This window comes from Onychostoma macrolepis, chromosome 08, assembly GCF_012432095.1.
Source record: "Onychostoma macrolepis isolate SWU-2019 chromosome 08, ASM1243209v1, whole genome shotgun sequence".
NCBI lineage: Eukaryota > Metazoa > Chordata > Actinopteri > Cypriniformes > Cyprinidae > Onychostoma > Onychostoma macrolepis.
Window position 1 is genome coordinate 3,705,548 of NC_081162.1, and position 144,179 is coordinate 3,849,726.

General features: G+C 37.5%; 6 protein-coding genes and 1 long non-coding RNA gene across 10 annotated transcripts; 4 read left to right on the forward strand and 3 right to left on the reverse strand.

Annotated features, from left to right (window-relative positions):
- Positions 1–4,139: 4,139 nt before the first annotated feature.
- On the reverse strand, positions 4,140–30,377 carry mfn2 (mitofusin 2). Of its 2 annotated transcripts, none has more exons than XM_058784585.1 (18): positions 29,986–30,377; positions 25,269–25,447; positions 23,202–23,337; positions 22,905–23,067; positions 19,623–19,747; positions 19,213–19,321; positions 18,824–18,931; positions 18,179–18,332; positions 15,266–15,333; positions 15,068–15,189; positions 13,929–14,055; positions 13,207–13,311; positions 12,041–12,143; positions 11,734–11,954; positions 10,305–10,460; positions 9,310–9,506; positions 8,221–8,355; positions 4,140–5,324 (listed from the first exon to the last, which is right to left on the reverse strand). In XM_058784585.1, exons 2-18 carry the CDS (start codon positions 25,441–25,443, stop codon positions 5,255–5,257), a joined length of 2,274 nt encoding a protein of 757 aa, XP_058640568.1. In that variant the 5' UTR covers positions 25,444–25,447; positions 29,986–30,377; the 3' UTR covers positions 4,140–5,254. The 2 variants fall into 2 exon arrangements, with proteins under 2 accessions (XP_058640568.1, XP_058640567.1); XM_058784584.1 differs by lacking the exon at positions 29,986–30,377 and adding an exon at positions 28,928–29,348.
- Positions 30,378–31,054: 677 nt separating this feature from the next.
- On the reverse strand, positions 31,055–50,506 carry plod1a (procollagen-lysine, 2-oxoglutarate 5-dioxygenase 1a). The gene is made up of 19 exons (XM_058785180.1): positions 50,307–50,506; positions 49,383–49,474; positions 47,601–47,734; positions 47,331–47,494; positions 45,654–45,766; positions 45,423–45,486; positions 43,566–43,663; positions 43,351–43,452; positions 42,397–42,528; positions 39,946–40,067; positions 39,678–39,782; positions 38,615–38,740; positions 36,725–36,866; positions 36,523–36,636; positions 36,343–36,408; positions 34,741–34,845; positions 34,505–34,651; positions 33,175–33,300; positions 31,055–31,697 (listed from the first exon to the last, which is right to left on the reverse strand). The coding sequence occupies exons 1-19, from the start codon at positions 50,389–50,391 to the stop codon at positions 31,542–31,544; spliced, it is 2,193 nt and encodes a 730-aa protein (XP_058641163.1). The 5' UTR covers positions 50,392–50,506; the 3' UTR covers positions 31,055–31,541.
- A 2,173-nt stretch (positions 50,507–52,679) lies between these two features.
- kiaa2013 (KIAA2013 ortholog) lies at positions 52,680–63,214 on the forward strand. Its single transcript, XM_058785335.1, has 3 exons — positions 52,680–54,191; positions 58,019–58,872; positions 61,443–63,214. Exons 1-3 carry the CDS (start codon positions 53,201–53,203, stop codon positions 61,458–61,460), a joined length of 1,863 nt encoding a protein of 620 aa, XP_058641318.1. The 5' UTR covers positions 52,680–53,200; the 3' UTR covers positions 61,461–63,214.
- A 4,945-nt stretch (positions 63,215–68,159) lies between these two features.
- LOC131545971 (uncharacterized) lies at positions 68,160–71,089 on the forward strand. 3 transcript variants are annotated; one of them, XR_009272551.1, is made up of 5 exons: positions 68,160–68,539; positions 68,656–68,772; positions 69,004–69,572; positions 70,484–70,620; positions 70,853–71,089. It is a non-coding gene; the product is annotated as an uncharacterized LOC131545971 (long non-coding RNA). The 3 variants fall into 3 exon arrangements; XR_009272550.1 differs by having other exon boundaries at positions 69,485–69,572; XR_009272552.1 differs by lacking the exon at positions 69,004–69,572.
- A 1,423-nt stretch (positions 71,090–72,512) lies between these two features.
- LOC131546043 (serine/threonine-protein kinase pim-2-like) lies at positions 72,513–73,745 on the reverse strand. Its single transcript, XM_058785342.1, has 4 exons — positions 73,683–73,745; positions 73,478–73,528; positions 72,769–73,318; positions 72,513–72,655 (listed from the first exon to the last, which is right to left on the reverse strand). The coding sequence occupies exons 1-4, from the start codon at positions 73,743–73,745 to the stop codon at positions 72,513–72,515; spliced, it is 807 nt and encodes a 268-aa protein (XP_058641325.1).
- A 14,391-nt stretch (positions 73,746–88,136) lies between these two features.
- Positions 88,137–95,194, forward strand: LOC131546044 (E3 ubiquitin-protein ligase TRIM35-like). Its single transcript, XM_058785343.1, has 8 exons — positions 88,137–88,411; positions 88,645–88,988; positions 91,464–91,759; positions 91,853–91,948; positions 93,388–93,618; positions 93,701–93,723; positions 94,366–94,484; positions 94,695–95,194. The coding sequence occupies exons 1-8, from the start codon at positions 88,137–88,139 to the stop codon at positions 95,192–95,194; spliced, it is 1,884 nt and encodes a 627-aa protein (XP_058641326.1).
- A 31,363-nt stretch (positions 95,195–126,557) lies between these two features.
- Positions 126,558–133,756, forward strand: LOC131546045 (nuclear factor 7, ovary-like). Its single transcript, XM_058785344.1, has 7 exons — positions 126,558–126,650; positions 126,692–126,865; positions 126,973–127,068; positions 129,302–129,532; positions 129,614–129,636; positions 129,719–129,837; positions 133,165–133,756. The coding sequence occupies exons 1-7, from the start codon at positions 126,558–126,560 to the stop codon at positions 133,662–133,664; spliced, it is 1,236 nt and encodes a 411-aa protein (XP_058641327.1). The 3' UTR covers positions 133,665–133,756.
- The last annotated feature ends 10,423 nt before the right edge of the window (positions 133,757–144,179 follow it).

Below are 144,179 nucleotides of genomic sequence, written 5' to 3' on the forward strand. Positions count from 1 at the left end.
TATCCATATATCAGGCTTGTGATTTACAGACGTATTATCTCACATCATGAATGAGCATCTGTGAACATGAGCTCTGCAGCTCCGCTCTCACTCGGTGAGCTTATTATATAAAAGAGTGCATTCAAATCAAATTTTCTAAAATACATCCATACATCCAACACTTATCCATTTTCCAAAACGTGTGTCATTACAAGGGTCTCAGGTGTGGATGTCCAGTTTCTAAAATGACTTCCTAATTAGTTAGCCTAACTATTTAAGGCGCAATCTGAGAAAAAGCTGCATGAAAAAAAAAGTGCTGCATCTATTGGTATGGTAAATATAAACAGTGTTATAATATTATAATATAAGGGTCTTGTTATCATTGTAACCAAGCCCCAATTCATTTCTTTACACAGGCTCAAAATATGACCAACAAATCTGAAAGAGAAAAAAAAAAAAAACATTTAATTGGATCCATGAGTCTAACATTAAAAATGACATTCAGAGACATTAAATACATCTTTGTTTATTCTTCAACAGAATTATTGCCACTTTCCTGTCTTTTTTAACCTGAACCCATTTTTTTTTTTTTTAAATCCTTTGATTTAATTTGAACACAAATGTACACTATTTTAGAAATTGAATGACTACAGTGATCACACCTTAATTTATAGGATTAATTTTATAGATTTAGGTGACACTGGGGGGTGGGGGGGGGGGGGTACAATTCTCATGTATGACCATATTTGCATGGTTAAAAAAAAAAAAAAAACTATAGTGTAGGTCTAAACTTGAAATGTATTACACAGAACTGTATTGAAATTTGTCTACAACAAACAAACACCCTCAAATGACCACATTTTTAAAGATTTACTCAGTACGCTTGTTTAAATAAACAAATACATTTTAATAGGCATATTAGCATTGCACATGTACCTGATTGGTAAAACGGGATTTCCTCCGAAGGATTTGATTCTGCTGTATTTGCACGGTGAGCTCTTCCGATGTGAAATGTGATGCTTTGTCGCCCTCTTTTGGTAAAACAGTTCAGAGTCATTAACATGAGCAAATTCACCGCTCAACTCTTGATTTGACATATACACACTTCAGTAAAGTCTCTTTTATTAAATAGCCATTTTCACATGCGTTTGAATATTTTATTATTAGTTTTAGTAGTAGCGGAAGTAGTAGTTGTAGCCTATGGAAGCATATGTATATCACGATGAAATGCAATCCCAAGTGTCCTACCCCTAAATCTAAATGCATTTAGTAAAAACAGCATTTAAATGATAATTTTGCTACAGTTTTTGCTTGGACATGATGACTAATCAATTTGGGTGATACATTTTCATTTTAATTTTGCAACTTTAAAATATTTTTTAATTTGCATATTAAAACTAGTGTAGAAAATGGCAAATTTAAATTATATTATTGAATTTTCATTTTCATTTTGCACTAAATGTTGCACGTATGGTATGGGAAAATGTAAATTTAAATACAGAAATACATGGCCATTTTACATATTACATTGCAAACTGAATTTTGCTACACATATGCCTCCATAGTAGCCTAGCAGTAAAGACTATTGCCATTTGTGGGGGAAAAACAACAACAACAACAAAATTTGACTTTAAAATTGAGCTTTTTAAAAGTTTTCACAGTAAAATCCCACACTTTTGAGTGGCCCGGTGTGAAAACAGCTTTTCAATCTAGGCTAATTTAAAGTTTGTCCTTTTCAGAAAGACTCTAAAACTAAGGGGAAAGAGCACAAGATGGTTTTAGACTGAATATTATGGCCTGTTGTGCTTCAGTGACACTCTGAGTAGCCAAAAACATGATTGAGCTGCTAATTTAGCTGTTATGGGCCCTTTCCCCCCATGACGCTAATGATAATTAACATGCAAATGAGCTCAGGGATGTGAGGTGGGGGCAGCAGAGCTCTGTTCATTAAGGCCTTAATTACTGTTTGAAAACTGAAACATCAGGGTTATAAATGGAGGTTTTTCATGTAATGGCTTGGATAATAATTAGGGCTTGAACATGCTCTTATAACTGCTGTTTTGGACATTACTTCTGGGTCTTATGGATGGACAGCAGCCCCAAACTTTGGCTTTACTCACCAATACACTTCTAACATGTTTAAAAACTAATAAAGTGTGTAAAAGTTGTTCTTTATACTTTCCAAAGGAACTAAATGATCTCTGCCCAATAGAGAACCTTTAAGTACCCTAAATATTGAAATAAACTTTTTTTTTTTTTTTTTTTTTCCTTCTCCAAAATGTGTTTAAATTGCCAAAGTCTCCAAAATAATTTGATTAATTATACAATGAATTGAAACTTTCAGCCTTGGCATATTAATGTCCAACTTAAAGGACCTTTAATTAGTTTCCTTTAATTAAGTAGTACATTAAAATGTATTGTGCCTGTCAGAAAGTGAAGTCATTGTACCATTATCATAATACATGATCATGGATCTTAATTTCATAATATGCATCAACAGCCAATAGCAAATCCACTAGGGGTGGAAAAAAAAAAACACTCAGTAATCTCAAAATATTCATAAATGTACAACAGCCCAACTTTATTTACTTATTTATTTATACAATTAAGAGACATCAGAGATACTATCACCAGCGTCATGTGAGAAATCATGTCACAACATGTTTTCATGAATTTTTCAGATGCAAGCATGTGGTTATGTGATATAGTTTGAGAGAGCTTGCTGAACAGATTAAGGCGAACAAAACATGCTTAGTGAGCAGGTAATCGTTTTTGGTTAAACTCGGCCAGATTTCTCTTTTGCAGAATTACAGGGGAGAAAGTGTGATTTCATAAGACGTGCAAGTCTTTTATTTCAAAGAAAGTTAAAGAATTATGAAAACACTTTAAAGAGTTCCCACACTTAAAGACTCCATGAGTTCAATTTTTTTTTTTTTTTTTCAGATGAGGAATTTCTAAAGAAATGATTGAGATCACACAAAGATATCTAAAGTAAGTCTAGCCAAAGAGTAAACTTTTTAGATTACTTTTTATCAAACTTGTTTTAAACTTACCATTAAACATAGCATATTAATTTTTTTTTAAAAAAAGAAGAAAACACAAGAAAGGAAATATATTCCATTTTTTTTATATTGACATCAGAAAATGCATTAAGCATTACATTAGAGAAGTTAATACACTGTAAAAAAATAAAAATAAATAAATAAGTTGAGCCAACGTAAAATTAAGGCAACCAGCTTCAGCAGATTTTTGAGTTTGCTCAACTTGTTGTTTTAAGTTTATACAACAAAAATTTGAGAATCTCACACAAAAATAAGTTGAGCAAGCTCAAAAATCAGCTGAAGCTGGTAAAAAATGTTTTTTAAGTTCGCTCAACTATTTTTTTTTATAGTGTAGAGAGCGAATAGTGAATTAATAAAAAGCTTATTAAAAATGTAAAAATAATTTACCAACACTTTGTTTAGCTGCGCGTCAATATGACCATTAAGTGACAACAAAGAACACATGTGAATGTGTTAAATTATTTGAAATATAAATATTTTAAGTAAATATTTTATTTTAAGTTGTTTGGCTGACGAAAAAAAAACAAAAAAAAAACATGAAAACAACGAAATCACACGTAAGGTCTTCCAGGTTTGAAATATTTTTGTTCAGACTTCCAGAATCAATAGTTACTGTAGCTCACTCTAAATATGATGAAGACAGTGTTTAGTAACTTATTGTTTCATAAATGGTCTAATTTCTTGAGAGGTGCTATTTTCAGCCAAGCATGCTTGCACATTTATTTATACATTTGTGAATATAATCTAAATGGTATGACATTGGGATTTTTAGAGAGGAAAATTTATGAATAGATGAAGATAGATGAAGATCCTTGACTTCAACTATTAATGTGCATCATATTGCCATTCGTTAAAAACTGTTGGGTCTGTTTAAAAAAAAAAAAAAATGGAAAAAAAAAAAAAAAAAAGAAAGTGAAGATATATTTGCCCCAACTGTAAACAAACTTCAAGGATTTTTTTTCCCCCCCAATTGTATTTTTTTAATGTGTGCATGTGCCTATTAAAAGAATGAAATGGCAACTCATGCTTTGCAAGCGTCATTTTAGAAAGAAAAACTGACATTTAGCTTAGCCTTTACAGAGACAAATCAAGCTATAATTCATTTTTCAACAGTGTCACTTTATTTCATCTAACTAATAGCGAATGACAATAAATTACAACGGTTCGCATGCTCATCTATACATTACTGTTGACAGGTACCTTTCTCTTTCTAATGGATCTTCTGGAGACGAATGCAAAAAAGCAGCAAAATATAAAGTGCACATCACAAGAGCTTCTCCCGACGACGTTCTTGAACACTTGGCACACGTCATAATCCAAACGAAACGGGTTAGCATACACTAGATCATACATATGCAGGAACTAACAGGTTAGTAATGCATCACACACATTTACAGTCTGATTACATTTCAGATGTGGATGAATAAACGTATAATGCAATTATATGCGTAACTGGCATCCAGGTTTACATAAATCTGCTTTTCCTATCCAATTCATACATAAATAATAGCATATTAATTTGTCCCATGTTGAAACTAAACAAATGATTAGAAAAACAGTGCAGGTGCAGTGCAGGGGGTGAAGAGGCACTACAATATATTGCTGATTTCATTCAAAACAATTAGATTTTTAATGTCGCCACATCAAGATTTTGGGAACAGGGTGACAAAAATATAATTATTTAGATTTGCTCAGATTGACTCACACACACTGAGTGGAATGGAGACGCAGCGTACCGCTTACGTAACGTCACATCTGTGACAAAGACCAAAGAGGAAATCCCACGTTAAGCTGATGCACGCAGTCAGATTCATTACAAGGCATGCGAGAGCCCATTTACAAGACATCTCACTTTTTGCAACGTGCTGTGGCATACTAACAAATCTCTCTGGGAATCTATACAACACAATCTGCACAAAGGCCAAGCACTTCACATGACCTCTTACCTCAAGAATAAATAATTACCTTGTATTAAATACAAAAGAAACAAAGTGTACAAAACAAAAGAAAGCTCTCTTCAAAGTGGCACGACACCGTAGTCTCAAATGCAAAAAAACAAACAAAATACTGATAGAAAAAAAAAAAAAGAAATATGTGATGAGCAGTATTTGGTACGCTCAAATAAATGGCTGAAAGCATGGCTAGGTGTTCGATTATCTGCAGTAGATATTAAAAGTGCAGCAGTGTGGAGCTCGTAGTGTTCAGACGGATCTCTATCGACCCTGTTGAAGGTACTGCTGGGTAAACATGTTGAGTTCACTGTCCAGCCAGCCGGCTTTATTCCTGTAGGAACCATAAAACATGTAGTTAGCATTTTTAATTTGTGTCAACTTTCAGTTAACAAAATAAAATGAACAAAACCAATTTATTTTTGCCCAATAAGCTTTGCAAAGGCCAGTGAACTAGTTTTACCCCTGCTAACTTGCGTTATAACTTGCGAGATATTTAAAATGTGTCTCTAATTTGAACCACAGAGGCAAAAAAAAAAAAAAGAATTTCTGCAAATCAGTTCAATGACACATTTGCAGCATTTCAAACATTTTCAAAACATAGATGCAAGTAAATATTGATATTTATTAGTATGTATATACTGGTGAGTTTATAAATAAAAATGTTTAGATATCATTCCAGTAATACCTGTTTTTAAAAGGGATGCACCAATACCACTTTTCCAGTACTCGCCCGATACCGATACTTTTATTTTTGGTACTTGCTGATACAGAGTACCGATACCGATACCGATATTTCCATTGCATTTGTACATTTTTTTTAAATATTGGGTACAGAAAACAAAAGAGTATGTATAATGTTAGTTGGTTAACTTCATTTGTCAAATAGACACAGTCAAACCAAAATTTATTCAGACACCTTCAACATTTCTCACATTATCACAGTTTATTCGCTAAAGTTTAGAAAATGGTAATAAAATATGACAAGAAGTCAGACTTAAACTGTGTCAGAACAAATTCAGCTTGATAATGTCAAATAACTTTGATAGAAAGGTATGTGATGGATTACGATCAACCAAAAAGTATTCAGACAGGTGTTAGTATTGCCATATTTACACAACTGTCAATACTTAGTCGGGCAACCCTTAGCCTTAATGACAGCCTGTAGTCTCCTGGGTGTCCTGTCAACCAGGTTCATGCAAACCTGAACTTCAGTTTTTTCCCAGACTCAGTCTGAATCATTTTTGGTCCCAGATTTGTATCAATTTTACTGGTAGTCCACTGTATGAAGAATTTTTGGGTAGGCTATATGTCACAGTTTACTTTATTTTGCTATCCTCACTAACTTAAATGAACTATAGTGTCCTGCACACACTAGTAAAAATTTATCAAAAATTATATTTGGTCTCTGAATAATTTTTGGTTTGACTGTATATCCTTTGGTTATTTTAACACTTAATTATGCCCATTAAAATGTATTTTACAAGTTTTTGTTACTTTCACTGTTCATTTTTTGCTCTATGGTAAACCATCTTTAATTTAATAGCATTAGAGCTTCTCCATTGCGGGGAACCACTCGTTATAAATCTCCTAACTGTGATATTTTCAGAAATAGAAGTCGTGTTTTTTTCATCTGAAACGTGCTGCGATTTATATTTCAAAGGCACTCATATAATGCAGAAACACTCATGAAGCAAGCAAAACGCACGCATGTATTTGTACTGGTGCAGAATGAGAGGGACAAGTACAGAGCAGCCTCACGCATTTCACACAGGCTGCTAGATTCACTTTCGCCAGAAAGTCGTGTATGCTTAAGGTTGAAAATAAATTATGTTTATAGTGAATGCTCCTATAAATTGTCTTATATTTACGATTTAGTTTCAATCTAAATGATGCGTGCCGAAACATCAATAAAGATCACACAACAGAAGTGCGCTCTCTCTCTCTCTCCCTCCCTACCGTTAAATAACTTGTGCATTGTTTTTGACATATCTGACCGAATTACAAACTTTCCAGTTATGTCTGTGAGAAAGAGATATTCTCTTGTGCATCTGCGCCGCCGCGCGCTCAAGCCACTCAGCGTGCTTTGCTTATCAGCTCGCACACATCAGCTATACAAGCATTAATACTGAATGTTTAACATTATATTCATTGCACACATATACTTCGTATACATCTTTAATCTCTAATAACTCCATTCTGCGGTCTGTTGTTCTGTTGCCGGTGTTTCTTTGTCTGAATACGGCACTTATCACATGCTGTGTGGTATCGGAGCATTTTAACGAGTACGAATGCAGGAGCTCAGTATCGGGCATCCCTAGTTTGTCTTGATCATTTTAATTAGAATTTTGCATTCTTTTATTTCTGTTTAGTTTAAATGGTTCTAATTGCAAGAAAGAAATTTTTAGTCCATTTACATTGTAAAAATTTGGGGTTTGTAAGACCTTTTAAATGTCTTTGAAAGAAGACTTTTATGTTCACCAAAGCTGCATTAATTTATGCAAAAACACAGTAAAAATTTAATTTAATACATTTTAAAATGTAATTTATTCCTGTGATAAGAAAGCTGAATTTTCAGCATCATTACTCCAGATTTTCATCATTTGTTTTAGGGCTGCACGATATATTGCATGCGATCATCATGCGCATATCGTCAGTAAAGCTGGTTCTGTGATTAGCGCTAAATCTCCATCACCTGTTTTCAAATGAAGCGGCATTTAATACACAGAGCCGTAGATCACTGACGAGCTATGCAATATCACGTTCAATATCACAGGCGATTCGTCTGCGATTATTAGGGCGAATTGCATAGCTTGTCTGTGTATTAAATGCCGCTCCATTTGAAAACAGGTAATGGAGATTTACGACTAATCACGGAACCGGCTTTACTGACGAGATGTGCATGACAATCGCATGCAATATATCGTGCAGCCCTAATTTTTTTGATAAATATAAACTTCAAAAGAATAGCTTTTATTTGAACTAGAAATCTTCGTAACATTATAAATGTCTTTACTGTCACTTTTGAACATTTTAATGCATCCTCTCTGAATAAAAGTATTAATTTCTTTAAGTTTTACAAAAAATTAAAAGGTTTTACTGACCCCAAAGCTTTAAACTGTATATATTGTCACAGTATACTATTCCTGAACAAGACAACATATAAACGGACTGCAGCTAAACAGCAAATGCACAATCAAACAGTCATATGTGATATCTCAGACTCTCACCTGAGCAGCTTGGCTTTACTCTGCAGGCCGTCCAACTGTTCGATCTTGCTGTTCAAATCCCCAATTTCATCCTCCAGCTGCTGTCTGGTCACGTCCACCTGCTGACAGAGCTGAGAGAAGGTGCTGGCCAGCTCCCTGTCACAAACAAACAGTGATTTAGAAGGAAACAATGTCTGAAAAACACAGAATCAAATCACTCATAACATACACTTCATATATTTCATTTCTCCACTAGAGGGCAGCAGTGGTGTTCAAAGTGCTTATATAAAGTCTGAATGACACAACAACATTTGCATTAAAGTCCAGATTAACTCTAGTTCTATCAAACAACCTACAATCTGGATTATACTGGATTAAGAGGCTTTGTATGATGTCAAACTACCTTCCATGATGTGATTTGTTTGTTTGATGGATGTACACTACCATTCAAAGGTTTGGGGTTAGTGCATCACTTGCCCACCACTGTTGTTTTTTTTGTTTTTTTTATAGTAATAAAAACCATTTAGTTGAGTTAGAGAATAGACACTACAGTTAAATCTGAACGCGACTGCTCGCATCACAGATCAGATTTAATTTATCACTTGAGGAGAAGCTGACAAGAAGAGTGAGGTGAGACAGACAAGACGATGGCGGAAGAGTTTCAAAACAAAACCCAAGGGAAAGCGAGGGAAAAACCACGGTGATACCGGTATTATCGGTGTTGTCACACGTCGATTAACTGGTGGGAAAATTTACTCACCATCACAACCCTACAATTGAGCAGCAATAAGCATATTACAATGATATCTGAAGGATCGTGTGACACTGAAGCCTGGAGTAATGATGCTGAAAATTCAGCTTTGCATCAAAGCAATAAATTCCATGTTTAAATATATTAAAATACAAAAGTAAAACATTTTAAAAAATTAAACAATAATGTACAAGATAAAAGCATAATAAAATGGGAATATTCAGCTTTAGTGTTGTTCCTGGCACCAAACAAAGAGAAAGATCTTGATTTGACAACTTGATACACAACTTATAAAACAGACTGGATCATGTAGGATTCGGCCTGACTTTGCTACAGTTCAAGCACAGGCAGAGACTTACTGCTGAACCTGATGGCTGCAGTTGGATCCCGTGTAGCTGACGATGAGCTGTAGTTTCTCGCTGGCGTAGTCCACAAACTGTCTTTTAAAAGCTCTCTCTTTGGCCCTTGTGGTCCAGGTGAGTCTCTCATACACATACAGCAGCCCATAGAGACCCACAGACAGAGCGATGAGCCTCCAGCCCACTGCCTTCCAGATCTGAGACACAAACACAATCACACCGCTTTGATATTCCCAGTTATGATGACTGAAGTCCTTAGACAAGGAGATGACATGATGGTGAGTAAATGAAGACAGGTGTGGAAAACATATAGGCACATATGCATTTTGGTGCATTAGAGATATATGTGACCCTGGAGCACAAAACCAGTCTTAAGTAGCACGGGTATATTTGTAGCAATAGCCAACAATACATTGTATGATTTTTCTTTAATGCCAAAAATCATTAGGATATCAAGTAGAGATCATGTTCCATGAAGATCTTTTGTAAATTTCCCACCGTAAATATATCAAAACTTAATTTTTGATTAGTAATATGCATTGCTAAGGACTTTAAAGGCGATTTTCTCAATATGTTGATTTTTTTGCACCCTCAGATTGCAGATTTTCAAATAGTTGTATCCAAGGGCGTAGTTTTGGTTTGAACATTGGGGGGGTTGAAGTGGGCCCCGGGTCATGCGCCCTCTTAAGGTTTATTTATTTGTTTGTTTGCTTAAATGTTTATTTTTGTAAAATGTTCTTTTGTGCTATCCACCACACATGCAAAGTTGGTTGATTGCGTAACTGCAATAAAGTATAAATATTGGGAGGGTTGTACTTGCTAGTTTTGGTTATTTGGTTATTAAACTACGCCCTTGGTTGTATCTTGGACAAATATTGTCCTATCCTAATAAATCATAAATCAACGGAAAGCGTATTTATTCAAATCTCAATTTAAAAAAAATGTACCCTTATGACTGGTTTTGTGGTCTAGGGTCACATATGCTATGTTCTTACCACTCCGCCAACGACTATAATGCCCATTGATGTCCGAGAGGTTAGTGACGCCAATCCTGTTACCATGGAAACCATAAGTTCTTCCTGGGTCATGGATCCTTGAGGGAAAGGAGGCATACTGGTGCTGACCGGAGTGATGGCCAGAGGCCTGGGAACCTGACAACACAAAACACACACTTGATCAGTTAGGACCCAACACAGGACGCCGGGCCCTATCAGCTCCATGACGTGGAAAACGCAGACGGAATCATGGAAACCAGTCATAAAATTACATTTACAGTATAAAGCGGAATGTCACAGAATCTGGGAAATTCTGGATGAATAAATCACAAGCAGGGCTGTACACGTATTCAAATGGAGACATGGACTAGCGTCTGTGTGAGTAAGTGTCACAGTGTCCGCTAATACACACATGATCACTCAAGCTCAAACTGTTTTCAGCGTCTGCAGTCTCACTATATGAGGGCTTTCTTGAAATTCAAGTGTGACAGAAATATATATGAGTGGAAAATCTTTTTACTTATCTATTGCGTGTTTTTGTTTTGTTTTTTCCGACGACTTTGAATTTTTTTTTTTTTTTAATTCTAGAATCAATACTAATTCACATTTAATTGTTTATTATTATATATTAAGGAATATCAGGGATTTTTTCTTCCATGTTTTAATGGCCCATGTATAGCACTATGTTCAGCAAAAAATAAAATGAATTTTGATAAAATTTTAAAAGGTTAATTTAATTGTTAATGTTTTGTATTAAATGCAGGAAGAAAAAAACAGAATTTCTGAAAAAATTTATCTCATAGTGCCATATTATTGGGAAAATTTTAATAAATTATTAAATGTGTAAAGTTTTATGAATTCAATTAATTAACCATGCCTTTTCATTAATACAATTTTATAAACCATTAAAACAGAATCCAGAAATATTAAAACAGAAAACAAGGGAAATAAAACCAAATTCAAGAACAAAGAAAATGTTATTTCAGTAGCCCCTAAAAATACTGGAATACATTGTTGTTATTATTAAATTATTATATTTAAATAATAAATAATACATTTAAAATTGTTATTACATTTTAATTAAAATCTTTAATACATAGTTGTTAAGTTTTTTATTTACATAATTTCGGAAGACATGCTTTTTGTTTACTAAAATAAAATGTAACCATTTAAATGGAATCCAGAAAAATGTAAACCAAAAAAAAAAGGAATTTGAGAAAAAAATCAATCAGATTTCATAGAGCCCTAAAGACGCTTTAGATCAGGGGAGTCCCATCCTGTTTCTGGAGGGCCACTGTCCTGCAGAGTTTAGCTCCAAACCCAATCACACTCACCTGAAACAAGGTAATCAAGGTCTTCAGGATTACTAGAATCTTCTAAGTTTGAGCTAAACTCTTATAAATAATAGTCCTCAAATGACATGCGCTACCTGGTCATTGTAGCCCATGAGAGCGCGGCGTGTGTTTTTGGGACCCAGGAAGCGGTTGACCAGCATGGTCCAGCCCAGGGAGAAGTGGAAGCCGATGTCTTCCTGGAAGTCGCTGCAGAGTTTGTCACAGTTGAGGTCGTAGCTGAGGGCGAAGCACTGTCTGGGCACCATCTTATCCACCTGCTCTCGAATCCCGATGGGCAGCAGGGGCTTCAGGCCCTCTGGAACGATCAGAAGCATCTCTTTAACCTGTTGCTCTTACTGGTGTGAGCGGTATAAAAACTCAGCGTATGAGAGAGATACTGACCTATCATTTCAGTCTGTGTGGTTTGCAGCGCTGCAGTTATTGCACTGGAGCATCTCTCAGACATATTCCTGCCGAGACCGTCCTCTATGTGCTTGTGGAGCTCCTGAAATCAATCATTCAAGCATCATTATAACATGTTACAAAATATATTTCTTTTTTCATGTATTACCGCTTCCAAAGATTACACATTAACCTATGATTAAATGCTGTTAAATGAATTTAATGCATTTAAATAATAATAATCAAAGCTAAATGTTCAGCATCATTACTCCAGTCTTCAGTGTCACATGATCCTTCAGAAATCATTCTAATATGCTGATTTGCTGTTCAAGAAACATTTATTGTTATTATTATCATCAATATTTAAAACAGTTGAGTACATTTTTCTCAGGATTCTTTGATGAATAGAAAGATCCAAAGATCAGCATTTCTCTGAAATAAAAAGCTTTTGTAACATTATACACTACACTATTCAAAAGCTTGGATTCAGTTTATATATATATATATATATATATTTTTTTTTTTTTTTTTATTATTTTTTTTTTGGTAAAGAAATTATAGAAATTAATACTTTTATTTAGCAAGGATGCTTTAAATTGATCAAGAGTGATGATAAACATTTAATAATGTTACAAAGGATTTCTATTTCAGATAAATGCTGTTCTTCTGAACTATTTATTTGTCTAAGAAACCTGAAAAAAATTCTACTTAGCTATTTTCAACAATAACAACAACAATAAATGTTTCTTGAGCAGCAAATCAGCATATTAGAATTATTTCTGAAGGATCATGTGACACTGAAGACTGGAGTAATGATACTGAAAATACAGCTTTGAAAAATCACAGGAATAAATTACATTTTAAAATATATTCAAATAGAAAACAGTTATTTTAAATAGTAAAAATATTTCAAAATGTAGCTGTTTTTGCTGTACTTTGGATCAAATAAATGCAGGCTAGGTGAAAAGATATTAATTGGTTTCAATCTTGATACAGCCCTGTGTAAAACTGAAAGTTAACAAGATCAAGGACAAAGGCATAGATGAGATCACATGATATTACTGGGCAGCTGGGGACTTTCCTTTGTGAAGAGTTGCATGTTGACACTACACATTAAACAAACAGTGGCAGGTGATTGGAGGAAGACCAATTCAAGTCCAACTCACGTTCTTGTATACTTTCAACACCACTTGTGAAGGATGAAAGTCCAAGTGGAAGTCGTCCACTAGCACAGCCAGTCTCCGGATCTCCTCTGCCATAGCGTTAGACACCTATACACACAGACGGAGAGGACAAAACAGTGTTTGAAACTTAAAGTCACTAAAGACTTAAAATCACTATTTGCTTCAATAATCTGGTCATCTAGAATACCCATTACCATGAAGTAATGCCTTGAAAGTGTGACATTATTCATTTACCTTTACATTTAAAACTTAAAAGGACCATAACAAAACATATTAAAAAAAAGACCAAGAGAGAAAAAAAATGGTATCTTTATCCAGTAGTCTTAAAAACATTATCGGCATTTTTCTCAATTTCAAAAGAAAACTAAAATTGTAAAAGAAAAAACATCTATAAACAACTAGACAAAGGAAATCTCTTAAAATATATACTTTAATATACAACATTAGACTGAGTGGCTCCATATGATGTCCCCCCCAAAAAAAGTGACATTATGAATGTTTACACAAGCAACGAATGTTCAATTTCAGTCAAACTAAAATAACAATTCTTCTTTTAAAATGTCCTGTATGTGCTTAAGTCCAGACAAAATGGCACCAACCTGATTTTTGCGAAACTGGACTAAAGGCCAAAGTATACTTAGGTTTTTATGTATATCAAACCGAAACAGACAGACAACGCGAGCGAGCATTAAATGGAGCCTCACCTGTTTCTCCACCTCCTCTGTGATCTTCTTGATTTTGCTCTTGCAGTCCAGAGTGAGCAGATCCAGCTGTTTATCAATGAACTCCAGCCTGTCCTCCCTCTCCTCTTTCATCTCTAAACAATGAATCCTGAACAACACAAAAACCATCATAAATATTCATTTCAGTCTATGCACAGTCGGCTATCCTTCACATATAAAAATCCAGACTCTTTTTAATAAAGCTGGTCTAAGACTGTTAGCTTAATATGATTCCTAATCACTGCATCCTAACCAGCTAAACACTATTTTGAAGGTCGCTTGGTTTTGTGCAGTCATGTTGGGCATCCTTATACATACTGAAAACACAATGGATTAAAATATTTGGACTAATTGACTAAAATATTCTACAGTTTACAAATGTGGTACAAATATGGCTGAAGAATGTGACACTGAAGACTGGAGTAATGGCTGCTGAAAGTTCAGCTTTGCCACAGATTTTTTTTTTTTTTCCATGTATATTAAAATATAAAAATGAATTCAAATTGTAATACTACTACTAATTATTATTAATAATTTAATAATTACTGTTTTAACTATTTTGAACAAACAAATGCTGCCTTGGTGAAAAAATAAAAAATAATTCCAACTTTTGAACAGCAGTGCTTTTAATACAAAATATTTTACTTATTTGTATGCACAAATATCTCAGTATATAGTCATCAAAATCTATATAATTATATACATATAAAATTTCCTTTGATTTAAATAATTCACTTTGATGACACACTTATATCAAGATATTTCAAATGAAAAAAATGAACTTAACTCAAACATTGTTTTTGCAACAAAATTTTAAATTAGAATTGCTATCGAAATATATTTGTCTTAACAACCTGGTAGCTGTGGACTGCTAGACAAGGAAGGATCACAAAACCAGTCTAACAGGATGTCTTTAAGCTCCAGAAAATGTAATAATCGCCAGCAAAATTCAAATACGTCATAGATATTATCTCCAATTCCAACATCTGACTCTACCATTTCTATCTCCTCCTCAGACTGTAACAGCACAGTCAGGCTCAAAGCTAATTCCAATGTCACCAGTGGATCAGTGTTCAGTGTGATGGATTACCGCTAAGAAAAGCAGGCGTCTTTGTGCTCACCTTTGCTCTTGAGCTGCAATGTGCACAGAGTCCATTATCAGACGCAGAGCTTCAGAAATCTGCTTGGCTCTCATCGTGTGCTGCTCGAACTTTGTCTTCACTGCTGACTGCGAGATGCACTCCTGCAAGGACACACGTATATGAGAGTCAGACAGACACATTTCAACCAATGACAGTCTCAAACCCCACAACACTCACCTCGAACCGTCTTTCAAAGTTCTGAAACTCAAACATTCTCGCTTGAAAACCTTCAGCCAGAGCACCACCTGGAATCCAAAAACAACCTCTTTACAGGGGTCATATCATAAAAAATGTTCTTGCTCTTTCAAAAATAGGAGTTTGATGTTTAACAAAGTAAATTTCACAATGTTGGCATCGCCATATGAAAGAATATTTGACTTAAGATGATTCTGTAATGCAAGGTTTCCCAAATGGTTTTGTGAGGGAACTGCAGAGTGTTTGTGAGTTAATGAAAAACTCATAATTAAATATACTGTAATATTAAAATCAGTAAACACAATTAATAAGAAAAAAACTTAAATTGCGATATAACTTGCATATTAGTACAATTATCAAATCAAATGCTTCCATTTAATTAAGCCCGCAGTCTACTGCGCTGCGTGTTTCAGAGTGAAGCTGTGGACTCCTCTGAACTTCATCTTTGCATGCACTGAATTTAACATGTACACTAGAATCACTATATTTCCACATTTTTGTGGACAAAAGTTTACAGCATTCCTCCAATATTCAACCATAATGAAAGCTTGAATTTGAAATGTGAGAAGCTTTTTGAAAAGGTTTTGAAATGTAAACAACTGAAAGTAAAAACTTATTTACAAATAGTTATTTAAAAAATAACTATAAAAATACTCTTATTATAAGGCCACGGGGAAGTCATGGCCTAATGGTTGCGAGTTCGAGTATCAGGTCCGGCAGGAATTGTAGGTGGGAGTGAATGTACAGCGCTCTCTTCCACCTTCAATACCACGACTGAGGTGCCCTTGAGCAAGGCACCGAACGGCATAAATGGCTGCCCGCTGCTCCGGGTGTGTGTGTGTGTGTTCACTGCTTAGGATGCTTTAGGACTTAGGATGGGTCAAATGCAGAGCACTAATTCCAAGTATGGGTAACCATACTTGGCCACATGTCACGTCACTTTCTTTCACTTTCTAATATTCATAATATATATTTTTTTTATTTGTAAAATATTACCACATATTATTTTTTTGTTTACAATACAACTGTAATTTACAACATTATTTTTTATATAGTTAAAGTTAAAAATAAAAAGAGTAATATTATTATATTGTTAATATTAGAATAATAACAATAACTATCATTCTAAAAATTAATTGGGTTCCTAAAAACATCAGTGTGAATGTAATGTGGACTGGCACACACCAGCTCTAGACTGCGACAATTTTTTGAGAATGTGCAAGTTACAATTTGATGTGGTTGCATTTGTGCGAGTGCATGGTCTGCGCTGCTCCAGAGCGTCTGCTTCATACAGCGCGCGCTGCAGAGCCGCGGCACATAGCAGGAGTCAGATTTCACTGATCACTTGAAGAGAGGCGATTTAGCGCGAGCGCTTCAGGTTTAGAGCCAGCCATTACTCGCTGCGTCAGCACCAGCGCGAAGGTGTGACTGAGCGCAACGGAGGATTTGGTTTTCAAACTAAAGACCGCTTCTTAAACCAGAGAAGGTGAACATGTTTTTTTCTACAAGAATACCAACAAGCGACAGCCAGTTTAGTTTTACTTTTCTTTTTGTTTTGAAAAAACTGTTTACCTCACGTTACGCTATGGTGGCTTTCCTTAATTGTTTTTATATTATTATTTATTTCATTCCTCAGTGTTTTCTAAACATTCTGTGATTTATTAGTCGGGATATAATACAGCATGTGATGCCATGCCTCGTCTTATTCGTTTTGTTAATAAATGTTATGTAGCCTAAGCTAGTTTGTCACTGTAACCTACTGTTTTATTGTTGTTTTGCTTTTTAATTAAGAATAACAATGAATCCATCTTTTGTTTTAGTCTTAAAAAGTGAAAGGTGTATAGATATAAGCAAAACAATTATTTTGTCTTGTAAAACGTGACACCAAGATCGCGAATTTGAAAGTGAAAGTGCATGAAAAAAGGAATTAAAAAATTTAAAATCACAAATAATGCTGACGAAAAAGAACTGGTTGAATGTTGAACATTTTCGTTACCATATAACTATAAAGTATGATAAAATTGAATCAGCATGCATTGATTAATCAAATGTTATAGCAAAATAAATATATATATATATATATATATATAGCGACCAAATTATGTGCTCGTGCGACCAACTGAGAATGTGAGTCGCAAAAGTCCGACCACTGGGAAGAATGAGTCTAGAGCTCTGCAACTACGAAGAGGTCTGGGTCAACTTAAAAGTCCAGATAAGTCTACAAAGTGAAATGTTTATTATTCGCAATAATGTAAAATTTTTTGGTCTGGCAAATGATACATTTAAAATAAAATACTGAATAAAAAATAAAAAAAAACATTTTGGGCCAGATTTACTAACAGCTTTTGGCGTTAAAATAGTACTGTCGGGATTTACTAAAGACGTGAAGTGAAGAATAAGCACTGAAAAAGGTGTGGACAGTTATTTTTGCACCTGACCTTATTGAATATGCATTTGTAGGAGTTTCCCTTTCAGACGTAAAATTTATGGGAGGAGAGTATTCAAATCAAACACGCAACGAGATTTACTAACATTTGAGCTGGTCAAATTACTGGTATTTTCGCCATTATTTAACGCCCACAAAAAAGCATGTCTTAAAGCAGGTGGTAATTTGTGCTGCTTTTGGTAGATTGCGCTGGTCTTTATGGAAATGAACTGGGTTCATTTATGTGTTCTTTAATTTGCACATTGTCAGTAAATCACATGCTTTTATGGATTTGCGCTCTAACGCTAATTTGCCCTGTTTAGTAAATCTGGCCCTTTATCTGGTTACTTGCATGTCACCATCATCAGAAACCCATGAACATGAGTATGTGTTGTTAACATATTGAAATATTAAGTTAAAATCACAGACATAAGTAAATGTTTGTGAACCCCTGATATAAATGTATCTACCTGCTTCAGGCATTCCCTGGGCTTTCTGGACACGCGCCTGAAGAGCTTCTTTAGCAGAGACGAAGAAGATCCGGTCGCTGGCCTGAGCACGATCCACCACCCGCAGCTCATCCACTAAAAAACTAGTGCAGCGGTCCATGTGCTGCCGTCTCACCTGACAAACACACGTTACATTATAACAGTGCAAACACACCAAGAATCATTCACCCTGGTTTCAAAAAGGTCACTAAAAGGTCCAATTTGGTCACACTTTAACTAAGGAACCAATTCTCGCCATTAACTAACTACTTTTGCCTCAAACGCCTAATTGCTGCTTATATTTAGTTAGGTAGTTGTTAAGTTCAGGTATGAGGCAGGATAAAGGGATCTAAACTATGCTCATGCAGAATAAGGCATTAGTATGTGATTTATAAGGCCAATATGCTAGTAATATGCACGCTAATAAAAAAAAGTGCTTACTTGACTTTATTTGTAAATCAGACAAAAACTATTTTTAAAGTTTCACCTCATCCCGAATTTTGTGAACAAAAAAAACATGCTTACAGTATTAGATTTAGCTATCAAGGATAGTAATGGTTTAAAATGCATCTCAGGGTGGTGAGACTCCTAGTAAGTGTGTTGTTTGTTGTGTCATGTAAGTCATACCTCTTCCATGTACTCGGGCTCATTGGCAGAGGCGTCCCAGCGGTTGTTCAGGATGAAGATATTGGGGCTGGAGAGGCGCTCGTTTACTTTGTGAAAGAATGACTTTTCCTTTAAGAGGGCAGAGGGGAGACATGTTTTAATAAGCTGACACCATTGAGGTCACATGACAACTGCACTCTAAAATGAGTGAAACCTCACAAGGACTGGAGAAAAATAAAAGACAATCATGCTTGACAAGTCAAATTTAGCAAGATGTATACAGAAAATTTAACTTGAAAGAAATAAGTGCAAATACTACTGCAATTTATCAGTCCATAATACTGTGTAAAGCTTCTGTTCCCACAGTCCATCAGCCCTTTTTCACAAACTGAAGTTCATATTAAACTCACTGTTTGCATTAAAGTGGACTCTGAATTGGCCACCAGCACAAAAACGTCAGCATCAAGGCAGAATTTGTCGATCCAGCTGTCCAACTCTGTTGTGACATCGATGCCAGGGCTTGAAAAGGAAGATTTTCCAAAAACAAAATATTACTAATATGACTTCTAATGCAGTAAATTGGTCATTTAATGCAGTAAGCTTATAATGCCACTGCATTATATGTCATCTTAATATTAAAAACAGCATCTAGCAAGCAAAATATCATATGTAAAACGAAATAATACAAATAAGCAAAACATGCATGCAAACAAATTTTAATATGTGCAGAAAATGTTGAATGCAGTGTTAAAGGACAGTGAATAATTCCTAATATTGCAGTCAACATGTCTCCGGCCTCACAGCACGAGTGTGTGTTTACCTGTCCACAAGCACCAGGTCATCACGCAGCAGCGCACACTTCGCTTTCGGCCACATGACACACACCAGACTGCCTGCGTCCAAATCCTCATCCTGATGTAAGGCATGGGCCAACTGGTTCACCGTCTACCAATACGCACACAAACACTCAAACATTAGCATTACCAAGTACTAGATTAGTAGATTAACTAGATTAACTGAAATTAAAGGAGTCCTATCATAGAAATCATGATTGTTCTTTTTTATAATTAGAGTTAAAAATAGTAACATAATAATTATTATTACTAGTGTGAATGTAATGTGAATCTCTATGACAACTACAAAGTCATATTGTAGTTCAAATTGCAATATAAGACAAATAATTCACAACACTATAATTTTTGGATGTGTCGTGCAGCCCTATATATAAATCATTTTTAATTTATAATTTTTTTTTTTTAAATCGTTAAGTATTAAAATCGTTTATTTATGACGAATCGTGACCAATTGCTTTGGTCATGATTCCTTTTAAATGTGCTTTAGTTTGCAATTACATGCTTGAAGATACCTGATGAAGATACATGATGAGCAAAACGGCGTAAATAAACATTTTTGATACTTTTTGCATAGTTTGGTAGTGTGCGGGATTTGTTTTTGTTTTTCAGTTTTTTGGTCTTTGTCTCCTACGCACCTATCGATTGCCGTCAGGTGTGCGGAGATTAATTGTTAATTACATTTTTTTTTTTTAAGTTTTCATTGCAAAAATACTACTTTTTTGTTTGTTTGCATGTAATGTGACCATAAACTACCATCAGAGAAGCGTCATTATGCGAAAGTGTTGTTAAATTATTGAAATATGAACTTAAAATCTCAGGCGGAACTTCAAATACTTTGCCTTCAGCTGACAAAAAAAGTTTGGTATCCCCTGACGTAAACCATGATTTTTCTCTCGCTCTTTTTAAATTAACATTTGATGTATGCAGAAGTAGACTAACTCAGTTTACATGCAATAAAAACAGAGCTCATGTACAAACCACCTCTAGTTTTAAAGGTCATATTCTAGCCTATAAATGCTTGTATTTGAATTGCTACAAATCTTACAAATTTGCAAACCTGTAGGTGTGAGATTTTCCATCTAAAAAAAGTGAACTGCTGGAAACCTATATATCCATAATTGCAAGCACACACCGGAGAGTAAAGGATCAGTAATAAAACTACAAGACTTGGCAGAGGAAACCGTATGACCTTTGGCCCACTCTTAGGAATGGAGTGCATTTGTTTATGTCATCATGGAGTGTGCATGCAGTCAGGGCGGATGGAAATGGCCTCTTTCAGACAGAGAGAGACTCTGGGAAAAGCATTAAGAGAACGGCTGCGTCCCACATCCTGATGAGTGCACACACGTTCACAAGCGTTTATCAGCCAGCTGCTCTGTTCACACTGCCTGTAGGCTATATATAGCTGCTGACCATTGTTCTCCGTTTATGCAAGTCATCAGAAGCCAGAGAGAACTGCAGACAAATCCCAGACGTCACAACAGGACACCTGGCATTCTCATGATGCTTACGAAATACTGAATAAATACAAAAACAGTGACCAATCACTGAGACAGAATGTTTCTCATGGTGAGATCTAGAGCTGAAAAGAATAGCCAACATTTCTGATGAATAATTAGTGCTGTCAAACGATTAATCGCATTGAAAAATGTCTCTGTTTACATAATATGTAAACGTAATATGCGTATTGTGTATATTTATTATGTATATATAAATACACACACATGCATGTATATATTTAAGAAAAATGTTATGTTTATATCTTAAATATATTTAGAAATAATATCAATCATATGAATATACATATTTATGCATGTAAATATTTTCTAAATATATACTGTATGTCTGTGTATTTATATATAAATAATAAATATACACATATATTATGTAAACAAATTTATTTCAAATGTGATTCATTGCGATTAATCGTTTGACAGCACTAATAATAATAAAAAAATCATCTATATGTCATGCTTTTTTTCATTAATCACAGTTCTAAATGTCTAGATGCAAGAATTAAAATAGATTAAACTTTTTTTTAAAACTGTCATTGTGTCTTTTTCATGCACAGTTATATGCTCATTCCCAGCATTCCTCTACAGCAGACAATGTGCTCTTAAGTGTGCATGTACATGTTTCCGCAGCCCTGTAATATATCAATGCAGAGGAAAGGTCATGAGACAAGTCCTAAATGACAAAAACGTGTGACCTTGTGACAGCTGGTAGGAAAAAGCCCCTGACTCACGTGGGTGTAATTATAGACGGGAGCTCATGTAAAGTCAGGCAAGATCCAGAGAGGTTCATTTAGCACAGGCAAATAGACTACAAAACTTTCTGCCTTATTACTTGTCACTGACATTATCTGCTCATTATTTTCCAATTTGAACACACTGTATGAACAAATAAATTATGCACAATATATCAATGACAGTATCAGTATTTGCTGATAGTGGGCCATCTAAATGTTTATGAATTATGTACATGGAACAATGTTTGAACAACATTTACTAATATTGCTTTAAAAGATCTCATAATATTAATTTAATTTGCAGTGTAATAATATTTTATTATTTTTGCTTTATATTTATTTCTTTACTAATATCATTAAAAGAGTGTGACAGCACAGTAACTGTACTCTAGAAAATTAGCATTGAAACTGTATTCAGAATCGATACGATACAACATTTTGATTGGTACTGAGTGGGTTCACACAAACTTCAATACCTCTGAAATTTGGTCCCGAACAACAAGACATTTTTCAATACTAGGCAATTTGGTCGGTGCGTAGTAAGTATTGAACTTGATACCCAAACCTAGATGCTACCTTAGAATTTATGACCAGCCGTCAAATCAGAAGTTTACATATGATGCCTTGACATGCTGCCTTTATAGACAGCTCACAAGGTTTTGGAAAAGAGCAGCCAACATTACAACACACAACCACAGTTTTGGTCGGTGTTCCTGAAATCTGTAGGAACAAGTGCAGCTCTACAGGGTGTCTCCTCTCATGTCAGACTAAAGAGATTACACACCCTCTTTAGCACCTACGGTGTGCAAAGCTCATTTATGGTTGCTATAGAGAGATGCACCGAGTTACACAAGAGGCCAATTTCCATTTCCAATCCCACAGCATGGATCTTATCTGACTCAACATGTCAGACACACCTAAACACTCAAACAAAAGAAAGAGGCACCCAAGATCACTTAGGAACGCCTTTATGACAATTAAGCAGATAGAGAGCATTTACTTTAACACTCTTTCTTTCATCTGATCCCTCGGTGAGCAGGAAAGCTTCATTGCCATCGGTGCCTTCCACTCGTAGGAAACAGTTGGTGGTGTGTCCGATTCCAGACGGCAGCACTTTGTCCCAGAGCATGGCGTTAATGACGGAGCTCTTCCCGTTACTTGTCCTGTTAACACAAAAGGTGCGACTTAATCACAAATTATACTTCAAATTTATGGCAAGCGACTGAACGCGTAGCATTCAGATAAAAACTGAAGACAATGAACATAAACTTTGCGTTGATGCCATTAAACAATGTACCTGCCAAAGAAGACCACCTTCATGTGTCTGCGGGACAGGACCTCCCCGATCCCTGCCACTTTGGACAGGTATCCTCGCACCTCCGCCACCTGCTCCTCTGTAGTGACAGGATCCAGTTCCTCATTGCTGTAGGTTTCTGTCAACAAAAGAGACCAGTTAAACTACACTTGATTAAAGTACTTCACCGACATTTGCAACTTCAACTTGCCTTGATATTCAAAATTAAAGGCCACTACCATGATTACATCAATCTTTGTGGTTATCAGGGCATTGATATTCAGTTGCTAAGGTGTTTTGGGTAAATGCTAGGTGGTTGGTTAGTGGTCCAAATCAAAAGAGCCAACATTCAAGTCTCTATGATATTCACAAAACACTGTTGAGAGTAAACTTCTTGTCAACTGCTATTTTATATTTATGTAAACACTCTTAAAGTTAGAATAACCTCCACCTTGTCTAAAATTGTAACACACCTCCCAATAATCGCAAAGAGCTTTGTGCTTTGTTACTTCCTATAAGAAACAAAGTCTCAGCTTTCAAATCCTGTAGATTTTATCACAAAATACAAACAATAAATTCTGTTTTGCGTTACAGATCGCTGTAGCAGCTTCAGTTCAAGCAGCAACACTGGTCTCTTCCGCTTTAATACAAGTTATAGCACAAAATAAACACAAATGAACATCAGGAGGTATGTTGAAAGATACAGTACAACTGTATCACTTAACGATGCATTTATTTTATAGTTTATAACATTAGTTGGGGGAGATTTTTGCCTTAAGAAAACTAAGCTATCGGTACCTAAACTATTCTCGGATTATAAATTAAAACGCTACATCAGGACAAGACCATGAGAATCAGATAAGCCCTTTACACAATCTGACATGGCTGCGGTTGGAATTGAACTATGGGTTTCGTCTGGCCAGAGGAGAACTGGCCCTCCGACTGAGCCTGGTTTCTCCCAAGGTTTTTTTTCTCCATTCTGTCACAGAGGGAGTTTTGGTTCCTTGCTGCTGTCGCCTCTGGCTTGCTCAGTTGGGGACACTTAATTTCTAACAATTATCGTCAATTTTGTTGCACAGGTACTATTTAAACTAAACTGAGCTAGACAATGACATCTCTGAATTCAATAATGAAATGCCTTTAACTGAAAATTGAGTGTTTAATCTTATCATTATACAGCACTGACACTCTATCCTCCAATTTGATACTGTTAAGTGCTTTGACACAATCTGTATTGTTAAAAGTGCTATATACATAAAGATGACTTGACTTGACTTTTCTGTATCCGCAGATATCATTCTGAATAATTGGTTATCGGTATCGGCTGAGAAATTTAGTATCAGTGCATCTATCTAAAGGATTTGTCAAAAACTGCAATTTGGAACATTGTTAAGAACTTCTTAGAATTTATCTTAAGAAAGACGTTTTAGAGGATTTTTGTGATTCCAACAAAATCACAAAAAAAAGTCTCTCAATATGTCTCCAGTTCCTTTCTCAATGTAAATATTTAAATGTAAATATGGTATATTTTACAGTTTTATTGCCTGTGAAATAATAACTCAAACGTTAAATCACAAAGAAAAGTAATTATGAACCTCTCCTCAACAATTTGAGATATCATTCAGCATTGAAGTACAAATGCTGAAGTAAATATCTCAGGGTTAAAGATAGAACTGGTTTTCAGTGTAAACTCAGTGAGCTTTGGCAATTTTTGCTAAAATGCGACTGACCTCAATTAAACCTAACATGAGACCAAAATCCTTTAAGTAAAATGCTATGAGCTTATGAGCTGCCAGGGTAAATTTGTAAGACCTTGCCTAAAGAAAACCTGAGATGTTCAAAGAAAAAATCCTTACACACGATACGCTGACTAAGCCATGCTTTTCCCTGAGCCTTTAGCCGTCTCTCTGTCTATTATGTAACCTGACTTTGCTATCTGAGCTATGCTAGTCACAATCAACCAGGTTTCTCTTATCAGCTTGACAGATGAACAGCACGCAGCAGTGTGCTTTGAGCTCCTGAGACAAGGAGTGGAACAAACGAATGGCCAGGAGTAATGAAAGCAGACACCTTCTAGAAAGGCTGAACTCTCTTTGATGTAGGCACCCAGCTGTTCAAAGATGCCGTTGATCTTCTTCTTGGCGGTGACGAAGTGTTTGAGCGGGGAGGCGTTCACCTCAGCCATGAGTCGCTTGTCCTTCTTGCCGATCACACTGGTATTGGGTCGCGGGAAAACCAGAGACATCTCACTAGAAAATAAAGATAAGTCAACAAAAAAAACTCACAATCACAAAGCAGTTTTGAGTAGTTACCAAGGTGTTGCTAGGTTGATCAGAGTGGTTTTAACACTTTGCATTAGTTTACTGTCTTTTAAACAGTGCTGTGTAATAAACTATTATAAAGTAATGCTTTCTCATATACCATCGGCATTCAGCTAGTGTCTGAAGATCTCTTAAGTTCAAATTATTAATAGTGATTTATTTTTTAATTGCTTCTAATTTAGTAAATACGTAAAATAAATATAAATTTCATTGCACCAAATTTTAAGCATATTATTTACTACAACAGTGCGATATCATATATATATATATCAGCTTCATATCGCCCTGCTCTCTAAGACATCGGGACGGCAATAAAAAAAAATCTATATTGCTCAACATTAAGTAAAAAAATGTTTCATGTGAATTTCAAAATCTAAATGACAGCATTTAAGGACAACTAATCTCCAATCATGTGCTGCTGCATTCAGTTTCAACTGGAATCAAATCAACAAATGGCATTAAAGTAAAGTAACAAATTTCCTTGTTAGGAGCTGCAGGTTTTAAAGTTCACAAATTCTCGCTGTTTAAACTTGTAAAGAGGTGAAACAAAGGGATAAGACATTTACAAGACTTGTTCTGCAAATGAAATACACAACACAAACACTTGCAAACCCTCTGTCTTAAACACAAACACAACACACCCTGAGAACTGCTCTGAAGAAGAAGAAGAAGAAAAAAAAAAAAAAAAACATTCAGCTATGTTGTTGTCTAACTGGAATGCTCAGAGCTATTGTTAAGTCCCATGTGTTGAAGGGAAATGCTGTGTGGCCCAAAAGAGCCGAGTGTCAACACCACATCAAATTGTGCTTACCACAGTTTCTAGAAGAGTTTGTGTGTTAGCCAAAAGGGAACTGCCTTCCCTTACTGAATTTTGACATTATTGCAATTCATTTGATAGTTATGATCAATCAGTTTAAACCATTTCCCTATCTGACCTTTCATTAATACCCGCCTTGAGAACATTACTGGACAATCACACTTTAGTCTGTCTGTTCTGCTTGAGGACACTGAACAGACATCTTTAAGAATATATTATTAATAACCGATATGGATATTACATTGTTTAAAGAAATTAAATAATACATAGATGACTATCTCTACAATAAAGCTTATATTTATTATGAAAAATATATACTATAATAGTTATAAAGAAATAATTTGAAAACCAATTTAAAAAAAATAATTTAATAAGTTGATTACAAAATTAACTTCCTGGTTCTGTAATCGAATCGAACCTATTAGGGTATTTTTCACAAATAAAGAATTTGTTAAAAACATGAGCTAAAAGGATGTAGCCAGTGCACTCCGAAAAAAATTGTGTGCACTGGGAATCATCTTTTCTCAAATAAAGATTTACTGCTAAATTTATATACAGTGCTCAGTATATGATTTGAATATATTATGACATGGTTGGAAAATGGATATATGGCACTACAAACTTTAAAATCAGCGATCAGCACCTGTTCTCGGCATTGTCAAAATAAAAGTCCAGCTTTTGACTCTGACTACAGAAAACGTATCAATCAATGCCGATAATTCAAAAATGATATACCTCACCTGCATTGGTTATATATCAGTCAGCCACTAATATAATTCTCTCTTTATTCATGGATGCAGAAGGAGCTTATACTGCCTCACAGTAAAACTTCATTCAGGATCATTTGGACTGTTTTAAATTATTCAAAATGCATTTGTGAGATTTCAGCAAATTTCAAAACTATTTGTTTGCATATCTGAGGATGAACAAGATCAAGAAAATGACAGGACTAGAAATTGTGACAATATTACTGTAATGATTCAAAAAACAAGAAAACAAGTGTACAAGAAAACCTCACTTGAGTCAGGCCTTCATGCATTCAAAAAATTAAATTAAATTAAAAAAATTAAACCTCAAGACCCACATCACTTCTTCAAAATAGGGCTGTGCAATTAATCGAATTTGATTCATCTCGTCAGTGAACTACGGCTCTGTGTAGTAATTGCTGCTCCATCTGAAAGCAGGTGATGGCGATTTACTGCCAATCACTGAACCGGTTTTACTGACGATATGTGCATGATAATCGAATTCGATTAATTGCACAGCCCTACTTCAAACCAAGCCAAATTTGGCCATCAGTTCATGAGCATAACCTCAGCCGTACACTATTAACATTCAGCGCTGGTACTGTCAGGGTTCTTCTGAACATCTGAGTGGTGTCATATTAAAGAGTCTGGAGCTGCAGTTTTTTACGTTTCTGTAAACAGTCCAGCTGAGTGAAAGCCAAATTTTAAGATACGTGCAAGATCAAGCGTCCATGCGCTCTGGAAAGTCACCTTCACTGCACAGACTAAAAGGACAAATGCAACGTCAATAATGCGTCCAGATGTCTGTCTGCACTTAAAATAAGGTAACCAGACAACAGAGGTTGACTTAACCTGCTAACTTACCATCAGCGAAACCATCTGCTATATGCCAATAATCTGGACCTCGTCTGCTGTGTGTAGAAAACAGCATTCTGCCTGTGCATTACCAGGTTGGTTCTATTGCTTCTGAGTGTTAAATATATATATATATATATATATATATATATATATATATATATATATATTTTTTTTTGAGCAGATGGCAACAAAGAAATAAATAAAAAATAAATTAATTTAAAAAAAGTTAAGAAAACAAAAAAGCTGTCATTACCAAATTTTTAATCATTTAAATCACCTTTTAGATTTTTTACGTTTCTGTAAACAGTCCAGCTGAGTGAAAGACAAATTTTTAACAGTAAACATATTCCATATCTCTCAAGTAATGAGATCATAACACTGCACTGCATGCATAATAATTATACTAGAATTTAAAAAAAAAAAAAAAAGTTTGTAAAATAGATAACATAGAATGTCATGCAGCAACACACTATTTGTAATTTCATGCCAACTACTTGGGAGATGAAAAATGTGCAATATGCAAGTGCATATAAAAGCATTTGCCTGAATTACAACTAGGCCACCAAAGTCAACAAAGGGTGTTCCCTATAAATAATTTCAACATAAAAAATAGCACCATGGTAACAACAGTTTCTGCCAAACCACCATAGCTACTACAGGTGCTGTCTGTAAGATCTCAGTGTGCCACACAAGTATGTCCTTTATCAGGCTCCTGATAAGCAGAAGAAACACTCCCATACACTCCCTTTAATATTATGCAAGCATTCTTACTAGTGCACACTAACTAACATTCTCAAACGTTCACACAATGTCTATTAATTATACAACATACTTTGGGGTATATTGCTGGTAATGATGATCTGATTGGGAGATCTGCTTAGCTGAACGTTATCAAAAGGTATTGAAACACACACACAAACGTTTCAGCAGTTTAAACCACTGTTTAACCACAAATAAAAACACAGGTTACTGATAGAACAGTCTTACCTGACAATGTGTGTAGGAGCGTGTATAAAATAGTGAAGATCAAATAAGCCCTATCAGCTGCCCAGCATTTGCTTTTTCAGTGACCGATCACATACACTGATCGCGGAAACTCAAATCAGAGTCTTGATAAAATGCAATCATCATTTTATAACCCATAACACACACTAATATCAGAGTAACGACGTCCACGAGACCAATGTCACTGACAGCGACAGCAGCAGCAGCGAGGCGTCCTCTGCTCCACCGGGTTAACCGAGTCTACGCGACTGAAAGATCCCGAGACAAACACCAGCAGCACCTTTGGTGTCTCTAGCTCAGATTTAACAGGATCCGACAGACTGCTATCCGAATCACAGCTCCAGTGAAGAGTACTTTCAATGTCACTGACAGCCGCGTTCGGCTCCAATCCACGCCTCTGTACTACTACACCCAACGCCGGAGTCACGTGACTGAATTTTACCTTCAACAAGCCTGAATACGTAAAACATTAAATATAGTATAATAATAATAATACTAACAAAAATATGTAGTATAATACATGCACAATACAGTATAATAAAATATAATAATAGCCAATATAAAATATATTTCAGTCGTTTTTCTAGCATCATCCACACACCCTCACTACAAAATCCCGCCCCCTACGACATGCTAGCCAATCCCATGTGAATAATAGCGAATGCGCAGGATGATGGACAGGGGGGGCTCGATTCTGATTGGTTAAAAAGGGCGGGCCACTCCCCCTTGACTCTCTTTCTCTTCTTCAGACTGAGCTGATAGATATCACTCAGAGACATGTGATCTCTTTCTAATTAATAATATATATATATACACACATATATATATATATATATATATATATATATATATATACAAATAAATATACACACACACACACATATATACTGGATCAGACAGTACTGATGTAATCCTACTATCACCTTTCACTTACCAAACGTTCAAAACGTTAAAATATTCCTAAGAAACTGAAGAACATAAAGTGAAATTACAACCCTAACATGCACAGGTTATTGTATATTTTATAATCAAATGTTTACCAGCAAGGGCGGGGTGATTATATCTTAAAACAGTCCTCGAGCATGTTGACCCCAAAATCCTCTTCTGGAAGAGCTTTCTCTGAAGACAGCTGTTAGCGAAGACACTGCAGGCTGAGCGAAACCGAAACAAGATCGTTATAACAACGAAACAACGTTCACGCACTATTCACCAGACTGTTAACATCAAACGCGGGCGTGAAAGCAGTGTTACTAAATACCCATGTAGTCAAAAAGCTGATGTACGTTTAACACATCAATATGATGCGGTTTTAGCTTGACTTTTAACACAAATACGCGTTTTCAACAATGTATTCCTTGTCTATCTAACAGCTCAGCTATTATTTGGTCGCCATTATCTTAGCATTTAGCTTCTACCGTTGGCTTTTACGTAATCTAAGTGCGACGGTTTTTGTTTGACAAAAATATCTAGCCTCCTCGCGGGGGCGCGCTGCGCAACGGTTTTTATTCAGCGAAACCTATTGTGTGTTAAAGCCAGGGATTTGTACATGACATACAAACATAAATCCACCTCATGCATTCTTTAATCTTAATATTAAAATTGATATTAATATTTTTAGTAATTTAATCAACTGTGAAGAGAAAAGTCACAGGTAACACGCGAGTACGTACATATAGGTTTACATTTTCTAAAATAACATTTAGAAACATATTAAAGATTAACGTGGAAACATCAGGAGTTCTTTTACTTAAATTAAAGACTACAAATAAAAAATAAAATCCTAATTTAGACCCATTGTACTTGACCAATGAAACTTTCAGGGTACTGAGGCCTGACTTTAAGCCAGAAGCTCAAACACATTGTTATGCTACTTTATTTATTTTCTAAATCATAACATGCATGGATTATGAGGAGGATTCAGTTTCATAACAGTGCTAAAACATATTTTGAGATGATAAATTAAAAAAACTCTGCTTTAAAAAAAAAAAAAAAAAGCAGTGAAATTGCAGACACAAGTACATTGCTTCTTTTGTGAAAATCATACAGGTTAAAAATGGACAGGACTTTCATTTTTTTTGAAGACATAATTATATACCATTAACCATTACAATTGTTTCTCTTCTTTATTGTTTTCTTCCAAAATTCATGACATGACTGCGCCATAACTAGACAAGAACAGAAATCTCTAAACAAGCAACATTATGCAGTAAGAAAACAAACCATTTGTCAGACTGTTTTCAAACAGCAGCACCAATTGCTTGATGGGCATCAACCAAGAAAACAACTCAATAAACCTGTGAATGTCAAAGCAAGGACAGAAACATTATCAAAATCCACGTCATCTGTATGGAATAATCCCTTCAATACATGACAATAAATAAATGAGTAAAATGTCACTGCATAGAAGTCACATAATGCCTAGTGATCTGTCAAACTGCTTTCGTCATTCATCGATTGTTATTTTTCGTAACAAAAAACATGGAAAATGTATATATACACTGGCATATTCACAATGTAAGGCACTGTGTCAACATGATTTGATTATTCTAGAGTCTTCTGAATTCAAAGCAAATCCAAGTTTCCAATAAAAAGTAGTTCAGGGGTCCACAAACGAGACAACGATGTATCTGACCCCCTCTATGGTGGGCAGACCCTCGTGGTAGTGAGTGAGGCGTCCGGGGTGCATGAGCGCCCAGCCCCTCCTGGGAGCGTTAACGGAGCAGTTGTACCTCAAGAACCGGCATCCGCCACCCTGAACAGAAAGTCACTGATCGTTAATACAATCGTCTCTTGTTCCGTCAAACCGCTTCACAATAGCAGACACATATTTCAAGGGAAATGTTTCACTTTATAAGCATGTAAAAGGTATGGAAGCCCATTTCCGACACTGAATGAAAAGTAAAAAAGGTTCATTGTGAATTTGAATCTTATAATCCTCATAATTTCGAGTTTACATCTCACAATTCAGACTTTTTTGTTTTTTTTTCACAGAATTCCAAGATATAAACTTTTAAAGTCAGAATTGAAGGATATAAACTCGCATTTCTTAATTGTTTCTCGTAATTGCTTATCGAGTCAGATTTGTGATATATAAACATTTCTTCTTATCTCGCAATATTGACTTTTTCTCATAATTGCGAGATTATATGTCACAATTCTGAATTTATAACTCACAGGTGTAAGTTTACATCTCGCAATTCTGAGAAAAGTTGTGAATTGTGAGATAAAAAGTTGCAATTAACTTTTTTATTTGTTTTACTCAGTGGCAGAAACGGGCTTCCATAAAAAGGAGAGAATTGGGATGCAAAGGAAAAATGTATTATAATAATTTACATCCAAAAAGAATAGACTGAAAGGCCTTCCCAGGCCAGAGACACTTTCTGTATCTCCACATCTCACGCTTTCAGGAGCGCTGCAGGTCAAGACATGCTGCTGTGTTTCAACATGAACATTTTACCAACCAATAGTTTGCATGCCTTAAATTCAAGATAAGAAGAAACCATATATTTATATTACTGTAGATTAGGTTCTGTATACTACTACTATTACTACTACTAATAATAATAATAATTTTTAAACACTGCATTAAACTACACTGAAAAATTATACTTTGGCTAAGTTAAAAAAAAAAAAAAAGTCTTTTTTTTAGGCAATTTACATACACGCATATATATGTATGTATGTATGTATATATATATATATATATATATATATATATATATTATTATTATTATTTGTATTTTTATTTTTCTGTCACATCACTGAATTATAAGATTAAATCCTGGCTCTAAATCCAAACATAACATTAAACTAATCATGATTAATGGCATCCAAAATAAAAGTTTTTGTTTACATTATATATGTGTGTGTGTACTGTGTATATTTATTATGTATATATAAATACACACACATGCACATATATATTTAAGACAAATATGTTATGTTTATATATTAAATATATTTATATATATTGTAAATTATATAAATATAAATATATGCATGTAAATGCATGTAAATATTTTCAAAATATATATGTGCATGTGTGTGTGTATTTACATATACATAATAAATATATACAGTACACACACAAATATTATGTAAACAAAAACTTTTATTTTGGATGCGATTAATCGTTTGACAGCACTACATTAAACTATCCAGTTTTTTCTCATTATGCTCTGCAAAATGTGTATAGCAGAGCCAAGCATCATAACCATGTTTTCCCTCACCTGATAGTCGATCCCCACTTGATTGAGCGCTATATTGATAGTGAAAGTAGAGGCGTCATGATGTGGTCTTAGTGAGGGTTGTTCATCAGGTTTATATCTGACTACAAACGCCAGTTCAAACAGAGCCTGCAGGAGACAAACACACACAGATGCAGCATTCACGTAAAAGCCCAAAGAAACACCTCCACTCTGTTACAATATGTTACAATGTAATTTATTGCTGTGATCAAAGCTGTATTTTCAGCATCATTACTCCAGTCTTCAGTGTCACATGATCCTTCAGAAATCATTCTAATATGCTGATTTGCTGCTCAAGTTTTATCAATTATTATTGATACTCAATTAATTATTATCAATGTTGAAAACAGATTTTGCTGCTTAATATTTCTGTTGAAACCAAACAATTTTGTTCAGGATTTGATTATTTGATGAATAGAACAACATTTATTTGAAATATTAATATTTTGTAACATTATAAATGCCATTACTGTATCTTTCAATTAATTAATTCATCCATCCCTACTGAATAAAAGTATTATTATTATTTTAATGAAATCTTACTTACCCCAATCTTACAGTTTGCTCAAAAATATTAAGCAGCAAAAACAGTTTTCAACATTAATAATAATATGAATTATTTACCATAAGAAATAATAAATCAGCATATAAAATGATTTCTGAAGGATCATGTGACACTGAAGACTGGAGTAATGATGCTGAAAATTCAGCTTTAAATCACATATTAAAATAGAAAAGTTTTTTTATTTTTTTATTTTAATAATACTTCATAATATTACTGTTTTTAGTGTATTTTTGATCAAAAATTGCATCTCTAAGCTTTAAGAGACTTCTTTCAAACACATTAAAAATCGTAATTATACCAAACGTAACATATATTTAAACGCAAGGCTCTAAATCCAAACATAACATAAAACTATCCAGTTTTTCTCATTATGCACTAACAAACAAACAAAATTTCAAACAATTTCAACTATTTTACCCCATTATGTCCTATGCAAAGCATGCTGGAAACTAGTTTAAGGTATTTCAACATTTGAAATAATTAATTCAACCAAAAGCAAATAATTCAAGTTTAGAAGAAAACTAAAGTCAATGTTAATTTTGTTAGTCAATGTTTAAAAAAAATAATAATAAAAAAGTGTTTTTACACTTAGTAAAGCTAGCCAGTATGTGTTCTTCACAACAAAAATACTATAAATGCTATCAAAATACTACGCAAAATTGTTTCTTTTCATTTTTTATGGGGAGTTGAAATTTGCATTTCAAGACAAATATAATTACTACTTCAGGAGAACAAAGTAAGTCTTACCCTTGTGTAGTATCCTGGAAACATTTTCTCAGTGACTGGCGCTGCATAATCCAAAAGGAACTTGTGCCATTCTTTTTCGTAGCCCACCTGATTCATGTGGATATCAATAGTTGGGACATTTTCATATCCACCTTGGATCCGATTGTCCTAAAAGCAAAAGAAATCATAATCATGCTCAAGTAAATCATAAAGTAAGGTAAATAGCATGGGGATGATACAGGAAAACAACAACATACCACATTTCCGCCTCCTGACCACTGGCCAAAATTTTCCATCTCTTCAATGAGATGTTTGCAGGCCACGTCGGTGAACACAGGGAACCAGTACACATCAGGGCACGGCTACACAGAGAATTACAAACAAGTTAAATACAGTACAATGACTTTACAAAAGACTGGACACAAGTTTGGGTCAGTATGATTTTGATTTTTTTCCTGATGCTCACCTTTTTTTTTTTTTTTTTTTGAAATCAGAAATACTGTCAAATAGAGCAATATTGTGAAACATTATTAAAATAATAACTGTTTTCAGTCTGAACATATTTTAAACTGTAATTTATTCCTGGGATCAAAGCTGAATTGTCAGCATCATTTCTCCAGTCTTCAGTGTCACGTGATCCTTCAGAAATCATTCGAATATGCTGATTTGCTGCTTAAGAAACATTTATGATTATTAACAATGTTGAAAACAGTTATGCTACTCAATATTTTTGTGTAAATGATGGCTATTTGATGAATAGAAAGTGCAAATTTGAAATAAAAATCTTTTGTAACACTATAAAAGTTTTTACTGTCACTTTTGATAAATTTAATGCATGAATTTCTTTAAAAAATTGCTGACCTGAAGCTTTTGAAAGCTAGTCTCATAGTCTCAAAGACAGGACAATAATCTTATCCAGTATGTAATATTAAAAACTTTAATCTTCAGAAAATGCTGCTATTATCGTATGCAGGGGAGTCATACACTCAATATTGTGACACAAAGCAGCCAAGACACGTATAACTGATATAGGCTTACGTTTGTTTGGTTTTTCCACACCTTTTTATTCCAAATATTCCCAAACATATTAACTCTATCATGAAATATCTCGATTCTCAAATATGTGTAAGTAAATGCATTTTGCACTTTTAGTTTATAGATTGTGTTAGTTCACCTATAATGGGCAATGGGCAAAGTAGCCTAATACTGTAATCTATTAACTACGCATAAAAACCCGTCTTTTTACTTAAGTACCAGATATGGGTGTCATGCCATAATACATTTTTAATACGACTGACTTTGTATTTAATGTGAATTTACTAAAAACATTGTAATTTACTAATTATAACACTTTCACTGTACAGAAAGAAAGCAAAGAACATTTTCAAGCGCTCTCAAAAGCTCCCATTATAATTACTGAAGCTGTTTACGCTGTGAAATGAATAACTTACATTCGTACACACATCTGCACTATGTTGTTTCTGATGAGAGAATTCGCCAGTTAATTCAGTCAGCGAGCAAGTGAACAAAACAGTAGCGTTTTAGCAATGACTCATCTGAACGCCTCTGATTGGTCATTGCATTCATAAGCTCAACAGAATCGTGTGATTGGTTATAATGGGCAGCGCTGTAAAAACGCGTTTGTCTCTGGCTCAGCGCCAGCCAGCGAGCGCAGATTTGAATTTAGCAGCTGATGCTGTGCCGCACTGAACGATCTAATCATGCCGGTGTGAAATATAAAAAATATTATTTTGCTATTTTTTTGTCTTTTAGAAGCTGCATTCAAAATCCACTTGGCTTAAAAATCTGAGGGGGCACGTGCTTAAGCCTCTGATCGTATGCCTTGTTTGAAAACTCACCATTTCTATGAAACCATCTTTCAAAACTTTGGAATAATTCTCATGAATGTATCTTTCCTCCCATTCCTGTTCCAGGGTAAAAATGAAAGAACAATAAGGCAAAAACAAACAGTAAACTAGCATTAAAGCAAGAATGTCTTGTATAATATTCAATTAAATGTTGTTGTGATTTTATCTTACCACAGGATTTTCAAAGATCTGCCAGAGATCATTGTGCAAGTGGTTTGTCTGGTAATTTTCAGTCGATAAAACTCGACCGTAAGTGTGCATATTTGTTACGAACATGAAGACACCCTAGGAACAAAATTTACAGATATCAATCAGCAATATATACTTATAAGATGTAAGACATATTATTTATTTCTTGAGTTTAATGTCTGACCTTGTTTCGAACTTTGGAGCAGAAGGCCATATCCGGATCTAGCGTTGCGGATTCAAACAGGTCAGGATCTTTGAGGTCAGTCCTCAATGCATCGGCTTTTATCAGGAATATGTGAGAGACGTATGGCACATTCCACAAACCCCTGTGGAGGCACCAGAGAACCGTCACATTTGCCATTTGCCCCGGTTTGATGAATTTCAAAGACTGCTTCATATGTTTTTGAGCAGTGAAAAATACTCATCATACTAGACCTCCGTCCATCAAAACTACACTAACAGTCAAAAGTTTTTGAACAGTAAGATTTTTAATGTTTTTTTAAAGAATTCTCTTCTGTTCACCAAGCCTGCATTTTGATAACAGATTTTGATAACTGGACAGCTAAATAAAATGTGCGGTGCGCCAAAGAAATAGACTAAAAGGGTAATGTGGCTGCAGATCTGAGGTACACACATATTTCTGCAATAAGCACCTAATACTTGTCATATAGAATCTATGCCTACACAGAAGTAAACGCTGTCCATTCGTTAGTCTGGTCGTTTGATGAGAGAGAGACGACATGCAGGAGTTGCAATAAACGCCTTAACAGCGGAGGACTCTTATTCTGTTGCACAGAACTGAAGACGACATGATGACGGCACCGTTTAATTTTTGCTTGACCAATCAGAGGAAAGGGGCGTTTAATTCCCTCGCATACATGGAAATCGAACATTCAAGCCGTTTATCCATTTTCTACCCCTGAATGTAAAAACGAAAAATTAAGGGGAATTGTTGTCTTTTCATGTTTTTGAAAAGACGAAAAATGAAAATGGTGCCATGTTCTCATGTTTCTGTTTTCAATATTGTGACGAGTCGGTTGCCCTCCCCCTTATTGTCATCACCACCCCATCCCTTATTCGCTTCCCTTCACCAGGCTCCCGACGGGAGTGGGTATGTGAGAGAGGAGGGGCGTGGAAACAGCGAGGGCTGGCGGCGTGTGATGAGGCACAGCTGAACTTAATGAAGCCTCATCACCGCCGCTGTTTAAATGCCAAGCGCGCCTCTCCTCCTCGTGAGCCGCCGAACCCGCGGTCCGGAAGAAGCCGCACCCGTGGACGGTCGTCGGGCCGCTCCGCGGAAGAAGAGGAAGAGCCGCTGCTAGAATGAAGCCGCCGCCCCTCGCGCCCCGGACCCGAGCGGGAGCGCGTGCGGCCGCCGGACTCCGCCCCTTACCTGGACCCTCCCTTCCAGAACACTGCCCCCCTTCACAAGCCCCGCAGCACGACGAGGACACCAGACCCCCCCTGTTTCTTTTGGACACTTTTTCCCCTTGGACACTTTATTTTATCGTTTTTGTTTAATAAAAGCTAGGCCTGACGCCACACCCACTGTGTCTGTCGTTGGCTCCTCCCGTCACAATATTAAATCAAAAAATTAATGAATGCAACGTACACGGACCATTTCAGATATATGCTGATCTTGGGATCTTTCTATTTATCAAAGAATCATGAAAAAATTTACTCAACTGTTTTAAATATTGATAATAATAGTAATAAAAATGTTTCTTGAGCAGTAAATCAGCATATTAGAATGATTTCTGAAGGATCATGTGACACTGAAGACTGGAGTAATGATGCTGAAAATTTAGCTTTGATCACAGGAATAAATTACATTTTAAAATATATTCAAATAGAAACCATTTTCTATACTATTTTCCATTTTAAATAGTAAAAATATTTCACAATATTACTGTTTTTGCTGTGCAAAAATGCAGGCTTGGTGAGCAGAAGAGAATTCTTTAAAAAAAAAAAAAACATGAAAAATCGTACTGTTCGGAAACTTTTGACTGGTAGTGTATCTGTAGATTCTCAATCATATCAAAGAACAAATTAAATGAACTAAATACCAACTTACACGCGGTTTCCTTGAACTATGTCCACGTAATCCTCTGATCTGGCGTAGTACCCGTCTGCACTGAGAGCGCCCCAGAAGTTTGTCCACAGACGCCCGGGTTTGGTCAACATTGGTGCAATGAAAGGCCTATGAAAAACAAAAATTATTACAATCAAATCATTAGAAAAAAAAAAATAACAATGGCTTTAAAGGCATAATGAGGTAATTATATCTAAAATGAACATTAAATTGAGAGTTATGTGAATCCGAACATGTAAAAAAAAAACCTTCAGTGTCACACCATCCTTCAGATATCATATAAATGTGCTGATGCTCAAATGTAATCAATTATTACTGGTGCTCAGTTATTAATAAAAGTTCTTATTAAAACATTATTTTTTTAAAACCTTACTTACCCCAAACTTTTGAATGGTAGTCTTTCGCAGTTTACGCAAAAATATTAATCAGCAAAAACAGTTTTCAACATTAATACTAATAAGTAATGTTTACCATAAGAAGAACTGAGCAGAAAATCAGCATATTAGAATGATTTCTGAGGATCGTGTCACACTGAAGACTGGAGTAATGATGCTGAAAATTCATTAGAAACTAGTATAATTCATGTTAAATCCTCCACAATTTGACCCACAGGTTTCCATTTTAAGTGCATTTCTGTACATGTAGTATTAGTGCATGCTGTCCATACAGCTTTACTTGTTAAATATCTGTAATATTCCGTAAAAGGCCACCAGTTACATTACTATATTTCAATAGAAGACATGAACTCAACAAAGAAAGGTAACGGTAAAGGTATTTTAAGGTGTCCTTTGTTACACGTTACATGTTCTTACTAATGTAATAACAATTAATTATGCATAATTGCATGCAAGTAACCCTAAACCAAACCCTAATCCTAACACTAATCATATAGTAAGTGCATGTAGTTAATTAATATTACTCAGTACTTAAATGTACAATTACACTGAAACAAGGACACCTTAAAATAAAGTGTAACCCAAAGAAAACATACTTGCCTTCATTTGTCAAGTTCATTCTGTACTTCAAGTCTTATTTATTCACTTACTTATTGAGCTCAATAAGGACTCTAAGTGTGTTTTCATTTTTTAAAACCACATCCACGTCTACACTGAAGAAGTATTCACAGTCAATATTGTCCCGACACATATCGCTGCAAAAATAGAAATAGAAAAAAAGAGATCAATGGAATATTCAAAGCACAAAGAAGCCATTTGTGCAATGACAAACTCTATGCTGTTTGATTTGGTCGTTAAAATATTCAAATTTACTCTGTTTAATTTTTTATAAAAATAAATATTGAAAAGCCCACTTACAAGCCAATAATACGTGAGGTCACAGGATCTATATCCTCCTCTGGTCCAATCAGCTTCACACCCTGGTATTCAGACTCGTGATACTCTAGAAATGAGCGTACGTGGGGTTCGTGGTGTGATTCCTGCAAAAGATATAAATCCAAAGTATTGTCCCTCATTATATGTATTGAACATAACAAAACATCTATGAAGAATGACAATAATGAACAACGTAGGCAACCCGATTCATTAATACAAAGGGTTCGTGTGAAAAACTGCTGTTTAATGACATTCAATCGGATCTCATACGGCTTTAACAATAAAGAACCAACTTATGAAAAGAATATCATATGATACTCAACAGGCACAATGTATTTAACAGGACAGGACAGTCGTATCTGTTTCCTGATACTGATCTTATTCGCATGTTCCGATTCACATAACTAAGTTACATTTCATGGTCATTTATAATTACCTCATTATGCCTTTAAAAATAAACTCTAATAAGGACTATCATCATTTTAAGAGCTTATTTGTGAACACATAGTCCCATTTAGTACAATAAAGTCCCATTTGTTAACATTTGTAAATGCATTAGCTAACATGAACTAACAATGACAAATTATTAAAGCATTTATTCATCTTTGCTAATGTTAGTAATAATATACATTTTCATTGTTTATTCATTTAGTTCACAGTAAATTAACTAATGTTAAAGCTGCAGTCCGTAACTTTTTTTGGTTAAAAATGATCCGAAATCAATATTTGAGTACGTACATAACCAGCCAGTGTTCAAAACTATCGCCTTACTTTAGCCCGATTCACAACGATTAGCTTATAATAATGTTTTCCAATTTGAGTGGTATGGGTAGGTTTTCGCGGGAAATTCGAGCATGGCACTGCGTCATTACGTCACGTCTGTAAACATAAAGAAGTTGTCCCGGCTGCTAGGCTATCGCACGTGAGGATCCTGCAGGTGACCGATCATTTATAGCCGTTTTTGATGGCGGATTGTAATCCAGAAAGGATTAATTGTGAATTAAATTAAATTATATTTCAAATGTGCTTCTAATTACCTAATAGACAGGGATTACACAAGATTTGTATTTTAAAGAAAACCAGTTCGAAGGCAGAATAATTTGCTTTTTGGGTTAAAAGAATTTCTTAATATGAAATTCGAATGGCATGACAATTAGATATTAAACTGTACAAAAATTGAAATCTACACACTATACTCATAGTCACGCAATGCTGATGTTGTTAACATTAATAATTTGAGAATAAAGTATAACAATAATACTTTGCACGGTTAGATGTGAACCAATCGTTAGATTAAATCACCTTTGGTAGAGCGATTTATTGTAATGCTTTTTTCCTCAGTTGGTCAGAACAAACGTGGCAGACTTGTTACTTACTTGTTCAGATGGAAATATACGATGAAAATTCTTATTTGGGTCATATATTCCAAGATGTAGGCTAGAATCTGTGATTGCGAAGTACAGTAAACATCCACACCGGTGCAGTGACTGACAGCCACACATTCACCTCAAAACATTAGATTCATCCGTGCTGGAGCCGTGCCAACTCACAGCCCATGCAAGTGAGATAATTCCACAAGCAGCTGCAATTCCAGGTTTTCAAACATAGATGGCGACAAAGAGGCAAAACTTATGGACTGCAGCTTTAACAAATACAACTGTTGAGTTTAAGAATGTACTAGTAAATGTTGAAATTAATATAGACTAGTATTAATAAATTGTGTCCAAGTATTGTTCATTGTTAGTAGCTTAGTAGCTATGTTTCTATCCACCTATTTTTATGCACATTTTGGGATATTGCATCAAAAAAAAAACGCTGAATGGAAACGCCAAGATGTGCATAGATTCTAAAAATGCGCATAAAACTTATGCACTCAACTAAGTAAGATAAATCTCTTATCCAGCAAGAAAACATGCGCATTAACTATGATGGAACCACTTTTACCGAATAAATTCCTTAATGCACATCAAAAAAGACATGTGACTTCGCGATGGGACAGCATAGCTAGACCAACCAACGGACCGATCTCATTGCACAGCATCTGAAATGAGCAAAGTCTCGCCAAAGTGCTTCGTTATAATTAACTCCCCGAACTGTGTTCCTAAACAGCAGACTCTGAAAATAAGACAGCATGACTGCGTTTCGTCTGCACGCTCTGAAGCTCGTAATTTATTGTATACAAAAATTATTAGATACAGAGCCTTCTACTGCAGCAATGTTTATTTTTCTTGGTGCTATTTAGTGCAATTTAATCAGGAAGTAACAATTTTGTTCTCCTCAACTCACTGGATGGAAACGGTGCTTTTATTCGCAAATTTTTTTATGCGATATTCCAATTTTGCACATGGAAACATAGCTAATTGTAAAGTGTTACTGCTTAACTGTTAAAAAATGCATAGAGTTATAGTTGTAAATCTGAACATAATATTTTACCTGATTATAGATGAATAATTGGAGCCGGTTTTTGGGGTATTTGAGGTTAAGTAAGCGCTCAAAGAACACAGTGACAAAGGGTGTGAGCTGCTGGATGAAGATCCCAATGACCACCACAGGATATTCACTCTCCTGCACACAAAAAAAGACAAACAATTCATAAACTAAACAATTATTCAGCTAAAGCTTAATTTCAGTTGAAATGTATATGTTTTAGCTGCTTATAGAAGTGTCTATGAATGCTTATGACTTAAACAGTGAAAATGTGCAGACTTTTATTAATTTACTTGATTCATTTGTGATATCAATTTATGATATCTCTTTTTGATATCTATTTTTTTATAAGAATATTTAATCATGAAATTGTACGGAGCCCCTCACATTGTCAGGACTCTGTCATGTGTTCCCGCCTCTTGTTTCCATATTTGGTTTTGTTCCTGTCCTTGTTCTGTGTGATTATTAGTTTGAGTTCAGCTATGTTTGTCTAATTATCTATGATTATCCTGTGTATTTAGTTCCTGCCTGTTTAGTTCCTGCCTTGGCATGCCCTGATGTATTCATTAAAGACTGTTATTTGAGTCTCCTCGTTCCACCCTGCTGTGTGCACCGTGACACACATAACATGCAGAATAAAAAAATAGATATTATGGCCATGCATTAAGAATTTGTTCACACAACTTAATATTTTGTGGCCTTGTTTTATTAAATCTTTCCTTCGTTTTTCATGAACAACCTTGCTCATGTTGCACTGTTTTGTTTGATTTACCTAAAACAAGGGAAATAATTAATAAGCCGTGAGAGCTAATTCTTAAAACAAAATATCAAAACACAAATGGATAAAAAACAATTTTTTTTTTTTAAATTCTAAACACCTTCATAAACTGCTTTCAGGATTAATTTAATGATAGTTTAAAAAAAAACATTGATGGTTATACTAATAAACATAAGGCCCACCTGGAGTCCAGAAAGCGGTCGCAGATTCTCGTTACAAATTGTGCAGCCAGTCTCAAATGTCCACAGATTTGGGATATAGTTCCCTAGATAGTTTATCTGAAGCTGAAAGAAACAGCATGTCATGAAAATGATTAAACTGAAGAAGACAGAAAGCCATAGAAAAGATCTTGCTTTTGCATTACAGTTATTTGGATCATAACAGTAAATGGTTTTACTTTGGTGGGTCCGTTGCCATGGATAATAACAGGCAGCGTGTCATAAAGCACATTTCTGGCTCGCACACGTCCATCTTCAAACTTCAGCACCACCTCATCTGTTCATGCAATTAAAAAATGATTAGCATTAACAATCTGATTAAAACTATAAATGGCCATAAGTACCCACTGGCCCACTTATAAAGGATTTCCTCCATAAATGTTTGAAATAATCTCTCTTGGGTATCTGTAATGGATACCTCTGATCTAGAAAGAGAAAGGCAGTTTTTTAAACAGCCTTTTGAAGCTGAAACAGATGACGAAGAACCAGGAAATGAATTCCAATGGATGTGATATTAACTGAGGATGAATGAGGGATTCATAGCAGCACTAATGTTTCTTAATGTTCTTCTTCTTGCTTTCTTACTACAAGTTACTGCATCAATATTAATATGCAATTCATTTAAAGTGTTTGTATCACTTTATTGTACAGTTTCCTCGTTTCAAATTACTTGTACTTGTACTGATACAATAACAGCAAATTATCGAATGATAAATCAAAACTCTAATCTTAACCCTAACCCTTTAATAAGTACATGCTGTCAATTAATATCACTCTGTACTTAAATGTACAGCATGATTACACTGTAACAACACAGCCTAAAATAAAGTTAAGCCATTTTCTTTTCCCATCGAAATACACTTTGGGACCAGGAAAAAGCCATCTTCAACCCCGTCACACCTACATTTTTATTAATTCATTTTTTAAGTTTATGAAAAAGTAATTTAATGTTTGTTGAACTCAGTGAAATGTTCAGAGCAATCATAAGTATACTGATTTTAGTTCAAATTCTGAAGTTAACCCACTTCTTTGATCAAAAATGATGAGGTTGCTGTCACAAAAAGTTCAATTTCAAGCTTTAGTATAGCAAAAGTGTGAGATTTTATGTAACTTTTGTATTTGCAAACACTGAATTAGTGTGAGGGACATCTGATTAATAGGAAAATGTTGATTTCATTACAAATACATTTTATGATCATATTCAGAGAGCTCCCATAGTGTCCATAACGGGGTTGAAGATTAATAGTGCCCATATCTTAAAATAATGACCAATAATAATAGGGATTTGACGCCTGAGGTGGGAAAATATGTTTTTCAGGAAGTTAAATATGTCATTAATGCCGTGGGGTGTTCAGAAAATTCATATTTTTTGGTAAAAAATCTAAAAATGTGTAAGTCCAAATCGTACCGGTTTCGTGGAATGACTCAGTTATTAATATCTTACAAATGGCAGCATACCTAAATATTTATGTGCTATAATTACAAAATAAACAGTGTTTTTTGGACCCAAACTCCAGCTGTAGTGTGGCACACCTGGGCTGTAGTATCCAGCTGCGATGGTGTACGTGTGCACAGGCACATCTCACAGTCAGCTCATTCACATTCCAGACACAAATGCCATTACAGGCAACTGAGAGAGTCGCTCTCCTCCCACAATCTGGCAGTGAGTCAAAACTACAGCTGCCAGCCGAGCAGAGCACAGCTTTAAACTCAAATAACAGCTCCAGTCCACGTGAAACCAATCAGCATTTGAGACCCTCAGCAAAGTATTACATTAGCAATTCCTCATTAAACTGAAAGGCTACAGAAAGAGGAAACGTCCCAGCAGGTATCAGAGAGCAAGAACTCTACTGACGCTGCACTTTGGAGACCATATAAAAAGGATGTTTTTTCTTCAGAGAGCTGATGCTAGTGAGAATTTTGCAGAAGCCTTCTTAAAGTTTAAATAGAGTTTATGTTGGAGCTGTTCTCCAATTAAATCTTCTAACAGCTGTATTTCTAAAGCAGGCTGTAAGGACACAAAATGATACACTTACCAAGAGCTCCGTGAAGATTCTGGAACAATCTGCACTTGTTGTCCAGAGTTATATTTATAGATTTCTAAAGAGGAAATGACAGGGAAGAAAATGTCAAAACGCAGCATAAACACATTTAATATGTGTCATTACTGAAACTGTGAACTTAAATGTGCATTCTGAAAACAAGCCTAAATATCTTAAAACGGAGCAATAAAGTTTTAGGAAACCACGCTATACTCAAACACTCACTCTTTTCTCCGGGTTGATATAGATCTTGGTGAAATAGAGTTGGTCACTGTCACTATCTGCTCCTGACCAGTCCGAAAGCATCTTTTTAAGGTTAGGTGCGTAGCCAATGAAGCCTAGCAAAAAAAAAAAAAAAAAAAGATCTAGCGTTACAATGGAAAGAGCCTATAAACAGACACAAAACCTACGATTATCTGGTTTAGATGTGTAATTGGATGATTTAAACTTATCTTTTAATGATTAGTCATGAAAAGAAGGAAGAGAGCGGATTTTCAGAGAGACCAGAGATGGCAATAAAGACAGTAAAGTATGTTCGGATTATTTCACATCTGTTTGTTAGTCGCTGACATCACTCTGTAAGTATGAGTGTTTCTGGAAGATTCGGAGAGATTGTGAGAAAGGAAATTAAAAAAGGAAGAAGCCTCAAACGCCTTAGTAAAGCAGTTCTTTCTTGATAAAGTGAACTCTAGAATATACAAGGTTAAAAGAGTGATACAAGATATTATTACAAACAATGATTTGCTTCCATTCTGTTCCATGCACCATTGCCTCCAAAACCTAAGCATTCATCCAATGTTAAGGTCACTGCACAGTGAGTTTTTTTCGTATTCGTCATCCTTTCCTATCAAAATGCTTGCTTCGGATGCAAAAACGCAGAAAATCGAACCTGATCCGAAGTTTTTATGACGGACGAAAGTTTCGGAGGCGGTGTGTAAACGTGATTGACATAACGTGAGGTCGTATTTATTTTTTAACGTGCAAAATTTTCGGACTCGGTGTGCAAGGACCTTTAAACTAATAATTTCATAATCGCTGAATTTAGGGCTTTGAAATAAACAAAAACCCAATTACAGCACCTACTATAATCAGAAAAGTAAATTATAATTGTATATATGTAGTTTGAATTGTAATGATTTTTCAAAGACATTTTAATAGCATACTGGACGGGACAATTTTTTTTTTTTACTGTTGTATTACGATAATAAAACATGATCTTATATGGTCCTAAAAAGAGCCTCTTTGTATTTAAATAAAATAAAATGTATTCATTTACTCTTTTGATTTTGTGCTGAAATATATGATGCATTCAAGTTATGTTGGAAAGATCGTATTTATGAGTTGAACGCACATCAACACCATAATTATGATGTTATGTCATAATTATGAGTGGGAAACTCTTTATTTTCTTCGAGCTCCAGTTTCTGTGTTGGTTGTAGCTTTGTGTATTGACTGTAATTTTGTTTAAATTATTTTTTTGTTTCATTTACAATAAAACTAGCAAAATTGCTTATACAAAATATGATAGTATTGCACAATTATGATAGAATATATTACACACCCTCATACATTGAATAAAACATAAAAAAGCAAAAACACACTGATGCACATTCTTCATTCAGCATTTTGCAGAAGTAGAATAAAAAATATTGCTGTATTTGTTTGTAGAAAAGGACATTGACATTGAAATCTGCCAAACTAAGGAGATTTAATGTTGTATGTATTCGTTTCCAACTACTAAATTAATGTCCCAGGAGAACTTGAACACACCAATAACTCATATCACGTATCATTGTGAAATTTGTGTAAATAATGATTCATAACATTCATTCAAAACTACACTAACAGAGCTAATAATACATCTAAAGCTCTTGAGTAACCGAACAAGAGAGGAATACATGCCTCCTGCCCCAAGGAACCTCTTCCCTTCCCTGACATGAGGATGCTTGTCTTCCAGGTGACGGTCTGGCCAGATGAGCGTCTCGGCAGAAAACACAACTCTGTGTTTGGCCTGCTGAAACTTCTTCAGCAGCTCTTTCGGACCGGAAGAAAAGATCACGTCATAGCTGCGGAAAGCCCAAGCATAAACAATCGTTACTGTCAATGACCAACACTGATTGCTGAGACAGTACAGACAAATCAGCATATTGCAGGTAAGATGGCCATAACTACCTATCCACAAAAAGAATGACTTTGTTCTCCTCCTGTATGTCCTCCAGAGCAGACTTCAGCAGGCGCACTTTCTGCCCTCCACCTGGAGGAGACATGTAATCTCCACCTTTCCATGTTTCTCCGCTTCCGAGAACCTAAAAAACAGCAGAGGAATGTCAGGCATCAGTCTGCAGGTTATAGACCGTGAACTGTGTTATATAGGGTGCTTCTAACAAAAATGTCAAGGTCATATTTAACCCTGAAATCAAAAGCAAAACATTAGAAATAACACTTTTCGTTAAGAAAAATAAGCCTAGTTTTTGGATTTTAAGCATACATCATGGTATAATATCTGCTGTCCTGAAGTTATTTGAACTGAATCTAATTTTACAAAATAAGTGTGACAGGATGATACTAGATCAAATATAATAATGGAAATTGTATGCAATATTTTTATTTACATTAGCATAAATTAAAGGTACAGTAGTAATAATTTATACTTTATTTAAATAGTATATAATTATGTTTTTGTGCAATGATGACAATGATGGAGTTTAGCATACATCAACCAATGTGTTATTATAGGAAATAAATAGAAACATTTTAAAGTGTTTTTTATATATATAAAATACTAAATAAACTATTCTATTTAAAATTGTATTTAGACAGTTTGAACAACTGGATAAAAAGTAAAAGAGATTCATCTGAAAGGTAAATTAATGACATGACTTATATACAGACATATGAGTATTTACATATTTAATTGCCCATATTTTAATTGAAGATATGCCATAATAGCAACACTCTGAATGCAAATTGAATGATATTGCTCTAGGTTTCAATGAAAGTGAAGGTGTCTGAAATGTACATCTAATTCATGCAAATACTGAATAATAACCCATTAATTGCAATAAGTATTGCCTATTAAATGTACAAATAATAACACTAGTACCAACATGCCACTTGGGTCATTATATGCCAATTCTGGGGCCCATCTGACCTCAAGGGTCTAATGTTATCTTTTTACTTCAAAATGATCATTTTTACTGCATCAGTCCAAAAGCACTGATGTGTCCACAAATCCCTCACTTTGATATTCAATATAAACCAATGTCACAGATGACTATTTTTTCTAAACAAAATTAATCAATTAACCTCAAAACTTTTTTGACTGACTAAATCTCACAAATGTTGATATTCAGATGAGACGATAAAATTAAACAATTAATCAAAAGTGTTTAGATGAGATTTTGTGCTGAATAGATAAAAAACGTTGCATTTTATGAACAAGCTAAATGTTTAACTGCCCATTACCAAATTCTATTTATTAATGACTATTTGGACCACAAAACCAGTCATAAGGGTACATTTTTTTGAAATTGAGATTTATACATCATCTGAAAGCTGAATAGATAATCTTTCCATTGATGTATGGTTTGTTAGGATCGGACATTATTTGGCTGAGATACAACTATTTGAAAATCTGGAATCTGAGGGTGCAAAAAATATATAAATATTGAGAAAATCACCTTTAAAGTTGTCCAAATGAAGTTTTTAGCAATGCATATTACTAATCAAAAATTAAGTTTTGATATATTTACGGTAGTAAATTTACAAAATATCTTCATGGAACATGATCTTTACTTAATATCCTAATGATTTTTGGCATAAAAGAAAAATCAATAATTTTGACCCATGCAATGTATTTTTGGCTATTGCTACAAATATACCCCAGCGACTTAAGACTGGTTTTGTGCTCCAGGGTCACATTTTATAACAGTAACTGCTGATAAAGTGCTTCACATTGATGGTGTAATTGAAGTGTTTTGCGGATCTCAAGAAGCGTCTGAAGCCATCGGTCTCCTGCGTGGCCACAGTCAGCACTAGAAGATCTCCTGAGACAGAGAAAACACAAACCAGCGTGAATAACACTCAGAAGTGCTCCTCAAACTTCCAGCTCCTCTGTCTACGTGCTGGACGAGCACATCCTAATGGGTTTATCCCACATCCACTGCTCTCTCCGGAGGATCAGACAGGAACTCAAGGCACAGCTGGAATATTAACTTCAGAAAGCTAATTCTGCTGCAAAAGCGAAGCTTCTTTAGCTGATCTATCATATCTACAATGTATGTTTTTTTTTCTTTCTTTCCTTCTTTTTCTTGCAGCGCAGTCTTCCAGCATTCCAGCTTACTTTAAAAAACAATCTCTGGTAGTTACAATGTAACAAATGTGTTTTGTTGCACTCACATTTCGCATTTTTGTTGCACTTATTATTTACAATTTTAGAACTTTTTGCATTGTTTTAGTGTAATTTGCTGTAATTTATGACCATGGTTTTACTACACATTAAACCAAAAAGCCATGTTACTATAGTTAAACCATGGTAACTACACATTAACAACGGTTTTGCTACACTAACCATAGTATTTGTAGTAAAAACTGTGGTTATACAAATGGTAATCAATACGCCCCAAAATAAAAACAAACAAAAAACATGGTTACTACACTTTTACTACAATAAAACCATGATTATTTATCGCAAGGGAACCGAGCTTATATGTGTGTGAAGGGGTCCACGTCAGCGTCTAACTTCACCTAACGTTAGCATGTCAGGTTTGCAACGACCCTTACAATCAATCCTGGTGTGAAACTGCAGTAGTGAGTTAGGTTATCGTGTACAGAAGCGGTGTGTTTATCTTCTGTGATAAGCTGAAATCATAGCCTTACCCTCGGGGATCAAGCCCTGCTGATTACAGTCACGCGGAGAAAAGGACGCAAACAAGCACGCGAGAACTATCAGGACTGCTCTCATTTTCTGACCCGTTACTCTTCAGACCTCCACAGCAAACCAGCGACTGATGAAATAAGGCCTTTCCTCGAGAGAAAGTTAGTTGTACATTCTCGAACAAACACAAGCCTGCCCACTTCTGCCTGTCCCCACCCCTCCTGAAGAAGATCCCTGACCGCACGGAGCAGCAGCCCACAGTCTGTTTGTGTTTATGACTACACTTTAACTCACTCTGAGAAAGCAATTTAAAAAAGTGTGACAACTATGTCTGTCTCAATTTGTGTTTAAAAATATCTGGGGTGAAATAAATAATAATAGCCTACTAAAAATACATAATAATAATTATTTCAGTTAATATTTATCATGGTAAGTTAAAGTTATGTCTTAAAAACAAGCAAAAGATACACTATGTAAGCTGTCACAAAGGAACTTGAAATTAGACACATTATTATAGGCTTTTCAGCAAAAGTAAATCATTTTTTCAGCAAACATAATTTAAAACACAATACTTGAATGTTATATTAATATGATTACATTTTAATTAGTATACATGAGAAAAATGTGACAACTTGTGCCAACCTGGCATATTATGAACCGTTTAATTATGAACATTTAAAACTTTCCAGTTGAAATATGAATTCCAATCAGTGTTGCCAACTAATTTTCAGAGAAAGTTGCTGAAGGAAGCTCAATTTGTTGCTAGAAGTTGCTAAATGACGTTGTGACGCCATTGCGCGATTACGTCATTGCGTAATCACGGCGCAAAATTGTGTCACAACATCAAATCTCAGCAAAAATATATATTTTATATATGTTAATTTTGATTTGTTTGTAAAATAATATGCATAATATAATATTAAAATATAAATAACTGTATTTTAAAAAACATTGAATTATTGAACACTTACACATTTTTGAATGATTACAATTTAAGGTTTTTTTTTTTTTAATAGCTAGTAAACTAGTAATATAACACATTCTCAACAATTATGCTTTAAGCAGTGTATTAGTAGTTAGTATGCTACACTCCAAGAAAAGGCTGTAAAATAGGGCACAATCTACTATGTTAATATGAAAGAATTTTCCGTATTGGTTTTTTTACCTGCATTTTAAATTACGCATTGTGTTTTCGGGTTAAATGGTTACAGTGGATAATGGATAACGTCCTGGAAAATTACTAGTAACCTATATTTTCAATTTTTCTTACAGAATACTAACTGATCAACAATCGCAAGTACAAGCTATAACAAAGTGTATCATAAATGAACAATTATTCAGTTGTTATTATTATTATTATATTGAAGAAATGCAAATAGCAGCTAATTCAATTCACGTGATGTGTGTACTGCTAGGCATCTTTGGTTTTCTTTTTGTGTAATTTGGATGGAAAATGTGTGTCTTTTTATTGTCTGAGTCACTTATCAAAAGTTGCTAAAAGTTGCCAAATAAATTTTTAAAAATTGCTCAATTTGTTGCTAGGTGCTTTTGGAAGAAAAAGTTGCTAGGGTAGTCTGAAAAGTTGCTAAATTTAGCAACAAAATTGCTAAGTTGGCAACACTGATTCCAATGTCCAGTGATAATAAATAGGAAAACAATTATGCCAAACTAGCTAATAATAATTATAAATCAAATACCAGATTTACAATTTACAATAGGGTCAACAATATTTGTACAATATGCAATACAATAAGGTTGCAATTGCAGAGAATATCTTCCTCTTAGCTCAGGAAAGTTCTTATTATAAGAATTATATATTATAAGCATTCAGAAATCATTTGAATAAATTAAGTGCATTTATCAAATGTCACAAAAAAAAAATCGATAACCATAATTTAGAAAAGTTACACATGTATTGGTAGGCCTATCTAAAAAAAAAAAACATGCAGCATGTTTAGCATGTTAGCCTTGCATGTTTTTTGTGCACATTACAAATAGGTTACACAAAATAAGTGTATTATTTTACACTTTATTTATTTTTATTTTTTTTCAAAGAATACTTTTTTTCGGATACTATTTTCACACACACACACACACACACACACACACACACACACACACACACACACACACACACACACACACACACACACACACACACACAAACAGCTCTAAAAACAGCAAGGCAGATAGTCATCACTAGGTGCCGTAAAGCCGTTTCAAACTTGCCAGATCAGTCTGACATACTGGTCCAGGATCAGTTTTGTCTTCCCTTAATACGTTACATTGACGGTAGACTCGCTGCTAAGGGCTGATCCTAGAACAGCGCTTAGTCTAGCTTGAACTACGACAGGTCTTGGACTTCGACACTTCCGGTGTTTTTACGGCAGCCTGCTGGTTTCCTTCCACAAACAGAGATGTCAGTTGGCTGAGAGGTGACATGTACACACAGCAAATAAAACAAACGAGGTCGACATAACTCAGCTCTAGCAGAAACACGCGATTACGCGACGCAAACATCGCTTCGAGGCGACAAAGTACGCGTGAAATGGGTGAGCAGAAATGTTTTGACTAGTCAGCTGACTAGCCTGATAACAGCAACTACAGCACTGCAATAAATGCAAACTCTTTGCAGATACGAGTGGCTCGTTTAACAAATGTTTGGAGTTGTTTTGGCACGGAAAAGTGTTTGCCTCGTTAATGAGGAAGTAGGGTTTTCCACAACTCTGTGACAGAAGAAATTACTTCAACCTTTTTTCGCGCGTGTTGCTCTTCAAGTTAAGCTTGATAAGTTAACACTACTATGCTTGGCAGAGCTGTTTGCCACTCCCAGCTTTTACTGCTGTCAGGAAGTCTCTGATGTCCTGTATGGTGACCACCCTCGACTGAGTCGTTTATGTTCAGTCCATCAAAGAGCATTTGGAGCAAAAGGCAGATCATGTGGCTTCAGCAGAGATTAAAGGGGCTGCCTGGTTTGCTCTCGAGCAGCTGGGCCCGCCGTGTCTTGGTTGGGTTACTGCTCTTCCTCATCTTCTACTGGTACTTGAGCTCAGATGGGCTCCTGAAGGCTCTGAGCATGTCCGGGGAGTCTGGAGGAGCGGCGGGGGTTTGTTTGCAGACTGATCTTCACAGGTGGGTGTCGTTGGTGGACCGAGGGGAGGGAGTGGTTCTCACCCCCCAGACCAAAGAAACAGTACCATTTGTGGTCGGTAATGGACATTTTCTGGTGGATGTGGACTCTAACAAACTCTGGGTAGCTTCATCTTCACAGCCTGGATCCGCACCGGTTCACCAAACAGACTACGGGCCGGTGGTGCGGTCGCAGATCCCGGGATCGCGCTCGGAGGCTCGGGGAATGATGCTGTGGTACAGAAAAGGCTCTGTCTTTTCCACCAGGTGCATCCTGACCGCTTCTTCTCAGTCTTCTCGCGACTGCGTCGTCATACGAGAGGAATTTGTTGCGCATCGCAGCCGACCCAATGTTTATCTTCAGAGGATTCACGTATCGAACCCCACGGACCGCCAGGTTTCAATCGACCTGGTTTCGATTGAGTCTCTGTCGTTTAGGAGCACCGTGGAGAAGATGGAGGAAAAGGAGTTTGTTCTCTCCTCAGGCCGGGTGCTCACGGAAAAGAAGGACACCGTGTTGGTGGTGGTGGGCACAAAGCAGCTGAGCCCCAAGATCCAGGTTTCTGCCAAATCTGAATACTCAGAAAACCTGGTGAGCGTGATTCACACCTCAGAGCCCACCGAGGGCGGGAAACTGGACGAGACCCTCGGCAAACTGAGAGAAGGAGTCAAGAGAGAGATGGTGGATGTCCTCCGAGCCGATGTGGAAGAATTAATGCAAGAGCACCAGCAAGCATGGGTGGATCTCTTCATATCTGGCAAGTTGATTAAGCACAGTCCGACATAATTGTTATTCACTTCAGTATATACATTTCAGGTTCATTGTATGGACCTCAAAAAATTTACTTTGCACAGTTCTTAATTAAAGGGGTAGTTCATTCAAAAATGAAAATTGTCATCATTTACCCAACCTCAGATTGTTCCAAACCTGAATGAGTTTCTCTCTTCTGTTGAACACAAAAGTAGATATTTTGAAAAATGTTGGTGGTAACCAAACAGTTGCTGGTAGCCACTGACTTCCACAGTATTATTATTATTATTATTTTTTCTCCATACTATGAAAGTCAGTGGCTACCAGCTACTGTTTGGCTACCAACATTATTCAAAATATCTCCTTTTGTGTTCAACAGAAGAGAGAAACTTATACAGGTTTGGAATTTTTATTTTTGGGTGAGTTATCCCTTTAATAAATCTGAGGGGTCATATCAAGACATATCAAATTTTCCTTAATCTTAGAAGTGTTCAGTGTGTTATGAAAACAAACAATACATTTCCCCCTGGAAAGAAAGTAAGTATTAAAAATGTACCTAATTTAGGGCCGGTTGCTGATCAAAACCAAAATCAAAATTTTTTAAATTCGGTTACATAAAATTAGGTTAGTCTAATGAGTCCAAAATATGGAGGGAAAAAAATAAATAAATGGAAAGACTGATTACCCCATAGTTAACTGCTAGCTGGTAAAACTAGTTCTTAAAGACACACTTAATAGAGGCTAAGTTTATGCAACTGCCTCCAGATTTCACAGACAGGGTTTAGATTAAATCAGGATTAGGCCATAGTTCAATTAGGACATTTAAGTAGTTTTTATAAACGTACCTTAGAAAAAAATTGAGACAAAACAATGGCACTGAATATTTTAAGATCAGTCAGTGCAAATTTATTTCATTTGAAACCGCTCAGAAATGCATTTTACTCTGGGACTAGTCTTAAGCCTTGTCTGTGAAACCAGGGGGTATGAAACTAGAAACTGCCACTAGCCAAATATGAGTATTGTGTGTCATGTAGATGGCCTTCTCTACCAGCCACTGCACTCCAAAAGGAGGACAGTAAACGAGTAAGCGTTCTTCTTCATACTTGCACAAATATGTGAGCTGATTTTTGTTTTATATGGCAACTCTCCATGTGAATGCCCTTTGATGCAATTCACTTTGTATGCGCATTAATAATACGAAAGTAGGTTCACTTCAGTTATGAGATTTGCATTATTCCGAATATATTTCCTTGTTATAACTTTCAGACAAATAAACACACACCCATCATCAAAAACACCTGGTTGTAGGAAGGCGTGTAGGACACAGCTAACAGTACAGATAAGAAAAGAACTCCACACAGAGCTATAGTTTACAAAGAGTCCTTTATTGACAAAAGCAAAGTTTTGTGTCATATTCTACATCTCTTCTACAATTCTCTTTTGGCATTCTTTATTTCTTTCTAGTTTTGTCAAAAACAAGTAGGGCAGGCGACCTAGCACAGCAACTTTAATCAAAATGAGATTTGAGTGAACTTGTTGTACAAGGTCAGGGACAGCTTGCATGTCAAGACAAGTCTGGAAAAAATACTATGCCACTTTGCACAATAACTGTTTGTTTTACTTTAATGTTTTTGGGATGTATTTTATCTCGTGAACACAAACAGACTCCCTTATATTTAATATGTTCAAGTTTTACAGCTTAAAATAATGTTTAGTTCATTAGGATTTGATCTGAAATGTGTGTGTGAACTTTCCACTGGTGCCTTCAGGTCATTAAAAAGAGGTCAGAGTCCATTTACAAGGCCAGAGACAGTGTAAAAGCAAAGAGAAAAGTTATTTTTAATTCAGTTTACTGTTTGGTTGTTAGAAAAACACAGAGATAACACCTATAGTATAATGATTTAATGCTTTGTGCATTTTTTTTCAGTTGCACATATACGAGTTGCATGGGACAGTGCAATTAATATAAGCAAACCTGCAGTCCAAGTGTCTGTGCTGTTACTCATTTCACATGTTAGCAGGGGTGTAAAATACATTTAGAATTTTTTTTAAATAATGATTTTACTGCATTACTGTACTTGAGTATTATTTTTGAGGATTTGTGCTTTACTCAAGTGCAATTTAAACTGACCATTGTGTTTTCACTTGATTACATTTCTGAAGAAAAAACAATACTTACTTTCTACTCATTACAATTTTATTTCAACTTGAAAAGTACTTGTTACATTTTTTGCCTTTTTTTTTTTTTTTTTTAAAGTTATATTTATGGGCTTTTTTGGACAGTAGAGAGCAGACAGAAAAGCATTTGGTGAAGAGAGGGGGGTAGGATCAGCAAAGGACCTCGAAAAAGGAATCGAACTCAGGTTGCCGCGAGCACAGTTGCGCTAGCTAGGCTATATGTTGGCGCACTAACCACGAGGCTATCAGTGCCGACATATCAGGAAAATTCTGGCTTCAAAATTTCACCATTAAATTTCACCAAGCATATTGAGGTAGCAAAGTTGCTTTTCCCATAAAAGTCTATTGATTATTTTTGTTTGTTTGGATATACCCATTAACTGTCTGTGTAATATATTGGCTGAATGCACAACATTTACTCACCCTGAAACAGAGACGTGTAGCAAATCAGCTCAAAAGGGAAATGTATATAAATAATTACAATTAATTATGATTAATTACAATTATTTATATCGGCTGACAGTAATAACTATAGCAGAATTAAAGGCCTTTTGCGGGCGGGAGTGGGACAAAACATGAATGTCGCGGGTGGGAGCGGGACCAGATAAGATATATTTCTGCGGGACTGAAAAATCCGTCCCGCGCAGGTCTCTACCCTGAAGTATTTTCCTTACACACGTCCATTGTTTCACTTCAGAAGATACTGATTCGTTAACAGGGTTGTATGGGTCACCGTCGTGTTCATTTGTATAGTTTTTAAGGTGTCATCTTGCATTATATCCATACAGATGGATTATTCTTTCTAAAAATCTTTGAGTCATATACATATGTCTGACAAAACATTTTGCATTGAGAAGATGATTCAATATGATGAAACAAGTCTGTTTGTTTTTTTGGCTAGTTTACTCTTCTTTTTTAAAATTTAAGTACAATTTAAAGTTGTACTTTTTTAATTTCACACAAGCCAAGATACTGCTTTGGCCAAGAAGATACTTAAAGTAAGTAGAGTAAAATTGAGTAAAATTTTCACTCAGTTTTTGTACTTTCACTTAAGAATAATATTTGAGTACTTTTTACACCTCTGTCTTTTAGAAATAAAAATACTTATAAGTAGAGCAGAAAAAATATATATGGTTTAATTCTAAAAAATGTTGCCAAAAATGAATAAATAAGTAAATATGTCAAACAATTAATCACGAATAATCGCATCCAAAATAAGAGTTAAAAAAAAAAAAAAAAAGTCATATATGCATGTGTACTGTGTATATTTATTATGTATATATAAATACAAATACATGCATGTATATATTTAAGAAAAATATGGTATGTTTATATATTCAATATATATATTATATAAATGTATATACATGTAAATATTTTCAATATATAATACTGTGTGTATTTATATACACATAATAAAAAAAACACAGTACACATACATAAATTATGTAAACAAAATCTTTTATTTTGAATGCGATTAATTGTTTGACAACACTAGTAAATAAATACATTTTTTTGCACAAATAGACAAAATTATGGTGTACTTCAGGGGAAAAAGTAAGTACGACATGACTCCTTTAAGGTTTCTAATCTTGTTCACTTGCTTTAAGAACCTAAAAGGAAATATTTCATGTTTTGTTTTTTTCTGCTTTACAGGTGTGGAAATCAGAAAGATCACAGACGCCCATACTCCGTCCAGTCGCACAGTCAACAACACGCTATATTACATTCTGTCGACCTCTACAGCGCCCCTCCTGGATCAGAGTCTGACCGCAGAAGAGCACGAACGCCTGGAGTCCAGTCTGAACTATGCCGACCACTGCTTCAGCGGCCACGCCACCATGCACGCCGAGAACCTGTGGCCGGAGCGCCTGACCAACGTGGCTCAGATCCTGCAGCTGGTGAATCTCTGGAACCTGACCTTCCAGAAGAGAGGATGCAAGGTCCTCGTCGCGGCAGGCACTCACGGTATGATGCAAGGCATGGTCCTGAGTTTTGGTGGTCTGCAGTTCACCGAAAACCACCTTCAGTTCCAGGCCGACCCAGATGTTCTTCACAACAGCTACTCTTTGAGGGGCATCCATTACAATAAAGACCTTATCAACCTGGCCGTGCTGCAGGACGCCGAGGGCAAGCCCTTCCTGCATGTGTCCGTCAAGCCTCAGGAGAAACCTGTGAAGCTGTACGCCTGCGAGGCCGGCTGCATGAACGAGCCCGTGGAGCTGACCTCGGAGCTGCGAGGCCACATGTTTCCGGTGATGGTGACCCAGCCCATCACGCCTCTGCTGTACATCTCCACTGATCTCACTCACCTGCAAGACCTGAGACACACCATGCACGTCAAGGCCATCTTGGCTCACGAGGACCACATGGCCAAGCAGTACCCAGGCCTGCCCTTCCTCTTCTGGTTCAGCGTGGCGTCCCTCATCACGCTTTTCCACCTCTTCCTCTTCAAACTCATCTACAATGAGTACTGTGGGCCTGGAGCCAAGCCGCTCTTCAGGAGCAAGGTATAGCCGAAGACACTTGAAGACACGCCGTTTTTGGGGGTGGGAACTGTGGTGTGAGTGTGTGTGAATCTCCTCTCCCTTTTTCTTCTTGCTCTCATTCTGCGCAACTCTCAAATTCTGCCTTGCAAGATATTTTTACCTCTGGAAACTAATTGACGATAATTGGTTTGGGTAATCCATCAAACTGCTGTAATTGGAGGGTCGGGCTTGCTGGAAATAGTTGTCTGCAATCTTCAGTTTGGGTGTTCTCTCTCTATGAACCTCTTGATGAACTGAAAGCACCAGTGCTCTAAAGACACTATTCAGAGAGCTTATTTTTTTCCCTCGCAATCTGACACAATTAGAACTGATTTGTGTCCAAAAACGTAAGAAAAAATATTTATTTTGTTTTATATGAAATGCTATTCCGCTTTGCAGAATAACCATTTGCTAATTATGTTTGAAGGACAGTTTTTTGAATGTAATTCATCTCGTGACTTTCAGCAGACTTTCCCATCTTTTATATGTAGTTTTACAGCTCAAGAAAATCTGTCTAGAGTATTTAATTCAGTTTTTTGATGGGATGATAGCAGGTGAGGAGTCGAATTTTATTTGATCTGAAATTTGTGTGTAAACTTTTCACTGGTGCCTTCAAGTCTTTCTTCTTCCAAGTTGGTTTAAGGGGTTTTGTTCCTCTGAAATTTGCTTTCTGCAAAGACATTTTGTTCGTTTACAATCTGGGGGTCTTACGCAGGGGTCTCGTGTTTCATCTAAATGTGCTTTTTTAAGTTTGAATATCTTGTTGGTTTGGTAAGGTGAAAGTTGAATTTCAATTTGAACCCAAATACATCAACTTTTCACTAATCACATTCATCCACCATACAGTCATTTATGTCAGTAAGGTAATGTCAATACTGATAGTGGTTTTGGTGACATTATTGATAGCAGTTAACATAAACCTCAAACATAAGGTAGGCAGATTTGCATAAACCTCACAAAACCTATCAAGAACAAGTTAGTTTTGCCACAAAACCACAAGAAGAAAATTACATTTTGCATTAAAATGAAGCCTTTTTAAAGGCCATTACGATAATTTTCATGACAACTAAACCTTTACAATAAAATTTATTGTATTATAAATGTAAATGTATTAGAATACAATTGTTATGCTTATACTGTGCTGAAAATCATTGTATTACAGTATTTATTTTACTGTAATGCAATAAAAGATATACAGCAACTAATAAGAATCACAACTGACAATAATAGGAATTACAAAACAATTTCACAAAACGCTTCAGAATTACAAAAAGGCTTCATTTCATGTGCAAATGTAAATATAAATGTCCCCCATGCAGACATTTTTTCCTAAGATTCACAAAGTCTAAACGGGTTTAGACCTACAGTGTGTGTGTGACTGACATTTAATCAACTGAATGAATCATGTCAGTTCACTGTTTAGAGCACAAAATGAGATGGGAACTACAGCACTACTTGCTTATTAAACATGTATCACTCTTGGAATTTTTAAATTAGGCAAATACAGTTTCACATGGTCTGATGTGTAATTCACAACACTGCTGCTTATGCACTGATATCATGAGCTGTACTCCGTTAGATCTCTGCCAACATCTACACAAGCTCACAGAAAAAGCTCATTTTTCCAATTATTATTTACTTGTTGTTAATGTGAAGATTCTGCGTTGTTTGCCATGTGGGTCTCAAAGTTTCTTCCCATGTTGGAGTGATCTGATTGATCTTTTGCATTTGTTTGAATTCTGCTGTTTTTATTAAATTAACAAAGTTCTGTTATTGTGACATTCATTCACATTGATTTTGAAAGATTTACTTAATCTGGGGTCATACAGTAAAACCGGTTAAGTATTGCTCCTTATGTGAAATGAGTACATCATATGAGTTGCCTTAAAATGTGTCTCTAAGGCATCTTTACTCTGCCAAGTTAAGGCTGCTCTGTGCCTGCTTAAAAAAAAAAAAAGTGTAACGGCGCAATGCCCTGTAATTACAGCTCTAGTGTCAAAGCATGCAGTTGTAATTGCTGTGGAAATGCGTTAATGCCACCCCTGAGCAGCATTAAACAGTCTGTGTAAAGACACCTAAATGCCACTTCAGAAGCACTTCTGTGCCACCTTTGCAGTTTAAATTTGTCACTAGTGTGTGTAACATGCTGAAGATACATTGCTTAAAGTATTTTTTTTATTAGTGGACACAATAAATTACATGTTTGGGGTTTAAAAAGGCAACTCAAATGAGTAAAATCATTTCCCAAAGAGAGCACGCGTAAACATTTTACTTCATTTTTGATTGAACTTAGACATTGCTACATTTCACACGTCGGACACTATTGGCGTCAATCCTAATGCCTGTGCTCTGTTTATTTGTATATGTTTTACAATTAGCTTAGACTCATACTGAGGGCAAATAAGTAAACCGATGCAGTAAAACAGTAAATCCTTTCCATTCATATCCCTTGATATGTTTTGAAATCCGCTATTTTTTTTACAAAGAAAGCATAACACTTTTTTTTTCTACCATAAATATGTATATTCACCCTTTATTTGTTATTTCAACAGGATGATGTTTCTCTCTGAAGCCTAATCCAGTATGCAGATACATTAAATATGGCTCTATCTCTGGATGTCCTCTCAGGATTGGTTTTAATCTCTGGAGATGTGCCGATGTATTTAAGACATGTTTTCCATTATTGCTGTGTGAATTTAATTATGAATATTATCTGATGTCTGTCGAGGATTATGTAAATTGTTAAGGTTAAAATATGAAGACCATATAAAATATCAATAATTATGAAGGATTCAAACAAGACCTTTATTATTTATTATTCTAGCTTATAAACAAGCGCAATAATAAAATCTTAATGGAAACCAAATCAAACATGCAGCTCCTAAACACTGATTTTATGTGAATGAAGAAAAAAATCGTATAAAATCGCAATGAAATGGCAGTAGCAACAGAGCTTTTTTTCTGTATTGTGATGAACATCTGAGTGTAACAGATAATTAAAGAAACAATGTAAATCGTGGATTGGCGAATGGGGATAAATGAGTGGAGAAGTCAGGCTTATATCACCTTATTTTCACTACAATAATAAATTGTGACATTTTGATTATGAGTTCAAACAAATCAGATACACGTATGAAAATCAGCTAAATGAATCTACGTCAGTAGTAGAAATACTGACCCTTCTTAAAACAGCTGGGAAGAGGGAATATTGTATGTATTTATTTGAAAAATCAGCATTGAACATCACAGATTCACGTTTGTTTACTGTATACTTAATCACATGGAATATAGAAGGTAAAACAGCATGTCATTGTTATAATGACAGTTTCAGGCAGATGATAACCGCTTGTCTCTTATTAATGTCCCACCGTGTTTAAAAGACAATAAATGTGGAATGTCTTGGACTTCATTAGATTATCATCCAGCTGATGATTTTATTACAAGTGGCTCACATTCTCTACTCAGAGACACAATGGTAGTTGGTGAATGTTTGAATTCACAGCTAGCAATGGTTATGAGAAAATAAACCACTGGGCTTCCCCAACTACAGGCTGCATTGAGTTGCATTGCACAACAAACTGGCCTCGTAGCCTTACCAGACTGCTGTTCCACTGGTTTTAGATGGTCGGCCAGTTGGTCTCCCAGAATGAGCGGCTGATGGTGCCCAAAACCCCTCTAAAACCAGCCAACAGACCAGGTAAGACCAACCAAAAGCTAATTAAAAAAAAAAAAAAAAAAACTGGATGAGAGAGAACTTCAAATAGAGGACGACATGTGATGTTTAAAGTTTCATGGGAAAAAGTACTTTTATCATTACTTCAATTGAAAATTACTTCATCATTACTTCAGACCCTGGACTGCGTGGTATACACCACTGTATAATCTATAATAGAGTCATTATATATAGATCAGTGGTATACACACTCAAAAATGACCTAGAGCACTCAAAGAATTTATTTGACGCCAATATGTAAAAGAGCTGGTTATTTCCAATGATTACAAAAGTGCACAAACATTGTAAAAGTTGTAGGAGTGAAATGTTTTAGTCTTGAGATGCTGGAGGTCCAGATAACAGAACATTTCTCGAAGACGGTTTGTATAGGTGTGATGGAGTAAGTAGAAGACCTCACTCCATCTTTGTCATGGTCTTCATCACTGGAATGAAGACAGTCCTCCAGACTTGAGTCCTCCCTCAACAAGTGTTTCTTATCCCGTAGGAGCCTTGAGGTTGTATTGAACAGGTACGAGTGAACATGGTTCTTAGCTCCACATGCTTTTATTGTAAATGTTGTTTGTTCATTAAATTAACCAGTCAAGAAACGGACATCACTTTGTGGACATTTCTTATTCCATTCTATGAGTCAAAATCAACAACTTACCACCCTGCTATAGCTTATAGAAAAGCCACTACTAGGCCAACATACCCATTACTTCTTTATTTGGCTTCTGCAAAAGAAGAACCATGTGTAAAAATTGATTAAATTGAAATTAATTTTCTGTTTACAGTGTTTACTTCTGATATCATTCAATAAGTTGAACACATATTGAACTATATGTTTTAATGTTAATTAGGAGAGGAGTTAATTAGCCCACATTCTGTGTAAATTAGCAACCATTTAAGTTCAGCACCAAGAGCACTATTTGATATCAAATGGTGCATCCTGGTTCTGTACTAAATAGTATTCAAAATAAGAATTAGTGTGTATTTGTATGTTGAAATGGGGATCCCTAACGTTACCTGGATGGTTTACTATTTCCGGTGCATATTCCCCACAAACCTCCATGCATGGCAGATATGTGAGACTAACAATTAAGTAGAAACTTTTAGATAAAGGGGTTTGAGTGATCAAATATGTAACCTAATGGAAAAAAGAGTTAATTAATAATCAAATATGCAACCTGATTGAAACATAAGAGTCAATAAGTCCCGCCTTCTAAATTAAAGAGCCAATCGCCGATCAGAAAAGTCATAGGCCTACTGCGTCACTGCAGCTGTTCCAGTTGCCATAGAAACACTAACAGTCAGGTTTCAGAGACCTGAGCAAAGGACTTTTTTTAACGCTATTTGAACAAAAAAAAGAAAGTTATGGGTCAGTTAATGTCAGAATTTGTTGCTGATTTTAAATGTTATTTAAATATGAGTTTGACAAGCAGTTTTTTGAGCTTTCAGGATTTGTCCGTCCAAGTAGTGGATGCTGAAAGTCGTTGCAAACATGGCCGCCGAGTGAACAGAAGCAAAATACCGCTTCAGACGCATCTCAGAATAGCCTCATCTGCCTCATCTGCTTCTTCATCTGTTCGCACCGCTTTATGATTAACGTTTAAAAACACGCAGCGAGATTTGTCCATTTAAAAAGCAGAAGCACGTTGTGTGAGCCGTGCTCATTTAAGTCACAGTTGTTCCTAATTTTTCAACTTTTTTTGTGATAATGTATTTTTTTTTTTATGAGTGACCACATGTCAGCCTCAGAGTCATCTTATGGTTGACACATCCCACAAGGACACTGATAACACCACACAGCCAAAACAAGTTTTCCTCATGGAAACTATCTCGGCTGAGCCCTGCCCAAAGAGCTCATCACAAACAGACTGTGACGTACTACAACAGCTCCAAGACTCAGCACCCAAGGACAACTATCTGGAAAACAGCCAGGGAAGCCAGGACAACATATATTGATATATTGATCTCTGTTACCACTGAATCTAGATCTGTCTCTGTCAGAAAGAGATGCATTAACGAGAACACTAGAAGGCTATTTATGAAGGCTATGTCTTTAACACCAAGCATTTCTGCAGACTCTGTGGATCTTCAACTCAAACTCAAAAGTTAAAAATGTTATTGATGATATCGCTCCGGCAAGGGTCAGTAAGAAGAATGGCAGACAAAAATCACCATGGAGAAAATCAACAGCCTTTCAGAGTATGAAAAGCTGAGTGGATGTGGCGGAAGACAAAACTTGAAATTCACTATAGCATCTATAAAGACAGCCTTCATGCTTTCAGTGTGGAACTAGCCACAGCTAGACAGACCTTCTTCTCAAACCTTATAAACAGTAACTTAAACAACTCTCGCACCCTTTTTGCTACTGTGGAGAGACTGACAAACCCCCCAAGTCAGATTCCCAGTGAAATGCTCTCTGACAGCAAATGCAATGAGTCTGCTTCCTTCTTTTCTGAGAAGATCAATAATATCAGAAAGGAGATTGGCACATCCTCAAGTTATGCAGAGGTCACACAGATTCGACCGCAATTTCAAAAAGAAGTGACTATGTCTGTTTTTGAAGCAATTGACAGCAAAATGTTGGAAGAAATAGTACAGCACCTTAAATCGTCAACCTGCTATCTTGACACACTTCCCACATCTTTTTTCAAAAGTGTGCTTAACTTTGTAGAAGCAGATCTCTTAGAAGTGGTGAACGCCTCACTTCTTACTGGGACTTTTCCAAACTCCCTGAAAACTGCAGTCGTTAAGCCCCTTCTGAAAAAGCGCTTGATAACTTGATAACACCATGTTGAGCAACTATAGACCAATATCAAATCTTCCTTTCATAGGTAAGATTATTGAAAAGGTAGTTTTTAATCAGCTGAACAACTACTTAAACTCAAATGGATACCTGGACAATTTTCAATCTGGTTTCCGAGCACATCACAGCACAGAGACCGCGCTTATTAAGATAATAAATGATATTCGCTTCAATTCTGATTCTGGCAAAATATCAGTGCTGGTACTACTAGATCTTAGTGCTGCGTTTGACACTGTCGATCATAACATACTTCTAGAGAGACTGGAAAACTGGGTCGGGCTTTCTGGGATGGTACTGCAATGGTTCAGGTCATACTCAGAAGGGAGAGGTTATTATGTGAGTATAGGAGAGCATAAGTCTAAGTGGACGTCCATGACATGCGGAGTCCCACAAGGCTCAATTCTTGCACCACTCTTGTTTAGCCTGTATATGCTCCCACTAAGTCAAATAATGAGAAAGAACCAAATTGCCTATCACAGCTATGCTGATGATACCCAGATTTACCCAGCCTTATCTCTAAATGACTATAGCCCCATTGACTCCCTCTGCCAATGCATTGATGAAATTAACAGTTGGATGTGCCAGAACTTTCTTCAGTTAAACCAGGAGAAAACTGAAGTCATTGCATTTGGAAACAAAGATGAAGTTCTCAAGGTGAATGCATACCTTGACTCTTGGGGTCAAACAACTAAAAATCAAGTCTTGTGATTCTGGAGACAGACAGTTTTAGTAGTCATATCAAAGCAGTAACTAAATCAGCATATTATCATCTCAAAAACATTGCAAGAATTAGATGTTTTGTTTCCAGTCATGAGTTGGGGAAACTTGTTCATGCTTTTATCACCAGCCGGGTGGATTATTGTAATGGTCTCCTTCCAAAGAAGACCATTAGACAGCTGCAGCTCATCCAGAACGCTGCTGCCAGGATTCTGACTAGAACCAGAAAATCTGAGCATATCACACCAGTCCTCAGGTCCTTACACTGGCTTCCAGTTACGTTTAGGATTGATTTTAAAGTACTTTTACTCGTTTATAAATCACTCAATGGCCTAGGACCTAAATACATTGCAGATATCCTCACCAAATATAAACCTAACAGACCACTCAGATCATTAGGATCGAGTCAGTTAGAAACACCAAGGGTTCACACAAAACAAGGGGAGTCTGCTTTTAGCTATTATGCCGCCCGCAGTTGGAACCAGCTTCCAGAAGAGATCAGATGTGCTAAAACATTAGCCACATTTAAATCCAGACTCAAAACTCATCTGTTTAGCTGTGCATTTGTTGAATGAGCACTGTGCTACGTCCGAACTGATTACACTGTGTAATCATTTACTATTCTTAAATGTTTTAAATTCTTTTTAAATCAATTTTTAAATCACTTTGTTTTTATTGTTGTGATTATTATTATTTTTTATTCCATGTTATTATTATTATTATTTTTAATGACTATTTCACTTCCTTTTATGTAAAGCACTTTGAATTACCACTGTGTATGAAATGTGCTATATAAATAAATGTGCCTTGCATTTCTTGCCTTGAATGTGCGAGACTTCCGGTTCATTAGCTGCTGTGGGGAAATAACGAGAAGAAGAAGAACGTGCAGTAAACGGTAAAACTGTTTGCACTACAAACCAATGTGTTCATAATTAAGAAAATACATTCAAATAATATGGTAAGACACCAATTTGCAATATCAAGCAGCAAAACGAGCTTCTTCTGTACAGCTAAATATAACTGGAAGCGGATGAGACCGGAAGCCAGACCTATAAAATTTACAAATGGGTAAAATGAGGTGGATTATGGTTACTGTTGAACAGTACCTGTTCCGGCCAGTAGGTGGGACTGCAGCCTTCAATAAACCCTTACTGATAACTGATTGTAATAACAAAGATGTGAGCCAAATTGATAACCTGTTAAACTCTAAGTTTTTAATTACTGGACACACTTTGCAATATGACCTTGTTGTAAATGTATATTTTAAGGTAAAATTCAATATAGTGCAATAAATGAAGGATATAGAAGTTATTAATGCATTTAACATTTTTTCTTTGTTTCTAACCCTAGCAAAACCCCTTCCTTGTCTCGTCTTTTTAAAAGCTGTGCTGTATCTAAACCGTTCTAGATGACTGGCTTTCTACACAACACCCCCAACAAAAAATCTTGGAGCAGGTGTAACGACAAAACATGCTACCTATCAGATTGTGCTACCAATAATAGCATTTGCATTGTTTTAAGGGTAAGTTTAGGGTAACCCTGGCAAAAAAAATTGCTGCAGTACATTGAAGTACAAGTGCAGTAAAACTGTAGTACAAAGTAGTATAACTGCAGCACAATGAAGTACAACTGGACATTTGCAGTATAATGAAGTAAATAACTGTAGTTCATTAAAGTTTAACAGCAGTAAAACTGCAGTACAATGAAGTGCAACTGTAGATTTGCAGTATAATGAAGTACAGATACAATATAACTGCAGATTAGTGATACGCTGAAATGCAGGTGAAGATTTCAGATCAAGTCTGTCTGATTAAGTTTATTTAATTGTATTTTTTTTTTTTTAATGAGCATTTTTTAAATAAAGCTCCTATGATTAGGTTCAGTAATTTCACTTTAATGGCAATGAGGTTCTTTTCATTGCCAATAAAGTCGTCTTGTATAGGCCCTGTACTGCAGTTATGTGCTGTGGTTACAGTAGACTTGGCAAGTGTTTTTTATTTTGTATTTTATTTTTTTGTAATGTAGACTTCCTATAAAATATTCGTACAAAAATATTTTTGTACAAAAAATATTTGCCTATGGAATACTTCACCCGCACAGATTAATAACCCGCACGTGAGATCTTCCTTCGCGCCAACGGTGGTTGTCCTGACAACGAGTCTCGCGAGCAGCTGATTACTTGTAACGGCGTCTTTTCCGTAGTGTCTACTGTAGGATGGATATAAAAGTATAAAATACGTTTTGGTTTGACAACATCGTTCATATGTGAACTATCACAACTGAAGCACAAAGACATAACAACATTACACCCCGAGGCCATTCACAAGTGTGACAAAAGAGAAGAAACGCTTCCCGGAAGAGAAGTTCATCAGGCGAGGTGGAGACTAGTCGTCTCATCCAGTTTAGCGGTGAGTATAATGTCTAATGTCCTCATATATCTTTAGTTATAATTTTAGAGAAAAAAAGACTTAACGGATATCTTTGTCATGTGTATTTGTTTGTTTGTTTGTTTGTTTGTTTCTAGGAGAGCGTCAACCCCTAATTGACATGAGGAAAAAATCATTGAAAAGTGTTCAATGTACAGAGGAAGCATTAGGAAAGAGGAGAAGAGAGATAGAGAAAAGGCACTCAACAGATGTTGGTGAGACTTTATTTCTGGAAATGCTTTAAAGGTCACTCACATTCTAGTTAGCCACAAATGTAAACCTGATTTTAGATGAGATTAATAACTCCAGCTACTTGTAGGCCTACAGTCCTGTAAGTTATATTTCACTCTAAAGAAATTGTGATGCAGCCTGAATCATAATCACACCATGTTCATTTGTTGGCCAGAGGGGAACTGATCCCTAAACTAAACATACTTTCTCCCAAGGTTTTTTTTCTCCATTCTGTCCCCTGATGGAGTTTGGGTTCCTTGCCACTGTCATCTTTTGGCGTGCTTATTTGGGGACGCATACTATTCAGCAATATTATTGATCTGACTCCACTGACACTATTGGATGAGGACTGAACTGAGCTAGATGATGACACCACTGTTTTCTGCACAACTGCTATGTAGATGCATTGGAATTATTTTATATTTGAGGATTTTTAACACTGATCAGTTAACACTGATTTCAACTGAACAATGATACTTTTTACAGTTTAGAGCTGCTTCACAGCAGAAGTGAATTCTGTTTGCATCATTATTTTTCTTTTTATCACTGTAAAGTAATTAAAAATATATCTGACAATATTTAGTACTGGATATACACAAAAATAGAATAAATCAGGATTTATTTTTTCACAGCACTGTACACCAGCATTTATGTTTAGTGTGACATTAATGTGTGGAAATTTACTTTTTTTTTTAGTGTGTGATTGCTATTTTGCAATATGTGAAGATTTACAATATTAGTGCCAATTCAGCATGAAAACAGAGAGAGCTGAGGCAGTGGAAAGGTAAAGAAATGTAGTTATATCAGCAATTATTCTCAATGCTAAACATCAGCTTAGCTTTGATTCTCTCTGATTGACTGGAAGGTGTGCATTAAAACAATGAATGCATTAGATAATTATAATCGGTTCAATCACCATTCTAAATTAATCTGCGGCTTTTACTGTAGCACACATATACTGTCAGAAAGCTACATCTAAAGACCTGTATCTTGACTAATGAAAATTAACTTGGTTTTACCCTTCCAGTCAAATTGTACTCCACAAACATTAAAGGGTTACTTCACCCAAAACTGAAAATTCTGTCATTAATTACTCACCCTCATGTTGTTCCAAACCCATAATACCTTTGTTCATCTTTAAAACACAAATTAAGATATTTTTGATGAAATCTGAGAACTTTATAGGCAGCAACGCAGCTTACACATTTAAGTTCTAGAAGAGTAGGAAAGACATTGTGAAAGTAATTCATGTGACTCCAGTGGTTTAACCTCAGTTTTGTCTTCTGTCGCATGAACACAACACTCATGCGTTGTGATGCTCTCATGAATGTACATTACAGATCAATATTTTTGTAAATAAGTGGTAAAGTAGTTTTTTTTTTTTTTTTAGTTTTTTGTCCTATTGCTTGCAGTTAGTTTATTATACTTATTTCATCACTGACTGTTTATTTATTTTCAGTGAACTTGAGTTTTTTTAAAAATTTTTAGGCTTGTATTAGTTTGATATTGACATTGGTGACAAGGATTATGAAAATTCTATGGTATCAAAGATTTTAATATCATAAAAAACTTTTTAAAAGAAAAAAAATACTATATCGTGATATATATCGTTATCGTGATATAAAATTAGTCATATCGTGATATAAGATTTTGGTCATATCGCCCACCCCTAATTGTGTCTATGCTTTTTTCCAGAAATGCGTGTTATTGTGCAAGGGGTAGTTGCATGGACTATCAGTGGAGGGACAGAAAGCTCTGAGATTTCATTATAAAGATCTTCATTTGTGTTCTGAAGATGAACGAAAGACCTGCGGGTTTGGAACGTCATGAGGGTGAGTTGATGACAGAATTGTCATTTTTGGGTGAACCAACCTTTTAACTTCTTTTTTAGTGTTCAAAGACATTGTTAATGCTGACCAATATGCCATAAGAAATGAACTGAGAGTAGTATGAATACTGTTCACAAACACTTGGTCACAATTCAAGATTCATTTTAAGCATACTAAATACGCCTGTGGTGAGAAGTGTAACTGAAACTGAGTTTTTGTTTGTTTGTTTTTCCAGACTACTGTAAATCCAAAATAGTGCTTCCACATCTGAGATGAAGGCAGTCATAAGAACCAAGCAGAACAATGAGGATAAGCTCTTCAAAAGATGAAACCTGTCTGAATAATGAGGGAAGAAATGTGCATGATTGCGTGATTTGTAAATAAACACCAAGTACATTTAGTGCAACTCACAGCCTGTTATTTTAAGTTTAAAGAAAAGTAAAATCATTTATTGTTGCATTGCCGTTTGAGACATTCACTGTTGTTTTGTACCTTAATTAATTATATTGCAGTTGTGTGCAAATAAAACTTGTTATTCTGAATATTCTTGTTGCATTTCAGTGTTATTGTACAGCATTTTATTAGTATTGCACTTTGGTTGTATTGAATTGTACTTCAGTTGTATTATATATTGCAGTACTACTGCAGTGTTATTGCAGTATAATTGTAGTACTACTTCAGCTTTATTGCAGTAATACTGCGGTTCTATTGCAGTTGTTTGTTAGTAATAGTACAGCTCTACTGCTGTAGTATTGCAGTTGTATTTCAATAGTACATCAGCTGTATTGCAGTAAAATGGCAATAATGCAGTTTTTTGTGTCCAAAAAAAACTGCATTTTTCTACATGTAACAAACTGCAGTATTACTTTTTTAAAAACTGCAGTAATTTTTTGTAAGGGAAGGGTAGTTGTGAACGGGTATGTTTAGGGTAGGGGTAGGTATGGACATTAAAAAAACCTCAGACCACATGAATAAGATGCTGGTAGCACAATCTGATAGGTAGCATTTTTCGCTATCGATTTGTGCTGCCAATCTTTTTAATGGGAGGTAGCACAGTCTGAGCGGGTAGCACAAATCGTCAGAACACCGGAACTGGATTGATTTGTTGAGTACATACTTTGTTGTTATATTATTATTTTAACGAAAACTTAAGTGGTCCACGTGGATTTACATTTTCAAAAATTTATTGTAAGAGCACAACTCTGAAACCCCATAGAGTTTATTTAAGTCCTTCAATGTTCTATATACATAGGTAGGCTATCTGATTGTAAAAATACTAATAGTCTGATAAACCATGTAATTAGCTTTTAATAATCATATCCAATTGGACTTTACTGATGACTGTTTTGACTGTTTAGGATTTTTACTACTGCATTTCCACATGCTGTGAAAATGTATGTATATTCCCAAAAATAAAAATTGTCCAGAACTCCACTGAATACCCCTGATACAGTAGAGTTAAAAATTGTAAATGGTTTAATCATTAAACTAAATGCAAGTAGAAAACAATTAATTGCAATATAATTTACAGTGAAAAACAGTAAAAGGACATTCCCAGAAGCATGGCACATCACTAATGGTTATGTTTTATATAAAATCTTTTATTTAAAATATTGTTATGTTCTGTTCTATAGTTAATTATAAAGAAATAATTGGTTATAATTATAAATATTTTTTTGCTCCTTTTGCAATTTGCATGTAAGCTGTGCTTGAACCTGTAATTGCACCTTGGAACTATATAATAGTTAATTCTATATAAATATATATATATATATATATATATTTTTTTTTAAATAAGTATTTTTTTTTCTTCTTGTGCAAGTTGTGCTGCATATACACTTTTTTTTACACAATTCATGACTTATACATGCATTTTATATCATTTTCTACCTTATCTACTCTCTTGGCTTCTTCTTCTTCTTCTTCTTTTTTAGATTCAGGATCAATGCCTGGAACCAGTCATGGCGGTGGATCTTTTCCAAACCAATCCTTTTGTCTGGATGTCTTTCCATGCAGGAACAGATCAGATCTATGCATTCTGTGTAGAAAGAAGAGAGAGACGTCGGATTATTACGGTAAACTTCATATGTGCTGTAACAACCGATTACATTATTTTAAGCAGTAATAAAAGTTCTGTCCACATTCTCTCACCTTTGGAAAGTTCTTCTGTGTACCAGGTCCTGTCAAAGATCTGCTGGAGCTGATGGCCTGGGAACTTCCCACACACCATCCTGTACAACAGAATGCCTAAAGAGTACACTGTTGTAGACGTAGCGTGGTAGCTTCCAGTATGGATCTCAGGGGGAGCGTAAACTTTCGTTCCACTGAATACCGAATAGGCAGACCGCTTCAAGCGTGTACCACAGCCGAAGTCTATCAATTTGACCTGCAAGGTGTTTTTGTTAATGAGCAGGTTTTCCAGCTTGATGTCTCGGTGGAAGACGCCCCTTTGGCAGCATATTATTGCAGCAATGACAACCTGCTGCATCACAACTCGTGCTGACGATTCCCTGATGCGACCTTTGTGTCGCATTAGAAACTGCTGCATGTTTTCACATGGCGTGGGCCGCTCTAAGACCAGTATGTATTCTTCTGGTGTCTCATACCAGTCCAGCAGCTGTATTATTTGAGGAACTCTAGGGCCTTTGTTCATAAGAATCATCATAGCGATCTCTGATGGCAAGGCTTTGGAGAATTGATACTGCAGGAGAGAGAGGAGATTCATTTCAGAATTATTTCCTGCATTCGTGTAATTAGAGGACTAGTAAATTAAACCAAATTTAAATCAATTCAAATTCAGCCGGAAACAGTATCTGAGAGTGAGAAAGCAAATACAAGGACAGAAGCAGCATATACGTACAGTCTTGATTTTTTCCATGTTTTCCCTTTTCTCCACAACTTTGAGTGCCACCTGTTCACAAAGAGAAGCAAATTGTATTTATTTTTTTGTGATAATAGGGTACAATTAATTATCTGTGCAGAGATAAAAGAACCTTGATGTATTTTTCATGAATTTACATTCCAAGAGAATACAAATCATTGTGTTTGCAAGTAAAGAAACAAACCTTTTTTGAATCGGACAAACGGATCCCTTCAAAGACGTCTCCAAATGATCCATGACCCAGCATCAAACGAGTTTTATAATGCTGGAAGATGTCATCTGTTAGGGAAAAAAAGTACATGGTAAATTTACAACATAAACCATCAAAATGTCTGATTAAAGCCTGCTTTATAATGGACAGATTATTGTAATGCTTCACACAACCAAAATAAATTCTTGATCCTCAGTCCACATTTTCAATAGAACAAGAAAGCATGTTCGAATTTGTTCGTGAAAACCTTTATGATTATTTTGCACATCTAATGAGTCATGTGGGTCTTGTGTCAGTAAACTGACCTGTCTTTCCTGTTATATCTAAATGGATCTTTTCTGTCTCCATCTCCCAGGAAATGTTGTCCGATGACGAAACGGTGCTCTGCTCCTCGCTCACAGACGGCACAGGGCTTTGAGTCTCAGAAATACTTAGGTTGTGAGAGCTGGTGACCTTTTGCTCTTCACAGGAATGTCCTCATTAACACCCTGCACAGCTGTGAGGGATGATACACAGCTGCACCAGCTGCACACTGACGTGTCGCTGTTCTGGACAGCTTCAGGAATGTCTTCTTTATCCTCCTGCATGGCAGTGAGGGAAGACAAACAGCTGCTGTACATGAAAGTGCTCTCTGTGTCCCTGATCTGTTCAGCTTCATCTTCAGAGTATCTCTGAGGCTCTGTGTTGTTCTGTTGGGCTCCAGTGGTGGTTTTCTTAGATTTACGCAGAAAAGCCTGTTTACACAACCTCTTAAACTTATTTTTCCTTTTTACTGGGCCTGGGTTCTCATCGAGCCCTGGTGAGACACCTGCAGCAGCATCTCTGCACTGGCCCTGTTCAGCTCCGTCGGAGGTCCCCTTAGATTTCCGAGTAAAAACCCGTTTCAAGAACCTCCGTATCTTCTTGGCCTTTCCTACTCTCTCTGGAACAGGTGCCACGCATGCAGCATCTTCTTGCTCTGCTCTGCAATTACGAGACATGCACGGTTCCATTGTTCTGGATCTCTAATGTTCTTGGCAAAACCTTTGTCAACTGAATTTGTCACAGGTTGATTAAAATTCTACAAATCAAGTGATATAACGCAGTTCGAGCGGTTTTTCAACTACAAAAGTAGTGAAATTTCTAGCACAAATCGGTTGATTTATACCAGTAACCAGCTTAACTATGTCACAACTCGAGCGCAGTTCCACTGGCTTTTATACGGCTGCTCGGGCTGACGTCACAAAGACTCAAGATGCGGTGTTGTCATGGCAACCTTTGATGTTTTTTTCCGAACGTTCCAATGCAGAGGAATGAAGCGGGTACCACGCAGATACATGCAAAACTTAACTGCTATTGTTTTAACAGCAAATGTGTATGTTTATAAGCTTATCTGTATCTTACACGCTCCATTTTTTAAAAGCTTTGTCACGATTACAATTTCTTTTGTGAAACGTGTGTTCACAATCGGTTTGTGCTGTATTTGCATAATAATAAATCAAAAGTTTTAGACTTATAAATTGTTCAAGATCAGTGACTTCTTTCGTAACAAAAAAAATTATCTATGAATGTATATCTATTAAGTAATCTATTTATTTATTTATTTTAATAAACGTTTTGGTTTGATTCCCCATGGTTGCTTGGTGGTGTGCTTACAACTGAAGGAAATATATATATATATATATATATATATATATATATTTCACTCCGAAATTCTTGTTACCCCGGATTTCATATCTACTTAAACAATTTAATGCACTAAAGTTATTTAAGTTTGACTGCATTACTGTAAAAATATTAGTATATTCTACTAATTTGTATCAGTATTTGAATGTGTGAATAAGTTTAAGGTAAATGCATTCAAATGATGTCAATCCGCCATTTTCCCTGTTTGAACCCCTGCCCGGCGGACGTACAGGCATTTTTTCGTCTGTCGAGAGGGGTTTTGAGCAGTGCGAATTGTGTTTAAACGGTAAGCAGTTTATTGGACATTTTGATCTGTTAGCTAGCTAACACTATTGCCCGGCGATGCAGGATGGGTACTGCTGATTGCGGTGAGTGCATTAAGTTAACGTTAGCCACCATGTATTATTTTGTGACTGAAGTAGATTGTTGATGTTAATCTATCATCTGGAGTGGACGGAGGGTGCGAGGACTGTACTTTGTGTGCAGTGTATATAGGAATGGGATTAGCAATAGTTTAGCTTCAACAAGCTCCAACACACTCGCCAGGAAGTTTGTAGTGAGTGTGATTACCTTTATAATAGTTAGTCGAGGTGGGGTTATTTATTTTTTCCAGAATGACCCCAACTGAATTTTCCTTCATTAAAATCATGGTTTCCTTCATCTCAGTGGTATGAGGCTCTGTGACTTTTTTTTATGATAGCCTACTATCTATCTGTAGGCACACAAAAACAAAGCCCTGATACTAGAGCACAAATGCCACAAGCATGCTCACTCACACACTTTTTTTTTTCTTTTTTTTTTCTTTGGTTTGGTGTTGGTTTTGTTTACTTTTTAGATTGAAATAATATGTGAATGCAATCAGGTCTTTTAGTGAGAGCTTGTGTGGCATTTCTGAAAATTTATGTGACATAATTTCAAAAGAAGACTCTTCAAAATATCCCAGACAACAACAAATTCTAACCTTTGAGAAAAATACTGATTTTAATGTATTTTATAATGTTTAAAGATATATTCACAAAAAAAGTTCCCTGAAAACCACGATTGCAAATTTGACATTTTATACAAGACTTAAAACGAGTTGTTAGTAGGCTATTCATTTTAGTTCAGTATTTGAATTTGAATTTGAATTTATTGAAAGGATATGTTGTCAACGTTGACTGTTTTTGCTTCATTTTGGTTAATGAAAATATCCAAACAAAGATCACAGCAGAAGAGTCGCGCATGTCTGATCAACACACAGCGGTGTTTTGTTAATGAATGATTCACGTTTTTGAATTTTGAATAATTTGAGTCAGTGATTCAGTGGTCCATTCATAAGGAATCGTTTGAAGACATGCTTTCAATAACTCGTTAATTAAGATAGTCACTTGCTGCCACCTACTGGCGGTTTACTTTCATAGTAGCCTACCATTTTTTCCAACATTTCACATTTGTATATTAAAAAAATATATATTTTTTAAAATACCGAGCTCACAACATTATTTATGCTGTTATAATTTTGCATGGAGCGTAAATACATTCGTGCTATATTTCAGCTACACTGAACTGTCTGTGTAAATACATCTGAATGCCACTCCAGTCACTTCTGTTTCTTCTGCAGTGGAAAGATTGATTTTGTAGATACTGATTTCATATGATTGGTAACAGCCCTATATTATCTTAATATATTAACAGGCTGTATTGCCACTGCACTCTTAGCACTTGTGTAACTCATATCCCTTTTTCTTAGTTGGATATTAATGTATCAATGATATCAAAAATGTCTGTGCTGCCCTTGCTAATTTATAAGGTATCATATATTAAGGATAGGTAAAAGTGGTCTATAGTTCAAGTAAAAACCAAAAATGTTTTCTTTAGCTGTTGTGGAAAAACTGAATTTATTTTCTGAAACTTCAAATAAATGTGCAATAAACACAGATGTTCAAAAGCAGCTGAACATATATTCCTAACATAGCTTTATCTGCCAATGCATTCAAGAGAACAGTATTTTCTGTATAATAACCATTAACGGTGTATACCTGTATTTGGAAGCAAAATAACATTTGAAATCTTAAACAAAAATTACAGGCTTACAACTTGACTTGTGTTATACTGAATGACTCTGTATTTGGACTTGTACATAAGAAGGATGTATTCCTACATTTATGGTACAGCAAGAAGGTCTTGGGCCAGAGGTTTTAGATGTTGATAGGTAGATCCATGTATAGCCCAAAAGCCGAGGCAGTCTCTTCATTAATGGGCTGTGACAGCTGCCCCTTGAATTTTTGAATTTCCTGTCTGACACAAAGCTTTGCGTGGCTAGGTCTAGATGGCCGGTTTGCACTTACTTTTGTTAGAAATCTAAATCTGGATCACTTTACTTGTGGTTCTCGTTCCTCAAATCTCTCCTCTCCTCCCTTATTTTCAGCAGCCTCCTCCTGTATTACAGGAAACACCATTTGAGCAATGTAATGTTCTGCTCAACTCAGTAGCTCCTGGATGTGTTCGTCGTCATTTTCAATGAGTGCATCAGCTGAGATTGTCAGATCGAGGAAGCATGCAGCAATAGTGAGGGGTGAGAACTTTGAATCACTGGGATCAAGGAAGCAGTTAAAGCGCTGGTCTAGGTTTGCCTTCATCTTTTGTGATAGAGAAGTTAAGTCCTTGTGGCTAGAACCTTGGGCATGGGGAAACTCAGATAGGTGGGCTCTCAGGTCCAGGAGGGCAGGCTTAACCGAGTGTCACTCTGGAGCATCTGGGTGTGATCAGCAAATGGGAGGAGCAGATCTCTGAGTGCAGTTAGCCTTTGCCACTCACTTGGCAGCAGACAATCCCAGCCCATCAAGAAAGTGAGTCCTTCACATCAATAAGTGTTATCATCAGGTAGGTGCTGGACCATCTGGGGCAGGCTTTGATCAGAGCGAGTCCAGACAGCTGCAGCAGTTGCTCTGTTGCCACAGATGACTTGCGTAAGTGTCTAACAAGTAGTTGAACTCTTTCTAGGAGGCTTTTGACACTTGCTTCTGTCTGGATTATTTTCACCACAAGTTGCAAGGCATGTACGACACAGGGCATCCTCTCTAGTGCTCCAAACCTACAGGATGTAAAAGAAACACAGAGAAAAGGACAGAGTCTTTATTAATTCTCTACAGGAAATTCAATTTCCATGAGAAAAATGATGTAGTAATGATATTAAGCATAGCACACTGACTATGACACAATGTAGGCCGATACTAAAGAGGTTATCAGAATCTACAAACTAAAAGAACTTACCTTTGGTCTTCGACGTCATCCTCTGAGTCTTCCTCACTGTCCTCCTGGGATTCTTCCTCGGTGCTACTGTGGTCGTCCAGTTCATTATTTTTAAACGCTGCAACCATGTCTATACCATTATCAGTTATTACAGTTAGAATCTTGTTTTTTGGTACTCCCCACTCCTGGGTGCACCTGTGGACACAAGCTCTTATACAGTCTGCTGTGTGGGGGTGGGACAGCTGAACCAGGTTTAGCAATATATGCTTCGCCTTTTCCTCCTGAGGACAAAAGTAGCAATCACTAATGGCAAGAAATGATGCTGTAAGTCCTCTTTTCAGTGTCTGACACATCTGGCTGGCAATGGCGTTTCAGTTTTTGTAGCCAGGGCATGACAAGGTTCAGTTTTGCGTATTTATCCCCCTCCAACTCCCTTTGTGCATCGTAGAACAAGCACAGAAATTGCACCAGGAAGGCCAGCACATCTGGGGACACATCGTGTAGTCGCTGGCTCTCGCCTAGGCTCTTAAGTATCGCCTGTAACTCAGAATGGACTGATTCACTTAACTCCAGGGTAAGGGATACGATGCTGTATCTGGTTTCTGCCATTTGTTTGAAATTTTTTAACAACTGGTTGGTTATACCAGATTGCTTTAGATATTGGCATTGGCTGCTTGAAGGGTCTCTGCCATTTCTGGGACTGTTTCTTTAAGCTCATCTGGGTTCAAGGCATGCCGGAGGACAGTGTTGTACAAGTGGTCTCGACAACATTATTCATTACTGATGCATCTAAGCCAAGGACTGAGACTAACTGTATCTGCAACTCTTTTTGGATATTGTCTCCTTGTTGTGGTGAACACCCTGCTATGCCCACATTTATTTACGACATGACCCTCTTGATCTCTTCAACCACGTCCCCTCTCTTAGCAGTCACCATTTCTTTGCACTTTCAGGAGATTGTGGTGGGGTCAGGGAGTAAACATGTAGCTGACAGACAGCCGTGGGTTGCGGCTACATATATTAGCTCTTGTGCTAACTCAATGAAACCATTCTCTGCTACTGTTTCAAAGGGCCCTATGTCCATACAACAGAAATTCACACATTTAGACGCAATTTGTAATTTCAGTGTTGGTTTGGCGAGGAAATCACTCACACTCATTTATTTGCTTCTGCTGGCTGATCCACTACATCCTCCGCACTCAAAATTGGCTCGTCATTTAAGGTTGTCACTACTTGAAAAGCCGCCCAGAAGTTTGTCTTTCCTCTAGTGTTTTTTTCAGTTTTTAGTTCACCATTGGCGATTTTTCTCTTTATGTTCTCCATTGCATGTGAATCTTCTGGAAACCTGCTCGCGTATGTACATGAATAGACTGTGTCTGTGTGATAAAATGTATATCTGTATTTGTTTTACCATCATCAACTTTCTTTTAATTGACTGATATCTAAAATATAAAAAAGGAGAGCTCTAAAACAGGCCGGGCCACATGTGAGGTATGATGTAAAAATTGGCCCAAGCCCGGCCCTCTGAGGACTCTAAGCCTGACCCACATACAAGATGGAACATCAGAAAACAAGGCCAGATGCTAACAAATTAACTGAATAATATTGGAGCAGGTTGAAAGGACAAATGAGAATCAAAATTAGCCAGACTTTGCTAATCTGTGCAATTTCAGTGACAGCAAACACTTCCTTCTGTCTCAATAGATGGAGAATTCAACACAGCCAAGGCTTTGACCTCCTTGAACACTGACTGATTATGGTCAAAGTAAGGCTTTAAAGAAATGAACATGGCACATGCAGGTTTTCTGTTTTCGATCTGGAGTCTTAACTTGGAAGTTACACTCAACTTTCTGACTTAATTTTGAGCCTAAGAGCACAAGCACTTGGTCTCCTGAACAAAACACATAATACTTGGATTTTCGGCCATATAACAACACTTAAATCTGCTCCAGAGCTGCTTTCAGATTTTCTTTGGCCAGTTCACAGGCCCTATACCTGAAATGAAAGTTAGACACATAGTCCAAGAGATTACTAGAAGTAGAATGTTCAAGAGCTAACCACTTCTCCTTTACCAATTTTAAAGGCTCCTTTGGGAACAAAGTGCAACCACAACATCCCCAATGACCAAATCTGATTGTAGATGAATGCGATGTAAAGGCATAGACAAAAAATCCTCCACCAAAGACTTTAACTATTACATCAGAAGCTTGGGCTGATTTTTCAGTAAATGACAAAGCGTCACACAGAATCACAGACTGAAAAGCTCCTGTACCTCTTCAGATCTTTATAGATTGCCTCAAAATTGCCTCAAAATCAGAAGACAAGCAGACAACCACGACAGGGAGTAGTCGTGGCCTAATGGTTAGGGAGTCGGGCTTGTAACCTGAAGGTTGCTGGTTTGTGGGGATTGAAGGTGGGGATTGTGAATGAACAGCACTCTCTCCACCTTCGATACCATGACTAGGGTGCCCTTGAGCAAGGCACCGAACCCCTAATTGCTCCCCGGGCGCTGCTCCGGGTGTGTGTTCACTGTGTGTGTGTGTGCACTTGTTCACTACTCACTGCTGTGTGTGTGCATTTGGATGGGTTAAATGCAGAGCACCATTTCGAGTATGGGTCACCATACTTGACAATACGTCACGACTTAACTTAACAAATCCATCAAAAACTATGATGATCCAGCCAACTCACCTTTCTTGAATGGGACATCACCCCTTGTCTCTTACAATAAAAACAGTCTCATCCTGAAATTGAACTGTCACGAGTCATTATCTAAATGGATGATGAGACAGGGGACATTAGACTTTACAAAGCAGGACCTATTGTGCTTGCCCTTACCTTTTAAAATTTTGTTTGTCACTAAAAGTTGCCTCATGGGTTAAAACAAACTCATCTGCCAATATTGCAGCTTGTTCTAAAGTCACTACTTTCTGCTCATTCAAATAGACAGACACAACCTCAGGCAGACAGTTTTTAAATCTACTCTTGGAGTTAGCCTTTCAGCAGCTGCTTTCAATTCCAACTCCTTAAGAAACCATTCATGTTCAAGACACATTTCTCTTTAAACTGTCTTTCCTTCTCTTAGCTTAAACCAGCTAAACTTTCAAAACATCATTGCCTATCAAAACATTTCTAATGATTTCCTTCACACTATCCTTCAGTCGTTTCTCACTATTGGTAATGGAATACCAATAATAAGTATCATAATAAGAGGCCAACTACAAGAGTTGATCTTTTGTGAAAAGCTCAAGTGACTGTTCTGAAGGTTCCTTTAAGAAGACTTCTAAAGGAGCCATTAATAAAACTCAACTCCAGCTGAATTAAAGTGCTGATAACAACAGCACAAAACACAAATGGAGTCCCTTCCACTACTCCCTGCAAAAATGTGCAGCCAAAACAATAGGTCCATAATAGCACATAGCTACGAAAATACGCTGAATGAAGGGAGAAACAAGTGGACCAAAAGAAACCAGAGAAAATCATAGGTGCAGTGGGAAAAGTCACAAAGCCAATGAATGAAGATTTATGAAAGACACGTTACACGTGGAAAAATAGGAAGAAATACAGCTGCAACTGCAACAGTGGGGAGAATCTGGAGAGACCCCTTGGATTCATGTCAAGAACACTAACACCTGCAGAGAAGCATTATTCACAGTTGGACAAAGAAGGGCTTAATTAATATTTTTAATAAAACTAAGGCAGTTCCTCAAATGGGAACACTCTGAGTGCAAAGGTGGGCTGTGATGTTACAAGCTTATCAGTACAACATTGTCTACAAGTCTGGAAAGAACCACCAAAATGCTGATGCCCTGAGTAGACTCCCAGTGCCAGGTGAAGGAGAACCTGATGACACTAATGATCAAGTGCTGATGACAGAGTTAATGGATGACTCACCTGTCAGTGCAGCACAAATATGGAAGTGGACAATGCATGACATAACACTCTCCCAGGTCCATGAGTATGTACTGAAGGGTTGATCTGAAACAACAGAGACACAACTGTTGCCATATTATAACAGGAGAGATGCTTTGAGCGTCAAAGATAGATGTGTGGCTTGGGGAGCAAGAGTCATCATACTATCACAAGGTCGAGCTGCTTTACTGAGTCAGTTATACCAGACCCATTCAAGCATGTCAAGAATGAAGGGATTGGACCGATCATATATGTGGTGGCCTGGTATGGATCAGGATGTAGAGAGAACAGTGCAGAAATGTGAGGTGAGTCAAGGTTTCAAAAAGGCACCTGCTCAATCTCCAGCACCCGTTGGAGTGGCTGGGCTCACCCTGGGAAAGACTTCATGTAGACTTTGTTGGGCCCTTTTTAGGAATGATGTTCCCCATTGTGGTAGATTCTCATTCCAAGTGGATGAAGATTATCCTGTCACACATGGCACTTCCCAAATCACCATTGAGAAATGGAGAATGTGTTTCAGTGCACATGGATTGCCTAAAATGCCAGACAATGGCATAAGTGAAGAATTTAAAACCTTCATGAAGAGAAATGGCAACTTCAGCTCCTTGCCATCCTTCTAACGGCCTAGCTGAGCGTGCTGTTCAAACTAGAGGTCTTCACGGAGGACCCGAGACCCGAGGATCCAGGACCTGACCCGGGACCTGTACAGGTTCGGGTCTATATTTTAAATGGTCAGCCAAGTCCGGGTCAGGTCCCAATTTATTACTTTGAGTCCCGGGTCTGTTTAACATTGTGTGTATTACCCGAGTCGATCAGAGAGTGTCAGTCAGCATGCGTGTGTTTTGTAACTTGCAGTTTGTAAAATTAGGATGAGAAAATTGTGAGCGGGAAATAAGGTGAAAGAAAAATAAATAAATAAATAAAACACGCGTTACCTCGAGCCGCCAGAAGCAGAGCGAAAATCACTCCTTCATGAGTGATTTTGAAAAAAAAAAGCTGAAACTAAACTGAAGAAGAGACGCACCTGGTCGGGTCCGGGTAGTACATTTAAGGTATTTCTCGTGTCTGCACGGGTTCGGGTCACACTTTCAAATAAAACACGAGTCCAGGTCGGTTCGGTGCAGCACATTTACGGATCTCTTCGCATTCGGGTATGAATTTTTGGGCCCGTGAAGACCTCTAGTTCAAACTTTCACAGAGGGGATGAAAACGATGACTGGTGACACTGTGCAGACAAGCATAGCAAGATTCTTGTTTAACTATAGAATCGCTCCTCACTCAACATTGGGTTGTCACCTGCTTAGATGTTGACGTCAAGAAAGAAATCCACATTTGACTTACTCCTTCTTGATGTGCAGAACAAAGTTCTGAAAAAACAACAAAGACAAAAAGGCCATGACAAAAGTTGCAAACTCAGAAGTTTTGAATTTGGAGATTCAGTGTATGTGAGGAACTACAGCTGCAGACCTAGATGGATTACGGCAGTAGAAAAGTTGAACAGGACTTCTGTCATACAAGACCAATAATGGCCCAGTGTGGGCCATTTTTGTACCTTTGGGCCCACGCAGGTTTTGTGAAGGCAGCCCTGTAATGCAACTAGGAGAATACTAACATTGACTGGCCATTCTTTAGTCACTCAATTGAACTGGAATGGCTCAAACCAAAAGACACCTTTTCAGAACCTGTTGTTTTCATATAGGCCAGGATTCCTCAAATCTGGCTCGCAAGATCCACTTTCCTGCAGAGTTTAGTTCTAACTTCTAACCTTAATCAAACACACCTGAGCATGTCTTCAGGATCATTAGAAAATCACAGGTGGATGAGTTTGATCAAACTTGGAGCTAAACTCTGCAGGAAAGTGGGTCTCATGAGTCATATTTGAGGTGTAACAGACATGAGCCTGTTAATAAGAATTTTGTGGGCAGTTTTCTTCCTTACCACTAGGGGTGTTAGGTTTCCTTAAGTAAAGCCATGCGGGTAGAGGGAGTAACAATAGAACAATAGTAAGCAGCAGTAGCCAGCATAGCTCACCTGTTGGAGCACGTTGTGCTGTGTCCTGGTTGGGAAATGTGTCATTTCAAGCCCAGTCTAAAGTAAGGAGTTGATGTTTTTTGCAGAGATGTTACATGTATGTATGGCCTATGTTTGGATTGATGCTAATAGTTTAAGACAGTGTATTTGTAAGCATTTTAGAAGGACTCTTTATTGGTGAGGTCACCACATCATGGTCCAGTTTGAATATGGATTTGAAGTGCTTTTTGATGTGAGACTAGTCTGGACTATTTTTGACTATTCCTGGTTAGGAAGAGTCTGGTGTTTGAGAGCTGTGGTGTGTTTTCATTACAAGAGGTTGGATTATTAATTTGCTGTCAGCCAACTTCAGCTATGGACAGTGTTTGGACATTGATGTACTACAGATAAGTCTTTTGCACGCACTAACTTTCACATGACGAAATCCTACAATCTTACATTCCTTTGTTTGCTTTCTTTTGTGTGTGTGTGTGTGTGTGTGTGTGAAAAAATATAACATCATCTGCAAATAAAGAGATACGATCATCCCTCCCCCCCAATTGTGATACCTGATATTCCTGTATGGGATCTTACTGCCATAGCTAAGGGTTCGACTGCCAACACAAACAACAGTGGGGATAGAGGGCACCCTTGATGAGTAGATCGTTGTAGATTAAAAGGTTTTGAGATGGTATTATTAGTTAATATCTCAACTGCTGGGTTTGTGTATAGAATCTGAATCCACTTGAGAAACGTTTAGCCTAATCCAAACCTTGGAAGCTGTTCAAAAAGATAGTCCCATTCTATCCTGTCAAATGCTTGACATGCATCTGCAGATAACATTGCTGTGTCTTTTTCATTGTATCTCTTGTATAGTATATTCAAGACCCTTATTAATATTATGAAAAATATGTTACCCTATTCAAAACTTGTTTCAGTTTGGCCAATTTTCTCATTCCCCGGACATTCCAATTTGTAATTTTAATATCCAGATTACCTTTTAGTTTTGTTTTCTCCATAAATTACTGTCTTAGTATATTAGGGAAGATAGAAATAATAATAATAATAAAAAAAAAAAAAATACACATTACAAAAATAGTATAATAATAATAGAGTTAATAGAGTCCCCTCCCACACTCAGTGTAACAGGCTTTCAACTCTTTTCCACTTTCAACTCTGGCATTCTCAAACGAGATGCCAACCCCTCCCGTTAATTGAAAATCTGAGGGACACTGATCCACAATATTTGAGGAGCAACTAGCCAGCATAGCTCAGCTCAAGATCTCAACAACAGTCTGTTCCTTTTAACCCTTTTAACAGTCTGTAACTCAAACGTGTAATTCAACTTAATAAAGTTTGACCCTATCAGAACAATACCCTTTATATACATAATCTACGAAATATATATAACAAAAACAACTCAGTTGTACCCAATCAACTAGTCGAACAAAACTGTACAGTAGGCATACAACTCAACACGTCAACTAAAACATATTTCAAATGGCTTGAACTCACTCCCACTGTAGCCTACATCTCAATCGTCCGCTATATTCAAGCTGATCAAATATTTCTAAGACGTGTTGGTGCAACTCCGTAGTTCACTTAACAGAAGATTGTACGTTGGCTGTGAGATGCTTTTGTAGAACTTTTCAGCTTCTTGCGGTGTTGAAAAAAGATTAATCTTGCCGTTGTGTAGCACTCTCAGCTTGCAAGGGTTATGTTGGAAACCACGGAACGCGTTGATGTCAACAAATAGCTTTGTAACTGGGTTAAATCCCCGTCGGATCCATACTGTCTCAGCTGAGAGGTCCTGCGCGAAGGATATCTTGACCCTGTCGTGCATGATGTCACGCCGCTTTGATTCACGGTAGACAAATTCCTTCTCCTGAAACTTTAAGAAACGGATGAGGATAGCTCTGTTTTGGTTGGGCTTCCCGGACGCTAGTGTGCGATGAACCCGTTCTAAAGTGAACGATTTGTCCGGCCCCAGCCATTGTGCCAACGTCACTTATAAATTCGAGGAGTGGTTTCTGGCCTTCGGTGCCCTCCCGTATACCGTAGAGATGGAGTTTTTTTCCTTCTCCAGGTCATCCGTCTTTGATTCGAGGTAAGCGATTCTTTTGATGGCAGAGTCAAGCGCGGCTTCTGTTTTTTGGATTGCTTGGACTCTGTTTGTACCTCGTCTGGACTATTGCTCATGTTTCTAGATTACCCCTGTTGTCAAGCCCTCTGGATTTTGTTCGCCGATCGATGACCTACGCCAGCCCTAGGAATACTCTTTGCCTTGCCTTACACATATCCTCGTTTCCTGACGCTCGACCCTGCCTGTGTATGACCATGTCTATGAAAAAAGCTTTGTGTATGGATCCGCACGTCTCACGTCTCGTTCGCCCCGTTAAAGATTTTGGAAGATTACTCGGCCACACGAGGATCCAGCGACTTTTCTAAAGGGCCCTGGCCAGGTATGGACCCAGTCGACCAGCTGCTCGACCTGCGACAAGGGAGCTTATCCATTGAGGAGTACGTCTCTCAATACTGTGAGTTATCTTATAGGGTACCTTTTGGTGAGGTCGTATTAAAAGACTTTTTCCGTTTCGCTCTAAGTGAGCCCATAAAGTCATGGTTACCTGAGGGGAAGTTTAATTGTAGTTTAAAGGATTTTATGGACTATGCTTTGCTGTGTGCTGGCTCTTTGTTTACTGTGGGTGTCGTGGAGGAGGAACGCAACATCGTGTCTGTGACTGAGATGGTGGCTGCACCAGAGCACACTCACAAAATGGCGGCGTCAGTGGAGCCAGATCGCAAAATGGCAGACACAATAGCACCCCGTCACGATCCTGCCAATCTTGAGTCAACTCACAATTTATCATCATGAATCCAGTCATGTCACAGTTGATCTTCATGAGTCAAGTCAAGTCACAGTTGATCATCATGAGTCCAGTCAAGTCACGGTCGATCATCATGTGTCCAGTCAAGTCACAGTTGATCATCTTGAGTCAGGTCATGTCTCAGCTGATCTTCCAGAGTCTCGTCACGTCTCCGCTGATCTTGCAGAGTCTCGTCACATCACAACTGATCTTCCAGAGTCATGTCACGTCTTGTCTGTCATATCCAGATATTCAAGGTCAGTCCTTCGGTATCTCAGTCTGGTATCCAGTGTGAGGGATGCACCACTGGTGTCTGCACGCACAGCTGGTATCCCCAAACCCACTCATTCTAGTCCTCCTGTTCCTGAATTGATTCCCCTGTCTGAAGTGCTTCCCATGATGGGGATCGCTTTTTGGTGTGTTTGGGCTGCGTACACCACCACAGAACTCCCAGAGGTGGCAGCGGCCACTATGATGTCTCCAGAGGTTGGCGGCTGGTGCTGCAGAAGCTCCTGAGGTAGTGGTGCTCGCTGCTGTGTTCCCCGAAGCGATGGTGCCAGCTGCAGATTCTCCAGAGGTGACGGCGCATGCTGCAGAATCTCCCGAAGTGGTGGCACTCGCTTCAGTGCCTTGCATGGTGGTGGCGCCCAGCAATACACTTTCAGCCTGTCATGTCACGGTCGAAGGAACCATTGTTGAACTCTCCCTGTAACCTGATGGTACTACTGTAGAACCTCCAGAGATGGCGGCATCCACTGCAGAACCTCTAGAGGTGTCAGTGGTACCCACTTATGAACTTTTGTCCTGTCCTGTCACGGCTATGGAGGCCATCTGCGAATCCTCGTCCCATCCGGTCATGGCTATGGAGGCCGTTTGTGATCTCTCTGCCTGTCCTGTTCCAGCCACGGAGACCACTTATGAACTTTTGTCCTGCTCTGAACTGGCCACGGAGGCCAAATATGAACTATTATCCCGTCCCGATCCAGCCAAGGAGGCTGTCTCTGAACTCTCAGCCTTGTCTGTCACATCCAATTATACTGTCTGTGAACTTCCTGACTGTTTTGTTTTGAACTGTCAGTCTATCCCTTATCAGCCCATGAATCTGTTTGTGAACTACCTACCAGTCCAGTTTCCCTCAATAAGTCTGATTCTGAGCTGTCCACTTCAACCTCTTTCAGTGCCCTTGATTGTGAACTATCAGCCAATCCTATCAATACTCTGTCTGTGTTGTCTGTCTCTGCTCTTCCTAGGTCTCAGTTTCGGTCATGGGCTTCTGACCAGTCTGGCCCTCCGTGGTGGTTTTCCGTTCCGTCTGCTCCGCCCTGGTGGGTTCCAGTTTCGGCTTCTCCGTCCTGCTGGACTCCTGTTCCGTTGGCTCCGCCCTGGTGGGTTTCTGCTCTGTCGGCTCCGTCCTGGTCTCCGGCTCCACTCAGGGCTCCTGCTCCGTCGGCTCCGCCCTGGTTTCCTGCTCTACTGGTTCTGCCCTGGTTCCCTACTCCACCTTGCTGCCCTGCTCTGCCTCAGTCCCCGGCCTTTCCACGTGGACCTGGCCCTCCGTCCCTCCCCCTGTTCTGCCTCCGCTCCACCGCGCACCGTTCATGCACTTCCGTTCGCTCACTACAGTTCCCATCATCCACTGCACTGATTACACATACACAGCTGAATTCAATCAGACATGTTACATAAGTCAGGGACTTCCTCTTTCTCACTGTGAAATATTGTTCTGCGTTTATCACTCTCCTAGTGTTAGCTGCTTTACGGAGCCTAGGTTCTAGTTCTAGTTAGTCTAGTCATTTCGTGTTGCCTTGTTTCCTGTTTCCTGATTCCTGCCTGTGTAGCTTGGATTAACCCTTGTCTCGCCGCTCGGACTCTGTTTGTACCTTGTCTGGACTATTGCTCATGTTTCTAGATTACTCCTGTTGTCAAGCCCTCTGTATTTTGTTCGCCGATCGATGACCTACGCCAGCCCTAGGAATACTCTTTGTCTTGCCTTATACATGTGTTTCTTGATGCTCGACCCTGCCTGTGTATGACCATGTCTATGAAAAAAAAAAAAAGCATTGCGTATGGATCCGCACGTCTCGCGTCTCGTTCGCCCCATAAAATGACTATGACTTGTTTAGAACAAACATCACTCATTCAAGGTAAGGTTATTATATCTATTATTATCATTATTATTATTATTATTATTATTATTATTATTATTATTATTTCTGGTGTAATGTGGCATGGCTATACAGTATTTAAATTGAAATTTCGGGCCCACTTTATATTAGGTGGTCTTAACTACCATGTACTTACATTTAAATTAATCATTTGGTACAATGCACTTATTGTGTACATACATGTTTTTACATTGTACTTATTTTTTTAAATACCTATATGTAATTACATCTGTAATTAATTTCTGTAATTACATTTATAATTACACTGTTGAACCATCCCTCACACCTTAAACCACCCTTAAACCTACCCAGACCACCAAACCTGTCCCTAACCTTACCTGTATCCCACCTCAATAGCAGCAATAGTCTTTTGCAATACATTGTACTTTTTTTTATGTAAGTACATAGTAGTTAAGGCCACCTAATATAAAGTGGGACCGAAATTTCTGAGCAAGGGATTTTCTTTATATATGGTATATATAGGGCCTATTTACAGTTGTCACTTTATGCATTTTTGCTGACCAGATTGCTATCCAATTTGTTAAAACTGTTTCATTTACACTTCTCAAAATGAATACAAATATATAATCTTCAATTTCTGCGCTATATGCAAATTCAGAGTTCATGTCACCGAAAGCAACAGATATTAACTGCATTTTATTCATCATAATTTCAAGATAAAAGGCCACAATAGAAGAGTGAGCACAAGTGAGACTGAGAATTATTATTTCTCTTTTTTGACATACTGACTCTGTGAGCCTGTCCCAGTACCCACATTTGCGGTCTTAGCCACTTGAGAGCATGCACATGTGGCAGGAAGTGCATGCACATGACTGTCCCAGCTCTTAAAAATGTCAAAGTTCAGTTCTCTAAATGCACACGAAATCCACACCATGTCTAATAGCAAAATGTAGATGCAGAATATGGAGCTTTAAAATATGGAATATTTTATGGAATATAAGTTAATTTAATGTGTTAAGAGAACATAGACAGAAAAAAAGGCTGGTTACCATTCTAACTCTTTTTCAGTTTTTGTTAGACTGCTTGTTGTTGCATTTGTTGTAGTCCCATTTTTAATATGTTGCATGAGTTGGATGAATTCATTTTTATCAATATTTTGATTTCTATTCAGATTGTATCAAATTCAATGTGAACATGTTCTATCAGTTATTTTGAATTCTACACATAAATTGAGTTAAATGAATCAGACATGTTAATAAATCATGTGTAAAAAAATCATGTGGTTTTTTGGTTTTTTTCTTAATGAAGACACAGAATAAATTTTGATAAATAAGGGATGACCCACTTTACCAGACCAAGGCATACCTACCTGGAAAGAAATTTGTCTGGAGTACATGATCTCAGAATGTGTATTGGTATACACCTTCCAAATAATATTTAATGAATTGTTAAAGCTGGGGCTTAAAGTTAACTAAAATAATAAAGAAAAAAAAAACATTTAGGTATGTAAATGACATGTTTCACAAAAAGTGGCCCACTTTGCATTTACCCTAATGAAAAGTTAAACACTATTGTGGTCTTAAAGCCAACTTGTCCATATTTGGGCCAAATACAGGAAATACGTCATTTACTGTAGGTAGACTAATGCTCAAGTGCCGAGACTACAGGTGTGGTTATTACTTCCTCCTTGACAAAAGCAAAAAGGAATCGGTGATCAATGAAGAGCAACGATAACAACTTTAAGGTTTTTTGAGAATTTTGGCTCTAAACAGACAACAGATCTTTGTGATTATTGTGGTTATTTTTCTTTTCTAAAGTTTCAGTTGCTAGAGCTCAAACCGTGAAAATGGATTCACTAAATATAGAAGAACTGTCTTGTCCTGTATGTCATGAAATCTTCAAGGCTCCTGTTCTATTATCATGTAGTCACAATGTCTGTAAAGAGTGTCTGGAACAGTTGTGGAAAGCCAAGGAAACTCAGGAGTGTCCTGTCTGCGGGAGAAGACCCTCAAAAAATCCTTCCAGTAATTTTGTGTTAAAAACCTTGTGCAAGTCATTCCTGAAGGAGAGAAATGAGAGGCATTCAGCAGGATCTGAGGAGATCTGCAATTTACACGGTGAGAAACTCAAGCTCGTCTGTCTGGAGGACAACCAGCCTGTGTATTCAGTGTGCAGAGATACACAGATATATGCCAATCAAACATTCAAACCCATCAGAAAAGATGTTCCAGCATATACGGTAAGACAAGTTTACATAGAAGGATAAGCTTATGTATTAGTTATCATATTAAAGTAACCTTGAGAGTCTTATAGATTTTCACTTAAATTCTAGGAGGAGCTCAATACAGCACTGAAGTCTTTACAAGAGAAACTTAAACATGGAGAAAACCTTAAAAGAGAGTTTGAGAAAACATTTCAACTTATCAAGGTGAGGATTGAGTCTTCTGACATATTACATGACTAAATATTGATTAGAACAGCTTAATTTTAACATTTTTGACTCTTAACTCTAGCACTCTCTATTCTAATTTTATTAAAAAAATAATAATTTTTTTAGTTTTATATTCAGTACCGCCGCTCAGCTCGAAACGTCACCTGTGGTGAGAACATAAATTAATATTTTTCTATTTCTGGAGCTATGGTGTGCCCACTTAGATTTTTTGGTTCATTACATAACACTGTTAAAATACATAATGAAATACAAAATAAACAATTTATGTACATTACATATTATTACAAATGCCTGTAAAGGGCGCCAAAGGCCTGGTAATTGCTGCTGTTACACTTACAGGACGATCAAGTCCTTGGTTAATATTGACCAAACATTTAGGCCTTTTTTTGCGATAGAAATGCTACAGCCTCTATAATTTCTTCAACAAAAACCCTTACAAAAATTAACCATGGTTTTATCGTAGTAAAACTGCTTAGGTTTCTTTTGCGAGATTTCTGAATGCTTGAGACTTTAAAATCAATCAGACAACTGTAGTAATAAAATCGTAGCCATATAGGTAACTGTCTGGAGATACAATTGTAATTTGTAAATAATATAATTTAATTACAATATATTTACTTTTATATTTTATTAAAGTTCTATTTTGGCCCCTATAGTAGGTGATTTTTTTTACTTCTATAATATTTGACAGAGGGGGCACAACAATACAATTCTGCTTAGGGCACCCATTTGGTCAGCAGCGGCCCTGTGCATTGTGCTAACCAAGACTAGTCATAGCACATGCTTTTTATTGCTCTTTTGTTGGTTTTGATTGCTTCTATTGTCCTCATTTGTAAGTCGCTTTGGATAAAAGCATCTGCTAAATTACTAAATGTAAATGTAACACGCACACATGTTGGTTTTTAATGTCTTGTAGGAACTTTCCATAGAAATAATGTTTATACTGTACAAACTGTATATTCTGCCCCCAACCATAATAACCCTTCCCATAAACACAACCCTCACAGAAAACTGTCTTTTTCTTTACAATTTGTAAATAATTTTAAAATATGCATCCATTCACTCTTTTGTATCTATAACATTTTGAAAGTTTCTTGTCTCCTCACATTCAGTTACGGATTACATGAATGATAAATGATAGTATTTTTTTTTTATTCAAAATGGGTAAATTTGATCAAGTTGAGTAGTTTGCATCACCACATTAATTGATAAATATGGGTAAAGTATGAGCAATGTGAAACATCGAAAAACAAGAAAACCCAGAATTTAGTTTACCAAGTTCAAGTATAAAAAAAAGGTTTCACAGAAACACTGATTGACTAATTATGTCTGAAGTACCATAGGTCCATAATTCTCAAAGGTCTGTTTAATATAAATTGCATATTTGAGATGAAGTTAATGTGATTTGATTTCAGTCTCAAGCTGAATACACAGAGCATCAAATTAAAGAGCAGTTTAAGAGGCTTCGTCAGTTTCTCAGAGATGAAGAAGCATCTACAATCATTGCACTGAGGGAGGAAGAAGAGCAGAAGAAGCAGAAGATGAAGGAGAAGCTGGAGGACATGAACAGACACATCTCCACTCTTTCACACACCATCAGAGATTTGGAGGAGACAATGAAAGCCGATGACGTCTGCTTTTTAAAGGTCTGATTTCAGATCATTGACTGATTGATTGATTGATTGATTGATTAAGTTGTTAATGATAAATTGTGTGTTTGTTCTGCAGAAGTTTCCAGTCACGATGGAAAGGTGAGTGATCTGCTGGGGCCGGTTGGACCATCTAGACGTAAAAAAGCTGGGTGTAAGCCCCACGCTGGGCTTTGCAACGTCCAGCTTTACGATAAATATTTAGACCTGTTGCACCAACTAAAACTACGATCAGGCGCAGCTAAGCCCGGCATAGACGATGCACGTCCACGCTGACACATTCTCCCGCAGTTATAGATATAGCTGAGACGACGTACACGCTGCTATGGCTACAACTACTAATATAGAACTGAATTGCTCAAGACATCATAACAAGTGAAGCCACCTCGCCATGATTTCATTGAGTAAACATTTTCTAACAAGTCCGCATTTTTATATAGTCTCCCTGCACGTTCCCATGACAGATTTCTTTAAACAAACATTAAAAATTAAGGCGGTAGGTTAAGTAAAATATAATGAATGCAATACAAGGCTTCTTTCTAGTTATTTTTTTCTAGCTGACAATCGAGGTTATATGTACAATGAATGTCTTTCCAGAGGTAGCCAAATGTGACTTTACGTGACGTCTTTCTGTGGCTGGAAAACCACATTTATAGGCTGTATTTTGTGATAAAACTGAGTCTCTGTTTTCTCTGCTTCTGAAGCCAAAGCCAAAGCAGTTCTGACTCCTTAATGTTCTTCCAGAGTCCAGATCTTACAGCCAGATCAACAGATGCCTTCTGGAGCTTTGATTCATGTGCCACGTTACTTGGGCAACCTGCCGTACAGAGTCTGGAAGAAGATGCTGAACTCTGTCCAAAAGTGTAAGTCTGGAGACGATCTGTGCCATTACATACACTGGAAATGATGCATGTGGGGAGACTGACAGATTTTAGCATTGATTTTAGCACAGTGATCAGAGGAAAATGTCTGATGAGTTTGAGTGACATAATTCATCATAATCTGTGTACGGTTCACTCTTGATCATTATATGAGCATCAGAATAAAAGCACCTGTTGATTTTGTATCATTAGCTCCTGTGATTCTGGATCCAAGCACAGCACATCCTCGTCTCATCCTGTCTAATGATCTGACCCGTGTGAAATACATCTGGGACGAACAACCGCTTCCTGATAATCCAGAGAGATTTGACATCTGTGAATGTATTCTTGGTTCAGAGGGTTTTAACTCAGGAATGCACTTCTGGGAAGTGGAGGTTAATGAAAGCGAATGCTGGAGTCTTGGAGTAACTACAGAATCAAACCAAAGGAAGGGACATGATTTCTGTAACTCTAATGTCTGGTGTGTGAAGTATGATCCGTACAGTTTGCTTGGGCCTGGTTTTCCTGTTGAAGAGCATCTTGAGTGTGTGAGAGTTGATCTGGAGTATGACGGAGGAACGGTGTCATTCTCTGATCCTGTAACTAACACACATCTACACACATTCACAACCACCTTCACTGACGTCATCTTTCCATTTTTCTGTAATCTTGATGAAGTTAGGTGTCTGAGGATTTTACCAGTTAAACTGTAAAAACATAAAATCACTGAAGCATCATTTGATCCTGGCGATTAATAAATTAAAATGTATATGCAACTTATGCCATCTTACATATTTAATATGTTAAAGTCTGAATTTTGTCAAATTTAACTCAACATATTCTACAAAATTTCCCATTGAACAATTTAGATTCACTGTTCCCTTACCAAAAAGTAGTATACTTCAAGTTTATTTTATTTAGTATACTTAAGTAAAGTTCAAGTATATTTTTAAGTATGCTTTATGTAGTAAGTATACAAATATCAGTGTACTAGTAGTATACTTGAGTACTATTTCAATACTCCTTGGGACTAAATTGGCCCACTTTCTAGTATATAAAAGTACACTTTTAAGTATACTTGAAGTATAACAGTAGTAAACTTTGAGTACACAACTAGTTTAGATCAAAGTTTTTAGCTTGTACTGCAACTATACTAAGAGTGAACTTATAGGTATACTGATACTTTACTAATTAAATACTTGTAGCATTTTTAGTACACTTTGAAGTATAGTCTCAGTAAACTACTAGTTTAGTAGCATCTGTTGTTTCGGTTTCTTCTTCACTTGTGTTTTTTTTTTTTTTGGAAATTCAGTACAGAAGATGTGTACTAGCGCCCCCTACCATATAACAATGAAAACACGGATTCCGGGAGCACAAGTATAGCTCAAATATATTTAGACTTTTTCTAAGTACAAGTCAAGTATACTTAAATGTCATTTTAAGTATATTTCAGAGAAGTACATAAAGCCCATTTCTGAGAAGTACATCAAAAGTAGACTAACAGTATACTTAACTATTTTTAGTTTAAAAGAAGTATACTAATAGCACACTTGAATAAACTTCTTTTTCGTAAGGGTTGTTGTCATCGTAAGTACATGAGCTAGGAATAAAGTTATGTTGCCCTTTTTACACCCTCTCACTGAGTGAAGACACTTATCCACTTTCTTATAACCAAGCACTTTCTTCTTTTTCTTTATTATTATATTGTCTATAAATCAAAATTATTCTGATTTGCTCTCTCAGCATCAGATCCTTTGTTATGTTGGTCTGTCTGTCAGATCTTCAGTCTTTTTTGCTCTGACTCAAGATGAAGTATATTTTATATATATATACTGATATATATATATATTACAGGTGTGTGACACCTCCGTGAAGTTGGCCCCCTACCCAACGCAAAACGTCGCAAAATAGTCTCAGTCGTTTGTGCTGTAAAAATTTCCGTTTGTGCTGCTTTGGTTTTTTAGATATTAAAATAATATTTATAGGTCATTCTGAGGTCACTCTGCCCCCACATACAAATAGACTCGTTTGTTTGTGCTTCGTTTGTGCTGGTTTTTGCAGGTAAAAGTTTCGTTTGTGCTACTTTGTTTTTATTTATATATATATATATATATATATATAATATTTATAGGTCATTCTGAGGTCACTCATCCCCCCACATGCTCCAAATTTACCCCAATAATATAATTTGTTTGTGCTTCATTTGTGCTAGTATTTTTGTTTTTTACGGTCTTTTTTAACAATACAGTTGAAGTAATAAGGTAAAATTCAAACGGCAAACCAAATCACACGAAATAGTTGCAGTCACTTAATTGTCAATTAGGCTAATTAAACGGAAAAAACAACAACAACAAAAAAAAACACATAGGCCTAGTTCATCATGTCTTTACAAAACCAAACCAAAAACAAAGTAATAACAAAAAAAATAAAGACTTAATTTAGGCCTATTTTCGTTTCTGTGCACAAATAAAACATGCAATAGCTTGTTTCCAGGTCCGTGTAGCCTTTACTTGTGCATCCATTTGATTTTCCTTTTTTTAACCATGACGAAATTGTTTTTAAAAAAGAATGGTTGTTGTATTTTTAAATGCCATCCTGAAAACCAAATTTGAGATTAGAACCGTACACACAAAATGCTGCCCGAATGCTTTTATAGATTTTTGTTTATGACTTTTTGCACCTTTAATAAACATTTGAAAAATGCACAGATTAATATAGATTTTTTTTTATTTTAACAAGTTTTCTTTGGCCAAATTAGAAGTAGGCTAATGTAGACTAATCAGTGCTAGATCACTAATGGGAAGCTGGGCAATTAATAGTGAATATGACCAAAATAGGGTATTATTATTATTTTTTATATTAATAATAAAATCACTATGTAGGCGCATTTCAAGTGTTTATGAGGAGTGTGGGAGTATTATCACACTTACTGTATGATATGGAGGTGCCCGCGCAATCCCTCGCAATTTTTTATTTATTTTTTCTGCTGAAAGAACTTTTTTTGGATGTGCTTTCTGTCGTCTCATACAGTCTCCGCGAATGGAGCGTGTCACAACAATGTACCGGCTCACAGACAAGAAATAAATCTATAGAAATCTTGAAATGTCTACTATTAAACAAACCAATTAAAATAAAAAAACAAGTCTTCTCTAATTATGTGGTCCGTATGAAATGGTGCATTTCTCTATTAGGCACACCCATTAGCCTACTGTGGAGATGACCATCAGCGTCGACAGTAGCAAAAAACGAAAATATTACCAGCACAAACGAAGCACAAATTTGGAGCATGACCTCAGAAAGAGCACTAAAAATATCTAAAAAACCGAAGCAGCACAAACGAAAATTTTTACGGCACAAAAAAGCACAAATGAAACACAAACAAACGAGACTATTTGGGGTAAATTTGGAGCATGTGGGGGGCTGAGTGACCTCAGAATGACCTATAAATATTATTTAAATATATATAAAAAATCAAAGCAGCACAAACGAAAATTTTTACAGCACAAACCAGCACAAACGATTGAGACTATTTTGCCACGTCTTGCGTGAGAGACTGGTGTCGTTTCAGATCCTTGTCTTGTTTATCATGCTTTGTAAGTTCAATTCACATTGGGACCATCTTCAGCATGTTTTATATCTGACTAATGGAATGAAAATGACTTTTGGGTTTGGGCTAAACGCACTGTATGACTGAGACCACATGATATTGTTACATGTTCTCTGTCAGGCTAAACTTTTGTTTAGCCTAGTTTCCTGTTTCTTGTCTGTTCTGTAGTTCTTTGATTCTCCCTTGTTTTGCCTGATCAGCAGCATTTGTGTCTAGTTAGTTTTGTTATCCCTTGTGTTTGCTGTGATCATTGTCAGGTCTTTTCCTTCCTTGGTTGAGTTGTTGAGGATTATTCAGTTCTGTTCCCATGGTTTTCTGATTGTCGTGTTTTGTTTATTTATTTATTTTTTTCGTTTTTTTTTTTTACTTTATTAAATTGACCTGCACTTGAATCCTTCGTACAATGACACTTTGCATGAACATTTGATAAACAATCAAGAATTAGGAATACACCGATTTTATGCAAAAAATAAAAAATAAATACACACACATATACATATATAATATATATATATATATATATATATATATCATATATATCATATATTCGTTTGTAAAACTTGTGTTAACACGTAGCGTAAATCTTTTGTTAACTTGGTTAAATAGAGAATATGAAGTATTAGTGCCATCTAGTGCATATATTGGGTGAATTACAAATATATAATATTCACTCAATATGTTTACATGACACCGTTTTCATTAAAAATATAAAAACAATTATGTGCTTTGGCTGTTCAATTACATGACAGCGGCATTTTGGGGGCCAGAAAATGCAAACTTTTGAAATCAGGTTTAATTTTCACTGTAAGGTATTTACTTTTACTCAAGTATGGTTTTCAGGTACTCTTTACACCACTGTCAGTTATGGTGGATAGAAGACATGGGTCAAAGACTACTTTCTCCCAACTTATGCAGTTCAGGAGAAAGCAGGTTTTGACCTTTTGACCTGAAAGCCCTGCCCCTGAATAACAGCTGGATCACTACTCATGCGCCCAGACCAAGCAGGTTGTTGCATCCTCTGGGATTCGCTAAATTTGGGATTCGCTAAGTTTGTGACAGGATGGCTGAACAGTTTCTCTCATTCTGATAGAGAGCTCAGCCCTATCCAACACCTCTTGAGAGTCTGAATGAAAGACCACTGGCAAATTCATTAGTTCACCTCATATGGCATCTGGCAAAGCGGTTTGTGACAGCCATATTTGTCTACATCATAAAATAGCCAAAGACATCGCCTCTCCCACATCATGTGTCAATTGACAGTGAGCAACCAAAGCCAAATCAACAAGGTTCTTAGAATCTTGGTCATCTGTGCTTATTGTTTTCCATACAGCTGCTAGCATTATAGCCAAAGCATTGCCTGTATGAACTGCATGTGCAGCAGCATTAAAGGATCCTGAGATCAGATGGTCAGTTTTAGCACACTTCTTCCTGGGACATTGAGGGTTAGCGGAAGCACAGATGGGGCTGAAGGCAGTCCATCCAGCTATCCATGCGTCGTTTGTTTTACTGGATGCATGTTTCTGTTGAGTAACGGGCATTGGCCAACCATCTACAGCCTTCATTAAATTGAGGCTTTTGACACAGTTTCTTCCACACTGATCTTAACATAGAAGTATAATCATGTGCCACTGGAATGCAAGGTGTAAAATTTGTCTGCGATAGGCCTTCCCATACACAGGAGCTGGATCAGGCAATAGGGACTGCAAGCCAACAATCTTGGCTGGGGTGTATTTGAAGGAAGCACCTCCTTCATGGCCAATCAGAATGAGTTCCCTCACATTGGCTCCCTTCTCCCAACTGCTGTGCATCATCAAAAAGAGGGTGGGTAGCAAGAAGAGATAATATATCAGCATCTTTCATGCCTTCTGTTGCCCGATCATTGGAACGCCTTCCTTAACGGGAAGTAGAGATGGTGAGGAGGACCGAAAAGCTTCAAATTGAACCATTCTCTGTGATAAACTCTGAATAGCCGCTAGGGTCTGCAGTTGAGTGTCCATGTATCCACCTTCTGCTGGCAGAGATGGCATTGGCCGTTAAATTGCATCAACCACAATCTCACGGCTTGCGTGTGGAGTAATGACGTTCACGTGAGTGCTTGCATGGACGCTTATGAACATTCCCTCTCCCTACCATGCTGAGGTACAGAACTGCTTATCCTATTAGCATGGTGAAGTCATTCATCTCTAGGCAGGTCACAAGCGGCAGCACAGAGATTATCCACATCCACATTGGAGCCACAGGGCGAGAGAAAACAGGTTGATGTTTTGATGACACAGATGGCGCCAGTGTGGAGTTTGGCAAGCCGTCGCCTGGTGTCTGTGTTATCTCTATTGAGTATTTTTGTCTTGTTTGTCTGCACATCTGCTCAAAAAGTTACTACAGTGCTTGCTTATGATCGCTCGTTTCTCCTTAATCTACGATGGACCGTAGAGACTGTTTCTGATTCAAACCACGGAGGGTACAAGATTCCTGACCCCCCGTTCCTGTCTATGTTGCCATCTGATTTGCGTCGCTTACCGGACTGTGAATATCATCAGAGGAAGAAACGCTATAGAAGACGGGGAACACGCGGTGGTGTGTTGGTTCGCGTGAGGAGGTACCTCCGCGCGTCGTCGCTTGGAGGCCTGAGTCATACGGACTCTTGGAGTCTGGTTTCTAGCTGTGACCATGGCGGATCTCGTATTCGTCGTCCCTCAAGCGCGGTGCCATGTCTGTTTATCTGGAGCAACTAGGATCGGTGCTCTCGTCAAGGAGTACTTCTCTAAGACTACGGGTCTTTAGACGAGGAGTAAATCCCCGCAACCTTTGTTCATTGGATTATTCCCCGTCGTTGGAGCATCAACAACATAATTCTACAACATATCAATCCACTCATCAGGAAATGGTCTCCACTGAAGTAAGGATGGCGCTGTTAAACGTAAGATCGATTTCAAACAAGACATTTGCAATTAATGAACAAATTGTATCTAATGAGTTGGACTTCCTGTTTATGACTGAGACGTGGCTAAAGGCTGGTGAACTTGGTCCACTCTCTGAAGTTTGTCCCAAAGATTATAACTTTTTTAACACGATAAGGTCAGTCGGTCGTGGTGGGGGCTTAGCTACTATCTTTAGAAATAATTTAAAATGCCGTCTACTCCCCTCAGAATCGTTTTCTAGCTTTGAAGTTCAGTTATTTAAGATGGACGGCTGTAATCCACTATTATGTATACTTGTTTATAGACCCCCCCCAAGTACAATAAGGATTTTATAAGTGAGTTCTCAGATTTCTTATCCTCTGTGGTGCCCAATGCAGATAGGCTCTTGATATTGGGCGATTTTAACATTCATGTTTGCTGCCCCTTGAAGCCTATGGTTAAAGAGTTTTTACAAATTATTGACACCTTCAATCTCATACTATCTGTTGTTGGTCCTACTCATAACCAAGGGCACACACTTGATTTAATTTTATCTTATGGCCTTTTAGTTAGTGATGTAGGTATTGAAGAATCCTTTTTGTCTGATCATAAGTCTATTACTTTTAACACAGCTGTCCCTAGTCCTGTACTACACCGTGCCTCGGCATACCGGTGTACTCACTTTTTTAACTCATCCACATCTAAACAATTTTCAGATGCTTATATTACTTCCCCTATAACTTATGAATTAGAGTCTAACTGTCTTGGAGGTAATCCTGACGAGCTGGTTAATAAGTTTAATGGACTATGTTCAAATATACTTGATGTTGTTGCCCCTTTTAAATTGAAAAAAACTAGAAGTCGTGTTCATCCCTGGTTCAATGATGAAACAAGGGTGATTAGACAGAAATGGAGAAAAGCGGAAAGGAAGTGGAAGATGGATAAATTACAAATATCATATGATTGCGTCAAAGAGTGTATGATTCACTATCAAAAAAACTGTTAAGATTGCAAAGGCAAATTATTTTTCTGATCTCATTGCTAAAAATGCTCATAGTCCAAAAATATTATTTAATACCATTAATAGTGTGTTAAATCCGATGTCTAATTTATATCCAGATCCGTCTCCTATGGCCTGTGAAAACTTTAAGTTTTTTACTGAAAAGATAGATGATATAAGATCATGTATTGTTCCCTGCTCTCTGGACCTTCCTCAGTCCACATCAATTTCTACATATTTATCTGAATTTACTCCAGTGTTACTAGTTACTTGGTGCAAATTATTCATAAAATGAAGCCCACCTTTTGTTCATTGGATGTTGTCCCCCCTTGTCTCTTAATAGAGACACTTGACGCTATTTCTCCTAGTTTACTGTCAATAATTAATAACAGTTTAATCAGTGGAAAAGTCCCATCTTATTTTAAGCATGCCATTGTGCAGCCGCTACTCAAAAAAACAAATCTCGATCCAACAGTTTTTAAGAATTACCGTCCCATCTCTAAATTACCGTTTTTATCAAAAGTTTTGGAGAAGGTTGTGTTTAATCAACTTTCCTCTTTCCTACAGGAAAATGGTAATTTTGATAAATATCAGTCTGGTGTTAGACCTCAACACAGTACAGAATCTGCATTGCTAAAAGTATTAAATGACTTGTTGTTGATCATTGATTGTCTGAGAGATGTTAAACAATGGATGTCTGCCAACTTCCTCCAGTTAAATGAGTCTAAGACTGAGGTCCTACTCTTTGGCTCCCCTGCTTCTACAGAGGTTGTGGCCAGTATAATGGGGCCTCTATCTGGTAATCTTCATTCACATGTCAGAAACTTAGGCGTTACTTTTGACTCTGCTTTGACTTTTGATAAACAGATCAATACTGTGGTTAGAAGTTGTTTTTATCAGCTAAAGAATATTGCAAAGATTAAGTCATTCTTAACATTAAGAGACATGGAGTCTGTAATACATGCTTTTATCTCATCCAGATTAGATTATTGTAATGGATTGTACTTGGGTATTTCACAGTCCCTACTGTCACGTCTTCAGCTTGTTCAAAATGCTGCTGCTAGATTGTTAACTGGAACAAGAAAGAGGGAACATATTTCACCAGTGCTGATCTCTCTTCACTGGCTCCCAGTTAAATATCATATCCATTTTAAAACATTGCTGTTTGTATACAAAGGTTTGCATGGACTGGCTCCGTCATATATCTCCGATCTCCTGTTTTACTGTAATGCTTCCAGGGAACTTCGATCAACCAGTACTCTTCAGTTGACTGTTCCAAGGACACGCCTGAAATTGAAAGGTGACCGTGCCTTTTCAGTAGCTTCCCCACAGCTTTGGAACAATTTGCCATTTTATATAAGATCTGCTCCAACATACGCTGATTTTAAGTCTCTTCTTAAAACGTACTTATTTACTGTTGCATATGGTCTCAAGTAAGCTCAGTGGTGTAACTGTAGTGTTTTATCTGTTGCTGTGTTTTGTTTATTCTTGTATTTTGGTATATGTTTTAATTTTGTACAGCACTTTGGCCAACAGCTGTTGTTTTTAAATGTGCTTTTTAAATAAATATGACTGACTGACTGACATCCTCTTTCAAATGAGCAACCCCCAAACATGAAGTGCATTCCCTATGCCCATCACAAGGGTCCATTGCTGAGTGACAAAACCTGCAGCGCTGAGAAGCCATAATACCCTTTGCCCCGGGCAGGTAAAGCCACACACAATGCACTGACTGTGAACAGCAGTGAAATATATCAAGCCCTACACAAAGCAAAAGACCCACACCAGTATGCAAACATACTTAGCAGGCTTATGTCAAACCCCAACAACTGCGAACAGTGATATAGGATACAAGAAATGATTACAATACTGAACAAATTTTTTTAATGAAGTGCATTCAATAACTCACGGATAGACACTAAAAAAAATAAAAAAAAGAACAGATATAATCCCAAATTTGAACTATATTAGAACTAACCTCAGATTAACAATAATGCAGTGATAGTATATTCAACCAAACTGCAATTATTCATACAGAAAAACACCACAATTTACAGGGACACAAGGCACCTGCACAACCTGGGTGATGAATTGAGTGGTGAGATTGAATTGGATCTTACTAGGGGTGTGCAATATTGGAAAAAAAAAAAAAAAAAATCTATATTTTTTGGGGGGGTTTTCAATAACGATAATTAGACGATATTTTGCTGAGTGTGTTATTGTGCTGATATCTGACTACCGTGGACAGCTGCAATTCTGATATTCTTCATATTCTGAGTGGTCAGTTCACATCAGTGATAGAAATTACTCTTTTCATTTAAGTTTAAATTCATTTTATTTTTACCTTACCTACCTATAGGTGTAACGCGAAGTCAGACTCAAGACACAGGTGAGTTCAAATCAAACAAACGGGTTTTCAGGAGCTGGTGTGACAGAGCTGGATGCAGGTACAGTATGTAGACGGTGAACACACAAGGGGAACACACAAGGGGAACACACAAGGGGAACACACAAGGGGAACACACAAGGGGAACACACAAGGGGAACAGGTAAGTAATTCAGCATAGGTTTGAGTCCTTTTCCACTTGGGAGACCAGACAATGTGGCTGTGTGGACTGTGTGTTCTTATAGTGCTGTGTGGGTGATTGGTGAATGACAATCAGGTGTGCGTGATTAGTATTCTGGTGATTGTGAGCGCTGATAGGTGGAAGAGCCTGGCGTGTCCGTGACAAAGGGCAATTTTACCTTTAATAAAGCCATTTTAATAAAGTGAGCATATTTTGAATCAAATTGTTACATTTAATCAGTCGATTACAATAATAAGACATTTAGGCTATCAAACAAATGAAACCAGTATCAACAAAATTAATCTTTGCAGAAGTTGCATTTGAAGTGGCATTTAGATGTATTTACACACTGTTTAATGCAGCTCAGAGGGACATGGAGTGCTTTAACCTGCAGTTACAAATGCACAGTGTTGGGAAGGATACTTTGGAAATGCAATAGGTTACAGATTACAAGTTACCCTATTTAAAATGTAATAAGTAGTGTAACTTTTCAATTACTTTATTAAAGTAATGTAACTTACTACATTTGATTACTTTTTGATTACTTTTTAAATTTATAATATTTTCAACTGTTAATCATTTTGAAACATTTAAAGCAGGCAGGGTTAACATTACAGTAGTGCTCAACACTGATTACTGTCACTTTCAAAATCCTTCATCACTTGAATTAAGATTATAATAAATAAGGGATAATGTGCATCTTTATTTTGCGATAACAACTGGCTGGATGTACATTATCCCGCTTATAACACGGCTGCTTGCCATAAAAGTAAATAATTAGACATGAAACACTGATCTGTGTAGAAATATTTGAACGCAAAGCTTCCATGAAGAAAGCAGTTGCTAGCAAGCAGCAAGTTCAAACTAGACGGACATTTAAGGGATACGGTGCAGTCATACCACTTTTCTTACACAGCATTTCACCACATAAATAAGTACTAGTACTTACAGTACTAGTTTGTTAGTTATCTTATAATCCATTACAGGTACGAAACAAAATGGCAGCAGCTGTTTGTATGAAACGAGACAGTTTTCATAATTTATTAGCTAACCAAACGCAAAGCTTCCACCAAGAAAACTGTTCCTAGCAAGCATATAGCACCTACTTCAGTTACCTGGATGAGTCTGTTATTAGCTTTTACCGGTTGTTAGGAATAACATGTCTTGGAATGTCACGACTGACCAATCAGAATCAAGCATTCCACAGAGCCGTGTAATAATTTTATTTAAAGCACAGCCACCACAAAATAAGACTTAACACCTCTTATTTACTTTGAGATCTTTTTGTGGTTAAATACAGATTTAAAATCATAACAAGAAATAATTTATTAGCTATGATACTGGTTTTGAAATCAAATGTTTGCATGGTTATGTCAGGAAACACTGGCATCTAACAATGCCTTGGAAAAAAACATTAATCTTAAAAAAATAAAGCATATGCATAAACCCAAATAGGAAATAAAGCATGTGTCCTATTCTGTGTCCTTGACTCCTGAAACATTGCTGTCTCATATTTTAGAGCAGTCAATGCAATTTATGAAATAGGTCAATTAAATCTGTATGTGTGGGTGTGTGAAAAAAATTCAGATGTAACCCCCTTTGTAATCATTAACATTTTCAACAGTAACTGTAATTTAATTGCACATTTTTTCTCAGTAACTGTAACTAATTACAATTACATTTATATTGTAATTAAATTACGTAATTCCGTTACATGTAACTAGTTACTCCCCAACACTGCAAATGCATAATGTTCTGATATTTTAAACATAAAACACTGAATACTGATATTTGAGATTATTTTAAAATGAAAAGATACTTTGAATATAAAATTAAAACTGCTAGCAGGTGGCAGCAAATCACTGTTAACAAGTGAGTCATTGCGACTGAACCGAATCATTTAACGGTTGATTAATTCAAGAACGAACATAGTCATGTTGCTCAGAGACGCAAAACAGCACTGTAGCTGTTTGGAATTATTTTTTGTTGGCGAAATGGAGAAAAAAAAAACAGGCAATATGGTGTCTAAAACGTAAGTCTCTTAATGTTAACTTACTGTTTATTGAACCGTTGTATAAAATCAATATCACATTTGTAATCATGCTTATTTTTGAAGACAAAAAAAAAACGGCACTCTTCATGTGATTTTAACCATATGAAATTATATTTATATATATATATATATATATATATATATATACACAGTGGTGTGAAAAAGTGTTGGCCCCCTTCCTGATTTGTAATTTTTTTGCATGTTTGTCACACTTTAATGTTTCAGATCATCAAACAAATTTAAATATTAATCAAAGATAACACAAGTAAACACAACATGCAGTTTTTAAATGAAGTTTTTTATTATGAAGGGAAAACAAAATCCAAACCCACATGGCCCTGTGTGAAAAAGTGCTTGCCCCCTAAACCTAATAACTGGTTGTGCCACCCTTTGCAGCAAAAACTGCAATCAAGCATTTGCGATAACTTGCAATGAGTCTTTCGCATCGCTGTGGAGGAATTTTGGCCCACTCTTCTTTGCAGAATTGTTTTAATTCAGCCACATTGGAGGGTTTTTGAGCATGAATGGACTGTTTAAGGTCATGCCACAGCATTTCAATTGGATTTAAGTCCAGACTTTGATTTGGCCGCTCCAAAACCTTAATTCTGTTTTTCTTGAGACATTCAGAGGTGGACTTGCTGCTGTGTTTGGAATCATTGTCCTGCTGCATAACCCAAGTGCACTTGAGCTTGAGGTCACAAACTGACGGCCGGACATTCTCCTTCAGGATTTTCTGATAGAGTGCAGAATTCATGGTTCCATCAATTATGGCAAGTCATCCAGGTCCTGAAGCTGCAAAGCAGCCCCAGACCATCACACTACCACCACCATGTTTGACTGTTGGTATGATGTTCTTTTTATGAAATGCTGTGTTGGTTTTACGCCAGATGTAACGGGGGACACACCTTCCAAAAAGTTCAACTTTTGTCGCATCAGTCCACAGAATATTTGCCCAAAAGTCTTGGGGATAATCAAGATATTTTTTGGCAAATGTGAGACGAGCCTTTGTGTTCTTTTTGGTCAGCAATGGCTTTTGCCTTGGAACTCTCCCATGGATGCTGTTTTTGTCCAGTCTCTTTCTTATTGTTGAATCATGAACACTGACATTAATTGAGGCAAGTGAGGCCTGCAGTTCTTTAGATGTTGTTCTGGGTTCTTTTATGACCTCCTGGATGAGTTGTCTTTGTGCTCTTGGAGTAATTTTGGTAGGCCAGCCACTCCTGAGAAGGTTCACCACTGTTCCAAGTTTTCTCCATTTGTGGATAATGGCTCTGACCATGATTTGCTGGAGTCCCAAAGCCTTAGAAATGGCTTTATAACCCTTTCCAGACTGATACATGTAAACTATTTTGTTTCTCATGCATTTATGAATTTCTTAAGATCGCGGAATGATGTGTTGCTCTTTAAACATGCTTCACTTTGTCAGACAGGTTCTATTTAAGTGATTTCTTGATTCAACAGGTCTGGCAGTAATCAGGCCTGGGTTTGGCTAGTGAAATTTAACTCCGCTTTCTAAAATAATGTGGTTAATCACAGTTCTTTCATGATTTAATAGGAGGGGGCAAGCACTTTTTCACACAGGGCCATGTGGGTTTGGATTTTGTTTTCCCTTCATAATAAAAAACTTCATTTAAAAACTGCATTTTGTGTTTACTTGTGTTATCTTTGATTAATATTTAAATTTGTTTGATGATCTGAAACATTAAAGTGTGACAAACATGCAAAAAAATTAAAAATCAGGAAGGGGGCCAACACTTTTTCACACCACTGTATACACACACATGCATTTTCTGCCCCCATGTCTTGAATTTTGTGATCATTCTTAATGCATTTTATTAGACTGAATCATTCAGTGAAAGAACACACTAAATGCGCACGTGTGACTTCATCACATAATGAATAATAAGCGTGCACTCCGTAGGTGTTCTATTTGGTTTTTGCAAAATACTCGATAATGTCAAATTGCACATCATTAAAACAACAATTACGATATTATTGCAGACGATATATATTCGCACACCCCTAGTTCTTACCCGTACCACGTCTCTAAGGTGAGAAAGGAAAAGAGAAAGAGCCAGAAGTAAAAACCCGCTTTATATGTGTGGGAGTTCTGCCTCCAGAGTCATGGGCATAACTTTGCTTACATAAGATCTCGAGAGAAGGCGGAAAAAGGGTATCAATCTGTTTAGACCATTAGTGACAGTCACAGTTAGGTCTAAACAGATGCTTTATTTCACTGAAGAAGTGTGCCAATTAGGTGGTACTGCTGAGAACCGCTCTCTCCTGAAGAGGATGCAAAAAGCCAGCTCTCTGACTGTAACTCAACGGGTAGGTTAAAGTAAACCCGTGCTGGGATGTTTCGACAGAGAGGGGGAGGGATGAATAGTTTCAGCTGTCAGTGAGACTGACCCAGCCACTAACCCAACAGCTGGGTAACACAAAAACTACACAATGCTGGAAAAAACAACTCAATCAGCAGGTCAGTAAAAAAATAGCCCAGAATTTTTTTTAAAGTGTAGGATTAGTACAGTAGTGTGTTGCCTGAAAGTAATTTATCTCTGTTATATATATACACTGCTCAAAAAATTAAAGGAACACATTTTAATCAGAGTATAGCATCAAGTCAATTAAACTCCTGGGATCAGGGGTGCGTTTCCCAAAAGCAACTATGGTCGCAAGTTCCATCGTTACCAATAGAGTTCAATGGAACTTATAGCCATAGTTAGCTAACGATGCTTTTGGGAAACGCACCTCTGGTCTGTTAAGTAGTGGAGGGTGTTGTTAATCAGTTTCAGCTGCTTTGGTGTTAATGAAATTAACAACAGATGCACTAAATGGGCAACAACTGACATTTTTTCCCTACTCGTCTTTTCTGACTGTTTTTCACTAGTTTTGCATTTGACTAGGGTCAGTGCCACTACTGGTAGCATGAGGCGATACCTGGACCCTACAGAGGTTGCACAGGCAGTTCAACTCCTCCAGGATGGCACATCAATACATGCCATTGCCAGAAGGTTTGCTGTGTCACCCAGCACTGTTTCAAGAGCATGAAGGAGATTCCAGGAAACAGGCAGTTATTCTAGGAGAGCTGGGCAGGGCCGTAGAAGGTCCTTAACCCATCAGCAGGACTGGTATCTGCTCCTTTGTGCAAGAAGGAACAGGATGAGCACTGCCAGAGCCCTACAAAATGACCTCCAGCAGGCCACTGGTGTGAATGTCTCTGACCAAACAATCAGAAACAGACTTCATGCGGGTGGCCTGAGGGCCCGACATCCACTAGTGGGCCCTGTGCTCACTGCCCAGCACTGTGGAGCTTGATTGGCATTTACCATTGAACACCAGAATTGGTAGGTCCGCCACTGGCGCCCTGTGCTTTTCACAGATAAGAGCAGGTTCACCTTGAGCACACGTGACAGATGTGAAAGGGTCTGGAGAAGCTGTGAAGAATGTTATGCTGCCTGTAACATTGTTCAACATGACCGTATTGGTGGTGGGTCAGTTGGTCTGGGGAGGCATATCCATGGAGGGATGCACAGACCTCTACAGGTAGACAATGGCACCCTGACTGCCATTAGGTATCGGGATGAAATCCTTGGACTCATTGTCAGACGCTACGCTGGTGCAGTGGGTCCTGGGTTCCTCCTGGTACATGGCAATGCCTGGCCTCATGTGGTGAGAGTATGCAGGCAGTTCCTGGAGGATGAAGGGATTGATACCATTGAATGGCCCCCACACTTGCCTGACCTAAATCCAATAGAACAACTCTGGGACATTATGTTTCGGTCCATCCGATGCCGCCAGGTTGCACCTCAGACTAGGGATGTGTCCGAAGCCGAATACCTTATTCGGAAAGGCGCGGATAATGGCTTCTAAACGAATAACGGATTTATCCGAATAACAGAAAAAATATTCGGCAGACACAATCACATGTTTGCTGGAACAGCACTGCATTAGTGAGGTCTGCGGTTAAGATTTGTGCAATAAAAATAGCCTTGATAGCGTTTGACACCGTTTCCTACAGATAATATGGTGATCATAACGTTAATTCGTCTAAGGAATGTGGTCTCCTCAGTAAAAAACTATCCGCGCGCTCAGTTTTTGATTGCTGCCTGTGAGTGCCGGCGAAGCAGTGTTGCCAGATATTGCTACAAAAAACAAACACAACCAATCTCCTGAAAAATTCAAGTTTAAATCTTGTATTTAGCAAATAAGATACAGCATATCTAACCTCAACCTTCATCTTCCCACTTTATTAATGCCCTAATTACTTTATTAATGCTGTTACATTAAGTATTAAAACAAGTCCAGCGACGCTTATAATAACTAGATCTGGCAACATGAGCAGAGCGGAGTGCAGGCTGCACTTGTGCCAAGCTCCTTCACTCCTGCGTTTGCTGCGAGTCAGCCACATGAATTTATTCAGCTACATGATTTAAGAAAAAAAAATATATATATACACGTTTTCACATTTTATTTTTGAACATGAAACATTTACGGAGGTCTGGACCTCAGCTAGCTATGGGCCTGGATGTGTAAAGTGAATGAGTGTAAACTAATGAAATGAGCGCAAATCGCGTTGGGCATGCGCGTCTCTCAGAAATCAGAGCTTTGTCTGGAGTTATATCTACTCGACAAAAATATCCTAAAAACGGTCCTAACTTCAAACCTTTTCGAAATCCAACTGTAAAAAACGCATTACATTTGCCTTTTTCGTGAATGGCATTACATTTAATTATACAAGATGAAGAAAAGCGATGTTTGATCAAGGCTTTTGGAGGGTCCATATGATTTGTTGCACTATGTTGATAAAAAAAAAAAAAAACTCCTTAATGATCACATACTCGCGCAACACATGATCTAAGTAACTTAAAGTTAAGTGAGCTTTATTGTCATTCTGCTATGAGTTGGCTACTGAACACTTTCTTTCCATTTCTATTTTGTTTTTTTTTCTTCTTTCAGCTTCTTTTTTTCTACTAGTGCTCTTATGTAAGATTGTGGATGCTTGTCTCTTGTCAAATTTGTACACAAAGTTTCACTGGAAAATGAGAAGAATAAAGCTATTTTTATGTTTTGATAAAGTTTTAAATAGAAGATATTTACAAAGTTATAATTTTAATAAAAAAAATAATACTTTCTTTAGTTATACAAGGCATATTTGTTAAATGAAAACTACGAATCGAACAGATTTGCATTTAAAATGGTATTTTCATGTAATTTGACGAACTTCCGGTTTAAGCCACGCCCACTTCCGGATCTATCCGAATACAGATGCAGATACAAATAATTTTGAGATGGTCACAGATACAGATACAGATACAGATACAGATACAAATAATGGTTCCGCTGCACACCCCTACCTCAGACTGTCCAGGAGCTCAGTGATGCCCTGGTCCAGATCTGGGAGGAAATACTCCAGGACACCATCTGTCGTCTCAATATGAGCATGCCCTGACGTTGTCAGGCATGCATACAAGCACGTGGGGGCCATACAAACTACTGAGTACCAGTTTGAGTTGTTGCAATTAGATTTCAGCAAAATGAACAAGCCTGCTGCATCATTTTTTCACTTTGATTTTCGGGGTGTCTTTGAATTCAGCCCTCTGTAGGTTGATCATTTTTATTTCCATCAAATGATGTGGCATCCTTTCGTTCCTAACACATTACCCAGTCCATATCAGTATACATATCCAGCATGATATTTTTCCCCATTGAGATTTGATGTGTTTTCAAAGTGTTCAAATTGTTCCTTTCAAAGTGGTCTTCCTAGAGCTGGCCTCCTGGCCAAACTGAGCAATTGATGGAGAAAGGGCTTGGTTATACTGGTGACCAAGAAGCTTATGGTCACTCTAGTTGAGCTCCATGATCATATATGCAGAAGGACAAACATCACTGCAACAGTACCCAAAAGTAAAGTGTGCTGGTAGCAGCCTCATGCTGTGGGGCTGTTTTTCAGCGGCAGGGACTGAGGGACTTGTCAGAGTAGAAGGAACAGTCAATGCACTAAAATATTGATATAGCCTTAATGAAAACCCAGTCCAGAGCATTCAGAACCTCAGACTGGGCAGAAGGTTCACCTTCCAACAGGACAATGACCCTAAGCACACAGCAAGAGTGGCTTATAGACAACTCTGTGAATGTCCTTGAGTGGCCCAGACAGAGCCTTGGCTTGAACGCAATCAAATATTTCTGGAGAAACCTGAAAATGTCTGCCAGCCCCCATCCAAGCTGACAGGTGAGGTGAAGTGAAGAATGTCAGATAATTGATAATGCAGATGTGCAAAACTTGTTGCATCATACCCAAAAAGACTTGAGGCTGTAAAGGTGCTTCAACTAAGTACTGAGTTAAGGGTACGAATACTTATGCAATGTACTTATTTCAGTGTTTTATTTTTAATAAATGTGAAAAGTTGTCACAAATCTGTTTTTTGTTTTGTCATTATGGTGTATGGAGTGTAAATTGATGTGGGGAAAAAAAGTAATTTAAAGCAGTTTAACATAAGGCTGCAAATAAAATGTGAAAAAATGAAGGGTATAAATAATTTTGCAAGGCACTATATAACTATATATATATATATATATATATATATATATATATATATATATGAAAATCTCAAAGGAACCAGCAGCAAATCCCTCCTTTACGTTTTTCTGTTAAATATTTTATGACTGATTGAATTCAACTATTAGAATTAAGAAGTGAAAGCATGTCTTAAAATAATTTGTATGGCATAATCTAATACTTTATCATGTATTATGTATTAAGATCTGCTATATTTATCCGCCACTTCTGTTTGACTTCTTGCTTATGCATTGTATGTTCTTTAAAGTAAAAAGTAAAATTAGTCTTCCGGGTTTTGGCGTCATACCTGCATCACTCTATTATCATCTCTTTATACCTACATGTTTCTGTATACTGTATAGATGCCATCTTGTGTCGGCTATGTATGTCCCAATATTCTTGTCATATTTTGTGTGTATGATCCTTTATAATAGTTTTAATCTCTGCTCTACTTAATGAGAAAAGTTCAATTTAAATTTATAGAGCTATGGAGCTCAGATTGACAGCTTGCTCATATAGTCAGATCCATAGAAGTACATAATTTTTATAATACGATTTTGAAACAAAATCAGGATCGATTGCTTCAGTCTGTTGTGCTGCTGAGAGGTTTGTGATTGTAGCTCTGTGTACCTTCGCTTTTTATTGAATCTCTACCTTACTTTCACTCCCTTTTGTCTAAAGTGATAATATATCACTTAATTGCCACCATATTTCTGGTGTTATCTCTCAAACTAATCTAACTAATTTGATCGTTCGCTTTTAAAACCATGAGTGCAGCTTGTTAGCCAGTTAGCTTGTCACTCGCGGTTCCATTCGCATTGCTATTCGCGCCTATTATTGTTTTCTTTTCTTTTTTTTCTCACTCCGTTTTTCACGAGTTCATCAAACAACAGTGGTAAGTGGTAAGTTAAGTTGGTATCATTCATCAATCGTGGTGAGTAATGGCTTCTTCTCCTGCTATTGTTGTTTGCACTGTTTGCCACATGTATAGTTTATCTGTCTCTGTCAGCAGCGAGGGATTCCCATGTGATAAATGGAGGGAAATAGTTAGGCTGACAGAGAAGGTTTTAGAACTAGAGACACGCATCCAAACTTTAGTTGAGGATAGTAAGAATGTGAGGGCTGTAGATACTGCTTTGCATGCGACTAGCTCAGGGAGTCCTGTACATTGTTCGGTTTCGGTTGAGCCCGTACAGCAGGGCAACTGGGTGACTGTGAGGCGGCCTAGTCGCACCACTCTTCCGTTCCAATCAAAACATCAAACAGGTTCTCCCCACTCGAAGCACCCACTGAGAAACCTGATGAAAGTGCTCTAGTTATTGGCGATTTTATTGTACGGAACGTGAAAATAGAGACACCAGCCACCATAGTCCATTGTTTACCCGGAGCCAGAGCGCCTGACATCTTGGCCAATTTAAAAGTGCTGACTAATGCTAAACGTAAATTCAGTAAGATTGTTATCCACGTTGGCGCTAATGATGTTCGACTTCGCCAGTCGGAGATCACTAAAAATAATGTTAACGAGGTGTGTGAACTTGCAAGTACGATGTCAGACACTGTAATATGCTCTGGTCCGCTCCCTGCTTACCGGGGTGATGAGATTCATAGCAGACTGTCGTCACTTAATGGCTGGATGTCTAAGTGGTGCCTGCAAAATAACATAGGCTTTATAGACAATTGGAAGAATTTTTGGGGCAGACCTGACCTGTTGAAAAGAGATGGTGTTCATCCCTCCTGGGGTGGTGCCGCTCTTCTCTCTAGAAATATGGCACATAGTCTTAGAGTTCGTACTTGACTAACTGGAGCCCAGGTCAGGAAGCAGACAGACTGGCTAAACCGACCGTCTACTAGCCGCCTCACGTCACAGAAGTCAGTTAATTCTCAGCACATAGAAACTTTTTCACCTAGATATCACTCTATAGAGACTGTGTCTGCTCCCCAAACTACAAAATACAGAAAACATCCAAACCAAAGTAATAGTAACAATTTAATTGATGTTCAACAAATAAAAAACCGATATAATACAGATAAACACATGATAAAGCTTGGCTTATTGAATATTAGATCCCTTTCTTCAAAAGCACTTTTTGTAAATGATATTTTCACTGACCATAAACTAGATGTGCTTTGTTTGACTGAAACCTGGCTAAAACCAGATGATTACATTACTTTAAACGAGTCTACACCCCAAGATTACTGTTACAAACATGAACCGCATCCAAAAGGTAAAGGGGGAGGTGTTGCTACAATTTATAGAAATATTTTCAGTATCTCTCAGAGGTTGGGTTTCAAGTATAATTCGTTCGAAGTAATGGTGCTTCATATAACGTTATCCAAAGAAACAAGTGTTAATGATAAATCTCCTGTGATGTTTGTACTGGCTACTGTATACAGGCCACCAGGGCACCATACAGACTTTATTAAAGAATTTTCTGATCTTCTATCGGAGTTAGTGCTGGCTGCAGATAAAGTCCTAATCGTTGGTGATTTTAATATCCATGTTGATAATGAAAAAGATTCATTGGGATCAGCATTTATAGACATTTTAAACTCTATTGGTGTTAAACAACATGTGTCAGGACCTACTCATTGTCGAAATCATACTCTAGATTTAATACTGTCACATGGAATTGATGTCAGTGGTGTTGAAATTTTACAGCAGAGCGATGATATCTCAGATCATTATCTAGTCTCCTGTATATTCCATATAGCTAAAGCTGTAAAGCCAACTCCTTGTTACAAATATGGTAGAACCATCACTTCTACCACAAAAGACTGCTTTATAAATAATCTTCCTGACTTATCTCAGTTCCTCAGCATATCCAATAGCTCAGAACAACTTGATGATGTAACAGAAACTATGGACTCTCTCTTTTCTAGCACTAGATATGGTTGCTCCTTTACGCTTAAGGAAGATTAAGGAAAAGAGTCCAACACTTTGGTATAATGAGCACACTCGCACCCTAAAGAGAGCAGCCCGGAAAATGGAGCGCAGCTGGAGGAAAACAAAACTAGAGGTATGTCGTATTGCTTGGCAGGAAAGTACCCTATCCTACAGAAAAGCATTAGAAACTGATAGATCTGATTACTTTTCGTCTCTTTTAGAAGAAAACAAACATAACTCCAGGTATTTATTCAATACAGTGACTAAATTAACAAAAAATAAAGCATCAGCAGGTGTTGGCATTTCCCAAGAGCATAGCAGTAATGACTTTATGAACTACTTTACTTCCGAGATCGATACTATTAGAGATAAAATTGTATCCATGCAGCCGTCAGCTACAGTATCGCATCAGATAGCGCACTATAGATCCCCTGAGGAACAATTCCATTAATTCTCTACTGTAGGAGAGGAAGAATTGTATAAACTTGTTAAATCATCTAAACCAACAACATGTATGTTAGACCCTATGCCATCTAAACTACTAAAAGAGCTGCTTCCAGAAGTCATAGATCCTCTTTTGGCTATTATTAATTTGTCATAGTCATTAGGATATGTCCCCAAAACCTTCAAATTGGCTGTTATTAAGCCTCTCATTAAAAAAAACACAACCAAAGATCTAGACCCCAAAGATCTAGTTAATTACAGACCGATCTCAAATCTCCCTTTTCTGTCAAAGATACTAGAAAAGGTAGTATCCTCACAATTATATTCCTTCCTAGAGAAAAATGATATCTGTGAGGAATTCCAGTCAGGATTTAGATTGTATCATAGTACTGAGACTGCTCTCATTAGAGTTACAAATGACCTTCTCTTATCATCTGATCGTGATTGTATCTCTTTATTAGTTCTACTGGATCTTAGCGCAGCATTCGACACTATCGACCACAACATTCTTTTGAATAGACTACAAAACTTTGTTGGCATTAGTGGAAGCTCCTTAGCATGGTTCATAGTCGATATAAAAAAATTTTTACTGCTAAATTCTGAAAAAACAGAGGTGTTAATTATCGGACCTAAAAACCCCACATGTAATAACCTAGAACATTATCTAACACTTGATGGCTGCTCTGTCAATTCTTCTTCATCAGTCAGGAACCTAGGTGTGCTGTTTGATAGCAATCTTTCCTTTGAAAGCCATGTTTCTAGCATCTGTAAAACTGCGTTTTTTCATCTCAAAAGCATATCTAAATTGCGACCAATGCTCTCAACGTCAAATGCAGAAATGTTAATTCATGCGTTTATGACCTCAAGGTTAGACTATTGTAATGCTTTATTGGGTGGTTGTTCTGCACGCTTGATCAATAAACTACAGTTGGTCCAAAATGCAGCAGCTAGAGTCCTTACTAGAACCAGGAAATATGACCATATTAGCCCGGTTCTGTCAACACTGCACTGGCTGCCTATCAAACATCGGACAGATTTTAAAATCTTGTTAATTACTTATAAAGCCCTGAATGCCTTAGCTCCTCAGTACTTGAGCGAGCTCTTATCACTAGGGGTGTAACGATACACGAATCGCGGTTGAACGATTCACGGGCATTTTCCAAATGGAAGTGATCATCCCTATCCCCTTGGAGTGGGGACTTGGGAGTGAGCAGGGCACGTGCGTGTCATTATGTAGTCGTTTGGAATGCACTTGGTGAAGGGAGCGTAATTTCCTCATTATCTTCAGCTGGGATGTTCCCGTGACAACGCAGCACGGTGTGCGTCAGCAGATTCGCTGGCGGACAACCGCATAAAAAAAAAATACATTTCATAATTTAAAAAGTTTTATATATATTATTTTTTATATATTATATAGCATATTTTAAAAACTTTTAAAAATATAAAATGTATGTTTATTTGCAACAGTTATGCTAACAACAATAAAAAGACTATCGACATTTAAACAGCGACATCTGCTGACGCACACCGTGCTGCGTTGTCACGGGAACATCCCAGCTGAAGATAATGAGGAAATTACGCTCCCTTCACCAAGTGCATTCCAAACGACTACATAATGACACGCACGTGCCCTGCTCACTCCCAAGTCCCCACTCCAAGGGGATAGGGATGATCACTTCCATTTGGAAAATGCCCGTGAATCATTCAACCGCGATTCGTGTATCGTTACACCCCTACTTATCACGCTATAGTTCTCCACGTCCACTGCGTTCTCAAAACTCTGGCCATTTGATAATACCTAGAATATCTAGGTATTATCCTGGGCCTGTTCGTGCAGAACAGTTGTGCCTTTACATCGTACACCCGTTGTGAGCTTTTGGATATCGGTTTGCGAATTTCCGACACTTTTATGGACAATCTTCGACTCCTTCCTGAGATCGCTAGGACACCCGAGGCTATGCACCCTACCCGGCCGGGCGGAAGTGCTCGCAGGCGGCGTCGAGATCGTAAACAAAGGCGGGGGAAGCGCGGAGGACTAAGAGCTAAGCTAAGGCTAACACCACACCGGCTCTCTTTACCCAGCATTTTCCTTGCCAATGTACGGTTGCTAGTGAACAAAATGGAGGAGATTCGACTCAGCATCACACACAGCAAGAAACTTTTGAACTGTAACGTCCTAATCTTCACGGAAACCTGGTTAAACAGCGGAATACCGGACACCGCTATTGAGCTAGCGGACGCCACACACTCGGGCGGATAGAACATTAGATGGCTCCGGTAAGACCAGAGGTGGTGGATTGTGCATTTACATTAACAAAGCTTGGTGCACAAACTCTGCTATTGTTGGGAGTCATTGTTCAGCTAACCTTGAGTTTCTCATGGTTAAATGTAGACCGCTTTATCTACCGCGGAGTTCACTTCCACCATTATAACTGCAGCCTATATTCCCCGGATGCTGATGCCAAGCTTGCTATGAAAGAACTTCACGCAGCCATCAGTAAACAACAGACCGATCACCCGGAAGCGGCTTTTATTGTTGCAGGTGACTTTAATCACTCAAACTTAAAGTCAGTGCTACCCAAGTTTCACCAGCATGTTTCCTGTCACACCAGAGGAAACAAAACCTTAGACCATGTTTACACAAACATGGCTGGAGCTTACGTTGCGACACCCCTCCCCACCTGGGACAGTCAGATCACCTTTCTTTGTTCCTCACCCCAAATATGCACCCCTCATCAACCGTGTGAAGCCATCAGTGAAGACCATCAAGGTGTGGCCTGCGGGGGCAGATTCCACACTCCAGGAAAGGTTTCTACACACAGACTGGAGTATGTTTGCTTCTCAAGCCACCAGTGGCGCTCACACAGACATTGACTCTTACACCTCCTCTGTATTGGATCATATCAATATCACCATTGACAGTGTTACAACCCAGAAACAGATCACCACATATCCAAATCAGAAGCCTTGGATGAACAAGGAAGTGCGACTCCTGTTGAAGTCACGCAACGCTGCCTTCAGATCAGGAGATGCACAAGCCTACAGCACATCCAGAGCAAACCTGAAGAGGGGCATCAAAAAGGCCAAGCACTGCTACAAGCTAAAGATAGAGGGACACTTTTCCAACTCTGACCCTCGATGCATGTGGCAGGGCATTCAGGCCATCAGTGACTACAAACCCACCCACTCCACCCCCGCAGCCACTGATGTCAACTTCCTGAACGAGCTAAATTACTTTTATGCTCGCTTTGAAAGAGACAACAGAGAAACTGCCACCAAGCTCAATCCTCAGATGACCACCCACCAATCATACTCTCCTCCACAGATGTCTGCAAGGAACTGAGCCGGATCAGCGCGCACAAGGCTGCTGGACCAGACAACATCCCTGGTCGTGTTCTCAGGGCATGTGCGGAGCAGCTCGCTGGGGTTTTTACAGACATTTTCAACCTGTCTCTTGCCCAAGCAGCCGTACCAACATGCTTTAAATGCACTTCCATTGTGCCAGTGCCAAAACACTCTAGTCCGAGGTGCCCTAATGACTACCGCCCTGTAGCACTCACACCCATCGTCATGAAGTGCTTTGAGCGGCTGGTCCTGGAACACCTAAAAGACTCTCTACCATCCACATTGGACTCACACCAGTTTGCCTACCGTAGCAATAGGAGCACAGAGGACGCAGTTTCCATGGCACTGCACTCTGTGCTCACTCACCTGGACAATAAGAACACTTATGCACGTATGCTGTTTGTTGACTTCAGCTCAGCATTCAACACTGTCATCCCAACCAAGTTAATAGCCAAACTTGGAGACCTGGGCATCAATACCTCAATGTGCAACTGGATTTTGGACTTCCTGACCAACAGACCCCAGAATGTTCGATCAGGATTCACCTGCTCCACATCCATCACACTTAACACTGGTGTACCACAGGGCTGTGTGCTAAGCCCGTTTCTCTACTCCCTCTTCACCTCCGACTGCAAGCCTGTGTATGGATCTAATTCCATCGTCAAGTTTGCAGACGACACCACGGTGATTGGCCTCATCAGTAACAACGATGAGACTGCCTATAGGAGGAGATCCAGCACCTGGCCACATGGTGCACTGAAAATAACCTGCTCCTCAACACCACCAAAACGAAGGAGCTCATCGTGGACTTCAGGAAGGAGTCAAGAGGCACACACAACACCATCCACATCAATGGAATGGCTGTTGAGCGTGTCTCCAGTTTCAAGTTCCTGGGGATCCACATCTCGGCGGACATGTTGTGGAAAACCAACACCTCCAGCCTGGTCAAGAAGGCTCACCAGCGCCTCTTCTTTCTGAGGACACTGAGGAAGAATCAGCTCTCCTCAGCTATCCTGGTGAACTTCTATCGCTGCGCAATAGAAAGCATCCTGACCAACTGTGTCACAGTATGGTATGGGAGCTGCTCTGTTGCGGAGCGCAAGGCACTGCAGCGGGTGGTGAAAACTGCCCAGCGCATCACAGGGCTCCACTACCTGCCATCGAACACATCCAGAGGAAACGCTGTCTGCATCGAGCTCGCAGCATCCTTAAGGACTCCTCTCACCCAGCCCACAGACTGTTTTCTCTCCTGCCCTCCGGCAGGCGTTTCAGGTGCCTCCGGACCAGGACCAGCAGACTAAAGAACAGTTTCTTCCCCAGAGCTGTCTCTTTACTGAACTCTAACCCCCGTTGATCCACTCCCTCATATATTATTAACTCTTCTCTCCTACCTCACATCTGCCTTATTTGCACTACTGAATGTAAATTTTATTACAGTAACAACTGTTTACTTTTGTATCCTGCACTACCATACCTAAATTGGATTATGCTCATTTGCACTGCCGACTGTTGTTACATTATCAATGCTTACATTAACATTTTGCACCGTATGTCTAATTGTAATACGCAATCACTTCCACTGCACTTTTACACCTTGTTTATAGTAATAGTCATCTGTATATATATTATATTGATAGTACATATCACCTGTAAATTCTGCTTATAGTAATAGCCATCTGTATATTTATTCACTATACATATTCACCTGTAAATTCTGTATATTTATTCACTATACATATTACATATTCACCTGTAAATTCTGTATATTTATTCACTATACATATTCACCTGTAATTTCTGTATATTTATTCACTACACATATTCACCTGTAAATTCTGTTTATATTAATAACCATCTTTCTATATATATTTATACATATACTCAGTACATATCCTTGTCCTGCACTTATTCAACCATTGTATATACTGCACTTGCTACTATTGCACTTCTGGTTAGACCTAAACTGCATTTCGTTGCCCTGTACCTGTACTTGTGTAATGACAATAAAGTTGAATCTAATCTAATCTAATCTAATCAAAATCGACTGCAGGCGGCAGATCCTATTCCTATTTAGCACCCAAACTCTGGAACAATCTACCTAACACTGTTCGGGAGGCAGACACACTCTGTCAGTTTAAATCTAGATTAAAGACCCATCTCTTTAGCCTGGTTTACACATAACACACTAATAAGCTTCTGTTATTCAAATCCGTTAAAGGATTGTTAGGCTGCATTAATTAGATCAACCGGAACCGGGAACACTTCTCATAACACACGATGTACTCGTTACATCGTAAGTAGAATGGCATCTACGCTAATGTTTGTCTGTTTCTTTCTTATTCTGTTTCTCAGTCCGTATCCGATCAGATGGTGGATTAGCACCAAGAGATGATGTCTACAGCCCTGATCGTCAGCGGAGACCAGGACACCCAGATGAGCCCCAGAGACATATCCCCAGTGAAGACCTCGATTAAAATACAATAAAACTAAAAATATAACAAAATAACAAAAATATAATAAAATACCTAACTACATGATACTATTATTGTTAGAAATTGCAACAAAATAAAAATAGAAATATAAACTTTTGAACTGCGGGTTTCGTCTGGTCAGAGGAGAACTGGCCCCCCGACTGAGCCTGGTTTCTCCCAAGGTTTTTCTCCATTCTGTCACAGAGGAGTTTTGGTTCCTTGCCGCTGTCGCCTCTGGCTTGCTCAGTTGGGGACACTTAATTTCTAGCGATTATCGCCGATTTGATTGCACAGATACTATTTAAACTAAACTGAGCTAGACAATGACATCTCTGAATTCAATAATGAAATGCCTTTAACTGAAAATTGAGTGTTTAATCTTATCATTATACAGTACTGACACTCTATCCTCCAATTTGATACTGTTAAGTGCTTTGACACAACTGTATTGTTAAAAGCGCTATATAAATAAAGGTGACTTGACTTGACACTGAAATTCTTCATTAATTACTCTGTGATTTGTCATGTGTTTCATTAGAACTATATAATGTTAATAACAATAATATACTAATTAATGTCTTTAGTAGTACTTTACATTCTTCATGCCAATAGTTCTGTCTCTCTGGATATAAATAAATAAAACTGTCTAAACAGCCATCTCTACTAACAGAAAATTATCAACATAAGAAATTATCAACATCTTCAAAAACCCAGACAATGACTACGATTTGTTTAGAACTGACATCACTCACTCAAGGTAAAGTTATCAAAAAAAAATTATTTATTTTATTTTATTTTATTTTATTCTGAGCAAGGGATTTTCTGGATTGTACATATAGGGCCTATTTACACTTGTCACTTTATGCATTTTTGCTGATCAAGTTGCTGTCCGATTTGATATAACTGTTCCATTTACACTTGGCCACATAAATGTGTCTCTGCAAAACGAATAAAAATATGATCTTCAATTCTGTGCTATATACAAATTAAACAGAGTTCACTTCACCGAAAGCAACAGATATGAACATTTTATTTATCATAATTTCAAGATCAAAGGCCACAATAGAAGAGTGAGCACTGGTGAGACTGAATTATTATTTCTCTTTTCTGTGATACTGACTCTGTGAGCCTGTCCCAATACCCACATTTGCGGTCTTAGCCACTTGAGAGCGCGCATATGTGGCAGGAAGTGCATCTAAACGACTGTCTCAGCTCTTAAAAATGCCAAAGTTCAGTTGCACACAAAATCCACAGAAGGTGATGTCTATAGTGCTTTGCAGGAGCATTTGAGGCTAAGCATGTCACAATATTCATCATCGCAATCATGTGCCCGAAAATTGCAAGATATCAAGGAAACCTTTGCAGTGTTAAATTTAATTAATTAGAAATTATATAATTTGAGGCAGAGATGAGTTTGTATTTTGTAAAACATTTGCAACTGCTTTTTATCATTTAATTAGAAACACCACAATTGAATTCATAAATAGGGACTGCTAAACAGAAATATGTAAGTGTAAGTGTAATATAAGTATATAAATGTGTAAGTTTATAAAAGTGTAAAGTATTAAATACATTGGTGGGTGTGACCACAGCTCAAATGTCTAATGGTAAAATGTAGAAAACCCTTTGACATAAGATTTTTATTTCTTGTAAGATTTTATAATTGTAATTATATAAAATATATAGTAAGATAAAATGCAAAAAATGAATGAATGAATAAATAAAAACAGTCTTTAAAAAAAAAGAGTTGCTTGTCCATTTTGTGTTAGATAAAGTAGGCCAGTGGGATTCAGGCACTGTGGATTTAGGTGACCTTTAACCTTTAGTAATTATACTCAGATTCATTAAAGCGCTATATAAAATGCCTCATTCATTCATTTATTAAAAAAATTGACATTCAATGGTTTAGTTAGCATGCTAAATCTACTTTTTTAGAATACAGAATTTGAGTGTGCAGTCAGGAAATTTAAAAGCCAGAGATGGAAGAAAGGAATAGAGAATAGAAAGGAAGGCAAGGCATGAATTTTAATTTGTGGAGTGAAGAAAGGATGAGAGAAGAAAAATGTAGATGCAGAATATGCAGCTTTAAAATATGGACACAATTAAAGTTATTTTGAAGTGTTTAGAGAACATAGACTAAAAAAAGTTTTATATATGGTTACCATTTTAAATGTTCCTCCTATTCAATTTTTGTTAGCCTATGTAGTGTTGCATGTGTTGCATATTCTGGTTTCTGAATATTCTGATAATCAAATTTTATCAAATTTAAAGTTAATATAACATGTTCACACATCAGGTTTTTTTTTTTTGGATTTTACACATTAATTGAATTAACTGATGCATTTTACTCAAAGCATAGGCTATATGTTTTGGGGTTTGTTAAATATGTTGTTGAATATGTTTAATAATATGTTAATAAATCTTTTTTTTTTTTTTTTTTTTTTTTAATTAAGATAAGGGACATTTTTGATAAATCAGGGATGGTCCAGTTTACCTGAAAATAAATTCGTCTGGAGTACATGAACTCAGAATGTGTATTGGTAATTGGAAATAACACATTATATAAACTGTATTCAAATTGAAAAATTATAGCTGGACCTTAACGTTAACAAATGTAACTACCCAGATAGCACACGTACGTCTGCAATATGTCTGTTAAAGATCGCTTAATCTGGAAAGCATCTGCTGTGTACAAACATCTTAAAGACGTATAATAAACATCTATTTGACATCTGACAGGAAATGTCCTTTAGACGTATAGCAGATGAGCAAACAACATCTTTCAGATGTAAATGCAGACGTCAAATAGACATCTCTGTGATGTGTGCTATCAGGGTAGATGAGTAAAGTCTGTGAACAAACTTTGAAGTTGGCTCCATATGCACTCTGATTGGTTTATTGCACGTTATGCCCAAAACACACCCATTATTCATTAAGAGGATAGGGACAACCCTTTTAGACCATGCGCTGGGCACACCGACCATTTCTCCCGTTATTAAGAAAAAGTGGATTCGGACACGCCCTAAGTGCACCTGCGCCATGCGCTTTAGACCATGCGCTTAGATTGTTAAAATAGGGCCCATTGTCTAGGATAGTCATTAAGCTTTGCTAGTGATAGACAACTTAAACACTCTATAAGGGTTGTATACACTCAATCAGCTCCCTAGCTCCCAAGCTTGTGAATCAGTATCGTGAACACGAATCTGGTCACTGGTAGTAATTATTCAGTTTCTGGCGACATGACTACGTACAATGTCAACAGACAACATAGTAGAATGTCACCACTGAAATTAATCAACAACAGGCAACAACTGTTTTTTTTTTAAGCACATTGTTCTGTTACGTGTGCTTGCAACATTCCGAATATTTGTTATAAATGTTAACTTGAGTTCACTGCCTGTCTAGCGATGTGTTTTTATGCTAAAATGGTTCGTCTTTTCAAATCTTCTAACATTATATTTATTGAGTTGGCTCGGGTGGTTTGTGTTTCATGCTTCATAAATGTGACATAATTTCTGTTTTGTTTTTTTTTTTTTTGCGGTGCATTGTTCTGTTTTTTTGTTTGTTTGTTTTTTGTTTGTTTTTTTGCGATTGCGATTGAGCGCCCTGACTTCTGAACTAGGGAGTATATTGAGATGCATCCTATAGGCACTCTTGCTGTACAAAAGTTTTGAGCCCCTCAATGAAAGTCTATGCGACTTTTCGTAGATTTGATCATCTGTTTAATGAAAATCGTAAGTCGGATCAGTTATAAAAGTCAAAGCAACTAACTTCAGAACAGTCTGAAGGTCTGACCCGAGTTTAGTGGTTATAGCTTTAAAGCTCTAGGATGAGATGCTGACTAAATTTTGGCTTGGAAAAAGAAGAAGCAGAAGCTTAAATAGCAGATCGATAAGCTGACTTTTGCAAGCCAACTTATATAAAAGAAAATATTAATAAAGAAAAGATTATCTAGGTATCTAAATTACACATTTAACAAAAACTTTACCTGCATTTACCCTAATGAAAAGTTATACACTCTTGCAGTCTTCGTGCATATTTGGGCCAAATACAGGAAATACGTCATATACTCTAGATAGACAAGTGCTCAAGTGCAAAGACCACAGCTGCGGTTATTTATTTTTATTTTCTGAAGTTTCGATTGCTAGAGCTCAAACAGTGAAAATGGATTCACTAACTGTAGGAGAACTTTCTTGCCCTGTTTGTCATGAAATATTTAAGGCTCCTGTTCTTTTATCATGTAGTCACAATGTCTGTACAGATTGTCTTCAACAGTTGTGGAGAACCAAGGAAACTCGGGAGTGTCCTGTCTGTGGGAGAACATCCTCAAAAAATCCTTCCAGTAATCTTGTGTTAAAAACCTTGTGCAAGTCATTTCTGAAGGAGAGAAATGAGAGGCATTCAGCAGGATCTGAGGAGATCTGCAATTTACACGGTGAGAAACTCAAGCTCGTCTGTCTGGAGGACAACCAGCCTGTGTGTTCAGTGTGCAGAGATACACAGATATATGCCAATAAAACGTTCAGACCCATCAGTGTTGTTGTTCCATCATATAAGGTAAGACAGGTTTACATATTGTTTACATACTGCATGAGGAGAAGCTTAAGTATTAGTTATCATATTACAGAAATCTCGGGTGTCTAGATTTTCACTTTAAATTCTAGGAGGATCTCAATACAGCACTGAAGTCCTTACAAGCAAAACTTAAACAGAGAGAAAACATTAAAAGGGAGTTTGAGAAAACAGTTCAACATATCAAGGTGAGGATTGATTCTACAAACATGACTAAATATTGATTAGAACAGTTTAATTGATTTGTCAGACAAATTTACATTTGTTGGCTTTCCATGTCTTACATGGACTTTCCATAGATGGGTTGGAATGGTTTTTATACTGTACAAACTGTATATTATGTCCCCTAACCCTAATAACCCTGCCCCTAAACACAACTCTCTCTGAAAACTTTCTACAACATCTTATAGTATTATTTATAAGCTGTTTTCCACAAGGTCAAACATTATGGAGTCCTGCAAATGGCATGCAGGAATAAAAGTAAATTGTGAGCACAATTTACTAATTTGTTCCCTTTGTTTAAATTATGTGCACAATTTACAAATTTGTTCCCTTGTTTTAAAGGTAAATTGTGTGCACTAAATAATTTGTTCTACTTCCTGTCCACATGCTCGCAAATCTGTTGGACAGAGACACTTTAATCGGGTTTTATTTTGAGTTGGGAATGAGTTATAGAGACATTATCAAAGGCCTTGCAGTGCTGCATGAAATAATTTTAAGTGAGAGAAATCTACATCGGTTTATAAGAATGCGGACATGGAAATTGAACTAATTATTAATTATTTCCTGTATAGATATGATTTACTCAAAACGAGGGCACAAATTATTGTATTAAATGCACAGTTTACTTAAAATGAGGGAACAAAATCATGCACATGATTTACTTTTTTTCCCCTGCATGTCATGTAATGTGTCTCCGTAAAAATTACTGGTATTACTTTGTGGGGATACTTGGTCCTCAAAACATAGTGTGTACCTGGCCCACACTTAAGTTGTTCACATTTTTTATTTTATTTATTTATTTATTTATTTTTAAATAAAAAAAAAAAAATTATTGCAGTTGTGAAATAATGCATTTAAACAATTTGTAAATAGTTTTAAAATATGCATGCATTCACTCTTATTTGTATGATAGTTTCTTGTCTCGTCACATTCAGTTATGAATTACATGAATCAGAAATGATTGAAAATGGTGAAATCTGAAAGTTGAGTAGTGTGCATCACTGCATGTTACTGTCAGTCATTTAACATTTCCATCAAAAATTCAGATATTAACTGTTTAGCTTCTTACCATGCACTCTTTCACAATTAAAACTTTTAACTAAAGCATCCAACTAAACTAAAGGAGCAAGTTGGTATTCGCACTCGTCTTCTGTGAACAGTAATGCCCGCCTTCTTTGATTTGGCCAACATAAACATGTTGACACTGACCAGTCTAAATGTGTAACTTTTAAAATGTTTGGTCATCCTAACAAACAAACAGGGCGGCACGTAATGGAGTGCAGGAGAGCAGCATCAAGAATACCAAATATTGTGACAATCTGGCCATTTAACTATTAGGGGGAACTTGTCCTCCTCAACGCCTATGGTGGTTTCGACATGCTGCATTTGTCCAATCATTGATGCTGACACCACAAATAAGGATGTTAACCCAGGGTTTAGGAATGAACGATGTGAAATGTCAGCATATACACAGGATTAATTGATAAACCCATGCGAAGTACAATCAATGTGAAACGTTAAGCAAGAAAACCCAGATTTCTGTTTACCAAGTGTAAGTGTAAAACACTGATTCACCAATAATATCTCAAGTACCATCAGTCCATAATTCTATAAGGTCTGTTTAATATGGAAAATATAAGTAAACAAAAATCGACACCACCACTGCTGCTCCCAAAGATCAGTTTATTAAAGTAAACACAATGTTTCTACCCTACGGTCGTCAGGCAAAAAATGTAGACCTTAGGGTCAAAACATTGTTTATTTTAATAAATTGAGCTTTTGGAGCAGCAGTGGCAGTGTGCCAATTTTTGTTTACTTATATTGAAGTACTTCATTTGATCAAGCATCTGCCTAAAATTTCTGGATGTGCACATATAATATTTTCTTCGAATTTAGTATGGAAAATATGCAAAATATATTTATTCAGACATGGCTACCATATTTTAAAAATTCAGTTGCTATACTTCCAAATTCTACTGCATATGAATGTATTAAAAAGACATATAAAACTGTCATTTTGTGAAGAGAAACTGATGAGAATCATGTGTATTATCACCCTACAGATACAGAGCATATATTACAGTACTACTTCAGAAAGTTAAAGTTGTAGTTAACTAACCTACATTTAGCAACTCACTCTTCATGCTGCTCCAGAATAAGTTTCATCTTTGAGATTAATTGAATGTGATTTGATTTCAGTCTCAAGCTGAATACACAGAGCATCAGATTAAAGAGCAGTTTAAGAAGCTTCGTCAGTTTCTCAGAGATGAAGAAGCATCTACAATCATTGCATTGAGGGAGGAAGAGGACCAGAAGAAGCAGAAGATGAAGGAGAAGCTGGAGGACATGAACAGACACATCTCCGATCTTTCAAACATTATCAAAGATTTGGAGGAGACAATGAAAGCCAATGACGTCTGCTTTCTACAGGTCTGATTTCAGATCATTCGTTGATTGATTCATTGATGATTGATGGACTTGTTGATGATAAATTGTGTGTTTGTTCTGCAGAGGTTTCCAGTCACGATGGAAAGGTGAGTGATCTGCTGGTGTCTCTGTTTTCTCTGCTTCTGAAGCCAAAGCCACAGCAGTTCTGACTCCTGAATGTTCTTCCAGAGTCCAGATCTCACAGCCGGATCAACAGATGCCTTCTGGAGCTTTGATTTATGTGCCACGTTACTTGGGCAACCTGCCGTACAGAGTCTGGAAGAAGATGCTGAACTGTGTCCAAAAGAGTAAGTCTGGAGACAATCTGTGCTGTTACACACACACTGGAATTGATGCAGGGGTCATTACCTGGCACTGCCAGAGGTACCCGAATATTCACACAAAGAGCGGTATTCTCTATCTCTGGTTCCCAAGAGGGCACGGAGAACAGTGGACGGTGCAGAACCATACCACTCTCATCCTCCTCTATTGCCAGCAGGCAGTAGTGGGCGGTTCGAGATCACAACCAAGCTTTCTTATGAACCCTCTGCTCAACCGTGGAACTAGGTAAGTGTTGCACCGCACACCCAGTTCCCATTTCGGGAGCCCCCAAGCCGGGTCCCTGCAATCCACCTCGCTGCCCCACTGTGGGTATGTCTGTGGTTCCTTTGGTCCTGCTTTCACGGTCTCTGAGAGCCTAACTAGCACTTCCCATCCCATCTTGCTGTCTGCTTCAGACCATCAGACTATGCAATTCATTTCGCCCGGTGTCTCCCCAAGTTCAGGGGCATCCAGCTCACCTCAGTAAAGGCTGGCAACGCTTATGTCTTGCGCTACCCCAGGAGGTACCGGATACCATCACTTCGGCACGAGCACCGTCTACGAGTACCAAAGGTGCTCAATCAGAGCAGTGCTTTCCTTCCTGCAGCATGGGTTGGAGTGAAGGCTCCCTCCACCCTCAAAGTACAGGTGCATCTCAATAAATTAGAATGTCGAAAAGTTCATTTATTTCAGTAATTCAACTCAAATTGTGAAACTCGTGTATTAAATAAATTCAGTGCACACAGACTGAAGTAGTTTAAGTCTTTGGTTCAATTGTGATGATTTTGGCTTACATTTAACAAAAACCCACCAATTCACTATCTCAACAAATTAGAATATGGTGACATGCCAATCAGCTAATCAACTCAAAACACCTGCAAAGGTTTCCTGAGCCTTCAAAATGGTCTCTCAGTTTGGTTCACTAGGCCAGTGTTTGCACTAGTGTGCCGTGACGGGTTGTCGGGCGTGCCGTGGAAATTTATCTAAAACTTCCATATTTCTATTGTTATTATTATTTTAAATCAGTGCTATTGGTCATCGTTATGTCTGCATTCAAAAGAGCTTGTGACTAAACCTCGTAACGCCACTGGATCCTCAAATTGTCAGTCAAACCTCAAACCTCCACCCCGTCTCCATTCAGAATGAAGTGCCGCACAGTTTGAAGACAGACGTCTACTTCTTCACAATGCAAGGGTAAATAACTGATGTTTGAATAAGAGCAGCGCTTCCTTTACTCAAGAAACGCTGTCTATAAAGGCTAATGTTTTTGTATGTTTAAAGAGCAGTCTGTCTTAGTATTTGCTGTCTAGCTGTAGCCAATACACTTTTGAACGTTTTAAATATCCTGTGCATAGCGGTTCGTCTTTTATATCGTGAGATTTTGGTCAAATGTATTTAACAACAAGAGAAACTGAGTGCCCATATAGCTACAATAAACTTTAAAACAGCTAACTAATGAAAATGTGATGCTCAGATGCGGCCGTTCTAATGATGGACAAAACACAGATTTCTGTCATTCGGTCGTCGAAAACCTTGTTAACTCCATTTGAGTATGATTTTAAGAAATTAAGTGCAAGTGTCTGATCATATATAAAGCCGAAAATACCAACTCTGAAGACGCAATGTTTAATTAGGCCTATTGGGGGGGGGAACCTTTCCCCCTTTCTATATATATTATATATATATATATATTACAATGCTTAGTGGTGTGCCATGGGATTTTTTCAGTCAGACTACTTCAGTATGTGTGCATTGAATTTATTTAATACACGAGTTTCACAACTTTTCCACGACATTCTAATTTATTGAGATGCACCTGTATATGCTGCTGCAATTTCTGCTCATCACGCCCCATAGGAGGCAAGGCGGTGGGGAAGCACGAAATGGTCGTCAGGTTCCTCAGGAGGGTGGGAAGGTTAAATCCTCCTCGCCTTCCCTCCTTACCCTCTTGGGATTTGGCTCTGGTGCTTAGAGCACTTCATAATGTCCCATTCGAGCCTTTGCAGTCCATAGAATTAAAGATTCTAGCTATGAAAACGTTGCTACTGGTTGCTTTGGCCTTTATCAGGAGGGTAGGGGACCAGCTGACTCCCATGCAATGTCTTCATGTTGAGCCAGTATCCTCCTGTGTTCTCACCTCAAACAGGTAGAAACACAGAGAGGCCCGGCTTAGTGTCGGCTTGCTGCATCATAGTATGTGCTCATTTTGCTCCAGAGAGTTGCTGGTTGGGCAGACCCTGTTAAGTTCCTCCATTATCTTCAGCAGCCGGACATGGCGGAGCATCCAGCGCCAGGCCTTTATTCGCTGTATGTATTGACCCTGAGCGAATCCCATATGTGTATTCTTCCACGGTATAGCTTCTAAGCCTGTGTCTTCTGCAAAGGTGTAGCCTCCTCCCTAACTAGGTCTTAGCCACTCCAGAGACTTCCATATGCAGTAAGGCCATGCAGGGTTAGTCCATATGTGCAAATTCCACTTAGAACCTCCCTGTGGAGGATGTGGCTTCCGCAGTGTTCCTTCCCAGTGGGAAGGGCACACTTTCCCAGTGTTCTCCAAGTCTCACTGAGTGGGTTGTGCAGGAACAGCAGTGATTGACCTTCTCTGTGTAAGCACTGTCCCATTTTCTGCCCTAATAGGCATCGAGGGATCATTATGCAGGGCACTGGAAGGGGCAGCATCAGTGGTGCTTTGGTAGGGATTCCCAATTCATCAGTCACTGATGTGACATTGAAAGTGACAGACTGAAAGGGAACATTTCGGTTAACCCTCGTTCCCTGAAGCAGGGAACGGATACGTCATGTCCTGTCACCACAGTTGCTGTACCATCGCTGAGCGGTCGGGTCACCGACTCGAGTATGTGTTGCACCTGTTGCCTATTTATACCCATGCTGCAGGGCATGGCAGTCAGATGCAAATATTGCATGCCAATGTGCATTGGCTCATTTAGTTTACACTTGAAGTAGATTAGTTTCTCTGGTGAATTCCCAATTCGTCAATCACCGACATGATGTCTCCGTTCCCTCCTTCAGGGAACGAGGGTTACAGAAGTAACTGATATGTTACAGTGATGCATCAGATCTCTACAGTTAAGTTTAAATGATTGTATTTGTCAGTATCAGTTGACATGAGATGCAAATTTGAAATTTCTCAAGCACATATTTACTATAACAACACTGACAGTGATCAGAGAAAAATTTCTGATATGCTTGATCAATAGGATGAGTGTCATAATAATTAATAATCTATGCACGGTTCATTCTTGATCATTATGTGAGCATCAGAATAAAAGCACCAATTGATTTTGTCTCATCAGCTCCTATGACTCTGGATCCAAACACAGCTCATCCTCGTCTCGTCCTGTCTAATGATCTGACCAGTGTGAGATACATCTGGGATAAACAACTGCTTCCTGATAATCCAGAGAGATTTGACATCTGTGGGTGTGTTCTGGGTTCAGAGGGTTTTAACTCAGGAATGCACTTCTGGGAAGTGGAGGTTAATGAAAGCGAATGCTGGAGTCTTGGAGTAACTGCAGAATCAAACCAAAGGAAGGGACGTGGTTTCTTTAAGACTGATGTCTGGTGTGTGCAGTATGATCCGTACAGACTGCTTGGGCCTGGTTGTCCTATTAAACAGGAGCTTGAGTGTGTGAGAGTTGATCTGGACTATGACGGAGGAACGGTGTCATTCTCTGATCCTGTAACTAACACACATCTACACACATTCACAACCACCTTCACTGACGTCATCTTTCCATTTTTCTGTAATCTTGATGAACTTAACTATCTAAGGATTTTACCAGTTAAACTGTAAAAGCAGAAAATCACTGAAGCATCATCTGGGGTCATATGCATAAAGCTGCTCAGAGTAAAATTGTAGTCTTAAGTGATTCAGAGTTTAACAAACAAGTGGAATCCATTGATACTGTATATTCATTTATTTCATTTGAATGAATTGGTTTAAACTCTTTTTTTTGTGAACTTAATAAAATCTAAATGTCTATAAAACCAGTGAATTTCATTATTATTACTTGGAGCCTTTCAATGAGTTCACTTTACAGTAGTCAAGTAAGTGATAATGTACATCCCGCAGCTTGCTCGATAAACTCCAGTAGGGTGATCAGAACCGAATGCTGTAACAGTGAAAAACCGAAAGCTTAATCTCTTGGATGAGCGGTCAGTTATTAGAGCATTGCTATTGATGATTCATTATCAGGACAAAAGCAGACCTTGGAATGTTGCTAAAGACCAATCAGATTCAAGAATTTCAGAGAGACCTGTGTAATAAATTGCTTTAAATAAAGACATTTCAAATATTATAGAGAAGCATCTACAAAGAGCTTTGTATAAAACATTTTTTTAAAATTCATAGTGTTATGTGTGGTGCTTTGAGAGTTTTCTTCTGCTATTTATTGTGCTGAAAAGATATTTAACCACAGCTCATAATAATCTTTTATTAAGGCTATATGATTGTCTGTAAATTAAACAACAACTTTTTAAAACAAATTATATACAATAGTTATTATAAAATTCTAGTGCTTTAAAATTCTACATTGCTTGAATTAGGTCTGTTTTTGCTGTTCGGTCTGTTTTCTTTTGATGAAGTGAAAATGCATTTATATATTGCGCTTTTTGCATATGATGCTTAAGAGTATACTCACATTTAGACTTTGTGTAGTTTTCAATATGTACATTGTTTAGAGGGCAATTTTCAACAAGAATATTAATAAATACAGTGAATTAAAATTGGCCTTCTCTATACATTCATCAAATACTTATTGAACATAAAGTAACCTGCTACTAAAATACCATTTTATGCATTGTAATAAATCATAAACAAATGAATGGTGTCATATGATGCTATAACACTATATTGCAGACTTACAAGCTCAACTTGTTTGATTCATTGGCTAAGGGTGGCCATTTTGTCAATATATAGTTCTTATTCCACTTAGGTGTGATCTGCAGTTAAAAATCTGTCTTAGACTTTGCTGAAAGAAAAGAAAAAAAAACTTGTACTCTACTACTCATCTTACATGTTTAGTATGTTAAAGTCTGCATTTTGTAAAATTTAACTCAACATATTCTACAAAATTTAAATAAAATAAGACTCACTGTTGTCATTGTAAGTACACAAGCAAAGAACAAAAATTATGTTGCTCTTTGGCATACACTGTATCTGGGTAAAGACTTGTCCAAAATGTCTCATAATCAAGCTCTTTCTTCCTTTTCTTTATTATTATATTGCCTTTAAATCAACATCAGAGGTCCACAAGCTCCTGTTAAGATCCAGAGTCTTCTCAGCATCAGATCATTTGTTATGTTGGTCTGTCTGTCAGATCTTCAGTCTTTGTTGTTCTGACTCAAGATGAAGTCTTTATATTTCTTACATGAGTGACAGTAACAGTAAAATATGTATAAAATAGCAGATTCTAAACTGGCAACTCATCACTTTTTATTGTGCATTTCTAAATATATATATATGTGACCACCCTGCTGCGTAGCGTTTGTGTCATAAAAATATTCAATTATTTGTGTATATTTTGTTATGTATTTATGTATGTCTATTTTTATTTACATGTGTATATAAGTTTAATTGAAATTACTTTAATGTGTTATAATGAGTTTGCACTGGACAGTCCAGCTGCATTTTCCGAATTCCTGGTGGCAGTTGAGAGAGAGTAGAGTTACCGTGACAACTGCAGCGCATCCTCAGACAACAAAGAGGACCGCTTGGGCAACCACTAATGCCTGGCTCACACTACAGGATTTTTTGCCCGATTTAGCCCCGATTTCCCCCTCCTGAGAATCGGAGGGAAAATCTTGTCGAGCACCTCGATCGGTCCCGATGTTCGGCGTGGATTATCTGGTAATGTGAGGCGTTCACCGATAGAACTTTGCACCTCCCGATCTTCTAGCACACAAATCGGGGCCGCCCCGATCATATCAAACATGTTTGATATTTAGGATTTAAATCGGGATGATGACGGCTATATGATTACGTCAGCACTTTAACAGCCAATGCGCGACCGCAAAACAGCTGCTGTATGGCTCCGCTGAATAGTGGAGACAGAGGAAACTGCTTCTTGAAGTTTTGTAGTAACACGATTGTCTGTATAATGTGTCGAACACGTATCGCAACCAAAAAGGAGAAAGAGAAGCGCTGGGGTGAAATCACCTCAGTTTTGATCATACCAGGTGAGTGAAAGCTGCTAGCATGCTAGCTAACATATGTAAACATTGCTGACGAGCTGCTGCGTGAGATCACGTGAGGCGCTCCCTCTGGCGCTCCCTCTGGCATGATAATCTTAATAATATCTTGTAGTGTGTGATGCACCACGAATTTCAAATTTTGTAGTATGTGCATGTTTAAGATTTGAGGGAAGATAATCTGCAAAGATTCTCCTTATGTGTGTGCTGCAACCAGATTTCATAATCGGTTAGGATTTTAAAAATCCTGTAGTGTGAGCCAGGCATAACTCTTGTCTCTGGGCGAATTCCAAACGGCTTTTTTGCGCCGTTGAAGGGCACTTCACGAAGGGGACGCCATTTGTAGGGACGTTCCAAACGAAAGTGAGCAACTGATTCCCTTCACGAAGGGCCCTTCCAGAAGTCCGTTAGTGAAGGGAACATGCGATGGTCACTTCACAGAAGTGATTTCCATTTGTGATCATGTGATCTTCCCTTAGGAGATCTTGCGATGCATTTTAAAGCAAAGTTGGGGTTTAGTTTGACTTTACATACAAACGTAAGTAGAATAAGCTAATTAAATTTTTCTTTATTTTTATGTAATACAAAATATTTTTGTCAGTGATAAAAATATGATTTAAGACTGTATTGTTACCAAGTTTAAGCAAGTTTAGTTTGAAAAAGTTTAATAGTAAATAAGACACAGTTAGACAATATTTGAATAAAATAATAACAATAAGAAGAAATATTTATTTGCAACAATTGTTGGAGCGCTGAATGCTGCACGCACGCGCAGCATTGTCAAGGTAACATTTTGTCCTTCATTCCCTTCACCAAGGGAGTTCTAAACGCTTATATGAGACAGTAATGCCCTACACCCTTTAAAGAACACACTTCAAGGGAGAATGAGAAATTAAGGCAGAGCATCAATGAGAAATTAAGTGATTTGATGATGACTGATATAAATGGAACTGAGCTGAGAACAGAGTTAAGACCACCTGAAAGAGGAGAAAGTTTAGCTCAAAGACAATTGAGACAACTTGGCAATGCATCTGAATCATTGTCTGCCATGTATATAAGCCCTGCTGTGTCACTGAGTATGACAAGAAGACAGATAACAACTGACAATGCACGTGGTGATTCTACATCTGCATTACAGGGACAAATCACACCAGCACTGTGGCGCAAAGACTTTAAAATTTCAGGCCTCATTGGTGAGTCAGGTCAATAGGACAGATTGTCATTTTCAAGTCTTGCATGTCAAATAGAGAGTCGGTTAAATAAAGGCTACCTTGAGCAAGATATTATTGATTCAGTCATTCGAGCGATCACACCTGGACTTCAGTTGCGTAGTTATCTTGAAGGCAAAGCAGACCTCACGCTTCCAACATTAAGAAGAATTCTCCGCTCTCACTATCAAGAGAAAAATGCAACAGAACTATACAAACAGCTCACTGAAGAGGCCCAGCGTGCTAAAGAAACGCTACAAAGCTTTCTCATTCGTGTTCTTGATCTGAGACCGAAAATTCTGTTTGCTTCACAAGAAGATGAGTCTGGTTTAAAATATGACCCGGCTTTAGTTCAAAACATGTTCCTCCATACCGTGTTGACTGGTTTACAGAATGACCATATTCAGAGTGACCTCCAGCCACTCCTGTCTGACCCCACAATTTCAGATGAAGTGTTGTTGGAGAGATTAAATGTTGCATGTTCCCATGAGACAGAAAGACAAAACAAACGGAAGTCCGAACGCAGTGTTGCTGTGCATGTCATACAGTTAAATTAATCAAAATATCAATCAAAACAGACAAAAGTTGACCTGATGTCGCAACTGCAAAGCTTAAGCAATGAGATAATGCAAATTAATGAAACAATCCAACAGCCCTCACCTGCTTCTCAGTGTTTTGCGGTCAGTAACAAGGCTCCAGTGATGACGACGACTCGTCAGCCACTACAAGATTTCTCACAAAGTTACCAGCCGGTAGCAGAGTGGAATAAAGAGCTGCCAAACCAAACATGGGGAATAAGTCACCCAACGCATGAACAACATCAGTATCCACTGCAGCTCCACCACCCTAAATCACAACAGAACTCAGTTTCGCAACAACAGTATATGACATCACAGCCTCACAGTCTGCAACCATGTTCAATGCCATTACAGCAGCCCCTGCTACATCCAACGTCAACACAGTATGCGAATCATCCATCACGATATGCAACCTCACAGCCTCGCCCACCACAGTTTAATACAGCGCCCCAACAGTATACAGCAACATCGCCACTACCACAATACCCTCAGCAGTTTCGACAGCCACGTCCCCCAAGGACAAGACAGTGCTTTTATTGCCAGCAAAGGGGACCAGAGGAACTATGCACCCATTGTTATTGTTGTGGTAGCAGTGAGCACTTTTCAGCAGGCTGCAGAACCAGAGGTGCAAGATTTCAAAGTAGAACGCCTTTAAACGGAAATGTGTTGCCTCCACGGGACAGGGAGTGACCCGAACTGCAAAAATGTCCCACCAACGTCCAAAGCAGCACTTTGAGAATGTAGAACAAGAGTTGTCTGAGTTGCCTCCACTTGATCACATTTTAACTGCTTCATGTCAAGTTAACAAATACTCACCTGTCACTTCTCTCGTCGGCAAACAATGTCTGGTAACCTGCTACTTACAAGGACACAAAACTGAGGCGTTATGGGACACAGGTTCTCAAGTATGTATTGTAGATGAACAATGGAGAGACAAGTACATACCTGAAGTGAAATTGAAGGACATTTCTGAGGCAACAGAAGCTCCAGATGGCTTGCAGCTTGTGGCAGCTAATGGGACCAGTATGCCTTATGTTGGATGGGTAGAGATAACTTTCAAATTGGCTTCCCCTGTTGATAGTGTAAAAGAGTTAGTCATTCCTGTCCTCATCTTAAAAGATCAAAGGTTATCCAAACCAATCATCGGCTACAATGTGATTGAACAAATGATGAGACAGAGTGAAGCAAGTGAAGAGAATGAAGTGAGTAAAGGACGTTTGCACAAGATTGTCAAGTATGCCTTCCCTGGCATGAAGAAAAATAAGATACAGACCTTCATTAATCTTGTGACTACTGAGAATCCGGGTGAATATTTGGTGAAAACAATGAAAGACCCTGTGAACATACCAAAACGCACAATTATGCAGATACAGTGTCAAGTTAAAATGCCATATATGAAGCAAGACACTGTTTTCTTGTTTGAACCACATGTAAACCCACAGTGTACAGATGGTCTGGAACCTCTGGAAACCCTAGTAACTCTTCAGAAAGGAAGGCGTCCAGTGGTCAAGATCAGCATACAGAACATCACAGACCTGATATCAGGCTTGCAGGGAAAACTGGCGATTTCACCATGATCAAGGCAAATCAGCTCCAAAAATACAGCGACATCACTGCCTCTAGAACGACCCCGTACCACCCGCAAGGAAATGGACAAGTAGAGAGATTCAATCGGATCATTCTGCAGATGCTCAAAACTCTCACAGAAAAACAGAAATTGAATTGGAAAGAGGAATTGAATAAGCTAGTGTTTGCCTACAATCATACTAATAGTGAAGTGACTGGATTCTTACCTTTCTACCTCATGTTCGGTCCCTCTCCAAGGCTTCCAGTTGATGCATTGTTTGGCCTCAATCCAAACAAAGGTTCCATCGACCACAGTGAATATGTGGAGAGGTGGACAAAGGGTATGCAAGAGGCTTATGAGATTGCCAGTGAGCATGCAAAGAAGTGTACTGAGAGAAACAAAAGAAATTATGACCAAAAAGTAAGATGTACTAGTTTATGTCCTGGCAGCAGAGTTCTTGTGAAAAATCTGGCTCAAAAAGGGGGTCCAGGAAAACTTTCGAAATTTCTGGGAGGATGAAGTCCACATTGTCATTTGCCAGGCTGCTGAAGATACTCCAATCTATGAAGTGAATCCAGAGCAGGGCAAAGGCAGATCGAGAGTGTTGCATCGTAATCACCTTCTCCCCTGTGATGACTTACCTCAGGTTACCACACAGACTCAAAATGCCACACTGAAGCAAAAGCACCAACAGAAAAGCACAGCTTTACCTGCCGAGAGAAGGGAGGAACATGAGCCAGAGAATGACAGTGAAAGTGATGAAGAGTACTATGTGCAAGTTGAACCCTATCAGTTCAGAACACAGCCGAATAGTCATAATCAGATGGAAAAGGAAACCACATCACACCCGTTACATACTAGTGAGAAATCATCAGCTCAGTCAGAACAAATGCTTGAGTTGACAGTGTTGCCACATCAAGCTGAACAGGAACAAGATGTAATAGAACATGTTGACTTACCTGCTGCAGAACACTGCTTACCTGAACAACACTTACCTGCTGGAGAACATCAGTTACCTGAACGACACTCACTTAGACAACACTTACCTGTCAAAGAACGACAACAACCAGAACATCACTCACCTGCACAGAGGAATCCTGCAGAGGAACCATCTAGAATCCAACAACGACGACCACCAAAGAGGTTCACATATGAACATTTTGGAACTCCTACATGCTACAGTGTACAAAATGCAAGAAATGACTTTAATCTACACCCCATGGACACCAAATATGAATTCTTAGGTACCAATGCAGATTCATTATTCTCAGCCCTCACTTATCTATTATCCAGCAAATTAAAGAACCCCAATGAACCTTCACTTGACCAGGTCTCAGGTGGCACTGCAGAACTGTACTGACAAACTGCATTGACATCATATTGACACTAACTGCCTAACTGATTGCACTTATCTGTTGCCAACAAAGGGACTGTGACACTCATAGAATGAACTGTTGTTGGGCCGAAAGAAAACATGGACTGTTTGAAGGCCTAGACAGATTAAATGGATTGTACACTTTGAAAGAACATGGACTGTTTAAAGGCCTAGACAAATTAAATGAACTGAATGTTCTGAAACTTTCATTGAAGCACCTCGGAGAACGGCTTGAAGTATTTGTTGCACTTGAACTTGACTGTTTCCTGTATGGACTTGATTCTTAATGAACATTCCCTTAGTGCCTTTATTCTGGGACTGTTGTTTGGGGCACTGGCTCATTGAACTTGAATTCAGAAAAGCTGATAATCAGCTAACAAGGACTTTCTGTAAAACAGGAACATGATGAGTGATTATTGAATGTATGTACTGAATGTAAAAAAAAAAAAAATGAAAATTGAGAATAAGTATTGAAAACCATGTGACCTGAAACCTTTACAAGTGTGAAGTGAATTGATATGGACTGGTTTAGGACTTTGAGTGTATTGATGTTGGGACGACATTTTATTTTGTTGGGGAGAGAGTGTGGGTGACCACCCTGCTGCGTAGCGTTTGTGTCATAAAAATATTCACTTATTTGTGTATATTTTGTTATGTATTTATGTATGTCTATTTTTATTTACATGTGTATATAAGTTTAATTGAAATTACTTTAATGTGTTATAATGAGTTTGCACTGGACAGTCCAGCTGCATTTTCCGAATTCCTGGTGGCAGTTGAGAGAGAGTAGAGTTACCGTGACAACTGCAGCGCATCCTCAGACAACAAAGAGGACCGCTTGGGCAACCACTAACTCTTGTCTCTGTCTCTCTCATTTATTATTAAGGTTAGTTAAATTTATTAAAATGTAATGCCAAACTACAGCTTACAATTTGTGTAATTGTGTAATTTTAATACCCGTTTCATAGAGAAGTTTATAAGAGTCGTTTGCGTACTACCTGTAATACTTACCTGAGTAGTTGATCTGAGATATTTATGAGTAAATCCAGATGTGTGGAAGATCTGCAACATTTCTGTATATATTATTATCTATTTATTTGTTTACTGTGATTTGATTTAAGTATTTATATGTGTTGATGACTACTGTGATTCAAAGTGTCTTAATGAAATACAATGTATATTAAAGACAACAAAGAGGACCGCTTGGGCAACCACTAACTCTTGTCTCTGTCTTTCTCATTTATTATTAAGAGAGTACTACATATATACAGTGGGTACGGAAAGTATTCAGACCCCCTTACATTTTTCACTCTTTGTTATATTGCAGCCATTTGCTAAAATCATTTAAGTTCATTTTTTTTCCTCATTAATGTACACACAGCACCCCATATTGACAGAAAAACACAGAATTGTTGACATTTTTGCAGATTTATTAAAAATGAAAAACTGAAATATCACATGGTCCTAAGTATTCAGACCCTTTGCTCAGTATTTAGTAGAAGCATCCTTTTGATCTAATACAGCCATAAGTCTTTTTGGGAAAGATGCAACAAGTTTTTCACACCTGGATTTGGGGATTCGGGGATTTTGCCATTCCTCCTTGCAGATCCTCTCCAGTTCTGTCAGGTTGGATGGTAAACGTTGGTGGACAGCCATTTTTAGGTCTCTCCAGAGATGCTCAATTGGGTTTAAGTCAGGGCTCTGGCTGGGCCATTCAAGAACAGTCACGGAGTTGTTGTGAAGCCACTCCTTCGTTATTTTAGCTGTGTGCTTAGGGTCATTGTCTTGTTGGAAGGTAAACCTTCGGCCCAGTCTGAGGTCCTGAGCACTCTGGAGAAGGTTTTCGTCCAGGATATCCCTGTACTTGGCCGCATTCATCTTCCCCTCGATTGCAACCAGTCGTCCTGTCCCTGCAGCTGAAAAACACCCCCACAGCATGATGCTGCCACCACCATGCTTCACTGTTGGGACTGTATTGGACAGGTGATGAGCAGTGCCTGGTTTTCTCCACACATACCGCTTAGAATTAAGGCTAAAAAGTTCTATCTTGGTCCCATCAGACCAGAGAATCTTATTTCTCACCATCTTGGAGTCCTTCAGGTGTTTTTTAGCAAACTCCATGCGGGCTTTCATGTGTCTTGCACTGAGGAGAGGCTTCCGTCGGGCCACTCTGCCATAAAGCCCCGACTGGTGGAGGGCTGCAGTGATGGTTGACTTTCTACAACTTTCTCTGGAGCTCAGCCACAGTGATCTTTGGGTTCTTCTTTACCTCTCTCACCAAGGCTCTTCTCCCCCGATAGCTCAGTTTGGCCGGACGGCCAGCTCTAGGAAGGGTTCTGGTAGTCCCGAATGTCTTCCATTTAAGGATTATGGAGGCCACTGTGCTCTTAGGAACCTTAAGTGCAGCAGAACATTTTTTTGTAACCTTGGCCAGATCTGTGCCTTGCCACAATTCTGTCTCTGAGCTCTTCAGGCAGTTCCTTTTGACCTCATGATTCTCATTTGCTCTGACATGCACTGTGTGGCTTTCCTAATCAAGTCCAATCAGTATAATCAAACACAGCTGGACTCAAATGAAGGTGTAGAACCATCTCAAGGATGATCAGAAGAAATGGACAGCACCTGAATTAAATATATGAGTGTCACAGCAAAGGGTCTGAATACTTAAAACAACTTTTGTTTTTCTTTTTTAATAAATCTGCAAAAATGTCAACAATTCTGTGTTTTTCTGTCAATATGGGGTGCTGTGTGTACATTAATGAGGGGAAAAAATTAACAAATGATTTTAGCAAATGGCTGTAATATAACAAAGAGTGAAAAATTTAATGGGGTCTGAATACTTTCCGTACCCACTGTATATAGAAAATGCTTATAAAGGCATACAATGAAGTTGGTAAGAACAAAATCATTGTAAACGTGGACATGGAGCAAAGTTCTGTGGAAATGGTCATATTAAAATGAATCTTGAGGGGGCAGACAGGAGTACAGCAGTGCACAGAAATTTTCCTTGAAAGCTCACTGGTGCATGTAAATTTTACAAATATGTATATTTACACATTGCAGTAATTGCATTTTTAAATACCCTATCAAATCAAAATTATACTTTGAGAACCAATACACCATGAAACTGTCCTCAACTCAGCTCAGCAGAAGAGTCTCCTGAACTAAAGTAGATTACATCATCTTTTGACTGGTTGCTTTCCATGGAAACACTGGGTTCAGGAGATTCTTTCTGATTTAGACTAAAACACAGAAGCAGTTAAACAGTATTCCATTATGCACAAACTTTCAAAGCTCTGAGGTAAACACTCTTAGAAATCTTTGTAGTGATTCATAGAATGGTGCATAGAATCATCACTTTTCATTGGCTAGTTTCAGGAAATTCTCTCTG

Excerpts from the sequence above, each read along its gene's own strand:
- mfn2 (XM_058784585.1), bottom strand. The coding sequence starts at position 25,443 with ATGTCTCTGGTTTTCCCGCGACCCAATACCAGTGTGATCGGCAAGAAG. Across the intron at positions 19,322-19,622 it reads GACCTGGTGCTTGTGGACAG|CCCTGGCATCGATGTCACAA; the intron begins GTAAACACACAC and ends TTCCTTTTCAAG. Across the intron at positions 10,461-11,733 it reads TCATGGGCTACAATGACCAG|GTTCCCAGGCCTCTGGCCAT; the intron begins GTAGCGCATGTC and ends TTGTGTTGTCAG.
- plod1a (XM_058785180.1), bottom strand. The coding sequence starts at position 50,391 with ATGAGAGCAGTCCTGATAGTTCTCGCGTGCTTGTTTGCGTCCTTTTCT. Across the intron at positions 43,453-43,565 it reads ATGGCAACGGACCCACCAAA|CTTCAGATAAACTATCTAGG; the intron begins GTAAAACCATTT and ends TGTTTCTTTCAG. Across the intron at positions 33,301-34,504 it reads TTCCAGGATACTACACAAGG|GCTCTGTTTGAACTGGCGTT; the intron begins GTAAGACTTACT and ends TGTCTCCTGCAG.
- kiaa2013 (XM_058785335.1), top strand. The coding sequence starts at position 53,201 with ATGTTCAGTCCATCAAAGAGCATTTGGAGCAAAAGGCAGATCATGTGG. Across the intron at positions 54,192-58,018 it reads GGTGGATCTCTTCATATCTG|GTGTGGAAATCAGAAAGATC; the intron begins GCAAGTTGATTA and ends TCTGCTTTACAG.
- LOC131546043 (XM_058785342.1), bottom strand. The coding sequence starts at position 73,745 with ATGCTGGGTCATGGATCATTTGGAGACGTCTTTGAAGGGATCCGTTTG. Across the intron at positions 73,529-73,682 it reads GTTTGTCCGATTCAAAAAAG|GTGGCACTCAAAGTTGTGGA; the intron begins GTTTGTTTCTTT and ends CTTTGTGAACAG. Across the intron at positions 73,319-73,477 it reads ACATGGAAAAAATCAAGACT|TATCAATTCTCCAAAGCCTT; the intron begins GTACGTATATGC and ends TCTCTCCTGCAG.
- LOC131546044 (XM_058785343.1), top strand. The coding sequence starts at position 88,137 with ATGGCGGCATCCACTGCAGAACCTCTAGAGGTGTCAGTGGTACCCACT. Across the intron at positions 91,760-91,852 it reads AAGATGTTCCAGCATATACG|GAGGAGCTCAATACAGCACT; the intron begins GTAAGACAAGTT and ends CTTAAATTCTAG. Across the intron at positions 91,949-93,387 it reads AAACATTTCAACTTATCAAG|TCTCAAGCTGAATACACAGA; the intron begins GTGAGGATTGAG and ends ATTTGATTTCAG.
- LOC131546045 (XM_058785344.1), top strand. The coding sequence starts at position 126,558 with ATGTCTGTACAGATTGTCTTCAACAGTTGTGGAGAACCAAGGAAACTC. Across the intron at positions 129,533-129,613 it reads ATGACGTCTGCTTTCTACAG|AGGTTTCCAGTCACGATGGA; the intron begins GTCTGATTTCAG and ends TTTGTTCTGCAG. Across the intron at positions 129,637-129,718 it reads TTTCCAGTCACGATGGAAAG|AGTCCAGATCTCACAGCCGG; the intron begins GTGAGTGATCTG and ends ATGTTCTTCCAG.